Genomic DNA, 142,710 nt, shown 5'->3' on the forward strand with positions numbered 1-142,710 from the left:
GGACTCGGTCTTGACTCGGACTCGACCGTCTCTGGTCTCGGACTCGACTCTCTATGGACTCTGTGTCGACTCGGACTCGACTCTCTCTGGTCTCGGACTCGACTCTCTATGGACTCGGTCTTGACTCGGACTCGACCGTCTCTGGTCTCGGACTCGACTCGGACTCGACTCTCTATGGAATCGGTCTTGACTCGGACTCGACCGTCTCTGGTCTCGGACTCGACTCTCTATGGTCTCGGACTCGACTCTCTATGGACTCGGTCTTGACTCGGACTCGACCGTCTCTGGTCTCGGACTCGACTCTCTATTGACTCGGTCTCGACTCGGACTCGACCGTCTCTGGTCTCGGACTCGACTCTCTATTGACTCGGTCTCGACTCGGACTCGACCGTCTCTGGTCTCGGACTCGACTCGGACTCGACTCTCTATGGACTCGGTCTTGACTCGGACTCGACCGTCTCTGGTCTCGGACTTGACTCTCTATGGACTCGGCCTTGACTCGGACTCGACCGTCTCTGGTCTCGGACTCGACTCTCTATGGACTCGGTCTTGACTCGGACTCGACCGTCTCTGGTCTCGGACTCGACTCTCTCTGGACTCGGTGTCGACTCGGACTCGACTCTCTCTGGTCTCGGTGTCGACTCGGACTCGACTCTCTATGGACTCGGTCTTGACTCGGACTCGACCGTCTCTGGTCTCGGACTCGACTCTCTATGGTCTCGGTCTCGACTCGGACTCGACCGTCTCTGGTCTCGGACTCGACTCTCTATGGACTCGGTCTTGACTCGGACTCGACCGTCTCTGGTCTCGGACTCGACTCTCTATGGACTCGGACTCGACTCGGACTCGACCGTCTCTGGTCTCGGACTCGACTCTCTATGGCAGTGTTTCCCAACCCTGTTCCTGGCGGCACACCAACACTGCGTGTTTTCTTTGTCTCCCTAATCAAACACACCCGATTCAACCCATCAGCTCATTAACCCACCTGATTATGAGCTGATGGGTTGAGTCAGGTGTGCTTGATTAGGGAGACAAAGAAAACACGCAGTGTTGGTGTGCCGCCAGGAACAGGGTTGGGAAACACTGCTCTATGGACTCGGTCTTGACTTGGACTCGACCGTCTCCGGTCTCGGACTCGACTCTCTATGGACTCGGTCTTGACTCGGACTCGACCGTCTCTGGTCTCGGACTCGACTCTCTATGGTCTCGGTCTCGACTCGGACTCGACCGTCTCTGGTCTCGGACTCGACTCTCTATTGACTCGGTCTCGACTCGGACTCGACCGTCTCTGGTCTCGGACTCGACTCTCTATGGACTCGGTGTCGACTCGGACTCCACTCTCTATGGACTCGGTGTCGACTCGGACTCGACTCTCTATGGACTCGGTGTCGACTCGGACTCGAGTGAGGTGGTCTCGACTACAACACTGGTCTGAACAACGTAGAAAGGGAACAAAGCCACAGCTTGTAACCCTTACCATAAACATGGATTTTTGAAAGTACAGGAAGCGTTCAGCGCATAACTTACCATAAACATGGATTTTTAGAAAGGACACGAAGCACTCAGCTCATGCACTTGCCTTTATTTCCCCTTGGGGATTGTATAGTTATTTGAGCCACAACTGAAGTGGTTTCATGTGCAAAAGGTCCAGAACGCAGCTGCCATGAGACCTATAATGTACTGACCTAGCCAGATGCTGCTTTAGGGTGTTTAAAAAGGTCTTGACACAAGCGGGGGACAGTTGTGCCCCGATGGTGACAGAGTCCTATTTAACCCCCAAGCACGTTACCCTCTGGGGAGGAGACTGGACGTTTTTCTTGGTGTTGCAACTCAGCCCCATATCACTTTTGCCAACTATTTTCAAAGGAAAGAAGCTAACGCCTTGTCTAAAAGACGCTAAATGTCACTAGATGATGTCATACGTCAATTAGCATGTCAATAACGTCATCGCGTCATACTAGCATTCTGTCTGTCAAATGTGTTCTCTCTCTAAAATTAATGCTTTATTTAATATAATATAATATAGGGGAATGTCAAATAAAGCATTTCTCATTTCCTTTTTTTTGTCAGACAACAGAACGAGTAGCTATGATATAGTTCATGACTAAAATTTTTATAGGCCTATGCAGAGCATTATCTGAATTGGGCGAATTCGGGAACCGGATGAACTCTGTGATAGTGAGTATTACTAGTAATAAGCAAAAGAAAATAAAGAAAAATTTAAATGGTACTAAACTAAATTCTTTAAATGTAAAAAAAAAGAAAAGCGGATAAGTGATAAGTCCGTGGAAAAACACCTCTCAGCTCCTCTCACTGAACAGGGAGATGCAGCGAGAGAGAGTGACGACAGGGAAGAAAGCAAGACCTCGCGCTCGCAGGACAGCACTGGCGACATTTGGAGGTTACTGAGGTTTGTTCAATTTGTAACTAGACGCTTTTTTGAAAAAATGTCGCTAAAGGGGTCTGAAAAGTTGCAAAGTTGGCAACTCAGCCCCATATAGAGAAGATAGATGTCGAAGCGCAAGCCAATCATCTATGTAACATGGCTAGGTCAACCGTAAGGACCCGGAATTGGTAAGCTTCGCCCCCTAAAGCAAACATCAGGAATTTGCAGTGCTGTGCCAATATTTCAATATGAAAATTATGCGTCTTTTAAGATCGACCGTGAAGATCCAAACGCGATGTTGAATTTACAACACTATCCTCTATCACCTTGAACTTGAAGCGTTCTAATGGGACTGTTCAAGCCTAAAAGGTCCAATAACAGACGCAGTCCCCTATTTATTTGTGACAGCAGATGCGCCTTTTCCTGTTTCACAATAGTGGAAACCACACCGTTAAAACGAGGAGGGCAACATTACCGTTTTTACTGTCTTCAGGACACAAAAAGAGATACCTGGCAGTAGCTTTTACACTGCCAAAGTCTCTTTAACCCTTGTGCTGCATTAGATTTTTAACACCGTTGAGTGCATTAAGGACCAAAAATGGCCACATATTAAACATTGCCTAAAATATTATACATTATTATTATTTTCCACTTTTACCAAGTTAAATCTTTTAACCAGCATCAGTCCTCATCATAACTACCAAAAATGTATTCAATTTCAGGATTTTAACCCTTTAATTACCAGTTTTGTTTGCGAAACCATCGATTTGTATAAGAGGAAAAAACACAAAAATTCAATTATTTTCAATAAACTAAATGCAAAGAGAAAACTTTAGATTTGGATTATCACAGTCCCACTTAGCAAAAAATCCCACTTGGCGCGTTAGAGACCAAAAATGGCCACCTATTAAACATTGCCTATTGCCTAAAATAAGGTGCATTTCCACCCATAGGGAATAAATATGTAGTGACGTCATCTGGTGCAAATATAATGCTTTTGCTTCAAAATGAAAGGATGTTTGTGCAAAAATCATGTTTCATGTATTACTGACAGCCTCAGATTTAAACAACGTTTTAATGGGTTTCAATGGGCCATTTTTGGTCTTTATGGTGCTGAGTGTTACTATTTGATCTACACAGTGTGTGTTATACATATTTTGCAAAATGGGATCACATTTTTTACATGTATCCAAAAAGTCACAATTTCGCCAAATTTCATACCATTTGCATTAAAACAGCCAAAATGGTCAAAGAAATTAAACTGCAAAAGACCAAAAATGTCCCTAATGCAGCATAAGGGTTAATACTTCCTGTAAGGGGAATGGTGAATGTTTTTTGTCCTGGGTTCAACATTCAACATTTCACAGGAAACCACTGCCCCCTGAATCACCAGCCGGTGCCCAGTCTTTACGAGGGGGAACGCAACTTGCCATACTCTGCTTTGAGCCCCCCTTTTTAATCAGATCAGCCTGAAATGCCTGCAGCACTGCCATAGTAGCCAGTCTGACCCCCGACTTGGTGATGGGTGTTGACTCCTAAAGTAACGTGAGCCCCAGAGAAGAGAGAGCCCGCGAGCGTCTCTTCGGACTGGCGCATCATCGTGAACCACGTGCCCCTGCACCCACAAGATTGACGTCGAGGGCACAGATGCACAAGAACAAGGTTTTCCCCATGCAGGAGTTAACGTCATGGAGATCCTCAAGGAGGGCAGTTTAGCTGTGATCCGACCACACCACCTCGAGTAATCTCTCACGCTTGAATATTTTAATATTTAATTCCTCAGTATTAAATGTGACCAAAGAACAGCCAGATAATAACATTATTGTTTATTATCGTCATCTTATCAAGTAAATGTCAGTACTGGTGTTGTGAGTATCTGTCCGCCTGCAGTTGAGTGCATGTTTCTGGTGCGTCTGCTGATGAAGGGTCGACCCCGAGTGTGTCCGAGCTCCTCACCTGCTCTCTATTAGTCTCTCAGTTGGTTCTCTCCGCTCTGGGTTCAGATGAGCGAGCATCAGGGGCCGCGGTGTTAGTTCTCCATCACAGGGGACTTTCTGCCGGGAGCCAGACAGAAATAAAAATCAAATACAAAAACAAAATGAATGTTCTGAAATATGAGCAAATCTCGAGCAGCACTGTCCAACAGCGACACCAGCAGGACTTGATCAACCCATCGTGAACTGAGGTATATAATTATAGCAAACAAAACAAATCTATTTTTACATTTGTTACACAATTAGTTTATATTGAGTAGTTTTGGAGGGGGCATATTAAATATATTGCATAGAAACCCTCTAGAAACCCACCCATCGTTCCTTGTTATCTTTAATGGAAGAAATCATCACCCGGCCGCTACAGTTCACTTACACATGGAAAATATTACTTCTCTGTATTACTTGTCACTTTTTGATCAGTTTAATGAAGTCCTTGCGAAATCAAAAAAAAAAAAAAAAGTGAATAAAACTAAAAAAATAAGTAAAAAAATAAAAATATGGATGGCAATTTAATTCTTGGGGTTATTGTACATTAGAAGGCATAGAAGATGGACTGACACGGACACTTCTCCATCGGGAGCTGATAGTATAGTTTAAGCCTATCTAACAGGTGCTGACATGTTTCAGAACGCTGCAGTTTTAGCCAACAAGACAGCGATGAACAGTTCGATTTGGTGACGTACTCACAACTAAGAAACCGAAAAGAAACAGATGATGAAAAAATGCACTTGCATGCTGTCGAAACACTCTCGAGAGCGCCTTCTGCAGCGAGAGAAAGAGCGGGAACAGCTTGACCTGGACTAACTGTGTGGAGTCCGTGTTACTTTAACCCCGGGTTAGGCTATCTAACGGCAGGTGAAGTTAAACTTCATTATGAGTCCTAATCATAAATACAGTGCAGGTTCACAGTTAAATAATAAACATTTAGATTAAATATGTCACTCTCATTGATGGAGTCAGGGGTGCTGCCAGAAATTCTCGTCCTAACCCTCCAGCCCTTTACACACTTAAACTACATGAAATCATTACTGAGAAGCTACAACATTTGATATATTCAATAAAAAGAAATATCTGTTGTGGGTGCGACGCTTTTGCTGTGGCATGCTGTGTTTTAATGTTTTATCTAGAGATAATCGCTTATCATGATAATAGCAGATTGACTGACAAAATAGTTTCATGCAAATAATGCACAACAAGACGTATCTCTTTTCATTAAAATATAAATCAATTAAAAACACTAATTGATCAGTGGAAAACATTGAGCATAACTTTCTGTATTTTACACTATTTGATTTATTTATTCAAAAACTAGGCAAGGATAGGCTACTAAATTATATTTTATCAATGTAACTAATGTGATGCACATCTGTATCTCACATTCATGATAATAATAATAATAAAAATGTTTTTTTTTTACAGCGCCTTTCAAGAACCCAAGGTCACTTCACAAAAAAAAAAAATAGTAGACAAAGAAAAGGGCAGTCGGCTTATTAAGCTACTGAACAAGCAGAGAAGCAGATGGGTACAGGCAAACACTAAAAACAGTCAAAGAGGACAGTCATAAAAACAGTTTTTTGCAAATATACATTTTGGCAAAAGATGTAAAATAAAAATAACGGTGAGAGATTATTTATTGAGCGTGGTAAAGATATGAGTTTTAGGTTTTGATTTGAAGATTTGTAGGTTGTTGATGGCATGAAGATCACGAACGAGACGTCTTTTAAAGAAAACTTCATCTGGAAAACATCTCGAGTATAAACATCAGCGAGAGATCCTCCGTTCTTGTCAAAAAAAAAAAAATTTAATTCAATTACATTTTCCTTTTATGACCGAGTTTACTGTATTGTGAAACAAAAAAGTATGTATTATAATGCATTAATACGCATAATGTGTGTATTAGTGCATGCAGTGTGTGATGTACGGTCCGAGTCACATTTACCCTGATTGGATTCAGTGAAATTCACCAAAAAAATAAAATGAAGAGTTCAGATGCAAAAGCCTCTAAGTGCCATTTGAAATTTTCTTCTAAAATTATCATTTTTATCAAGCTTGTGTATTTAAGTTCAGTGATTTCACTTAAATGGCAATGATAATTACCTATTAATTGTTATTTAAGTGAAATTACTGAACTTAAATATACAAGTTTGATAAAAATCATCATTAAAGAAGAAAATTTCAAATGGCATTTAGAGGCTTTTGCATCTGAACTCTTCAAATATCAATGCGTTTCACACATTACAAAGAATAAATGGGTGCATTTATGATTAAAGGAGCATTTCACCCATTGCAACATTAATCTTTATTGAAAGTGGATCATATATGTAGTCGAAATGTAAAATAATTTTTTAATTTGGTGCCCTCTTGACCGAGAAAAGACAGAAAATAACCAAGGGGCGCCTTTGTCTTAAAAAACTACAGTTCCCAGAATGCCCCAACATTGCACAGCTCCGCAAGCCACACCCACTAACCCACCCACCGGAACAGCGCAAACAGAGACGCAAACGCACTCTTCCGTCTACAACGCTAACATTAGCTTTCACCAGAGTAAGAGTTTGAAATTCATTTCAAACAAAATGTCTAGTTAGTTGGCTGTGGCGAGCAGGACGATCGAGGGCGAGGGATGTAAGTAGCGTGCCGGTAGCGTGAGTGATAATGAAAGACGGTGCGTCTCTCACGAAGGAGCGAATGCTTAAAATGGGGAGCGACGACGGCAGATCGAGAGAGAAACAGGCCTGATTTTATGTTTATTTGTTTCTGTTGTGTGTAACGCTGGCTTACTTTCGTTTTGTATTTGTTCATTTTACTATTAAAATGTTTAAATGTTCGCCGGTTCATGCCTCTTTCTTCCCACAACAACAAACCCCGTTCACGTTACATTTGTAAACACATTAACGTTAGTGAATTACTCCGCGTTTGTATTTATTTCTGTATGGTGAATTACTGCATGATACCTGGATGTTCTGAAGGCGAAACTATCACAACACAAACGTCCGTGTGCTCGTCTGATTCAGAGATTTCCTCCAGGAGAAATTGCCATCGTTGAAATTCTCTGCAGCAGACGGACTCTGTGTCCGTAGGCCGTGACACGCAGCGAGAGTCCAGGCAACAGCAGGCCGCCGAGCTCGACCCAGTCCGGGCGTCTCCTGCTCCTCCATCAGCCTCAGCTGCTCTAAACTACACTGCAGCTCGTAAAGACATCGGATTCGAGCAGCAGACTTTCAAAACCCTCTTCTTCCATATCATGTTTAGTTTCTTCCATCATTAACATAACTTCATATCTCCACAGGGCTTGTTAGCTTAGCTTCCAAACAAGATGGCGGATATTGATTTCAGTCTCTGCAAGTGAAGTCCCACCCACTGATCTGTAATAGGCCTGTGGGTGAGTGGGTGCCACACCCTTGAATAATAATGAGCTAATCATTGTAGTCTGTTGACATGTCAATGAAATGTGACTTCCTGCTTATCGTGACGCAAAATGACGATTTTTACGTCACGATAAGCAGGAAATAAAACACTTAAATCCTTATTTCTCTCATCTCAGGGGAAAATATGGGAATAAACCATGACCATTCAAAAATATATGACTGGGTTTCTAAAGATACAAAGCTTAATGCAAATGGGTGAAGTGACCCTTTAATAAACATGTTTTTCAGCAGTATTTTTTAAGACTGCCCCTTCCCAACACTCGTGGGACGTCACACATGTATAGCTATAATATCTTAATGTAAACCTGTAGTTTCGACTAACTAAAGATCATTTGAAAGCTTTCAGTCTCTAGTATTCATGTTTGGAGGATGATTTTCGAAAGAAATGACAGAACAATAGATAAATGGTGTGATGTGGAGGCAAACTATAACACGATCTGACTCTTTCTGTATGTTCTTAAAAACATGGAAACACATGATCATGAGATGTGGAAATGGAGTGGGAAAGAGTGGGACTGCACACACACACACACACCACCCTGAACACGGGCACAGGACTTCACATATTCAGCTTTGATTCTCTTGAAGAATTACAGAGTTGGACATGTTTTGCAAAATATACTGTATATAAAATATATAGTTAACATTTGCATAAACTTAGACTAACTTTTTAAAACTTTATTTCCACAATAATCGGTGGTGTTCCCTTTAAAAAGACACCAAACGTAAGACTGCACTCGGACCTCTCCAGCTTAAATGGTTAAATACCTTTTACATTTTTAAGTCTATATAAGACAAAGAGGACCTCCACAAGACAGTGGCACTTCAGTGTTCTGGGTCTGTACATCTGGACATCCTCACACACATGTTCATGAACCTAATCAGAAAAGCCACCATTTCAACAGGTTTAATTGAAGAAGAAATGATTCACTTTTACCATATGTGGCTGAATATTGTTCTGTATTGAGATAAGTGGGGGAAAGCTGCGTAAAGATTCATACACCGTAAAAATGAATATGCTTTATCTAATCAATAAAATTGTGGCAACAGATTACAAGCAATATTATTTATTAAATTGAACAAATTAGAATTGAGCAATAGTTAATCAACTTAACATTCTAGTTAATTCTAATTTGTACAATTTAATTAATAATATTGCTTGTAATATGTCGCCACAATTTAAGTGATTAGATAAAGCATATTATGTTTTTCAGTGTAGGGCAGTGAAAACTAAAATAACAGAAACGTTATTTTGTGTCTATCCACTTGCCTTAGAACATTAAAATATGCGGGTTACATTACAGTAATTAACAGAAAACACACATCAGTCTGATGAAACTTTGCACTGCATGTACATGACCTAAAATGAGAAAGACAATTAAAAACCATAAAAAAGAAGAACTGATATTTCCAACAACTCAAAGGAGTCAAACTGACCGGAACGGATCATAAGGGTGAGCTGAACCCATTTCCTGTCCAGCAGTGTCATCTAGTGGTGACGAAGGCAAACACACGTGGGTTTAAACCAAGATTTATTGAAATCCACAAATCTTCATTGACTTTTTTCACAACTTCAAATAGCGACAGTAAAAGGCAGTATCAGTGAGCACACACACACACACACACACACTCAGCAGGGCGTCACCTGCGCGCGGAGCGGGCCTCCAGGATCTGCACCACCAGCCGGTTCTTCAGCGAGCGCAGCTTGCGGCTGTAGTGCTCCTGCAGGACGGCATCCAGACGCAGACGCAGGCTCTGGAGACACGGCGGAGAGCGGCAGTCCTGCACGTTCAGCAGCGTCTGGAACAGCTCCTGCCACAGCTCAGCGTGAACCATCCTGAGAGAGAGAGAGAGAGAGAGAGAGAGCGTTACAGGCGTGATCAACCAGTGTTCAGAGCTGGCGAGTGTGTCTCCGCTCAGACATTAGGAGTGTAGCGAGACCCTCATGACACGATTCAACACACATCGCCACACTGAACTCACAATACCATATTACTGCACTGTGTGTGTGTGTGTGTGTGTGTGTGAACAGGACTCAGAGCTGGAACCCAAAGCACAGGACAATAGAGACACCAGAATAACAAAATTGATAATTCTGGAGATGAAAACACTGGATTATTGAAGATTAATATGCTTGTGCTGTCACTGACTAGATATATTGGTAACACTTTATAATAACTACACGCTAATAATCATTAGTTAAGCATGAGTAAACCATTAATTCATCATTCATAAAGCATTAATAGACATTAATAAGCAGTTCATAAATACAGCTATAAATGCTTTCTTCTTGATTTAAAAGCATATCTATAATTTGTATTTTCATCCTTTATTAATGATCAATTTATCATTTCTAAATGAAGAATTTCATTTTTTATAAACCAGTTATTTAAGAGTTTTCAGTGGTTCATACGATTACTTAGAGCGAGTGAGTAAATGATTAATAAACTATTTAAATGTACATTCATACATCTTATTATTCAGACATATAGTGATGGTTACTTAATGTGTTAATAAATGCTTTATTAGCATGTATTAATGCTGTAATTAAGGGTTAATTTGGGTAGTTATAAAGCATTTAGTAGTGGTCAGTTAACTATGTTCGTGAGCTCATCTAAAGTGAGGACTAGTCATGCCTTGTAAAGCATTTATAAAGGCTGTTAAATATTTCTATGTTCTGTATCACTGTGTTGTGTTTGTTACATTTTACTGTTTAGAAGATTGACGAGTCTTTAAATCACCTTTATAAATGCTTTACAAAGCATGACTAGTCCTCACTTTAGATTAGCTCACAAAAATAATTAACAGACCACTACTAAATGCTTTATAACTACCTGTATTTACTACATTTACTTACACTTTCTAAGTGATCTTATGAATGACTGACAACTCTTAAACAACTGGTTTGCAAATAATGTTATACTTCATTTAGAAATTATTAATTGATCATTAACAAAGGATGAAAATACAATCATTAAACGCATTATAGATATGCTTATAAATCAAGAAAAAAGCATGTATAGCTATATTTATAAACTGCATATTAATGTCTATTAATGTTGTATAAATGATGAATTAACTGTTTACTCATGCTTAACTAATGATTGATAGTGTGCAGTTATTATAAAGTGTTACCGATATATTTAATATAATGTAGGACACTTTTACTGCTAATCAGACATTGCCATTATCAGGACACACAGATTTCCCCCACAGTGCATTATTATACATTTTATATATAGCAGTTTAATGTAGAACCAACACTTAAACTGAATTTTTTCTCACACAGTAATTTTTATTTTGTGTGAATTATACACAATACATATAGTTCTGCATTTTTGTGACCCTCTCACCTTTTGAACACGCCGTTGGTCCTCCAGACGCCGCCGTCCTCCTTCACCTGCATGTAGGTCCCGAACAGCATACAGTAGACGGTGCCGGCGATGCCGAAGTAATCCGTCTGAGAGAGGGGCGAGACACAGGCGTGACTGACTGACTGATGAACCCGAGTCATGAAACACTACAGTCATCACTACATGACTAACACAGTTCAGGCAACGACTCAAAAACTAAATAAATACTGTATTAGCACTCAATTCAAGCTTAAACGTAAATATCAACGATATAATAGTAACGCAAACTTATCTTCTCTAATAGTGGAGTTCCCATCATGCACTGGGGCATGAATGAAGTTTTCCAGCTGTATTTACACAGTTTTATCACTGCTTCTGTTGTAAGGTTTGGTAAATTGCCGTTTGAAGTCAATTTTCTACTCAAAATGACACATTCATACTCATGCCAAGTACTGAGGCCTCTGTGTTCAGGTGCTCTGCCACTGCTAACATGTAGATGTGTGTATTATTAACGTAGATGTTTCTAAGTAGAATATATACTTTGAAAGTGGGGTTAAATTCAGTGTTGTATTATTTAATTAAATATTATAGATTTATTTTTTTTCCTTGAAACAATACAGGTTAAATATCATTAATATTTACTTCAATTAAATGTTAACATAGGGACGTAGTGTGTGACGGCACCCGTAGTGTTTCTGAAGCCCAAAGTGGGCGGAGCCGGCCGTCGCCATCTTGGCCGCGTCACTCTCAGATAAGCGGAAATGTGCAGCGAGGCGGATTAGCTGAGGTGACGTGATGCTAACACACAGCAGACAAACGGCTAGCAGTGACATCAGCGGCAACGCCCTTAATTATGCACAACTTTAAGGCACATTGTTATTTTAACAGACGAGTTATAAAAAAATTGAGTTGTCACAGTTGTCATGAACACTTTGTTCCAGGCTGTGAACATTTTTCTGCTGTAAAGTTAGCCATTTTAACACAAATAATAATTCATTACATTTATATAGTGCTTTTCTCAGCGCTTTACATAGAGTCAGTGTGCAGCTCCACCTGGATGAGGCCACGGCTGCACGATTAATCGCATTTTCCATGTAATCGCACTTAAAATGCGTCTAAAGTTGTTGATCCTGCCACACACACACACCCTCGTTTAAAGTCCACGGTGGAACAAGAAACTTATTTTCAAACATCAGATCACAGTGACGGGCGTAGCGGGCGTCCAGTGAGATCAGGTGTGCTGCGGGTGCTGAAGGGTACCTGGTAGCTCCAGGGTCGTCCGCTCAGCATCTCCACACACTGGAATCCCGAGGTCATGCACTTGGCTGTGAACGCAGTGTCTTCTGGGAAGAGGGTCATGTCGATGCTCTGGCCCAGGTCGATGAGAGCCAGTCCGTGCTGGAGGTTATCCCGATCGAAGCAGTCGTTCTCCAGGAACCTGCACACACACACAGAGACGGGTCAGTCACTGAGCGGCTGGCACACACTGCGGCGTCAGCACACACACACACACACCTCTCCCCCAGCAGGAAGTTGTCGGGCTTGATGTCGGCGTGTATGATGTGGGCCTGGTGCAGCTGCTGGACCATGTGGAGGATGCAGACGGTGAAGTAGAGCACCAGCGGCTGCGGCAGCACCTTCTCACTGCGACTCCTGTACAGGTTTATCGCGCTCTGCCGACAAAACATTATTCACAAACACAACTTAAAACACAACTATATAGCGTGCCATACCGTTTATAATGTGTATAACATTTAACAAAATATATTTTCACCAGGTTATATATGAAGAGTTCAGATGCAAAAGCCTCTAAGTGCCATTTGAAATTTTCTTCTAAAATTATCATTTTTATCAAGCTTCTATATTCAAGTTCAGTAATTTCACTTAAATGACAATTAATAGGTAATCCTCATTGCAATTTAAGTGAAATTACTGAACTTAAATATACAAGCTTGATAAAAATGATCATTCTAGAAGATCATTTCAAATGGCACTTAGAGGCTTTTGCATCTGAACTCTTCATATGCTACTGAATATTAATCACTCAAACCCCTTTATCTAAAACCGCTCTGCTGAACCGTCGGTCTCACACATCTGTCATTTTTTTTGTTTTTTAGTTTGTAGTTCTATTCCATAGTGCAATGGGTTGTGGGCAATATTAGCCGTTAGAGTATCTTAGGAATACTCATTTCAACACTACAATTTGGGACACACTAACTCTACTTTCGAAGACCGTTTAGGACGGATCGTGTCCCTCTCTCTCTCTCACACAAACACGTTCCAGCATTCTGTGTTTCTGGACAGTAGGTCGTTTACTGGCCCCTCAGATGCGAGACGGAGCCCTGGGCTTCACGTCCGTGATTGGCTGAGAGCCTCACCAGCAGTGTGCCGCAGTTGTGCAGTTCTCCGATCAGCACGCTGCCGTTGCTGAAGAGGTGAGCCGAGTATATGGTGTTGAAGAGGTGGCGTACGCTGGGCTGCAGACGGGCGTTCAGCTGGCGGTCCATGTAAAACTCCCACGGGTTCGCTGGCTTCTGCACCTGAGGACCGCAGAGGAACAACACAAGCTCAGTTTCTCCCGCCGTGGTGTTCTGACAATTCATGCTACCCATCGAGATTTGCTACTTACCAGTTATGCGCATGTGCAGACTCAGATTTTTTTTTCTTTTTTTACAAAAGGTACATTTTCCTGTTATAATATATAATTTCCCTTTAAAAAATGCTTACTACCATATGAATATTTGTACGGTCAGCCAGCTGAAAAGGAATAACTGAAATTTTCAGTTACTATGAGGAAAGGTGTACTTTGACAAGTCAAAGATGAATATATTTTTTTTTTCACACCGTTTTAAAAGTAAAAATAGTCGTCTACAGTATACAGTAGCTACTCATAACTTAGAATTGTATTATAATTGTATTTCATACGACTTTAATCGGCATTCTGTGATCAATTCGAGCTACGGTAGCATTTTTCGACAAGGCAGCAAAAATCGACAGAACAGTGGCACACCAGGGGAACGTGCATCACTACCTTTCCAATAAAGGGATAGTTCACCCAAAAATGACAATTAGCCCATAATTTACTCAACCTGAAGCCATCCTAGACGAATACAATCAGTTACATTAAAAATTCCCTGGCTCTTCCCAGCTTTATAATGGGAGTTAATGGGTATATTTTTTTGGAAGTCCATCAAAGCGCATCCATCCATGATTAAAGTGACCCAGGATATTTTATAACTCAGATTGTGTTCGTCTGAAAGAAGAATGTCATACACCTAGGATGGGTTCAGGGAGAGCAAATCATGGGCTGATTGTCATGTTTAGGTGAACTATCCCTTTAACACACTCTCATTTGGAAAGCCGCTTAAAATACAACGGTTGATTCTGCTGAAAAGTGAAACTTTGTGAGTGATGTGTGACTCTCATGCAAACGCATCACTAGCATCTCTGTGTCAGATGTGTGTGTGTTGTCGTCACCTTGAGGAAGAGTTTGCGTGAGGTCATGAGGTTGGTGGCCTGGTAGACTGTGGCGAACGCTCCCTGTCCAAGAACAAAGTCCACTCGCAGCGACTCTCCAGCTGAGGGACACATGAAGACACGTCACATACGCTCAACACTTTTACAAGCTCTATGAACTTCCTGAAGCGGTAGTTCATCAGGGTTCGTACAGATACGGTAAAATACGGTACACTTTTTTTTTCCTCAAGGACTACAATCAGAGATCTCATTTATCAAACAATATCTTTATTATCTTTTAAATTCTAAATAAGGCAAACAGATGTGAAAAAATTGTCGCATGCTTATGTTAGCTTAGGGTCTTCTGAATCCATAGATACCAAACACATAGTGTTCCATCTCCATTACATATGGTTTATGCGTGTCTGTGTGTGAATGAATGGCACAGACGCGCACTGTGCGCCGTTCATTCACTCTTGCTCCTACATACATTAGTAAACATTATTTTTACATGAACACATGCAAACCATATTGCTATAGCCGACTGAGATTTGTTCTAACTGCGATATAGAATAGTATCTGCAAAACCATACAGGGACCGGACAGCTCTTAGCAAAGGACCCCGGACCCCATATTCCCGGAGCACCCTCCATAGGCCGCATCGGGGGACACAGTCGAATGCTCTCTCCAAATCCACAAAACACATGTGGACTGGTTGGGCAAACTCCCATGAACCCTCCAGCACCCCGTAGAGAGTATAGAGTATTCCACGGCCTGGATGAAAACCGCACTGTTCCTCCTGAATCCGAGGTTCCACTATCGGCCGTATTCTCCTCTCCATTACCCTGGCATAGACTTTCCCAGGGAGGCTGAGAAGTGTGATCCCCCTATAGTTGGAACACACCCTCTTAAAAAGAGGAACCACCACCCCAGTCTGCCATCCCAGAGGCACTGTCCCCGCCCGTCACCCGATGCTGCAGAGGCGTGTCAACCAAGACAGCCCCACAACATCCAGAGACTTGAGGTATTCAGGGCGGATCTCATCCACCCCGGTGCCTTGCCACCGAGGAGTTTCTTGACTACCTCGGTGACCTCAGCTAGGGTGATGGACGAGCCCTCAGCCTCTGCTTCCTCAATGGAAGACGTGACGGCGGGATTGAGGAGGTCCTCAAAGTATTCCTTCCACCGTCCGACGACATCCCCAGTCGAGGTCAACAGCCGCCCACCCCTACTGTAAACAGCATTGGTTGGGGACTGTTTACCTCTCCTGAGGTGCCGGACAGTTTGCGAGAATCTCTTCGAGGCCAGCCGACAGTCCTTCTCCATGGCCTCACCGAACTCCTCCCAGGCCCGAGTTTTTGCCTCCACGACCACCCGGGCCACAGTCCGCTTGGCCTGCCGGTACCTGTCAGCTGCCTCAGGAGTCCCACGAGCCAACCAGGCCCGATAGGACTCCTTCTTCAGCTTGGCGGCATCCTTTACTTCCGGTGTCCACCACCGGGTTCGAGGATTGCCGCCTCGACAGGCACCGGAGACCTTACGGCCACAGCTCCGAGCAGCCGCTTCGACAATGGAGGTGGAGAACATGGTCCACTCAGACTCAATATCTCCAGCCTCCTTCGGGATCTGGTCGTAGCTCTGCCGGAGGTGAGAGTTGAAGATCAGGAGATTCGGCCAAACGTTCCCAGCAAACCCTTACAGTACGCTTGGGTCTGTCAAGCCTCCTCCCCCGCCATCGGATCCAACTCACCACCAGGTGGTGATCAGTTGACAGCTCTGCCCCTCTCTTCACCCGAGTGTCCAAGACATACGGCCGCAGGTCAGATGAAACGACCACAAAGCCTCCAGGTGTCACTGTCTTTGCCCACGTGAGCGTTGAAGTCCCCCAGCAGAACGACAGAGTCCCCAGTCGGAGCACTTTCCAGCACCCCTCCCAGAGACCCCAAGAAGGCCGGGTACTCTGCACTGCCGTTTGGCCCGTAGGCACACACGACAGTGAGAGACCTATCCCCAACCCGTAGGCGCAGGGAAACGACCCTCTCGTTCACCGGGTTAAACTCCAACACATGGCGGCTGAGCTGGAGGGCTATAAGAAAACCCACACCAGCCCGCCGCCTCTCACCATGGGCAACTCCAGAGTGGTGAAGAGTCCATCCTCTCTCAAGGAGTGTGGTTCCAGAGCCCAAGCCACGCATACGAGCCCCAACCCCGGGCCTGGCTCCAAGGTGGGGCCCTGGCTGCGCCATACCGGGCGACATCACGGTCCTTGAATTTATTTGTTCTATAAGGGGTTTTTGAACCGCTCTTAGTCTGACCCGTCGCCTAGGACCTGTTTGCCTTGGGAGACCCTACCAGGGTCATATAGCCCCAGACAACATAGCTCCTAGGGTCATTCGGGTACTCAAACCCCTCCACCACGTTAAGGTGGCAGTTCAAGTATTGTTTTTCCAAAGATGATTTGTCATTAACGGTAGTTTTTAATCACACTGATGTAATTTCAAGTGTTTGTTTTTAAAATAAGTTTGTATTTTGTTAGTTATTTGATGCGGTGGTGGTGAGGTCAGGATTGACAGCTGTGATTGACAGGTTCTCTGAGCGAAGTAGTCACTGAAGGACCAACAGACTTTTTTTTTCAGGATCTTCGGAGGACTGAGGAGATTGGAGCTTTAAATTTAATATATACATTTCTATAATTGTATAAAAACTCAGTGAAGCACAAAATAATGAGTAATGCATTTTTGTTCTGCTTTCATTATCTTTGCCATTTCATGTTTAGCAACATTGTGGTGGTCGCACCAGTGCAGATTTTGGTCAGCAGGAAAAATGCCCAAAAAATCCTCGTAAGCCTCGTACTGAACAGTTCAAAACGAATACATGCATCGTTACAGCTATGGTCAGATGGACAGGAAGGCGGGGAGCTGTAGATTACCTATCTGGACGGTCATCTTGGGGGTGATGGTGGGCAGCCGGCAGCTCCAGGCGGTGAGGCCGGGGAGTGAGGATAGAGGCGGCTGCAGGTTAGACAGCAGAGACACGATCAGCTCCTCATCCCAGGGGTCCCGCACCAGATGGACACAGCCTGCAGAAACACCACAAACCACTCTTTAAAAACCACTGTAAACACATATTACTCCTAACATTTAACCACCTCCATATCTAATCTATGCAAATATGCTCATCTCATCACCTTAGACTCAGCTAAAACATATCTTAACATGTATTTGGATAATGTGGCTATGTGTTCTTATGTGTGTAAATGTATTGTAAGGTACAATGTAAAGCAACCTTGAGCTATGGAAAGGAAAGGCGCTACATAAATAAAAGGAATACCTGGTTTGGATGTGTCCATGGGGCTCATGGGAGCACTGGTTTCCCTGCAACTCTGCGACGGGCTGGTCATGGGCTCCAGATCGGGCTCTGTGGTCCGCTGAGGCCCGTCAGCGCTGAACCTGTTTGGGCTCCTGGACTCCTCCTCAGGGGACTGTTTTGGACTCATTAATAGAGATTCATGCAACATCTGAAGTGCTTTCACTCCTGATTTCCGCTGCTGGAAGGATTTTTTGGGAAGCAGAACTCCCCGTTCCTCCAGCATGTCCAGATCCCGCTCCGCCGGCGGCTCTGGGCTCGTCGCCCACAGGAGGTCTGTTTCGGGGGCTTTCTCCGGGCTCTGGTAGACGGTCCAGGCAGGCCGAGCGGACACCGGAGCCGGACTCATCATGACATCGAGATCCGGTTCTGCTGTGTCGGTCGAACCATCCACCTGGAACCAGCTCAGTCCCACAGCAGCTTTCGGGCTCATGGACTCGTCCTGTGGTGCTCGCCTGGGAACATCACTGACCACTGGGTCTGGACGTTTGGACTGCTTCTCCGGGCTCTGGTAGATGCTCCAGCTCGCTTTGCTCATGGACTCGTCCTGCTTCTTCAGTGGCGCGCACCTGGGAACCTCACTGACCACTGGGTCTGGATGTTTGGGCTGCTTCTCCGGGCTCTGGTAGATGCTCCAGCTCGCTCTGCTCATGGACTCGTCCTGCATCCTCATGGCTGAGTGGTCGGGGAAGGACAGGGCGGCCAGCGGGTGTCTGCTGCTACAGCTGCTCTGGGCCATAGAGAGCCCTGGAGTCTGAGCCAATGACACACCCTCACCCACGATCGTGCCCTGAGCCCTGCTGCTGTCCAGCTCCACTGGCTTCTCCTCTACTGGACTCTGCTCCATGATGGGGCTGCAGGGAAACCACACACACACCGGTTCACACAGCAATAAGAGCGGAGACTAAAGACCTATTATTCGGACGGAAGTAACTTTACAAGGGTAGATGGAGTAATGTAATTTTACCACAGGTACGGTGTACATTTTAGGACATCCTCAGACATATGAAGACAAGGCATCATGCCTCGGACTAAAAGGCTTCAGTCATTAGACAAAAAGGCATCGCGCCTCAGACTGAAAATCTTCAGGTCTCAGGAAAAACCATGTCCGGTCTCGTACAATTAGGTATCAGACATAAAGGCATCAGACAAAACCGCCTTGGACGGAACATTGTTATATAGCTTCATATTGGCAAACTATTGATAGTTTTCACGATCATGAAGTGAAAGCGTTCTTTCGAGCTATTAGACAGCTAGTCCTGCAATAAACACAGCTCATTATTTCCAACCGGGACGAAATACTTACATTTTAATTATGTATTGGTATAGAGAGTTTAACCTTCCTATTATCCTTGGGGTCAATTTCACCCCATTCAATGTCTGTAAATACATCATTTTATTATTATTTTTATTTTTTTTTTATTTTCTAATTATGAGCCAATCTGGTGCGTTTACTCACTTTTCTGGGGAAGTTTGTGCAAGTCAAATCTGTGCAGATTTAGCACAAATACTCAACTCGTGAGATCATGATATATTAAATACAGCACATTGCGCAGAATCTGATCATATCTGGCTTACCTGAACACACTCGTCACTACGCAACAAATAACGGCATGCTTGTTCACTTTGTTTTCATGAATGAATGTATGAAATCCACATTTGTATCATTTAAGTTCACCTTTGATGAACATTTTTGAACTTTCACCCCAAAAGTTAACTACTTGTATATAATTTAAATTCCTCACATATTATATAAAGGAAAGAAATAAATCAGATTATTTATAGACCATTTCACAAGATGTAAACAACACTGGTCCAGAAGCACTTCCTGTTTCAGTTTAACTCTACATAAAAGCTGGGATAAAATACAACCAACAGAACATTTAAAACTGAATCAAAAAGTTAAACAAACATCTTTAAGATGTTTTCTTTACATGTGAAATAAAGAAAACAGTTACAAACTGAAACAGGAAGTGTTTCTGGACCAGTGTCGTTTACATCTTGTGAAATGGTCTATATTTATTACACACACATTTATTTTTTTTACCCTTTTTTTCATGAATTTTAGAAAATACTATCTAGATTTTTTTCCTCATTATCTACTGTAGATCACTTTGTTAATAAAATATATTCAAAATTTGGTTCCACTATTTTGATTGTTGATCTAAAGTAACTGGTCACCTACATCACAGTATAGTATTGTAGACTGTAATAGGGATGTAGTTGTAAAGTAACTTAGTAGTATGAAATAAAGTCAGTAGAATGCCTAAAGTGGACCATAAAATTAAAAAAAATCTTACTGACCCCGAACAAAAAATGAGATCAAGTCCATACGTTTATGCATTTAACAGTTCAGATGACCTGACTGAAACACACACACACACACAGGACCGTACCTGAGTTTAGTGGGCGGCCGCACGTAAGGGTTCTCCTCCGACCCGCCGACGGCCGCACTTTCCTCTGAGGGAACACAGACACACACAGGTCAACACAAGAGCAGACGACACACACACACACACACACACACACACACACACACGTGACGTCCTGCGCAGGAATACCTCGGCCCGGCTGCAGGTCCCAGGCGTGCGGCGCGTGAGGGTGCAGCGGGGTGGACACCAGGTGGGCGGACAGGGAGAAGTCACGTGTGTGATTGGGACACGGCCCGACCGAGACGTTCCTCGCTCCCCACACGGCGCTCTCATCCGTCATGGACTCGGTGCTGACCGGAGCCTCCTGATAAACACACACACCGTCAGGAGGAACAGTCCTGAGACCGCTCACACTGGGGGGTCAGGGGTCAACTAACAGCACAAAACTGGAGGAAATCGCAGAACACGATTGTGTTTCCATCAAGACAACACAAACATCACTTCCTGGGAAACAGGCACAATCTGATCAGTGAAAGCTGCGGCACATGTTTTTATCATAAATCATAAACGCTGTCGTGTTCTCTGGCGTGCGGACGCTCGTGTGTGTGTGTGTGTGTGTGACGCTTCTGTATGGGGGAATTACACCACATCATTCTGATCACACACTTCGACTCTGGCGTTTCAGAAACACCAAACCAACATTAGAGACACTGCGACGCCATTGGTCTGCTGGCTACTCCAGTTATCCAATCACAGCCGACACTGAGTTTTTTGGCGAGAGATTTATTCAGTAAATGCGTTTCCACCTCAGCTTGTGTGCATGCTGGACCCGAGGAGTCGAACACTCGTTCGGTGGGTTGGTTTCCATTTGAAAAAGTGTCTTTTTTGACATTTGCACTTGAATATGTTTTACACTATAAAACCTGGTGATATATACTTAAGTTCATAAAGTACATGTGCCTCCTCTTGGACTACTGAAAGTGTTCGTGACACAGGAGTGTTCTCCGGCTCGAGCGCAGCGGAGTGTGTGTGGACAGAAGAGCCTGAGCTTGTGTTGAGGATTAGCCTGTTGCTTTGACATTGTGGAAAATAGAACAATAGAAACTAACCGAATTATCAATCTAAACTGTGAAATATAGGAGACTTTGAGATTGTACTGGGACGTCACGTATAATGCAATCGCATTAATCATTTTAAATAACCTTGTTCTATTTACAGTTTGTTTAATTCTTTTTATATATATTTAAATTTTGCTTTTATTTTTTATTTAAATTTCGTTTTTATTTTTTTTATTAATTTCGTTTTTATTTTTATTTAAATTTCGTTTTTTATTTATTTAAAACTACCCTATTTTTTTCAGTGAGAAAAATATCATAAAACCTTATTAAAATATTATTAAGTTAACAGACCTGTGTGTGTGTTTTGCAGTGTCTGTTCTCGGATGACAAGCTCTGCTCGCACTGTTCTGTAGTTTATTAAAGGGATACTCCACTTTTTTTTGGAAATAGGCTCATTTTACCACTCCCCCAGAGTTAAACAGTTGAGTTTTACCGTTTTCGGATGTATTCAGCCGATTTTCTAGAAGAATTTCTAGAAAAGTTTCTGGTCTCATTGACTTCCATATTAGGAAGAAAATATACTACGGAAGTCAATGACACCAGAAACTGTCTGGTTACTGATATTCTTCTAAATATCAAAAAATTGGCTGAAAACATCCGAAAACGGTAAAACTCAACTGTTTAACTCTGGGGGAGTGGTAAAATGAGCCTATTTCCAAAAAAAGTGGAGTATCCCTATAAAAATGTATTAATTCTGAACGCGTCACGTCTCGTCTATCTATCTATATTGCACCAAATACGAAAACGGTATTGGACCAGCCCCTAGCGTCTCGTTATCTGATCAAACGTTTATCCACCTCGACTGAGTGCATGAGTTTGAAAATGTGTATTTTCATGATTCAGGGAGTTTCCATTCAGGCCATGTCCACACTAATAGGTTTTCGTTTGAAAACGTATATTTTTCTCTTCCGTCCACACCGAGACGGCGTTTTAAGTCAACAAAAACGTATCGTTTGGAAAACGCTCTCCAAAGTGGACAAATTTGAAAATGCTGTTTTCGCGTTGTACTGTGGACAGTGAAACCGGAGGCATTTCAAAACGATGACGTAAGTTTAGTCATGTGATCCATGCAGTACTAATAGATATTCATGTTTATCGGTATTGTGCCTGTTATGTGTTATTCATTTTTACACTATTGCTAAAATATGTTACTTAATATGTGCTCAGTACTGCAAAGATGACAGATAATGTACTCACATTTGCTGTCCTGCGGCAAAACAGGAGTTGCATTTTAGCCCAAACATATAGTGACTGAATGCGACCTGGACGCATCCGTGATGGTGAGATATTTTGCTAAATAAAATTATCCTGTTATTGCGCGATGACATTATTATTTATTTCCCCCTCTGTAACGTCTCTCTCAGTGAGCTTTTGTGAAGTTTCACGCATGTGCAGTAAAGTGAATTTAGAAGTTTCTCATCCACACTGAAACGTCGGAAAACGGCTGAAAACGCTAGTGTGGACTGAGAGCGTTTTTAAACGAAAACCCCGTTTTCAAATGTATCCGGATTAATGTGGACGTAGCCTCAGTGTTTATTATGCAGTGTCCCAGAATTCCCATACTCACGTTGTCTTTGGACGGGGGTATTTGCGTCAGCACTCGGGTCACGGCTGGTTGGGTTCGGGCCGGATCAGAACTGCGGGACAGAACACAGTGAGACCTCTCTCTCTCTCCGGGACAGGCTGACAGACAGAGAGAGATATATAACTCACCCTCCGCTCTCCTGCTCATCTCGGTCCCGGTAGATCATGAACGGGGTCGTGCCGGCTGCCGTAACACACGAGGGGGCGCTGGCTGAACACACATCACACAGTCAGAGGGTCAACACAAACACACACCCACTTTTCACATTGTGAAACGACTTATTCTAAAATCAGATTCCTCAATCATCAAAATAAATGGATGATTATTCGACTGCAGACCAAGTTCTGATCACTTATTAGTTCGTTAGTGCTGCTGCACTCTACAAGCATGATCAAACCCTTATTCAATCTGGGACAAATTACAGTAAATTCAATATACTATATATATGCTTACGAGAACGATCTGACACCGCATTAGATGACTTAGAGATGTGGAGTGTGTGTGTGTGTGCTCTCAGATCAGGACGTACTGATTCTGCAGCTCTTCTCGAAACTGTCCTCCGGCTGAATGATGCTGTTGAACATGGACTCCTGGAGGAGGGTGGGCGCCTGAAACATGTCCATGATCACACCTGCAGCACACACACACACACACACCAATGACAACAGGAATAGCAGCAGTACACCAAATTAAGCAACACACTCTACTTTTGTCTTCTTTTAATGCAAAAGCTCCGGTTCTCCTCTATATCAGTGTTTGTGAACTCCTGAAACGCCTCTTTTGTAGTCTCGAGTTTCTCCCGTACGAACACGTCACAATATTCCTCATTATAATAATTCATACACAGAATAAAGGGGCGGGGCCTGGTTGAGTTGTTAAACTGATTATGGAAAGGGGCGGGACCAATCACAGCACACTGATCCAGCCGACCAATCAGAGCACAGTGTGCTTTTCAGGAGGAGGGGCTTCACAGAGACAGGAAGTGAACAGAGCGGTACTGACAGACTGGGAAGAGAGGAGCCGCAACAATGGAGAATATGAGGAAAATAATCAACATTCCTGTTTTAGTAGAGCCTGAAACACTTCAAGACAGAGTAAGTCCTCTTTAACCCTTGTGCGTCAATTATAAAACAGTGTCACGCAGGTCCATTAAATGTGAACATCTAGCCCCGCACGTGGCCCAAGTGAACATGTGATCAATCTTTGAATGAGGCGTGTGTGTGTGTGTTCTTACCCAAAGCCTCACGTGTGTTGACAGTGGGAGAAGGGAGAACACGGGACGGTGTGGCCTGAACGAAACCCAGAGAGGAGTTCGGAGTAACATGAGAGTGATTGAACGCCCCACATGATGCTGAGAGAGAGAGAGAGAGAGAGAGCGAGTGTGAGTGCACTTCCAGCAGCTCTACAGGAGCGAGTGAAGACGAGGAGAAATACTCACTGTCTGTAACATTTCCATCCGCATCCCCCTGATCACACGCTCTACAGACACACAAACACACACACACACACACACGTTACAACCGCATTCATCTCTCAATACTTTACTGTTCAAACTTTTCAACTGCGCAAGTATTCTTACACTTTCAACGTTTCTCTTTAAATAAACTAACAAAAACATTCATGTGTGTGTGTTGCAGTGGATGTTGTGTGTGTGACACTCACAGATCGGTGTTCTCGAGGACAGTCCTTCCAGAAAAACGCTGAGTTTTTTTTGTGATTGTTGCGGGCAAGAATCCTTGATTACGCGGCCCGTTTTCTTTAAAAATGCGATGGAATATGCGGGATATTTATGCAATTTTATGCGATGAAATTGTGGGAACTTGCAAAAATTGCGGGAATTTGCAAAAACTGCGGTTTGATGAAAAAAAAAAAGAGAGAAGAAAAGTGATTCCCCCAACATCCTGTTCTCACTAGGCTAATGTAAGAGTCATTTCTTATTACTTCCTTTGATAAGCAAGCATACATCATCATAGAAAGTGCTGGGAATATTTAATTTCTCATCTTGTTTTATTTCAGACTGTAACGAGTGTAAATAAGGTGTGGCCCCTTTAAGAACTCTCTGCAGTGTTATATGTGCGCCTCGAACACCCCATGTGTGCGGGTAATTTCTGTTTGATGCTACTTCTTTTATCTTATGTTGTTTATTAAGTAACAATGTGACGGTAGAACGTGTGACAGACAGTTATACGAGATGTCAATCCCCTCCGTGAGTCTGTCTGGCGTCGCGTAATTGCGTCACTTCATAACGTTCCCATGGAAACAGGGGGAAATGGCTGCTCTTATGTGAAGCAAACGCAACATTTTTCAACTTTCTGCTAAGATACATGTTACTTTTTTGCAACGAAAATGCGAGGATTATGAAATTATGCAAACCCCGCATATTTTGCACGGAAATCGGCAATTTACGCGGCGAAAGTGCGGCGTATTTGAAAAAATGCGGCCCCCGCATAAATATGCGGACCTTGGCTGATTTTGCATTGAATTCAGCGATCGCATAATCGCGTTTTTCTGGAGGGACTGCGAGGACAGTCATGTGTGTGTGTGTGTGTGTGTGTGTGACACTGACAGATCTGTGTTCTCGAGGACATTAATGTGTGTGTGTTCGTGTGTGTCACTCACAGATCTGTGTTCTGGGGTTGGCTGCAGTAGCTGCTGTGGATCAGGGATGACGGCTGGTGTGTGTGTGTCCTCAGACTCTCTGCGCTGGGGAACGGGTCCGTCAGTGAACGGCTGGTCTCTGTCCCAGCATGCCCTGCGGTCTCGGAGCGCAGCTGCAGTCCAGTGTGAGGTCTGGAGAACGACACCGGCTCGGGGAGATGCACTGCGGTCTGACTCTCCTGCACACCATCATCATCATCATCATCATACACACTCTGAAAGCACTGCTCACTGTAACCGCTCACAGGTGGGGAAATGCAGTATCAGGCAAGTTCTTTTATCTTTTCTTTTAATGATACACAATGTTTTAAACAGCTTTACAGAAAATCATGATGTTTATAATATCTCAGTCTCCATGCCTTAGGCACATCTACAGCTGGGCAATATTATGTGATGATGGAAACAATCCAGCAGTTGAGATTTGCTATATCCTATATATCAATACTGACCTGATATTAACTAATAATAATAACATATTTTATAGGTGACTTTTCACGATCCATTCAAATTAACTCGCACTAGAGCCGAACGATTCTGGAAAAATTGAGATTCACGTTTGTTTTGGGGTTTAAAATAGAGATCTCGATTCTGAAGACAACTAAACACATTCTGACTAAATATTGATTGCTCAGCCAGGTTTGAAAATAAATTATTTTCATTTAATGAATGAATGATTGAATCACTCAAAGACTTCTTTGATAACTGGATGAATCAGCGTTTTTGAAGTGATTCAATGATTAAAGGAGTAGTTCACTTTTCAAAAAACTTTAGCTGATAATTTACTCACCCCCATGTCATCCAAGATGTCCACGTCTTTCTTTCTTCAGTCGAAAAGAAATGAAGGTTTTTGATGAAAACATTCCAGGATTTTCTCCATATAATGGACTTCAATGGGGACCAAACGGTTTAAGGTCCAAATGAGAGTTTCAGTACAAACTGTTCAAAGGGCTTTAAACGACACCAGACGATGAATAAGGGTCTTATCAAGCGAAACGATCGCTCATTTAATAAATAAATAACAAAGTTTAAGTTTTATAAGCTCAAATGCTCGCCTTGCTCTGTTCTGTGACGCGCGTTCGTGACTCTCCTGCTCGAACTCGTTCATCAACGAACTTTTCCCGAGTCAACTCTTTCATTTCGTTCGTTTAATGAACCAAATGACACAAAAAAAGATTTGTTCATTTTGATGAACGAGTTAGAAAACAGGAGTCACAAACACACATCACAGAACAGAGCAAGGCGAGCATTTGAGCTTATAAAACTTTTTTTAAATGAGTGATCGTTTCGCTTGATAAGACCCTTATTCATCGTCTGGTGTCGTTTAAAGCCCTTTGAACAGTTTGCACTGAAACTCTCTTTTGGACCTTGAACCGTTTGGTCCCCATTGAAGTCCATTATATGGAGAAAATCCTGGAATGTTTTCATCAAAAACGTTAATTTCTTTTCGACTGAAGAAAGAAAGACGTGGACATCTTGGATGACACGGGGGCGAGTAAATTATCAGCAAATGTTTTTTTAAAAGTGAACTAATCCTTTAAGTCATGTGTCACATCTCCTAGTGTAATGATGTAATCTGCCTCCATTACAGTAGCCGTCAGTGTTTATACATCTGAACTATAAACTGTATCCAGTACTTCAGTGATAATGTGAGTTACAGTATGTAATGATACTGTGATGTTGTTAGAGAAGCAGTTTCATCTCTGTACAGGACGACTGCTCTCTCGGGGTCAGATCTGAATGTTCGCACTGGTCTAAGCTTTAATAGACAGATAAAGCGTGCTCATTCAGGAATACAATCACGTGGGTGTTTGAATGGAGATCGGCAGCTTTTAATGACGCCTCAGTGTGTGTAAAGAGGGACGGCACAGAAGTGTTGGGTCATGAGGAGATGTCTGGGTCTGTACCGTAAGCGTCACGTTCTTCTCCAGATCCTCCAACAGCTGCTTCATCTTCCTCACCTCGTCCTCCTCTTCCCAAAGCCTGCGCTGCTCCTCGGCTGATCAAACAACACTCATTACAACAGCAGCACTGCGTGTGTGTGTGTGAGGTTCATCTAGGGATGGGTATCGTTAAGGTTTTATCGGTATTACTACTCTTACCGATACCGCTTATCGATCCGGTACTTTAACGGTATTCTTAACGGTTCTTTTTGGTGTTTTTTATTTATTTATTTTAAGAATTAAGAACATAATTAAACTCTATATTTTGAAATGTAAAATAGAAAAAGCAAAACGAAGAAAAATATATTTTTGTTATGCAGCAATGTGCAGGCTTTTTTTGTTTATACAAAAAGGACACAAGAAAAAAACAAGTACAAACACAAGAATACAATTAATCAAAGATACAAATTATATACAAAGTGCTTTAATTTCAGGAAGGTCTACTAAAATTACTTTTTAGGTAATTGTTTCTGTCTGAAAAGAAACCTAGTAATCAAATATAAAATAGCACTGTATAGTTTATCATAGATAGAATAATGCTTATTAAATCTAAAGTTACTCATTCAAAAGCTGTGAGTTATTTTCTCTGCCTTTTGTTGTTTGATTTGCATTAATGGCTGAATCGTCAGCAGGTTTAGGCTATTAGACTGCTGCCCCTTTAAGACTGAGTGTGCAGATCTATGGGGACTGATGCACCATCATTTTCTCCCTATTATTTACGTCCATTTAAGACATAATTGTGTTTAAGTGAATAAACTGTGTTTAAGTGAATCTCAGAGCTGGTCATTTTGACATTTTTATGTATATTTGATAGTTAAGGACGCACGAAGCCCAAGTATAGGCTAATTTTCTGTTGCAGTCCGTTTCGGAGCGCGCACCGCGTCTCTTGCGCTGGTTTTTGTGTTTTTTATAGCCATCTTTTGATCTTGCAACAGTAGAAGACAGCACTTTGCAACAATCGCCGATCGTGCTGATTCTGACGGTACGTTTGGGTTTTAGGAAAACTGACAGCGCTCCGCAGTGCTATGAAGTGAAGGAAGTTAAGCTGGACAGATTGTCTCGTTTTTTAACGGTTTTATCTCAAATATCTTCTTTTTATAATCTTTGGAGACCGAAATACAAAATATATTAGAATAATATCCCACATCTAAAGTGTAACCACGCTGAATGTTCAGTTCTGTCCTCATTGTCACTCATTAAGCAGGGCTGTCGTGTTGCGCGTGCTGTGGCTTTGCGTGAGAGATCGCTCTCTCTCTCCTCTCTCTCTCTTCTGAACTGCGAATTGCAAATTTGCGTCACAGACAAATAGTTTAATTAAAATATAGTTTATATATAGAAATGGCTGGCGATATAAATGTTCAAGATAACGTCTTTATAGGAATAATAAATAGTAGCCCAACTTACGTGTATTTACTTAATTTCTCCAGTACCGACAGCAGAACCGATAACGTCCGAGCTTATCGATACAGCGGTCTTTCAAAATTCAGTACCGGGGCCCGTTTAATACCGGGTTTCGGTACCCGTCCCTAGGTTCATCTATACCACTGAATGTGTGTAAAGTGAAGGTCTTCCTCACCCAGTCGCCGCTGCTCGTCCTGCTGTCTGCGTTTAGTGAAGTAGCGTCTGGCTCGGAGCTCCTCGAAGGACAGCTCGGACCCCTCACACTGCAGCTCTTTCACACAATACATGGACACACACTCCACACCACTGCTGCCGGCCGAGCGGGTCGGCTTATTCTCCGAGCGCGAGATTCTGAGGAACAACAACATCATCATCATCAGAGCTCCTGCACAGGCCTCTACTGAACACACACAGACTCACTGTTGAACATGAAGTTCATGTCACACACACTTACATGCGCACCATTCGGGAAGCAGGAGAGGCTTCTGGATCCTGCAACAGAAACCGTTCAGTTCACTCATGTTTGCTTTCGAGCTTCATGAAAAGCACTATGAGAGTCGCGGCACTTTACTCCAGCCGTCTGAAGTCATACGAGGCTTCATGTGTTACACACGGACCGCTTTCTGTTGACCGATGAACTGGAGTCAGTCCAATTCATCAACAAATCATTCAGAACTGAATCAACTGATTCATCACAGAAAGCCGACTCAAAAGAATCGCTTGCTCATGAATGAATCGAACGTTGCTGCTTTTCTCATGATCATGCCAAAGAGAGCCAGACAACAAGATGTTCAGTAAACAACACAAATATGGATCTGACAAAAAGCCTCATGTGACTCCAGAAGAGTTGAAGTCCAGTGCGTGAGTCTATATGACTACCGGATCCGCACATGTACAGCTATGATTCTGTTATGTTAAAGTGAATCTTACTTGCATCAATAATAAACTGCGGATAAAATTCAAGAGCTTTAAAGTCCCCGTGAACCGAAAGTTGCAAACGACTTTTCTCCAGTGTTCACAAGATGTAAACAACACTGGTCCAGAAGCACTTCCTGTTTCAGTTTTTTAACACTACATAAAAGCTGGGATAAAATACAACCAACAGAACATATAAAACTGAATCAAAAAGTTAAACAAACATCTTTACATGTGAAATAAAGAAAACAGTTACAAACTGAAACAGGAAGTGCTTCTGGACCAGTGTTGTTTACATCTTGTGAAATGGTCTATTACTGAGAGAAACGGAATACTAAATGAGGCAAAATAGTGGGCGTGGCTTTTTTCCCCCAACTAGCACCTGATTGGATCTAGAAAAATGGGTGTTTCATTCTGAAATGGAGGATGACGCAAGTTTACACACGCTGTCAATCAATGCTCGCTCAGAAACACACAGCAGCTGTCAGTTGGAGGGGCGTGGTTATGGATGTTAAGGAGACACCCAAACCGTAAAGCCCACGTCATCGGGCAAGGTCCTCCAATGCAGAGGGGAGGGGCATTTACAAAATTTGATTAAAGTTTACGAAGCCAATTTTTTTTTTTGTGTGTGGATTGACTTGTTCACCACAAAACTATTAATTTAGGCAAACAAAGTAAGTATGGTCGATTTTCATTTCATGGGGACTCATGAAATAAGCCCATGTGACTGGTGCTGCATATCTAAAGTGTTTGATTCAGTTCGGTGAAAAACAAAGCAAAAGATCATGTATTATGCATCAGTGTTGCTGGAAGTTCCCAGGACCGTACCTTACTCTGCGGCTGAACATCTCTCTGCCGGGGGGCCTGATTGACCATCTGCGAGTTCTGCAGCGGCTGCCGCACGTGATCTGAGTGAGGAAGAGGAGGAGGAGTAATGAAGAAGAGTGATGAGTGAGGACGAGAGCAAGAGCGAGGTTAGTGTACCTGATGCTGCAGTGTGAGTGCTCACCCGTCCCTGGAAGAGCCTGTAGAAGAGAGAGAGAGAGAGAGAGAGTGAAGAAGAGGAAACGGTCATGGGTCACAGAAGAATCATAGGGTCTGTTTCAACGATCCAGCACACACACACAGGCTTCTGCTGATGTCAGCTGTCGAACCGGACGAAAGTTCAACCGCGCTGTGACGCATTTCCAAGAAAACATCATAATGAATAGAGGGCAGGTTTTCCTTTAGAGCACACGTCTTCAAAAGGTCAGGGTGAAATCAGTGAGAAACATCTCAAACGGAGAAGAGCTTTGCGATCGACTGTACAGCTAGACTCGACAGGAGAGCAGAGGTATATTTCTACAGACTGCCAAAGACACTGAACAGAGAAGCAAATGATCTGTGCATCACAGAAACAACTGGATCCAGGCAGAAGAGGACGATGTGCACTTAGTAGCAGGGTGCCATGAATCCCAGTATCTTCAGTCCAGTTTTAATTAGACGGCTGTCGTCAATGTCACAGATCTTAGGGAGGTCCAGCCCAATTATTCTAGATGCTGTCCTAACTCCCCTATTCAAGGTGAGAGTGCTCTCCATCAGCCCTGTAGAAGTGGAGCATCCCAGCCTTGGACACTTTCAATTTCCTGAGTTGTCTTAAAAAGAAAGAGTCTCTGGTGAGCTTTTTTTTTTAACAATCTGGCTGACATTGATGTCCCACTTAAGACTGGAGGATATGATGTTCTCAAGGAACCTAAAACTGTCCACCCAATCTACTGTTTGTCCTTGATGGCCAGGGTCTGGAGCAACTTACTATTTTTAATCCTAAAATCAACAACCTTCTCCTTGGTTTTGGAGATGCTGAGGGACAAGTTGTAAATTGAGCACCACTCAGCCAGCAAGGACACTTCTGTTTTGTAAGTCGATTCATCACCACAGTGGAATCATCTGCAAACTTACAAAAATATGGCCGATAAATGAATATTTCAAAAATAAAATAAAAACGGACGAAACACGCTTGAACCATGTCATGAGTGTTGGAGTTGTATAGTTTGTCCACCAGAGGGCGCTCTACACCGTTCCTGTTGGCAACACTCATTGAGTTGGTCACGAGACATACATCGCTTGAATAACAATTAAAAGATCATCCCCATCAGTTCTCTGAACTCAAATAAGCAGGACAAAATTTGTGACTATCATGTCCAGTTTTGCTGCTGTTAAATAAGCCGAGAGTGAAGCGGGATTAGCTAGTAATAATGGTAACACTTTACAATAAGGTTCATTAGTTAACATATTTACTAACATGCACTAACCATGAGCAATACATTTGTTACTGCATTTGTTCATCTTTGTTAATGTTAGTTCATGAAAATACAGCTGTTCATGTTAGTTCACAGTGCATTAACTAATGTTAACAAGATTTTAATCAAGTATTAGTAAACGTTGAAAATAACATTAACAAAGATTAACAAATGCTGTATATGTGCTATTCATTATTAGTCCATATTAACTAATGTAGTTAACTAACGAACCTTATTGTAAAGTGTTACCGTAATATTTACGTTACGTTGTTACAGTGTAGTTGACTGACTGTCCTTTTGACAATGTGACTGAAGTATTTATTTAATATAGCGCGTGATAGTTATAGCAATGAGACGCATCATCTCTCCTCGGCCTGTTATATTGAAAATGTATTACAATTTGACGTTAAAATGTATTGCAGTATGACGTAATCCATTGCTAAATTATGGCTCGTCACAGACTAGCTAACCACAAAGCTAGCTAACGCCACTATCATCAATCTGTTCTGTTGTGACAATAAAAGAAAATGCATCATCATATTATTTTAGTTAAAACTCATAAATAACTACAAACTAATGTCAGGGAAATCTGTTAATATTTTGTTGCGCGTTTCTGAAAAAAAATAATAATAATAAAATATCGGCCGATATATCGGATTTTAAAACCAACAAATATTTGCATCGGTATCGGCCTTCAAAATCCTCTATCGGTCGGGCTCTACTTACAAATCTTGACTGAACCATGGAGAGAAAAACTGTCATTGGTATAAAATGAGTTCAAGGATTGTAATTGACAACTCATCAATTAAACATTTATCATCATATATTGTGCATAATTGGATGTTTTTAAATAAAACTACACAAGTTTTAGTGCTGGACGATATGTTGATGTATATTGATATAAGTGATCACATGGATTTAGACCTATATTGGTTCATTTTCAGATTCTGATGACAGCTCTGTGTGTAACTTGCATGGGTTTCTCGTTCCCCACTGTAACGCGCGCTAGCAAAAGTAAACGGGTCAACCTTGATTTCATGGCAACTTTAATTGACATTTGTGATTTGCATGAAACCAAATGTTCTCAGGTAAAACACATTATGTGAAGGTTATCTGAAAAACTATATAACATGAACTGTAAAAACAAAAGTATTCACTGTTTCCTGCAACTGTAATTCCTGCTAATGCATTGATGCCGTCTCTATGCATTAAATGTTTTTTGAGGTTTGGATTTGTGCTGAACAAACATGTTTAGCATTAAATTGTGATAATTAAGATAATATAGTTACGGTATGTGCGGAAATCATTAATTCAGTTTAAAAATAAACTAGATTTTAATGTAAAACCAGACTGTATATATATATAATAACGTGATATAATTGTAAGTCTCTCTCACCTGTATGTTTAATAATGTGATATGATTGTCTGATAGTCTCTCACCTGTATGTTTATTAATTTGATATGATTGTAAGTCTCTCTCACCTGTATGTTTAATAATGTGATCTGATTGTGAGCGTCTCACCTGAACTGCTGTAACACACTGTCCTGCGGCTCAGCCCTGTTCTCCAGCGCTCTCTGGTACACCAGCTCAGCCTGGGACAGCTGCCCTCTCTCCTCAAAGCGATGTGCCCAGTCCAGGTACAGCGCCGCCGTCTGCGTGCCCACGCCGCGGCCGTGAAGATAACTGTACACCTCCGTCGGGTCGCTGTAGAAGCTGGCCTGCACAGAGAGAGGCAGGTGTGTGTTCATCTCACAGATCCTGAGCCTGACTGAGAGAGAGCGAGACTGGACCTACACTTCTGACGCAGTGCGAGACGTATCGCGGGTCGTTGTGGTATCGCTCATCCTGAAGGAAGGTCTGAACGATGTGCTCCAACACCACAGACAAACCCTTCCTCTCCTCCAGGGACAGCTTGCTCTCCAGAAACTGGACGAACCTGCCAAACCAGCCATGAGTGACGGACAGACAGGGTCATTTCATCATTACTGTAATAAAGACTTTAAAGATGATCTTACTTATCCCAGGGGTCTAACGGGTCATCACCAGCATAACTGCGCACGCTCAGCTCAAAGGCCCTGCAGTGATGAAGTGCAGTGAACATCACATGATACACATTAGTGACTAATATCACACTGATGAAGATGAAGAGCTGTGAACATCAACTAATACACATTAATGACTAATATCACACTGATGAAGAGCTGTGAACATCAACTAATACACATTAATGACTAATATCACACTGATGATAATGAAGAGCAGTGACATCAACAGGTAAACAGTGACAATCACACAATATGATGACGTTTCACATAGACAGAGATGGTTTAAGGCATTTCTCTGGTGTTATTAATATTCTCTCCTGATAATAATATTATCTGGTGTTATTAATTTTCTCTCGTGTTATTAATCTTCAGACAGTAGCAGTTGAACACTATGATATGAGAAGCAGCCACGGATTCAAACACTATCATAAGTTTGCTGTCATAGTCTGCGCGAGTGTAAAATGTGTAGAAACACGACTAGCACAGAGAAGAAAGACACACAGATGTGTCATATAGAACAAACCATCATGATATTGTAAGAAAACATATGAAAAAAACAATAAACGAACTGAAGGAAGCTGAATCGTGAACATAACCAGACCGCTAAATTACTTACTGAAAATAAGAATTAATGTCCATCGTTTTTTCTTATTGAACACCAAAAGTCCTAATGAAGTTGTTTACGGCTCAGCGAGACTCATTTAAACCATATTAATAAAGATATAAAACTAATAACTCCGCTAACTAGCGCCGCTTTGCTAACTGCATTTTGCCAACAACAAACGTTTTCAAATTTCCTGCTAAGCCAATCGTTAGCCTTCATGTCGCTCAAGAGCCAATCAGAGTCCGACAAAACAATGCGTCACGTTTTACCACTGGTCTGTGACCATAGATATATACACTAGACGTTAACTGGGGGTTCTAAGCATGCGTCAAAACCGCCGCCATCTTGGAACAGGGGTCTTGTCATAGGAAGTAGCTAGGTAACGCTGCTATCAATTCAATTCAATTCAATTCAGAAAGCTTTATTGGCATGACAAAAAATACATTTTGTATTGCCAAAGCGTCAAAACAACATAGAAAATGATTTGAAACATTTAGTACACAAAATATTAAAACTGATATTAAATAAATTAATTAATAAATAAAATAAAATGGATTTAGAAATCATATTATATATATATATATATATATATATATATATATATATAAAAGTAAAATATTGAACATTATATACATGTGTGTAGGTCTTAGGCTGTGAGTGAGTGTGTGTTTAGTGTATGTTTGCTGGTTTCTGGTCGTCCCTCAGGATGTGGCAGGATGCTACAAATTTTGCAGCTATATTTCAGCATTTGGCTTCTTCGCCAAGAATGAAACAAAGTTTTTGGGTCGGATTACAGGTGTTAAATTGGGGGAATATTTTATTAATTTTGGGGTAATAGTGATCTCTAATGTGTTCATATTTCTCTGCCTTTACTTCGAATTCATTGATGGTGGCGGACTTTTGTGCAGCGTATGAAGTTCACGGATGAAATCTGAACTAGGAAGAATGGTTTTTGTTTTTTTTTTAATTAAAAAAAAAAAAAATTCTTTCTGGAATCAATGATAAATACATGTCTGACCGTTGGAACAAACCAAAAAAACAAGAAAAATCCCATTCATGATGATTTATGGTGATTTTATTTGCGTTAGACCTGTGTCTACTACATTGACGCTGATGCATTAAAGTGGAGGGGCTCCCCTGTTTCAAGATGGCAGCTCTATTGACGCATTCGTTCTAATCTAGGTCTAGTGTATATGTCTATGGTCTGTGACAACGGGCGGGGCATACATTAATATTCATGAGTTTCCCGTTTGATAAAAAGTCACTATTATGAAAAAACTGAAAAGTGATCTCGTGCCATCATGTGTGTTTTTTTTTTATCACTAATTAGTCCAGGAGATTGCATAAATGAAGTGAGTGATATTACATGTTTTTTTTTAAATCATGATATTACACAATATTTAACTGTCTGAAAGATTTTAGCTGTTATGAAAAGATCATATAATTCCATATAATTTTTTTTAACAAAAGACACTAGATTTCACCCATAGCCTACAATCAGACATCATTTCAATTTATTTATTGTTTTTTTTATTGTTATATACTGTATATTTACGTTGAATGTGAGCAATTATCAAGTGTCATGACATTAACGAATGAAACTTTATGTAAGCGAACGTCAAGAATTTGTAACCTTTGCCCAATTTCGATGTTTTCACAGCTCCCTGAAAACTATCAACAAAACTGAAAACATCTGCTATTCTTACTTTTGTCAGATATATGAATGATTGAGAGAAAACAAGCTGTTCACAGTCCATTTTGAGAATGAATGTCGATCGCAGCTGGTCGTATTGTTGTCGTCTGTGTCTGACGTGATTTAACTTCTCCCCAGTTGTGTCATGAAAACACGGAAAGCTGTGAAGTGATAAATTAGGTTGTTTCTTCTCATAAACAGGTAAGCAACATGACGGACCGCTTTTACTCTCCGCATATTTGTCCTCCGCTGCAACTGTGCTAGCGCTAAATGCTTTCACCGAAAAAAAGTTGACCCTACTTCCGGTCCCAGTCGCCATCTTGTGAAATAGGCCTATTGTAGCGTCAATCGCCCCAGTTTCTACACGTCTAGCTGCTTTTATCAGGAACAAATGACCATAACCTGCAGACCTAACATTTTGTCCATGGTAATTAGGCTACTTTATTTCATTCATGGTTTTTATTTGACAGATTATATCTTATCCAGTCATTTTACCTCTTGCAATGCCTTTAAACGGCAAATTAGACCAGTACCATGTAGTTTTACACTTGCCAAAAAGGGATTTAAAACCTCGACTTATTGAGTGAGCTGTTCTTTCTGCCTAAAAATGACTTTGTTTCATTCATGAGGGTTATATGACAGATTGTAGTGTATACACATTTACATGTCAAGTCAAGTCACATTTATTTATATAGCGTTTTTTACAATAGGCCTACAGATTGTATCAAAGCAGCTTCACAGTGATAACATGAAAGTCACCGATTCTTGAAACTTTGGCAAAAACATGTCCCACTTTCTGTTGGAAATTAATAACATTTTCATGCAGACAAATCAAGGTTTTAATCTGGGGGTCCTTATAAGGTCATTTTATAGGTTTATTTTTAATGATAATCATTTCAACTTGATTAAAAAAACTAAAAATAATAATTGAATTGAATAATATATTTACCACATGAAGGAGTACATTGCAATATGTATTAAAAACTACAAACAGTGAGTTTTGAACAATATTTACTATTATTTTGTGGTTCCTCAAAATGTGTCCCACATATTCATCACCACCGTCAGATATTTATGAAAAAGCAATCAAATCAGGCAACTACAAGGTTCACTACATTCCTGAGGACCCCATTTTCAAATCTTCAGCTCTACTGCATGCATCAAGATCACTCAAGCTCCCATAAGTTTGCTATTTTCTCTTCAACTTGTTCATATTTTTGGACACTGCTAATGTCATAACCATAACATGTCAACACCGTCTCTTTTGTATAAAAAATATTAGATTAGATTATGACATAAGTGTATACTTTTTAAGAGGAGGCCTGAAGTAGCTAGCAACAGAGGGAAAACAAGATGGCTAATGTGAACAACTCATGCATATCATGTGAAAGAGTAGGTTTTTGTCACCACCGTGAGGTTTTCTGTCTGACGGTGGTGACAAAAACCTCCAAATGGTCCTCAACGGAGGCTAGAATTATACAGGTGAAACTCGAAATATTTGTATATCATGCAAAAGTTCGTGAATTTCAGTAATTCAAATGAAAAGATGAAAGTATTATATTTAGTTTATACTACTAGGGTCAATATCACTATAAAGTGCCTTTGGTGTCCTCATCAGAATCGCTCAGTCATCATGAACATAATGAAATTCTGAGGTTTTATTATAAATGGCCCAACACTTACACACATACAAGTACGATGATAAGTCTCTTGAAATGTGTTTTTCTGATTTTATACCATTTTCTTTGATTGCATGTATGTGATTTTGGCATGTCCCACACGCTACTCAGCTTACTTGATTGATTGTAAAAAGTGGTTAAATGACATAAAATTAAAATACTTTTTGAATGTTCTTATTGTCCTCAACAAATTATTTAATAAAACAAGTCATTTTGATTATTTATATTTTATTTTCATAATAATATTAAGCATTTTGCATGTGTCCCTGAAATTGCTGTCCACCCTGTCATTTTTGGGTAAACGCTTTAAGAAATCAACTGATGTACTCAGTGACATCCCCTCCCCTGTTTGGTCTTTCTTCAGTGGAGGTTAAAACATCTACTCAGTAAGTATCTAGACTTATATTTCCTAATTTTCGTCATATTGTGTTTGTAGTTGTGTGTTGTCAAGCTTAACATGTCCACCCTGAAGCTGATGCTTGAAGTCCTAAGAGAAAATGGTGTCGTCAAGTCTAGCAAACTGGAGGATAGTTTTGAACTTGTCTGCTGTTCACAAACAAGTGAGGCATGTCTTCTTCGCTCCTGCGCCCGGTGTCTCCACAATCATGCACTTCCCACACCACAGCAAGAACAGACCAAAGTTGAATGGCAGCAATGGGAACGAGTTCAGGATCAAACTGCAGATGGGCTCCACTTCAACACAAGACGTGTGATGCACAGTGGCACACTGGGAGAGCTTATCCAACGATATGAAGACAGAAACAACACACGTGTGCTCAGTTCAGAACCAGACCAGAGAGTACAGGAGCATTGAGAAGTGCAATGATAGCACAGTAATTGTGCATGTGGACGTTCTGAGGCGTGGAAATGCAATGTCTGAGGTACAGTCATGCCATTTTGGTCCGAACCTCCCACAGCTCAACCTGCACACTGGCATGTATTATACAGAAGAACAGAAGACAGGCTTTTGCACAGTATCAGAATCCAAGCGACAAGATGCATCTGCCATTTGGACTCACATGAAGTTTGATGCTATTCACTTTGGGTCAGATGGCCCCAGCAAGCAATACAAGAACAAGAATAACTTTTCTCTCCTCTGCAGTGTCCCTCCAACTCTAGGTTTCAAGAGAACAAGGTGTTGAGTCGTCTCTTCACCGGCGTTGGTCTTCTCATCACGTTGGGGCATCTGAAGTCTCCGTGAGAGGCTGGATACATAACTGGAGCTGACTAACGGATTAACTGACTAACTAGACAAACGGGTCGGCGCGTATGGTTGGGTTGCGGAGAGTTCGGGTTACGGAGAGTTTGTGAGTTATAACGGAAATCATTATGAACATCAGCTATGCTAATTATTTCCCATCTGCCTTTCTGCTGTTATCTCGGGACGCTTGTCCCGAGAAAAATGGCGTTCGTCAGGTCCAGTTTTGTGTCCAGCCTCTCACGGGGATTTCGGATGCCCCAACGCCTGTGATGAGACGACTCAACGCCTGCGATATGTTATGGCGCCGTTTGATTCATAAACAATATTTATATTTAATATTTATATTTAAACAATATGAATGTAAGCCAGAGGAGAACTGGCCCCCGACTGAGCCTGGGTTCTCCCAAGGTTTTTTCTCCATCCAATCTGATGGAGTTTTGGTTCCTTGCCACTGTCGCCTTGCTTTTGGCTTGCTTTGAGCTTGCTCAGTTGGGGTTATTTAGTGTTTAGCAATGTTGTTGATCTGTGTTGTGCTACTTTCATGTTATCACTGTGAAGCTGCTTTGATACAATCTGTATTGTGAAAAGCGCAATATAAATAAATGTGACTTGACTTGACTTAACGCCATTTTTCTCGGGACAAGAGTCCCGAGATAACAGCAGAAAGGCAGATGGGAAATAATTAGCATAGCTGATGTTCATAATGATTTCCATTATACGGGAGTAGGTGTTAAAAAAACACAATCTCAGAAACTCGCAACCCAACCATATGCACAAAACTTTGGCCGTGGCGATGGGGGTGGCAGGAGGGGCTGGGTGGACTGCCACTGGAGGGATGATCATCATCTGAAATGTAAATTAGAGGAAATAAAGATATTAGTATATCTGGGCCTATTTTTATAATATAAAGATATATTATCTTATTATTGTTTGCATTGTTTCTATTGTATTTAGCCTATGAAGTGTCTATTTTTTGTTATTTTGTTTGTACCTGATCACTGTCCTCCAGTGCGTGCCTGTTCAGGGGGAACAAACCTGTCAGCCAGAACCCCTTCTTTATGTTCTCCACGGTGGCCGTCTTTGGGTTAGCAAATTTTAATATGGAAGAAAAGTAGTTTTTCCCCAGGACATGTTCTCCCCTAACCAGTCCCATATTTGTAGCCAGCTTGGTGAAGGCCTCTGAAGGGGCTGAAGGTCATGGGTGGTGTGGCTTGGCAGGCACACCACCTCCACACCATTGCCCCGACAGAGGTCCACCACGTCCTTGGACATATGGGTCTCGTGTTGGTCGCAAGTTAGCAGTAGTGGACGCTCTGCCAGAGCATGCTTCAGAAAATGTTCGATCCACCTCACGAACAGGGGCCCATCCATGTAGCCCTTCTTACTGATGGCATACAGGGTGTTGGGGGGGGCCATCTAGCACATAACTGTCCCTATGCACTTTTATTTTGATAATTATCAAGCCTCTAATGTCAAATCCAGCAGTGCTAGAACTGACATATTGTGCGTGCAGACGCTGGCGCGATTACTCGGGACAAAGGACAACTCTTATTTACAGTCAAACAGACAAGACAAGAGTACATCATTCACAACATTAAAGTGTCCATTTTTTATTTGTATATAGGCTACATTATAAATGACTACAAAATGTCATGCCTTTAAAAATAAAGAAAACAACTGAATACGGGTTCATGCCATCTCTGTCTCCTTTCTCACGCACGTGCCCCAAAAATCAACCAAAACACAGCGAATACTTGACATAAGAAATACAGATTATCTATCTATAGAAACCTTTAGGTCTCTACATTGTATTATTTGAGGTTAAATGCATTATATAAGTCACTTTTGAATAAACATCATGTTTTCAGATGATAAAAAACTGATTTATAGTCCGGAAAAAAAAACGTAGGCTGTTATAAATTACCAGCCCGTTCTTTTGCTAAATAATTTCAACGCATTCTCATCCCAAGGCGTCATATACGACACTTTTGCCAAAGCGTAGACATCCAACGCACATGGCACTCTTTAGCGTAAATATGAGATGCAGATATGTATGGGCCTCCTAGTGGTCTAACCCTAACCCTACCCCAGACATAAACCTACCCATAACCGAAGCTGATGCTAAAGGGTCGTATATGACGCCTTGGGATGAGAATGTGTTGAAATTATTTAGCCGACCCCTTGGCTATAGTTCACGGTCCACTTTGAGAAGCACTGGTCTAAGCGTACATAGTTGCGTCCATCTCGTGCATAAATACTGACCTTTCAGCGAGTGAAACACAGTTTTGATCTATGCTTGTAGATGCAACTAACATTAAGATTAATTACATCAATCTAACAATAATTTTTGAAGGTCTTTACATTGTCGAAAAGGGAGCGTCAGCCAAGTCTACGTTTCGTACTGGACTGATAAGCAATGACTGGTGATGTAGAACTGAATATTGTACAGATAATAACAACTGAAGACAGGAATATCTCTTGATATGGCAGAATACTTTCTGAAGTTCACTTTGCAAGTCATTTCTGGAGTTCAATTTTGTACATTTATATATGTGTCCCTAATTAAACACATCTGATTCAACTCATCAGCTCTTTATAAGAAATGGGTGTCTGACAAAGGAAAGTTGAGAGCGTCCTCAAGGAACAAGTTTGAGAAACACTGCTTTAGATAAGAAATCAATTATCGCAGAAGTTTTGTGCTGTTAAACTTGCACCACATCGACGTGTGCTGTTCTCTTCTCACAGATCCCTTTAAAATCTGAATAACATGAAATATCAAGCCAGCCGGATAAAGTTGGCCACCTTCGGTTATGATCCACATTCACAACACAGTTCTCTAGTGTATGTCCATTAGGCTCATCAGTCGCCCAGAACCTGAAAATACAGGTCAGTATCAGATGTTCAGTGATGCTCTCTGTGTGATATGATACTATTAGACGATAATCAGTCGAGTTCAGTGATGTCTCACCCAGAGGATAGTGTGCTGTCATCAACCCATTTCCATCTGCCCTCCGCATCATGGTCCGTCAGACCAATCCAGACTATAGCAGTACCATACACGTTCTTCACAAAATCCTGAGCAGATGAAACAGTTGCGTATTTCTGTAACGCTTTAGATTACAGTCAGCAAAGTACAGCCAAACTAAAACAAATACAGCGTACCTTTCTATAAATACAGTGTACGTGTAGGTATGAGGGATCAATATATATAAAAAAAATAGGGAATAAAATTTCACATTATTTATACTGTACATATTATTTGTAAGTACTACTATTTGTTTTAATTACTGGGAAAATACACACTTGTTCTATGAAGTGTGATATCTGCGGTCTGTAAATGAAAGTAGTGCTTGTACACTCGTCTTCCATGAAGCTAAGTACAATACAATTCATCCAATACTTTGAAACCATTATTCGAAAAACAATTCAAAACAGATTTTTACACTTCTTAATAATTTTTCGAATCAACTTTTCGTTTAAAATACTAAAGTCCTGACAGAAAGTAGTGTAATGGAGTCCACTCGAGGCGGGTTGCAGAAGAACCCAAGTGCAGTTTGTTTTGCTCATGTTTGGCTATAAATAAAGACTTGAATTAAACATTAACTTAAACGTAGAAACAACTCACCGATGCATGGGAAACATGACGGCTTAAATGCACAAGGACTAGTGACTAAACAAGACACATCTGTAAACACAATCAAGACAATTAACCAATGACAACATGACACAAGCACATGGCAGGATCACATGAGGACGAGGGAATCACATGACAGGACGGGCAACATAAATGTTACATGAAACATGAACCCAGAACAAAACTATACATTACAAGTAGCATGTTTTGTCCCTTTTTATTTCTCTTGCTTGACTTCTTCCTCCTCTTCTTCTTTTTCACTACTTCTTATGACTGAGTCTTATCCCATTGCTATTCTGTATTAACCTATGTATTAAAAGAAAATACGGTACACCCAGAAATGTTCTCGTACTTTACTCATCTTTTCGCTTCCGGGTCACCAGCACGGGCATGAGATTTGAGTTCACGTTTGATGTAAAAGTAGGCAAATTGTGAAGTGCAACATGAAGCTTGACGTAAGTGCAGTTTATGTACCCTTTCGAGAACGGTCACTTCATATTGCGTAGTTGTACGCATTGGGGAAACTCCTTTTCCTGGAATTCTTAAGCTTAAAATCTCACGGTATACAAATTCATGATTGTGAGTATGTATTTTTATTGTATCTGTAACATAATAGAAAAAAACATACCCAACACACACTAACCCGACCCCTAAATCTACCCATCACAGAAAACTATGCATTTTTAAAACAACTTTACTTACTTTAAATTACTTCATTTGTATACTAGATTAACAAATGGAGTTCCTAAAGGAAGGATTTTGGAGGTTTTGGTCACTTCTGGGTACAAATCTTTCCCCAAATATAGTTAAGTAGTATACACACACACACACACACACACTCACTTGTTTCTCTGTATTGTTTATGATGATCAGATCTGCTCCTCTCTCTCTACAGAATCTTCTGCTCGCATCCCAGCTCTTCGTCTCAATCGTCATGTAGTACAAACTGGATTTATAGTAAGTCCATCCATCTGTAAACAAGCAGTTTAGCTTAGAAACTTAGCTCAGTTTAACTTAAAAAAGTAAGTAGCCTGGTTGCCTTAAAATTTTAATTCATTGAACTGGAAAAAGTGAGTTAATACAATGAAGGAGAATTATTTAATCATCAGAAACTCAAAATTATATGTTATCTGCACTAAATAAATTATTTAAGTTGATTTGACTAAAGAAAAAAAATGTTGTGATTACTACACTGTAAAAAAAATATTGTTGGTTTAACTTAAAAGTACGTAACCTGGTTGCCTTAAAATTTTAAGTTGATTGAACTGGAAAAAGTGAGTTAATAAAATGAAAGAGATTAATTTAACCATCAGAAACTCAAAATAATAAGTTATCTCAACTAAATAAAATTATTATAAAGTTGATTTGACAAAAGAAAATATGTTGTGATAACAAATCTTGAAAATATTTTTTTACAGTGTAGCTGTTTTAAGTTACATTTACATTTATTAATTTGGCTGACGCTTTTATCCAAAGCGACTTACAATTGCTGTATATGTCAGAGGTCGCACGCCTCTGGAGCAACTAGGGGTTAAGAGACACCAATGTGTCCCTGAGTTACTGACGGTTGAGTGACACACTGTAAAAAAAATATTTTCAAGATTTGTTATCACAACATATTTTCTTTTGTCAAATCAACTTTATAATAATTTATTTAGTTGAGATAACTTATTATTTTGAGTTTCTGATGATTAAATTAATGTCCTTCATTTTATTAACTCACTTTTTCCAGTTCAATCAACTTAAAATTTTAAGGCAACCCAGGTTACTTACTTTTTTAAGTTAAACCAACAATATTTTTTACAGTGTAGTAAACTCATATAATATAACACTGAAAGTTACTGAGAGCGCAACCCGACTCCATCAAGCTTTAACAGTGTCTGTGTTTAGAAAATAACTACATAGATTAAAGAAACTTCACCATGACTCTGAATATGATTTCTAAGCTGGTCTCTCTCATTGGTCAGGTTTCTGTTCTTCATTAGTAGCCCATCTCTCTCTTCTGTGAGATTGGTAATGTTGTTTAGTAGCCCATCTCTCTCTTCTGTGTAGTTTGTGCTCTTTGTGTGGATGTGGACACACAGCACTACGACTGCAGTCAGCAGAAGAACACACAGCAGAACCAAACACACTGTTCTGGAGCTTCTGATCTTCACACAAACACTTCCTGAAAACCACAGATATGAAGAGATTAATTACTCGTATTACTCAAAAGTGTGTGATATGGTCAAAGGAATCTCAGTACCTGTGTGATAAGGCAGTTGGTATCTTTTGGGGTCCGGGTTCTCTGTTTCTTCCCCGACATCCAAACTATTTATAGTATCAGTATCATAGATATTCCCCTCTTCTTCATCTTCTCTGTCCATTTTCAAATTGCTGTAATAAGACATTCAATCTGCTGGTGTTAAGAGATTATTAATAGTTATTTCTCCAAGTGGACTGCACTGTTATTCTGAACTTCATGCGTTTCAGGAACATGTGATATCCTGTTAGGATGCACAAAAATGCTGACTATTGACATATTCAGTGAGTATAGACAAGAATCGCCCTCCTTTAAAATAATCACATTTTGTTGCTTTGAAAACGGACAAAAACTATGTTTGCTTTATTCAGCTGTATTTACAACTTATAACATCCAAGTGAAAGACATAATACAGAAGCACTGAGTTGGAAAACAAATCGACTCTGGGGGATAGTAATCTCTGCTCAGGGGGATTTGCAACAGCTGATCTGTGACTGGAGTTTGCATGATGGGAAGTTGCATAGAATCCGGAAGTGATCCGGAAATGGGGGATAAATATTTTGGCACAGATGATGGAGGGAATGGAAATAATGGATGGAGTATCGTAGAAAATCGGAAAAGAAAGACAATCTAAAACTGTCAGTAAAAATGGATTGCATATGAAAAGGAGAATAAAAGAAGAGTTTAAGGTATTGTTGAACATTGTTGCTGGATCTTTCAGTATTATAAATTCCCTGAAGTTATCTAAAGCGATTAAGGAGATGTTCTGACTTGGCTGAAATAAAGTCGTTATTTTTGTTTGTTTTGGCGCACAAAAAGTGTTCTTGTCGTTTGATAAAGTTAAGATTGAGCTATTTTAATGATGTCTTTAATGACTTTTCGAGGCCAGCAAGAGTCATTCCCTCAAGATTTTGGAGAAAGGAATTATTCGGGAGAGGAGTAGCCCCGATTGTCCTGGTATGAAAGGAGACTGGTGCCTGGAGGTTCTGTGTGGACTACCGTAAATGAAACCAAGTGACCAAGAAGGACGCCTTCCCACCGCCGCGGACTCTCTCTACTGTTTAACTTTTGGGGAGTTGAAAAATCCCTTTAAATAAGTGATCAAAACAGCAGGAATAATCACTAGCACTACTGACTATTGCTTGGAACACTCCATAGTTTTGATCTCCATGTAGATGCAGCTAAAACTTAGATGAATTGCATCAATCGAACAATAATTTTTGAAGGTCTTTACAAATTTGAATGTTACATTAGTCATTCACGTCACGTTAGTGCTTGGCTAACCTTTGCACTTATTGATTACAGTTAATACAGTTCCCGCATGTGTACTGCAATAAATTAGAAATATACACATCGGTTTGGTGATGGACAAACACTTGTTAATGCTGATGGTGAGAAATTACAGTTAAACATCTCATAATGTGCCACAAGCCGGAGCCTGAACTCCGATTTAACGCCTTTGTTTTATTAAATCTTATTTCTTCGTACTGGACTGATAAGCAATGACTGGTGATGTAGAACTGAATATTGTACAGATAATAACAACTGAAGATAGGAATATCACTTGATATGGCAGAATACTCTCTGAAGTTCACTTTGCAAGTCATTTCTGGAGTTCAATTTTGTACATTTATATATGTGTCCCTAATTAAACACATCTGATTCAACTCATCAGCTCTTTATAAGAAATGTGTGTCTGACAAAGGAAAGTTGAGAGCGTCCTCAAGGAACAAGTTTTAGAAACACTGCTTTAGATAATAAATCAATTATTACAGAAGTTTTGTGCTGTTAAACTTGCACCAAATCAATATGTGATGTTCTCTTCTCACAGATCCCTTTAAAATCTGAATTACATGAAATATCAAGCCAGCCGGATAAAGTTGGCCACCTTCGGTTATGATCCACATTCACAACACAGTTCTCTAGTGTATGTCCATTAGGCTCATCAGTCGCCCAGAACCTGAAAATACAGGTCAGTATCAGATGTTCAGTGATGCTCTCTGTGTGATATGATACTATTAGATGATAATCAGTCGAGTTCAGTGATGTCTCACCCAGAGGATAGTGTGCTGTCATCAACCCATTTCCATCTGCCCTCCGCATCATGGTCCGTCAGACCAATCCAGACTATAGCAGTACCATACATGTTCTTCACAAAATCCTGAGCAGATGAAACAGTTGGATATTTCTGTAACGCTTTAGATTACAGTCAGCAAAGTACAGCGAAACTAAAACAAATACAGCGTACCTTTCTATAAATACAGTGTACGTGTAGGTATGAGGGATCAATATATATAAAGTTTAGGGAATAAAGGGGGCAAATTATCACATTATTTATACTGTACTATACTACTATTTTAATTACACACACAAACACACAATCTCTCACACACACTCACTTGTTTCTCTGTATTGTTTATGATGATCAGATCTGCTCCTCTCTCTCTACAGAATCTTCTGCTCGCATCCCAGCTCTTCGCCTCAATCGTCATGTAGTACAAACTGGATTTATAATAAGTCCATCCATCTGTAAACAAGCAGTTTAGCGGTTAGCTTTTTATTCCCATTTCGCCTGTCAGTAACTTATAACAGCTAGTAAACTCATATAATATAACACTGAAAGTTACTGAGAGCGCAACCCAACTCCATCAAGCTTTAACAGTGTCTGTGTTTAGAAAATAACTACAGAGATTAAAGAAACTTTACCATGACTCTGAATATGATTTCTAAGCTGGTCTCTCTCATTGGTCAGGTTTCTGTTCTTCATTAGTAGCCCATCTCTCTCTTCTGTGAGATTGGTAATGTTGTTTAGTAGCCCATCTCTCTCTTCTGTGTAGTTTGTGCTCTTTGTGTGGATGTGGACACACAGCACTACGACTGCAGTCAGCAGAAGAACACACAGCAGAACCAAACACACTGTTCTGGAGCTTCTGATCTTCACACAAACACTTCCTGAAAACCACAGATATGAAGAGATTAATTACTCGTATTACTCAAAAGTGTGTGATAAGGTCAAATGAATCTCAGTACCTGTGTGATAAGGCAGTTGGTATCTTTTGGGGTCCGGGTTCTCTGTTTCTTCCCCGACATCCAAACTATTTATAGTATCAGTATCATAGATATTCCCCTCTTCTTCATCTTCTCTGTCCATTTTCAAATTGCTGTAATAAGACATTCAATCTGCTGGTGTTAAGAGATTATTAATAGTTATTTCTCCAAGTGGACTGCACTGTTATTCTGAACTTCATGCGTTTCAGGAACATGTGATATCCTGTTAGGATGCAAAAAAATGCTGACTATTGACATATTCAGTGAGAAGTGAGAAAAGAATCACCCCCCTTTAAAATAATCACATTTTTTGCTTTGCAGCCTGAAATGAAAACGCACAAAAACTATTTTTGTTTTATTCAGCTGTATTTACAACTTATAACATCCAAGTGAAAGAGATAAAACAGAAGCACTGAGTTGGAAAACAAATCGACTCTGGGGGATAGTAATCTCTGCTCAGGGGGATTTGCAACAGCTGATCTGTGACTGGAGTTGCATGATGGGAAGTTGCATAGAATCCGGAAGTGATGCGGAAATGGGGGATAAAAATTTTGGCATGGATGATGGAGGGAATGGAAGTAATGGATGGAGTATCGTAGAAAATCGGAAAAGAAAGACAATCTAAAACTGTCAGTAAAAATGGATTGCATATGAAAAGGAGAAGAAAAGAAGAGTTTAAAGTCCCTGTAAAGTCAATTCTACAAAAAAGTTCTAAACGCATTATAAATGTTACATATGTATTGCTAAAACATATTACAAAGTCTGTGAACTGTGAAGTACTGAAAGGTGGAGTTAGACCGTTAAACAATTTTACGGATTAATTGGGCGGGGCTAAAACAGGGCTCCGTGACGCACTGGAGCCCATGAGCTGCTGGACACGCCCCTATTTGATGACGCACAGAGTCTGATCACACACTCCCCGAGCACATTCGCATTCACCGCTCAATCGCGAGTGTCTGTCAGTACTATTAGTTACTACAGCTGAGCCTACAGTTTTCTATGCCTTCGACACGGACATGCATAGGCTACTACCTGGATGCGATCATGTACAAAACAGATCGGTATCTTCATTTAAATTCCCTTAAAAACGATCACATCAAGAAGAGGATTTTAGAGAGCCAACCTTGATGAAGAGCTGAGGATCACCCCCAACACCCGCCTCTGTAGTGATCGTTTTACACTGGATCGTTTTATAAACTTTCCTCAGAGACAACTGGGATTCACTGATAATCCGCTGTTACTGGTGAACGGGGCCGAAACGACGATCTCCCGCCTCAGTGTTCATCCTCCCGTCTCCAAAAGCTAATCAGCTAATATCACCGTCGACAGCTTTCCGGTGAGTGGGCGTGGTTTCAGCACAGCCAGCGGACACGCCCCCAGCGTTTGAGAGCAGAGAATCTGCTCATTTTTTCATGATTTTGATAGCTTGTTTTATGTACTTTTTTTATCATTCAAATTTGGCTGGGTGGCTAATTACACATTTTTCTGTGGTGTGACAAACTCAGAACACATACTTAATTTTGACTTTACAGGGACTTTAAGGTATTGTTGAACATTGTTGCTGGATCTTTCAGTATTATAAATTCCCTGAAGTTATCTAAAGCGATTAAGATGATCGGACTTGGCTGAAAATGTTAAGAAGTTGAGGGATGGTAGATTGCTAATGTTTTGTAAAGTATTGGACCCCCATAATATCTCATAATACCTTGTATCTTGGGTCAATGAATGAGGCCTTTGCCAATAGTTGCTGTTTTGCAGGCGCACTATATTTGTCTTTCAAGACTCCAACCATTTTTCTTTTCATAGTCAACTCCGTGTCTTCATCAGTTGGGAGCAAACTATCCTCGGTTAATAACTGTAGGACTGGTTTAACAGAGGACGCTGTAATTGTCTTCTCGGAAAATCTGTGACCTTCTTCAGTGCTGCATTAACGGATTCGAGGACTTCGATGTCCTGCCACGTCGGTATCAAATGCTGGCTGCGCCGGTCATCCATCAACACCCTCCTAATGGCTGGAAGTTGCTCGAGAGCGCACGCAACCATTTTCTGCTTAGTGCCCCACCTGGTAGGACAATCCTGTGAATACATAAGAAAAATTAATCCCCAATTAGGCTGTTGTTGTCCTGTGCAATAAAAAAATATTTATTTATACATCGTGCCACTATTTATATGTGTATTTTTGCCATCTGTTGTGTTTAATTTTATGGAGCTCCGCACATTAGAAAAAAATGGCTAAATCGTACGCACGATTTATATAAATAGAGGGAACAAATTAGTAAATAATTTTGCAAATCGAGGAAACGAAATAGTAAATTGTGCGCAAGATTTATCCACAAGTTTCCTACGCCCCATGAGGCCTTGCGTCAAAAGTGGGCGCGACTTCCGGTTGGAAGTAAACAAAGCACGATTTGACATGCTTGACACTCGTTCATTCAACAGTTGACAGTCATTCAAGTTATAGCGATCCAAACTAGCTAACGATGTGGGAACACAACCTCAACGAAATTCAAAAGGGTGAAATAACAGTACCTTTATCCTCCGCAGTAGTTGATTGGGAGTATTATAATAACATTATTAATAATCAATACTCATCAAGGCATGGTGACAGACAGTTGTGCGAGCTGACAAACAATTAAAATAAAAAATACACACTTAGTCATTGTGCTTTGGAGTTTATTCAAAATTATAAATGAATGTGCTACTTGAATACATTTGGTATTCTGTCAACACAGGCTTTGATCCTGAGTTTAGGTGTAACATCAGTAGCGAACAGCCAATCACATGCTGAGAGAGTTTATAGAATATTAAGAATTTAAACAAATGTACACAGGAAGATTCGTCGTCTTTTGGGAGGTGATGGAAACTACAGTCGTTGGCAGGATCACTCTGATTTCGTTTTCAGCTTATGTTCAAAACAATCACGTTTAAGCCACTGAACTAGTTTAGTCAGGTTATACATACAACCGCGAACAGCACATGTTGTCCCTGAGCTCCGTAACGACATCTCTCATAAAGATTTGCGTCTTTAAATAGTAAAATAATTCTCCGAAAAACAGCTAGCCTCTTCGCTAACTAACACACAAAACACCATTGGAATGCTACTTCCGCCGCGTCACCGGAAGTTTCACCCACTTTATTTTTTACAGGAGCGCCCCTCGGAAACTTGTGGATAAAACGAGGGAACGAATTAATAGGCTAGACTAAATTGTGCGCACAATTTAGCCTATGTTTTTTTTTTTTTTTTTTTTTGCACAATGTGCAAGGCTCCCTATGCTGTTATAACAAGCGAATTTCTCCAGCTCGGGATCAATAAAATCGTATCTTATCTTGATTATGAAAATGGGCAGCAGAAATTCAGAGCATTGACTGGCGTTTCCATAAATTTTGCCCAGTTTATTTACAGGATTTTAGATTTCGTTATTTTGTATTCGCTTTGAAAAATTATAATTATTACATCATAAACAATAATATTAAATAACATTTATTTGTATAACTGACCGATATCTCGATATCTTTTGGGTTTAATAGGAATTATGGAACAGGTTTTGTCATCGTTTGCAACCCATTATTTTGTAGAATAAATTATTAAAAGTTTCAGCAAGTTGCATTTGGATGAGTGTTCAAGAAAGAAGAATCGAACTTTAGCACAACTCACCAGAACTAAGCAGTGTTGGGGCAGATTGAGCTCGACTTGTTCTTTCTGCAGCTTTTTCTTCTTTTGCCAGCTCTCCAAAGTCGTCACCAATGTCCTGCACACACCCATGGCTCGGGCAGTGCGGTCCTTTTCTGCCTTCAGTGCATTGGTGACGGCTAAATGCAGATTATGGCCAAAGCAATTTAGTCATGTCCAGCCAAGTTTGCGCACTGCAGCCACAATATTTGCCCCATTGTCTGTGGTAATACAGACCAGTTTCCTCTCGTCCAGGGACCTGAGAGCTTCCGCCAGGTTTTCACCCGTGCTTTTCTGGATAGCTGTTTGAGAAAAGTATTTTCGGTCAGGAAGTACATATTGCTTATCAAATGCCTGTAGCATGGCTTTAAACGATTGCTTCTCAACCGTACGAAATGGTATCATTTCTTCAACCAAATAACGTGTAACGCTGTCAGTAAGTACTCACCACTGATCGCTGCCTCTTTGGTATTTGGCACCTCTCGCGAAGGCCTCGGAGATCGTTGCTGGCCTGAGGTTGTAGGTGTGCTGCACCCAAGTCCAGCAAACGCCGCAGGGTGTTTAATTCTCAGATGGGATCTTAAATTAGTAGTATTTCCTCGTGAGACGGATATTTTTTGCGACAAATAACGCATACTGCCTCATCCAAATTCACCGGCTGCCCCTTTTCACTTGCTTCAAAGCCAAAATGAGAGATGCGAGACCGGTGCGTCTCACAGGTGTCTTTCATTATCGCTCACGCCACCGGCCTCACGCCGTCCTCTAACGTCCCTCGTCCCTCAAGAGGGCACCAAATTCAAAAATTCTTTTACATTTCGACTACATATATGATCCACTTTCAATAAAGATTCATTTTGAAATGGGTGAAATGCTCCTTTAAAATGTGCTTTATAAAGAAATTGAACATTGAACATATACTCACCGTTGTCTGGCTGGAACCGATTCTCACTGTCTTGGCCTGTCTGGAACCAAGCCGCTGTCAACACTGCATTGGCTGCCTATTAAACATCGATCTTAAAATTCCAGCCAGTTGATAATACCTAGAATATCAAAATTGACTGCTGGCCGTAGATCCTTTTCTTATTTAGCACCAAAATTGTGGAACAATCTTCCTAATGTGACATAATCAGTTAAGTGATTGACAGTTGTGGCATCCTATCAGGGGAAAGTATGATCTATTTAATGCGGGTTGGCTGTATCCGGAGATGCGTGACGTCTTTGCTCCGCCCCCCGCGGGCTTCATTCACTCGAGTCTCAGGTATGTGTTGATCGCGTCTGGTTTAAATCAGGGGTTTAGAACACTACTGATGTGTTGTCATCCCTTCAAATTGTAGTTGTCCATCAGCACTTTTCCGACGGTGCACGTTATCAATTCGGAGTGAGTGTCTGTTCACCCTTCAGGTATGTTCTGTCTCTGTATTGAGTACTGGGATGCGGTAATAGTGGGTCGCTATGTTACTATTAATGTGTTTCTTCCTGTACTCCAGTTAATCGGCGGTCTTGATGATTGCTGTAAACAGTAGCCACAGGGAATTATATGTGAGGAATATTCTCTTGTGGTAAGTGTTGTGTAAAATGGATGGAAATTGTAGTAAAAGAACATTAGTAACATCTGGCTTTCTTTAAGGCATTGGTCTTCTCTCTCATCCTCCGGACCGTTCTTTGCTCTCGTCTTCAGCACGATCTTCCTCCTGTTTCTGCAGTGAATTGCGCTTAGTATAACCTGAGTGCATTTGAGAACCACGTGTTAACGCTGCGATCGCGCCGTGGGTACTTCCTTTCCTTCTAGAGTAATCGCAAATGTATAACCGGACTGTTATTTGTATGAGAGCCAATGTGTGGGTGTGTGTGCTGCATTTGTGATATTCTCTGTGGTTATTTTTGTGTTTACTTAACTCAGCGTATTTGTTTTCTCAGGAACTGAGGTGGCTAGGCGGAAGGACCTTCTCATGCATGGTGATATGTGGTGTTGCAGTGGGTGACACTTTTGCAGTGCCTGTGCATGTGTGTGTGATCTAGTGCATGGTGACATGTGTGTGAGTAAGATTGCGCTTTTGGAAAAGCCATTAAGTGGTCCTTCTGCCGGCAGACTCAGTCTGGTGGTTTGGTATAAGTGTTTTGATAAGATTTGTAGATCTTCTTGCTGCTCCTCCTAGCCTCGTGGGTAGAGGACTGCTGATGTGCCCATTATATATTGCCCGCTGTGATTACCTCTCTTGTTAATTGTTATTAATCTGTATATCTATTTTTAACGAAGATTCTTGTACGTCAATAAAGACCATTTATATATTTTTGTGTACTCGTGTCTCTGACCTTTCTGGCACACACAAACCTGTGTGACCCATATAAATTGCTGGGTTAGTTAGATTTTCCCTGATTGGTACAGGGTGGCGTAGTCGACAATTATCACCACAAGATAAAGTAAAATCCTATACCGCTTATGCCACACTAACATTGTCCGGGAGGCAGACACACTCTGTCAGTTCAAAGCTCGATTAAAGACACATCTCTTTGCCCTAGCATACACATAATAATAATAATAATAATTCATCACATTTATATAGCGCCTTTCTGGACACTCAAAGCGCTTTACTTAGAGAGGGGAATCTCCTCAACCACCATCAGTGTGCAGCTCCACCTGGATGATGCGACGGCTGCCATAGTGCGCCAGAACGCTCACCACACACCAGCTTACTGGTGGAGAGGAGACAGTGATGAAGCCAATTGGTATATATGGGGATGATTAGGAGGCCATGATGGCCAGAGGCCACTGGGCAAATTTGGCCAGGATGCCGGGGTTACACCCCTACTCTTTCGAAAGACATCCTGGAATTTTTAATGACCACAGAGAGTCAGGACCTCGATTTAACGTCTCATCCGAAGGACGGAATACATTATAGACTTCTATAATTCAATGTTAGGCTGCATAGACTAGGTCAGCCGGAACTGGAAGAGAGGCCTTGGCTTTGGAGTTAGTCCACGCGAGGACGGCAGATCCCTCTGTCTGCATGGCCGCTAGTGGAATGAGCGATTCTACCCGTCCTGGGCTGTCCGTTTGGAAGCATACCTTACATGCTGAACTCATGCAAGTTGTCTGTGAACAAATGACCGAGATGTCGGAGACCCTTCTGGAGGAGCTCCTCCGGGCACGGCCAAATCCTTTGACTTTGCCCCGGGAACGTTCTTATTCGGACGGGAGCAGAGACCCAGCAAGGGGTCCTGCCGGCCCTAAATTTCAGAGGGACGAACAGAGTCGCCCAATTTGTAATTGGCTGTGGAGAGCCTGGACGGGAGCAGAGACCCAGGAAGACGCCCATTCCGGCCTGCCGGCCCAGGGGTCGGAACAGGGTCGCCCGATTTATAATGGCTGTGGAGAGCCTGGACATTATAGTCACCAGTGCGGCTCTCGCCGTGATTCCCAAGGGGGTTTTTAGAGTTGCCGGCCACTGTGGGTCAAGTGGTGGGGACCCCCTAGATGGACCCTTCTTTGTCTACTGGTCGAGATGGATTTTGGAGAAAGGAATTATTCGGGAGAGGAGTAGCCCTCGGGCATCCCCGATCGTCCTGGTATGAAAGGAGACTGGTGCCTGGAGGTTCTGTGTGGACTACCGTAGAACCAAGTGACCAAGAAGGACGCCTTCCCGCCGCCGCGGACTCTCTCAACTGTTTAACTTTTGGGGAGTTGAAAAATTCCTTTAAATAAGTGATCAAAACAGCAGGAATAATCACTAGCACTACTGACTAACTTTTAGATTTGCTTGGAACACTCCATAGTTTTGATCTCCATGTAGATGCAGCTAAAACTTAGATGAATTGCATCAATCGAACAATAATTTTTGAAGGTCTTTACATTGTAGAAAGTCACCCAAGTCTACGTTTATATAACACTGTAATGAGACGACTTCATCAGAAACAGATGAATGAAGATTGTATTTTGTTCTTAATAATTTGAGTGAAGATAAAGGATGGAGCAAGATTTATTTTGCAAATTTTGATGTTACATTAGTCATTCACGTCACGTTAGTGCTTGGCTAACCTTTGCACCTATTGATTACAGTTAATACAGTTTGTACTGCAATAAATTAGAAATATACACATCGGTTTGGTGATGGACAAACACTTGTTAATGCTGATGGTGAGAAATTACAGTTAAACATCTCATAATGTGCCACAAGCTGGAGCCTGAACTCCTTTTTAACGCCTTTGTTTTATTAAATCTTATTTCTTCGTACTGGACTGATAAGCAATGACTGGTGATGTAGAACTGAATATTGTACAGATAATAACAACTGAAGATGTCCACTTCCTTCGGACAGGAATATCACTTGATATGGCAGAATACTCTCTGAAGTTCACTTTGCCAGTCATTAGGAGTTCAATTTTGTACATTTATATATGTGTCCCTAATTAAACACATCTGATTCAACTCATCAGCTCTTTATAAGAAATGTGTGTCTGACAAAGGAAACATTCAAAATGTGCAGTTGAGAGCGTCCTCCAGGAACAAGTTTGAGAAACACTGCTTTAGATAAGAAATCAATTATCGCAGACGTTTTGTGCTGTTAAACTTGCACCAAATCAATATGTGCTGTTCTCTTCTCACAGATCCCTTTAAAATCTGAATTACATGCAATATCAAGCCAGCCGGATAAAGTTGGCCACCTTCGGTTATGATCCACATTCACAACACAGTTCTCTAGTGTATGTCCATTAGGCTCATCAGTCGCCCAGAACCTGAAAATACAGGTCAGTATCAGATGTTCAGTGATGCTCTCTGTGTGATATGATACTATTAGATGATAATCAGTCGAGTCTCACCCAGAGGATAGTGTGCTGTCATCAACCCATTTCCATCTGCCCTCCGCATCATGGTCCGTCAGACCAATCCAGACTATAGCAGTACCATACACGTTCTTCACAAAATCCTGAGCAGATGAAACAGTTGCGTATTTCTGTAACGCTTTAGATTACAGTCAGCAAAGTACAGCGAAACTAAAACAAATACAGCGTACCTTTCTATAAGTACAGTGTACGTGTAGGTATAAGGGATCAATATATGAAGGGTTCAGATGCAAAAGCCTCTAAATGCCATTTGAAATTTTCTTCTTTAATGATGATTTTTATCAAACTTGTATATTTAAGTTCAGTAATTTCACTTAAATTGCAATGATAATTACCTATTAATTGTTATTTAAGTGAAATTACTGAACTTAAATATACAAGTTTGATAAAAAATCATCATTAAAGAAGAAAATTTCAAATGGCATTTAGAGGCTTTTGCATCTGAACTCTTCATATATAAAAAAATAGGGAATAAAGGGGTAACAACCAGGCAAATTATCACATTATTTATACTGTACTATACTACTATTTTAATTACAGACACACACAAACACAATCTCTCTCACACACTCACTTGTTTCTCTGTATTGTTTATGATGATCAGATCTGCTCCTCTCTCTCTACAGAATCTTCTGCTCGCATCCCAGCTCTTCGTCTCAATCGTCAAATAGTACAAACTGGATTTATAATAAGTCCATCCATCTGTAAACAAGCAGTTTAGGTTAGCTTTTTATTCCCATTTACACTCGACTGTCAGTAACTTAAAACAGCTAGTAAACTCATATAATATAACACTGAAAGTTACTGAGAGCGCAACCCAACTCCATCAAGCTTTAACAGTGTCTGTGTTTAGAAAATAACTACATAGATTAAAGAAACTTCACCATGACTCTGAATATGATTTCTAAGCTGGTCTCTCTCATTGGTCAGGTTTCTGTTCTTCATTAGTAGCCCATCTCTCTCTTCTGTGTAGTTTGTGCTCTTTGTGTGGATGTGGACACACAGCACTACGACTGCAGTCAGCAGAAGAACACACAGCAGAACCAAACACACTGTTCTGGAGCTTCTGATCTTCACACAAACACTTCCTGAAAACCACAGATATGAAGAGATTAATTACTCGTCGTATTACTCAAAAGTGTGTGATATGGTAAAATGAATCTCAGTACCTGTGTGTTGAGGCTTTTGGTGTCTGTTGGTGTCCAAATTCTCTGTTTCTTCCCCGACATCCAAACTATTTATAGGATCAGTATTAGCATAGATATTCCCCTCTTCATCATCTTCTCTGTCCATCCCATGTTTCCTGGGAATTTTCATATTACCGTAAGACATTCAACCTGCTGGTGTTAAGAGATTATTATTTTATTAGTTATTAGTTAAGAGATAGTTATTTCTTCAAGTGCACTGCACTGTTATTCTGAACTTCCGCTTTTGAGTTTTTGCTTTTAAACCACTGTGGTCAAGAACATGTGATATAGCGCTGATGGCAGAAAATAATTCTCTGTGTGGTCATTTCCTGTAGATCCTAAAATCGACTATGCAATACACTTTCATTTATTTAGTGCTAATACAATTATTAAGCCTATTTGGAGAGAAAGATGTTCAATGTGCCGATATGTCAGTCATCCCCAGACAGCAAACTGACATTGAATCAACGTGGAAACGACGTCTCTCATGACATTGAAACAACGTTGATTTTGCTCATCGAATTAACGTTGAACCAACGTCAGACGCGGCATTCTTCAAAGCTAAATGAAAATCGAAAATTGGTACTTTCATAACGTTGAAACAACGCGTTGATTTCAAGTTGATTTTCCGTTAGTTTTGAAAGAATGACGCGTCTGACGTTGGTTCAACGTTAATTCGATGAGCAAAATCAACGTTGTTTCGATGTCATATTTCCACATTGATTCAACGTCAGTTTGCTATCTGGGTATGCAAATCACCATGACAGTGTTTATTGTTTGATAGCGCCCAGCGTATTTTATTGTGTTTTATTAAAATTTGACTGAACATTGGATTGAAACCAACCGTGAGCAGAGCCTGGCGAGGTAAAAACATTGATCTGAGAAAACCATACAAACATATTAAACCATACATAAAGATTACCTATACCAGCTCTTTTTGTTTGGTGTCTTGACTTCCCACACTTGATAAAGTAAAAGTCCAAGTCCACGACGACCGTTGTTTCTTTGGCGCTGCACTTCTTTTAATCACGAACTTTAGTAGATTCTATAAACCGATTGGCCGTAAAATGAACCAATCACAAGACATCTTATGGGGGAGAGGGGGTTAGTCCCAATCCTAGGCTTTAGTGTTCATAAACAGTAAAGCCTACCCCATATTGGGGATTGGGACTAAATTCTTGAAACATACCTAAACCTACCACTCACAGAAGAGGACTTCACTAGGGCCATGTCCACACTAATATGTTTTCGTTTGAAAACGTATATTTTTCTCTGCGTTTTGGCCTTCCGTCCACACTGAGACGGCGTTTTAAGTCAACAAAAACGTATCGTTTGGAAAACGCTCTCCAAAGTGAATAACTGACACTGAATCAACGTGGAAATATGACATCGAAACAACGTTGATCTGACATTGTTTTGCTCAGCGAATTAACGTTGAACCAACGTCAGACGCGTCATTCTTTCGAAACTAACGGAAAATCAACTTAAAATCAACGCGTTGTTTCAACGTTATGAAAGCAAACCAATTTTCGATTTTCATTTAGCTTTGAAGAATGCCGCGTCTGACGTTGGTTCAACGTTAATTCGATGAGCAAAATCAACGTTGTTTCAATGTCATGAGAGACGTCGTTTCCACGTTGATTCAATGTCAGTTTGCTGTCTGGGACGTCTCTCTCAGTGAGCTTTTGTGAAGTTTCACGCATGCGCAGTAAAGTGAATTTAGAAGTTTCTCATCCACACTGAAACGTCAGAAAACGGCTGAAAACGCTAGTGTGGACTGAGAGCGTTTTTAAACGAAAACCCCGTTTTCAAATGTATCCGGATTAATGTGGACGTAGCCTAGGATACTATAGGGCTACCCCTTATCGGTACAAGCACTAAAACCTAACTAGTTCATTTTTAAAATTTGTGAACTGCACTTTGAAGTAGTTGATGAATAAGTGAACTTTCCCAACACTGGCTATACAGAGATGTGGATAAGTTTGGACCCCCATGCTAAAGTTGCCTAAAAAGAGGAATAAAAAAATCATCTTTTGGATATTGATCTTAATGCCTTAATTAGAAAAATGAGGAAAACTCCAACCTTTAAGGACACCAATTTTCTTTGTGAATGAATAATGAATCATAAATAAATAAATGTTTTTCCTTAAAATACAGGGTGCATAAGTCCAATGTTAAATTCCCATAGAGTCAGGCAGATTTTTATTTTTAAAAGCCAGTTATTTCATGGATCCAGGATAATATGCATCCTGATAAAGTTCCCTTGACCTTTGGGATTAAAATATCCCCACATCATCACACACCTTCCACCATGCCTAGGGTGCTTTCCATAAGATCATCTTTCAATGCAAATCAAACCAGCTATTAGGCTAACTGAAGTAAAACCGTGCCAATCTCTAGGTGTGGTGGAAGGTGTGTGATGATGTGGGGATATTTTAATTCCAAAGGCCAAGGGAACTTTATCAGGATGCATATTATCCTGGATCCATGAAATAACTGGCTTTTAAAAATAAAAATGTATTTATTTATGATACATTATTCATTCACAAAGAATTGGTGTCCTTAAAGGTTGGAGTTTTCCTCATTTTTCTAATTAAGGCATTTAAGATCAATATCCAAAAGATGATTTTTATTCCTCTTTTTAGGCAACTTTAGCATGGGTGTCCAAACTTATTCACATCACTGTATAATATGCAACTTTGTGGCCATTTTTGTTTGAGAACTAAGATAATCCTCAGAGATGCTCGTAGGCTTATCGGTTCAGTAACTTTTGGTCAAAAGTGTGAACTCATAGCTCACATAATTAACACAAGCAAACGCCAAACACTGTGGATCAAAAGCGCAATGAACTCTGGCTAAACACGTTTCTCATAACACCTGGACATCTGCACAGCTTGACAATGTCACACAACACGACAACACATCGTAAAACTTACCAGACATACAGGAGCCTGACATCTATCATCGTAATCAGCAAATCACGATTAATTTTCCCAATGAACACCAATCAGACAACCAAACAATCAATATCCACTAAGTTTGAATAAATATGATAATATTATTATATTATATCATATTTTAAAAGCCTTCCTGATATAAATTAGTACAAATTTCATTTACTATATTTATTAACACTGAGACAGTAATTTGTGCAAAAAGCACTAATGACTTATTTAAGACTTGAAGCTCAAACTCGAGGACTTGCAACTTGACTTGGACTTGTCTGTCTTGAATGCAAAGACTCGAGACTTACTTGTGACTTGGTCTCACCACTGAACAGAACACTGCAGGCTACAGGTGGTCCAGGTAGACAGGAGAGAAAACGAAACCAAGGACGGCTGACAGTAACACCGGATCCTAGTCAGCTCACATCAGCAGGAATCTGGGCAAAGCACAAGTTTAGCAACAAACAGCCTGAGTCGACACATACCAGACAGGACAGGAAATCTTGCACGAATTTCTGATCAAATCAGCAAATTATATATAGCTTGAATGCGCCTTCCTTGGAACGGCAGAAAGTTTCTCAATGCCATAATGTATGTTTAAATTGTACGATGAGAAACTCCTGATATCAGCAAAGAAATCCTAATTTCAGTTCTAAATCGAGAGTAAGCCTTCTCTAAAGAAGAAATCTCAGATTAGCAGCATGTATAAATGGCACCAGAACAAATTAATCTGATTATGGGCGAAGAAATCCCCATTTTCTGCATTTTTGAAGGTGATTGAGCGATTCTCCTCAGTCACCAATTAAGGCCCTGTTATTCATTACATCATTGTATTTATATTAAACCACTGAACCACTCATATGAAACAATCCCGTCGAATTAGTGGTGTAAATTCTAGCCTAGCTAACTAGTAATTCGCCATTGTCTGTGAAGGGTCTGTGATGCTTTGATTTGTGAAATCACTTGCATGTAACGTCATGTTTCTAAGCTGGAGTTCTCAATGCAAACGTTCAGCTTGTTGGTTGGCATTGGTCTCGAAGTGCGAGCAAGCACTTCTGATAATCTGAAAACAGCACCACTTATGTAAATAAGTGATTGTGTGTAGCCAAAGTTAGCTCCCTATAGCAACCCTACCATACAAGTTAAAGCCCTTTAACTCGACTGATAGCTTTTAGCGCCCGGCTAAAACCTAGACACGTGTGAGCGTAAAGTGTAACCTTTAAACCAAAGATTATAGACTTTGGGCCTTGGCATTTAACACAAAGGGATAATGATTTGCAAGTGTAGAGAAAACTCAAACCAGTGAAACACCTTTTATAAACCAAACGCAAATGTTTTTTCAAAGATGTAATTAATGGCAATCAACGAACCATCTAATATATTTTAAAATGAGACGTCTTTCCAGGCACGATATCTTAATTAGCAACCTGTAGGGCTCATTTTATGAAAGCTTGGTGAACCAGACCAATAAGACTATTAAATATGCCTCTTCCCTTTATCAAATGCGTCACTAAATGTGCACGAATCCATCCGAGATCACAAATCAGATACACACTGGCTCATGAAACGTAGCAACGAACCATTAAAATTTGAAATAATTTTGAAACAGCTACCCAGCAAACAAATTTAGGCTCTGGGAACGTTAGTTTTTGGTTCCCAGAACGTTCCTAGAACTTTCCTTTAAGGTTAAGGGAACGTTACCGGAACATTCTCCTTACGTTATAAAAATGGAACGTAAAAATAACCTAGATGGAACGTTCCTATAACGTTCTTGTTTGGTTCCCAAAAAAATAACCTTATGGGACCATTCGGGAACGTTAGGGGAACGTTCTGTGTTTGCTGACGCGTAAACAAAGCCCCGTTCACTGGAATCACATGACTTTAGCAGTTTGATACACGCTCAGAATTACAGATTTGAGACAAATGATTCACTCTGGTTTGAGCATCTCGAAGCATGTCTCAAAGGCACCATCACTGGGTTCTCTCTCGAGTCGACCCCCTCCCTGTTATGAAAGGTAAGAGAGGACCCAAATGCAAAAATGCAAATAACAACATCTTTAATGAAACAAGGGAAATGTCTCCAGATAAGGGTACAAGTAGAAATCCTCTTCTCATAAAGATGATGAACAGAAAGAGCCGTCAATCTGGGCATAAAGGCAAATCGTGCCTTGTGTGATACAGCAGATACACCGAGGTCAGGCGGCGTCAAGCCTCGGGTCTCAGAGAGGTTAAGCTGGGTTCAGGCGCTGGCCGGCGTTCGGCAGCGGGAAACAGGACAGACTATGGAGATAGCGAATAATTCAACATACACAGAACATACCAGTACAGACCAGATCCAAGATTCAGACCAGACAGGAACACTGTGGGTAAGCAGAACTCGTTGCATTGATTCATCTAATAATCTCACTAAGGCCCTGTTTACACGAGAACGCTCGCGGGTGAACACGTAAAAATATGTGCCTTTCGTTTACACAGCGACTGCGTTTTTGAGGCTTAAAAACGCAAAAAAGTGAAACCACCCTCCAGAGTGGAAATCTTAAAAACGCTCCACCGCCGTGTTCCCGTGTAAACGGTAAAAACGCAAATGTCTGCTTGACAGCATAAACTGTAAAAAAAGATGGACGCTCCTTCGCTCTTTTCCATCAGAGAACTGAAGCCGCCAGTGTCTCGATATGACGCTGACATCTTGGATTTGAGTCTGCGCACTTGCGTGTTTCGGGACCAGTCATGCGCAGTCGTGAGCAGGAAGTAAAGCCGCGAAATCAAGGCCACGCCCTCATTCTCGCTGAATCAAACGCAAGCACACGCCCCGCACTTTCATCAAGTGTCCTCTGTCTGCTTCGTTCTTCTCCAATGATGTCTGCTGATTGCAGAACCTCGTTAAAATAAGGTAACTACTAACCACATAATCAACATTATTAAAAAAAGTCCGCTGGTGCTTCAGTGACTACCTCGCACTGAGAACCTGTCAATCATGATGTCAGAGCACTGTTTTTATCATCACATAACTAACTAAAAACAAACTTATTTTAAAAACGAACACTTGAAATTACATCAACGTGATAGAAACTACAGTAAATGACAGAAACTATCTTTGGAAAAAGGATGTGTGAAGTGTAATTTAATTGTTTAGTTGGTCTCGCGTCCCATTGAATAACATGGGGAGGCGGGGGTTATGAGCTATACTAGGACCGGCCACTGGGGGGCGATCGAGACGTTTTGGCTTCACTTTTGAGGGCTTGTGCGGCACGCTTGCTTGACAGTGAAGGTTGTACGCAGGCGCGTGGACTTGGTGTTGTTGTAGTATGCACTCCTAGCCACCTGGAGTGCATACTACATTGAATTTTGCACACTTTTGCGTCACTGTTTGCAAGCGGATTTCTATGGAAGCTTGTTTCCGCCACTGAATAAAAAAATAAAGTAAATAATTGCGACTTTTTATCTCACAATTCTGACTTTTTTTCTCACAATTGCGAGATAAAAAGTCCGAATTGCGTGATATAAAGTCGCAATTGCGAGTTATAAAGTCAGAATTGCGTGATATAAAGTCAGAATTGCGAGATATAAAGTCAGAATTGCGAGATATAAAGTCGCAATTGCGTGTTATAAAGTCAGAAATGTGAGAATTAAACTATTCTGAGGGGGAAAAAAGTTAGTCTTTTTTTCCCCTTAGAATTGGCCTAATAAGTCGCAATTGCGAGTTTATATCTCACAATTCTGAGAAAAGATGTCAGAATTTCGACATATAAACTCGCAATTCTGACTTTATATCACGCAATTCTGACTTTATATCTCGCAATTCTGACTTTACAACTCGCAATTGCGACTTTATATCACGCAATTCTGAGAAATAAAGTCAGAATTGTGAGATATAAACTCACAATTGTGAGAAAAAAAGTCAGAATTGTGAGATAAAAAGTCACAATTATTTATTATATTTTTTTATTCAGTGGCGGAAACAAGCTTCCATAGATTTCCCACACAAAACGCTTGTCTAAACGCAGAATTAAAAGTGATGAAAGTGACGCCACTTTTGTGTTTTCTCTTCAGAATCGTTTCCGTGTAAACATAGCCTAAAAAACAGGAAAAGAGAAAGCTAGTAGCAAACACAATCAGAAGGGAAGAGAGAACAGCTGGGAGAATTAGCACGATTGCTGTTAGAAACAGGAACAGCTGAAGTGAGTGATGGTGTGTGTGGTTATGTGTGTGTGTGTGAGAGTGAGAGTGAGAGTGTGGCCGGAAGAGGGAGAAAGAGGAAGAGGAAGAGGAAGATGCCAGATTCAGAACACTTCTTCTTGGTTTCACTTTCTGGTGAAATCCCTATTATTAGGTTTTTATTTGTGTTTCTTTTATTTCGACTTTTATCTCATTTTGTGTATTTAATCCTGTTGAGCCTGAATTTTCCTATTCAGTTAAGTTGGAATTTTATTAAACCAATTTGCTTATTCAATTTTCCTTTTAGTTACCAGTTATGAGGACATTCCACGTTTACTCTGTATTTTATTTCATTTTATTTATTTACTTTTGTTTCAGCCTGAATGGTCCTATTCAGCTAAATTGAGTTGAAATAAATCTGAAATGTAATTAAATCAATTTGTGTTTCCCTTTCCTTTTATTTTTCTAGGGCTATAAGGACACTCTACATTTACCTTTACCTCACTGTAAAAAATATTTTCAAGATTTGTTATCACAACATATTTTCTTTTGTCAAATCAACTTTATTATAATTTATTTAGTTGAGATAACTTATTATTTTGAGTTTCTGATGGTTAAATTAATCTCCTTCATTGTATTAACTCACTTTTTCCAGTTCAATCAACTTAAAATTTTAAGGCAACCCAGGTTACTTACTTTTTTAAGTTAAACCAACAATATTTTTACAGTGTAGTAATCACATTTTTTCTTTTGTCAAATCAACTTAAATAATTTATTTAGTTGAGATAACTTATTATTTTGAGTTTCTGATGGTTAAATTGATCTACTTCATTGTATTAACTCACTTTTTCCAGTTCAATCAACTTAAAATTTTAAGGCAACCAGGTTACTTACTTTTTTAAGTTAAACCAACAATATTTTTTACAGTGTATCAACATCTTCCCTCTCTCTATAGGATTACAGTAGCCTGTCGCGTGGACTGAAAATGGTAAAATGCGCTTTCCATGTCATGCATGGCCTATACATTTATGGGATGTCAAGGGGAAAGTGGGAGTGTCACATAAAGAGATGGGAGGGGAAGCGTAAACTGCGACTAATTATGTACTCTGTGTTATGTACAGAAAAAGCCAGTGAAAGCGCACCTCTATTTTACGCTGAAGATTCTCCGCCTCTTAAAAGCAGGCGTAACTTAGGAAAAGCGGGTTTATGGCGTACGCCTCCTAGTGGCAGCAGGTCTAACATACACATTCTCAACATGGCTCAACAAAACTCACTCATACACAAACACAAACACAAATTATGCATTAAATGAGCCTATGACAGAGCTGTTTTTTATTTTATTTTATTTATTTTTTTACAAATAAAAACTCAATCACTCATAAAAAGACAAACAATTATGAACCAATGCATGTTTTTGGTATCCAATCATCAGACTCTGCACATGACCTACTACTTTGTCTTTTCCTTATAGCAAGGTCATATTTATCTTAGCATATTTTGGTATGTTTGTATAGTCTCACTTAACACAGATATATATTTTTTAATTACAATTTCAACTTGTGGTAGAAAAAAACTTGAGAGGTCAAATTTATTTTATACAGTGGTTCATAGAGTTCAGCCAATATGCAGCCCTTGAGCACTATAGCCATCTAGTGGCTATTGATATTATTATTTTTCTTAATTTAATACCAACATAAGACACCAGATGCCAGCAAAGATCGTTAGGTTTTAACTCTCGGAACTTTGTGGAATTTTCAATGTAGTTAAAGAAATATTAAATATACATAAAAAAGTATTATTTACATAGAAAACGTGGTACTTTTAGAGGTAAATAAATCACCCCCAAAATAAAAAACCCCACCATGTATGGATAGTATACATTTTATCGAAGACAGTGATATAACATTTATAATAAATAAAAAATTGGACCACATCTGAGACCTCTGTGCCCACATTTGCTAAGACACAAGCTAATAATATTATATATATCTAAGGATTTAGGCAAAAGTCAGTAATCGTCTCGGGCCCCGATAGAGGCTCCCAAAATTACCCATTAACTTATGCTTATGTTTTTGTTTTGTTTTCCTTTATGCAAATCATATATTTCTAAAAAACTCAAAGAGTTTACATTATAATGTGTTACTAGAGGAACTATTGACAGTCTCTCAAGTTCATTAAGAAAATTATACACTTTATATTCACTTGTATTCACGATTCACTTCTGCAGAATATTACGAGATTGAAAAATATTAATAATTTAAACAAATTTACACAGCAAAAAGAAAATAGCTGTGTATGAAAGGTCATAGAGAGAATATAGAGAGAATTAAATATTACTTTATAAATGTATTCATTTAAACTGTGCATATAATAATTGATCAAATAAAATTGTACATGTGTGATCGATTAAGGGTACGTCTAAGACATATATAGGTCATAAAAATTGTTATTCTAAATAATCATTAGTAAAGGCCAGACTATTTTGTCTTTAAAAAACATTTGCTATGTAGAGACCTTTAATTTGGAGTAGAAACAGGTGACTTCGCTCACAGCTGATTGGTCCATGTTTGGTTTGCGACCTCTACCTGGAACACCTGCCCCGGACCAGTTAGCCGTGGAGCGTACAATTCTTTGTATATTTTTTACGTCCTTGAAATGGTCTATATTAAAAGGTTTTGAAGATGGAAGATGGACTTGTGAAGATGGAACGAAAGCACACAACAACTAATCAGGTTAATTTGATTTTATGCTGACTGTAACTTACGGCTAGATTCATCTACACTGATAATAGGAGATTAAATAAATAATATCAATTACATTTAAATTGTATGCCAGTTTTTTTTACTTTATATTTATTCACTGAGGTACAGTTGAAATTTAGACTTTTATTTTGAAGCGTGGCGTGTGCGCGCATCCGGAAGTGTTTCTGTGTGTTTCTGATGACGGTGGCTTGCACTCTTCATTCGTCTTGGAAACAGAAATGAAGACAGACGTCTTGAACAGAAGATAGCTGATCGATTCTTCTTATTATTATTATCATCATTACTGTGCAACCGATAGAAACCAATCATGGCGAACGGTAAGTGAGCAGCTCTAACGAGCTGTCATGTTAGTTTTAGAGACTAAATGATCATAACAACAACCTGTAACATCATGCGTGTACTGTATTATATGAGATGTTGGTTTATAAAGAGGCGTGTGGTTATTGGTGCTGGTGTGTGCCTCGAGTCAGTGATGCTGTGTGTGTGTCTCAGAGTCCGTGAGTGTGATCTTCAAGATCTACTGCCTGTCTGTCATGACCCTGATCGCTGCCACATACACGGTGGCCCTCAGGTACACCCGCACCGTGTCCTCGGACCTGTACTTCTCCACCACCGCGGTCTGCGTCACTGAGGTCATCAAGCTGCTGCTGAGTCTAATGATGCTGGTCAGGTGTGTGTGTCTGATACGGGTCCTATCTGTCATGTGATGTGTGATCTGAATGCTGGTCAGGCGTGTGAGTCTGATACTGGTCCTGTCTCTCCTCATGTGATGTGTGATCTGATGTGATGCTGTGTGTCGCAGGGAGACGGGGGACCTGGGCCGCTGCAGGACCGCTGTGGTCACACACATCTTCAGAAGCCCCAAGGAGCTGCTGAAGCTGAGCGTGCCGTCGGTGGTGTACGCCATCCAGAACAACATGGCCTTCGTGGCCTTGAGCAACCTGGACGCCGCGGTCTACCAGGTATGATGAACGTCTGAAGAAACACAGATTCTGTTATCATGAACTCGCTGTCGTTTACAAACCCTCTTTTAGATTGGAACTCATATGTTTATATCACATCAGCAGTCCGAGCGACTGTAAGTCTGCCATCGCATTTCTTCTAAAGTGTTTGAAAACTCAGAAGCGAAGATCAGGAGACTCGTGTTTCTCTCTAAGCAGGATTCTTTATTGCTGTAGTCTGCTTCGTCCAAAAATCTTAGCCAAGTCTGACTAAAGGCAAAATACCTTGTAGTTTATACATTTCAAGGGGGAGAAACTGAAGCAAAGCATTTAAATGAGGTAAACCGGTACAGCATGAGAACAGGACGGACTTATAAACACGAGGTGATGCTATCAATTTAGCTTGCAATAGAAAGATCAGGACAGGTTTGTGACATTTACCTTAGTTAAAAAAAAATGCACACTAATACATTTCTATATATTATAGTGTGTATTTAAATAAATGTGTAATCCTACAACACTAACATGTGTGCTCACCAGCCACTGTGGCTACTAGTTTTCCAAAGCTTTCACTGGCCACAGTTTTGACATTGATACTGCCATATAGATATTTGTAACATTATCTCATAATTTATTAGGCTGCTGTCACTTTAAGACCTGACGCACGGATCCGGATCCATTACACTGTTACACATGCGTTTCCTTCCTCAGCTGTTTACGTTCACTTACGACAGAAATGACTGTTTCGTGAATTCTCGCTAATACTGACATTTTTACGTTATTTTGTGTATTAGACTGTGTGCCTGTGCGTTCACACCGGACGCAAGTCAGTCCCTCCAGGATTTCACGATTTTTTTTTGTGATTTTTGCGATCAAAATGACTGATTTTGTGGTGGTAATTTCCAAAAATTTGTGAAAAAATTTGCGATTTATATATAACATTTACCATAATAGTATTTAGTTCTTCCAGAAAAACGCAGAGTTTTTTTGTGATTGTTGTGGGCAAAAAATTGATTGATTATGCGGCCCGTTTTCTTTAAAAATGCAATGGAATATGCGGGATTTTTATGCGATGAAATTGCAGGAATTTGCAAAAATAGAGGGAACTTGCAAAAATTGCGGTTTGATGAAAAAGAGAAAAAAAAGTGATTCCCCCAACATCCTGTTCTCACTAGGCTAATGTAAGAGTCATTTCTTATTACTTCCTTTGATAAGCAAGCATACATCATCATAGAAAGTGCTGGGAATATTTAATTTCTCATCTTGTTTTATTTCAGACTGTAACGAGTGTAAATAAGGTGTGGCCCCTTTAAGAGCTGAGCGCTCCCTGTTGAACTCTCTGCAGTGTTATATGTGCGCCTCGAACGCCCCATGTGTGCGGGTAATTTCTGTTTGATGCTACTTCTTTTATCTTATGTTGTTTATTAAGTAACGATGTGACGGTAGAACGTGTGAGACAGTTATACGAGTTCGATTTGTGTCAATCGCCTCCGTTTAGTCTGTCTGGCGTCGCGTAATTGCGTCACTTCATAACGTTCCCATGGAAACGGGGAAATGGCTGCTCTTGTGTGAAGCAAACGCAACATTTTTCAACTTTCTGCTAAGATACATGTGACTTTTTTTGCAACGAAAATGCGAGGATTATGAAATTATGCAAACCCCGCATATTTTGCACGGAAATCGGCAATTTATGCGGCGAAAGTGCGCCGTATTTGAAAAAATGCGGCCCCCGCATAAATATGCGGACTTTGGCTGATTTTGCATTGAATTCAGCGATCGCATAATCGCGTTTTTCTGGAGGGACTGGCAAGTAGAGCGTCAAATTCGCGCCTACCGTGTCTATTTATACACTTGAACACTTTGGATCCAAGAGCGAAATTGACACGTGTAAAAGCAAAATTTACACGCGTCTGAATCGAAACCCGTTGGCGGCCATCTTTTTTTATTTTGTTCGAGCGTTCATCGAGAGAGTCACCGCTCTGTATTTACCTTATCTGATATACACACACTTTGGGTTTGAGCACAAAATCTGAGGGAATAAGTAAAATTATGTGCAATACACTCAATCCCACGCCGACACTATTCCGTGAGTGAGTGAGTAGAGGCGGGTTTGTGTGTAACTCGCTGTTCAGAGTGTGTGTAGTTCTCTCAGCTCCGCTTGCTTTCGTATCATCGTGAACGACTGCTCATGTCCAAATAAAACAACACGTCATATGAACTCCTGTCCGACCTGTTCTTCTCGTTCAATATCATGTTTGACTGTGTGTCAGGTGACGTACCAGCTGAAGATCCCCTGCACGGCGCTGTGTATGGTGCTGATGCTGAGCCGCTCTCTGAGCCGTCTGCAGTGGTTCTCCGTCTTCATGCTGTGTGGAGGCGTCACGCTGGTGCAGTGGACCCCGCCGCACTCCACCAAAGTCCAGGTACACACACTGATGATTCACACGCTGCACAATTACGGACGTGTGCGCCCTCTCGAGTCGTAAAACTACTGGGAAACTCAGAGATAACTTCCACACGATTCCTAAGACGGACGGGCCGATTGTTTACTAGTTTTCCACGAGAGTTACAACACCCAGTCCTGATGTCACAGTAGTGCATTATACGTATACGTATCATTAGGGTTGGGTATCGTTTGAATTTGAACGATTCTGATTCCGATTCCTTGTTTCGATTCCGGTTCCTAAAGATTCTCGATTCCGATTCTTTTAAGAGGCAGGGTCAAAAAAGTTTAGCTAACCTTGCTAACCAACGGCCTTTCTGAAGGAAATAATCGTTTCTGAAGGAAATACTCCTTTTGTCACAAATTTTGCATTTTGCCGAGATTTCGTTATTTTTAGAAAAGTGAAGCCACACTTTGGATCGCTGACGTAAGCTACTCATGTTCGACTCGCGCGGTTATGCCAACACTTCCGGTAGACGCTTCTTCATTGGTGTTGTTCAGCGGTTTCTTCTTCCGCTCGGCGGACTGTGAATATCGAAACTAGGAATCAAAATTTTAACTTTTGAACGATCCGGGAAAAGCGAAAAGTTAGTCTCGGTTCCAATCGATACTCGATACCCAACCCTACGCATCATATACGTCCGTTACCATAAGCCAGTGATTATAGAATATAAAGTTATTGATATTTTTCTTCATTATCCTCCTGAAGGCGTATGGATTACTATTATGATGGACAGATGCACTTTTATGAGCTTCATAGTCCATTCACTCCCATTATAAAACTGGGAAGAGCCAGATATTTTTGTAATATAACTCGGATGGGGTTCGTCTGAAAGAAGAAAGTCAAACACACCTAGGATGTCTTGAGGGAGAGTAAATCTCATTTTTAAGGGAAATGACCCATTAATGTGTGTCTGCTTCAGGTGGAGCAGAACCCGCTTCTGGGCTTCATGGCGATCGCCGTCGCCGTCCTCTGCTCCGGGTTTGCAGGTATCATGTGTTCTCTCATGTTAGTGATGGCTTCTTGCTTTAGGGAACATTAGTGACTCTCTGTTTTGGACCAGGTGTGTACTTTGAGAAGGTCCTGAAGAGTTCGGACACCTCTCTGTGGGTGCGAAACATCCAGATGTACCTGTCAGGAATCGCGGTGACCCTCATCGGGGTCTACGTGACAGACGGCGCCCAGGTCTTGGAGAAAGGCTTCTTCTACGGATACACACCTTGGGTCTGCTTAGTCATCTGTGAGTGACGTCGCGTGACCTTTATCTCTGAAGCCTGCAGTCACGCTCGTTTGACGAAGAGCAAGAATGCCCTGCCCTGAAATATACAAACTCTTGAATGGCATTGATGAAGTGGTCCGACTGGTTTCTCCTGTGATTTCTGTTTGCAGTTTTGTCGAGTGTGGGAGGAATGTACACGTCTGTGGTGGTGAAATACACAGATAACATCATGAAGGGCTTTTCTGCAGCGGCTGCGATCGTGCTGTCCACCGTGGCGTCCGTCCTTCTCTTCGGCCTGCAGATCAGTGAGTGCTCGTCTCCTCTTCTCATCAGTAGGCCTGAAACACACACGACTGTGATGCTACATCTCAATTCCTCAACTCTGTCCTACATCTCTATTCCTCAACTCTATTCCTCAACTCTGTCCCACATCTCTATTCCTCATCTCTATTCCACATCTCTATTCCTCAACTCTGTCCTACATATCTGTCCTCATCTCTATTGCTCATCTCTATTCCACAACTCTGTCCTACATATCTGTCCTCATCTCTATTCCACATCTCTATTCCACAACTCTTTCCTACATATCTGTCCACATCTCTATTCCACATCTCTATTCCTCATCTCTATTCCACATCTCTATTCCTCAACTCTGTCCTACATATCTGTCCTTATCTCCATTCCTCATCTCTATTCCACAACTCTGTCCTACATATCTGTCCTCATCTCTATTCCACATCTCTATTCCACATCTCTATTCCTCAACTCTGTCCTACATATCTGTCCTCATTTCTATTCCACAACTCTGTCCTACATATCTGTCCTCATCTCTATACCACATCTCTATTCCTCAACTCTTTCCTACATATCTGTCCTCATCTCTATTGCTCATCTCTATTCCACAACTCTGTCCTACATATCTGTCCTCATCTCTATTGCTCATCTCTATTCCTCAACTCTGTCCTACATATCTGTCCTCATCTCTATTCCACATCTCTATTCCTCAACTCTGTCCTACATATCTGTCCTCATTTCTATTCCACATCTCTATTCCACAACTCTGTCCTACATATCTGTCCTCATCTCTATTCCACATCTCTATTCCTCAACTCTTTCCTACATATCTGTCCTCATCTCTATTCCACATCTCTATTCCTCAACTCTTTCCTACATATCTGTCCTCATCTCTATTGCTCATCTCTATTCCACAACTCTTTCCTACATATCTGTCCTCATCTCTATTCCACATCTCTATTCCTCATCTCTATTCCTCAACTCTGTCCTACATATCTGTCCTTATCTCTATTCCTCATCTCTATTCCACAACTCTGTCCTACATATCTGTCCTCATCTCTATTCCACATCTCTATTCCTCAACTCTGTCCTACATATCTGTCCTCATCTCTATTGCTCATCTCTATTCCACAACTCTGTCCTACATATCTGTCCTCATCTCTATTCCTCAACTCTGTCCTACATATCTGTCCTCATCTCTATTCCACATCTCTATTCCTCAACTCTTTCCTACATACCTGTCCTCATCTCTATTCCACATCTTTATTCCTCAACTCTTTCCTACATACCTGTCCTCATCTCTATTCCACATCTTTATTCCTCAACTCTGTCCTACATATCTGTCCTCATCTCTATTCCACAACTCTGTCCTACATATCTGTCCTCATCTCTATTCCACATCTCTATTCCTCAACTCTTTCCTACATATCTGTCCTCATCTCTATTGCTCATCTCTATTCCTCAACTCTGTCCTACATATCTGTCCTCATCTCTATTCCACATCTCTATTCCTCAACTCTGTCCTACATATCTGTCCTCATTTCTATTCCACATCTCTATTCCACAACTCTGTCCTACATATCTGTCCTCATCTCTATTGCTCATCTCTATTCCTCAACTCTGTCCTACATATCTGTCCTCATCTCTATTCCACATCTCTATTCCTCAACTCTGTCCTACATATCTGTCCTCATTTCTATTCCACATCTCTATTCCACAACTCTGTCCTACATATCTGTCCTCATCTCTATTCCACATCTCTATTCCTCAACTCTTTCCTACATATCTGTCCTCATCTCTATTGCTCATCTCTATTCCACAACTCTGTCCTACATATCTGTCCTCATCTCTATTGCTCATCTCTATTCCACAACTCTGTCCTACATATCTGTCCTCATCTCTATTGCTCATCTCTATTCCTCAACTCTTTCCTACATATCTGTTCTCATCTCTATTCCACATCTCTATTCCACAACTCTGTCCTCATCTCTATTCCACATCTCTATTCCTCAACTCTTTCCTACATATCTGTCCTCATCTCTATTGCTCATCTCTATTCCACAACTCTGTCCTACATATCTGTCCTCATCTCTATTCCTCATCTCTATTCCACAAATCTGTCCTACATATCTGTCCTCATCTCTATTGCTCATCTCTATTCCTCAACTCTTTCCTACATATCTGTCCTCATCTCTATTCCACATCTCTATTCCTCAACTCTTTCCTACATACCTGTCCTCATCTCTATTCCACATCTCTATTCCACATCTCTATTCCTCAACTCTGTCCTACATATCTGTCCTCATCTCTATTCCACATCTCTATTCCACATCTCTATTCCTCAACTCTTTCCTACATATCTGTCCTCATCTCTATTCCACAACTCTGTCCTACATATCTGTCCTCATCTATATTGCTCATCTCTATTCCTCAACTCTGTCCTACATATCTGTCCTCATCTCTATTCCTCAACTCTTTCCTACATATCTGTCCTCATCTCTATTGCTCATCTCTATTCCTCAACTCTGTCCTACATATCTGTCCTCATCTCTATTCCACATCTCTATTCCTCAACTCTGTCCTACATATCTGTCCTCATTTCTATTCCACATCTCTATTCCACAACTCTGTCCTACATATCTGTCCTCATTTCTATTCCACATCTCTATTCCTCAACTCTTTCCTACATATCTGTCCTCATCTCTATTGCTCATCTCTATTCCTCAACTCTGTCCTACATATCTGTCCTCATCTCTATTCCACATCTCTATTCCTCAACTCTGTCCTACATATCTGTCCTCATTTCTATTCCACATCTCTATTCCACAACTCTGTCCTACATATCTGTCCTCATCTCTATTCCACATCTCTATTCCTCAACTCTTTCCTACATATCTGTCCTCATCTCTATTGCTCATCTCTATTCCACAACTCTGTCCTACATATCTGTCCTCATCTCTATTGCTCATCTCTATTCCACAACTCTGTCCTACATATCTGTCCTCATCTCTATTGCTCATCTCTATTCCTCAACTCTTTCCTACATATCTGTTCTCATCTCTATTCCACATCTCTATTCCACAACTCTGTCCTCATCTCTATTCCACATCTCTATTCCTCAACTCTTTCCTACATATCTGTCCTCATCTCTATTGCTCATCTCTATTCCACAACTCTGTCCTACATATCTGTCCTCATCTCTATTCCTCATCTCTATTCCACAAATCTGTCCTACATATCTGTCCTCATCTCTATTGCTCATCTCTATTCCTCAACTCTTTCCTACATATCTGTCCTCATCTCTATTCCACATCTCTATTCCTCAACTCTTTCCTACATACCTGTCCTCATCTCTATTCCACATCTCTATTCCACATCTCTATTCCTCAACTCTGTCCTACATATCTGTCCTCATCTCTATTCCACATCTCTATTCCACATCTCTATTCCTCAACTCTTTCCTACATATCGGTCCTCATCTCTATTCCACAACTCTGTCCTACATATCTGTCCTCATCTATATTGCTCATCTCTATTCCTCAACTCTGTCCTACATATCTGTCCTCATCTCTATTCCTCAACTCTTTCCTACATATCTGTCCTCATCTCTATTCCACATCTCTATTCCTCAACTCTGTCCTACATATCTGTCCTCATCTCTATTCCACATCTCTATTCCACAACTCTGTCCTACATATCTGTCCTCATCTCTATTGCTCATCTCTATTCCACAAATCTGTCCTACATATCTGTCCTCATCTCTATTGCTCATCTCTATTCCTCAACTCTTTCCTACATATCTGTCCTCATCTCTATTCCAAACTCTATTCCACAACTCTATTCCACATCTCTATTCCACAACTCTGTCCTACATATCTGTCCTCATCTCTATTGCTCATCTCTATTCCTCAACTCTTTCCTACATATCTGTTCTCATCTCTATTCCACATCTCTATTCCACAACTCTGTCCTCATCTCTATTCCACATCTCTATTCCTCAACTCTTTCCTACATATATGTCCTCATCTCTATTGCTCATCTCTATTCCACAACTCTGTCCTACATATCTGTCCTCATCTCTATTGCTCATCTCTATTCCACAAATCTGTCCTACATATCTGTCCTCATCTCTATTGCTCATCTCTATTCCTCAACTCTTTCCTACATATCTGTCCTCATCTCTATTCCACATCTCTATTCCTCAACTCTTTCCTACATACCTGTCCTCATCTCTATTCCACATCTCTATTCCACATCTCTATTCCTCAACTCTGTCCTACATATCTGTCCTCATCTCTATTCCACATCTCTATTCCTCAACTCTGTCCTACATATCTGTCCTCATCTCTATTCCTCAACTCTGTCCTACATATCTGTCCTCATCTCTATTCCACATCTCTATTCCTCAACTCTTTCCTACATACCTGTCCTCATCTCTATTCCACATCTCTATTCCACATCTCTATTCCTCAACTCTGTCCTACATATCTGTCCTCATCTCTATTCCACAACTCTGTCCTACATATCTGTCCTCATCTCTATTCCTCAACTCTGTCCTACATATCTGTCCTCATCTCTATTCCACATCTCTATTCCTCAACTCTTTCCTACATACCTGTCCTCATCTCTATTCCACATCTCTATTCCTCAACTCTGTCCTACATATCTGTCCTCATCTCTATTCCACAACTCTGTCCTACATATCTGTCCTCATCTCTATTCCACATCTCTATTCCTCAACTCTTTCCTACATATCTGTCCTCATCTCTATTGCTCATCTCTATTCCACAACTCTGTCCTACATATCTGTCCTCATCTCTATTGCTCATCTCTATTCCTCAACTCTGTCCTACATATCTGTCCTCATCTCTATTCCTCAACTCTTTCCTACATATCTGTCCTCATCTCTATTCCACATCTCTATTCCACATCTCTATTCCTCAACTCTGTCCTACATATCTGTCCTCATCTCTATTCCACATCTCTATTCCACAACTCTGTCCTACATATCTGTCCTCATCTCTATTGCTCATCTCTATTCCACAAATCTGTCCTACATATCTGTCCTCATCTCTATTGCTCATCTCTATTCCTCAACTCTTTCCTACATATCTGTCCTCATCTCTATTCCACAACTCTATTCCACATCTCTATTCCTCATCTCTATTCCACAACTCTATTCCACAACTCTATTCCACATCTCTATTCCTCATCTCTATTCCACAATCTATTCCTCAACTCTGTCCTACATATCTGTCCTAATCTCTATTCCACAACTCTATTCCACATCTCTATTCCTCATCTCTATTCCACATCTCTATTGCTCATCTCTATTCCTCATCTCTATTCCACATCTCTGCCCTACGTATCTATTCTACATCTCTATCTTAACCCTTTAACCCCTCCGTGCTTCTCAAAATCACCCTGTCAAGCAAGATAAATAGTGCATGCTTAATTAACGATAAGTGTGTGATTAATTGTGACTAAGAATATGACTCTATCAACAGCCGTAGTTGAAATGAACAGGACCTGAGATGAATGAACACTGTAGAAATATTGTTCATGTCGATATAAACTCCTCTATTGTGAAGTGTGGTTTAGAGGAGCATGGTTTCGCTCATTCACTCTCTGGTCTTTGCAGCGACTACGTTCATCTTGGGAGCCGCGCTGGTGTGTGTGTCCATCTACATGTACGGACTGCCCAAACAAGACACCAGCAAACTGCCGAAGCCCAGCACAGCCCGAGAGGACACGGAGAAACTCATCGCCGTCTGACACGGATCCACCCGTGACTCGCTGTTCACTGAGCCGAGCAACACTACATCAGCAGGAGGAGCGGTTCATCTGTCTGTGCTGCGGATGATGATGATGATGATGATGAAGGAGGGGTTTATGGGGGAGAATGTGGGGTTTGTCTATCTATATAAAATCATTTGTACTATGGGACTTGATGCAGAGGGTGAGGCGCTGAGGCACTGCTGCACGGAACAAACACTGATGCCGAACTGCATGCTGGACAGGTTTTTTCTTCAGGATGTTTGTTTAGGTTTCCAGTGTCATTTGCTGAAGGATTCTTAAATGTTTACGTAAGCTGAGCGTGAAGAGGCTCCCGACAGGTCTGGATCGCCGGCTCGCTTTAATCATCGGTGAAAGATACGCCTCGTAATCCAGGACAATCGCTGTACGTGTGTGTGTGTGTGTGTGTGAGTGAGGCGGCTCTGATGGACGTGTCTGAAGTCCAGCTCTCATATAGTGTGTGTTTACATGTGCATTGCATTTATTTACAACTAAACTGCATTTAGAAACCGAGAAAGCAAAAATTGGCGTTTATGCCTTCATGATGCATTCTGGGGGTTTTAAAAAGTCGCCCTTACACAAATTAAGCTCTGAAAATTTGAAATATCTAAACATTTTTGATACTTTTACTGGAGATGCAAATCTTCCCATTGGATTAAGATGATTTTTCTGAGTCCACTGGCAGATCTCTCTTCTTGTTTTAATCATAAACTCACTTCATTTTGATCTATTTCAAAGAAAACAAGGTTTCATATTTTATGCCAGTTTGTACCTGTAATAAATGCATCTTGATTTAAGAATACACTTGTACTGGAAACCAGGACAGAAATGCTGATGAAGAGCGTCCGGTCTGTGCAGTGTGATCAGAAGGAACAGTCAAGTATATTTATATGTTTGGGAGATTAGTGATTAATTTTTTTTTATTATTATTATTTGTTTCATTTGTAAAAAAAAAATGAATTGAAGTAATATCATGAATATCAGTTGTATTTTTAAACGCTGAAGTGTTGCTAATACACCTTGTGTTTCTCTAGACGTACTTTCAGAGAACGTATTGAAGTATTGTGTTCCCATCAATTTACTCCTAAATGTCTGAAAATCTCTCATGTCCTCCAGTGAACATCACAGCACTGCACAAGTTCATTTTAATTCTGATGAATGCTTCACATGGCTCAACACATGATGTAATAGCCCAGATGAAGGATTGATCATTGATTATTCGTTTGCTCGTCACCGTGGGTCTTCATTTCTATTAGGTGAAGGTCGCGTCCCTACGGATCAGGATTACGTACTTTTCCAGACTCAGAAAATATTTTACATGATTCATACAGCATTATTTGGTATATAGTGCAGTCATCTGTAAATACAATGTCCTGTTTGTTTTTCTCACTGGTTTTCTGTGATAACATGAACGAGGAGGAACATAAGACACTAACACCAGCATATATTCATCCGCTTGATGCGGTTGCCGTCAGAAAGGTAAAGCCTGATTTAGATCTGTCGCAGGTTTGAGTGGCATTTAAAGGATTAGTTCACTTTTGAAAAAACTTTTGCTGATAATTTACTCACCCCCGTGTCATCCAAGATGTCCATGTCTTTCTTTCCTCAGTCGAAAAGATATTTAGGTTTTTGATGAAAACATTCCAGGATTTTTCTCCATATAATGGACTTCAATGGGAACCGGATGGTTCAGGGTCCAAAAGACAGTTAATATCAGTTTCAGATGCAGCTTCAAATGTCTTTAAACGACACCAGACGATGAATAAGGGCCTTATCATGCGAAACGATCGGTTATTTCAAAACTTATTCCAAAAATGTAACTTTTCTAAGGACAAATGCTAGCCTTGCTCTATTCTGTGAGGCGCGTTTGTAACGTCACGTAATACGTAATTACGTTCAAAAGGTCACGGGCGACGTGGCCGGAAGTACAGAATCAAAATCGTCCGACATCGTTGTTTTACCTTTTAAATCCTTTTTTGTAAACGGCGTTTGAGTTAGTTTTCACGTTCAACTTGTAAACACTCTGGCTCTGTAGTTCTGGCTACGTCGCCCGTGACCTTTTGAACGTAATTACGTAATACGTGACGTTACAAACGCGCCTCACAGAATGGAGAAAGGCTAGCATTTGTCCTTAGAAAAGTTACATTTTTGGAATAAGCTTTGAAATAACCGATCGTTTCGCATGATAAGACCCTTATTCATCGTCTGGTGTCGTTTAAAGACATTTGAAGCTGCATCTGAAACTGTTATTAACTGTCTTTCGGACCTTGAACCATCCGGTTCCCATTGAAGTCCATTATATGGAGAAAAATCCTGGAATGTTTTCATCAAAAACCTACATTTCTTTTCGACTGAGGAAAGAAAGACATGAACATCTTGGATGACATGGGGGTGAGTAAATTATCAGCAAAAGTTTTTTCAAAAGTTAACTAATCCTTTAATTTCCGTTTAGCATTATGAAGATGTGTCATGTTGGTCAATTACTCAAGGACCACTTTTGGCATGAAATCATAGTGAGGAAACAAATATTGTTCCATACTAATCCAGACCTGGAAATTACTCCAATAAAGTTCGATTCAGACACTTCTGCGTTAAACGGATCCGACACTACAGACCCAGACGTGTCCTGTTCTGAGGAGCTTGTGCCCCGTCATTACACAGTGATGTAACTTTTCAGATTTTGATTAAGGATTACTAAGGTAAAACATTTTTTTAATATATATTCACTTGCACGCACGGATTAATTGTTCACCACAAGACTAAGAATATGCGCTAACAAAGTAAATAGGTTAAATTTTGATTTCACGGGGACTTTAAGATGGTCAATAAATGCATTAAACATGTTCTGTGTTAACCAAGAAATGAACAAATATTGAAGAAAAATCCTTTTATTACAGTAAGTCACATTTTGTCGACTGGTGTAATACCCAGAATCCTCATGCCACTGGCCAGCACTGAGCGGGCGGAGCTGAACAGACACAGGCGGGCCTGAGGAAACACACACTGTAAGCGTCGGTCCAGATGCTGAACAGTCTCTGATAGTGTGTGTGTGTGTGTGTGTGTGTGTGTGTTTACCTGGGCCGTCGCTTCTGGACTTCCCTTCACGGGCAGCTCTCGGTGAGCCGACGCCACCAGGTGACTGAAAACACAGTAAACCTCATCAGAGCAAACAATGACGGACCAGAAACCCAGTAACGCCAGCAGAACTAACTTACACACTCGTTTGATTGTAATCTGACCACAAGAATCATCATCTGTATCTAAGACTAGTATGGCAAACCCCTGTATGGTGTGGTTTTTGGCGTATACCGAACGACACAGTGGCGTTACCATAGAAACCAACAGCTGCGATACATGAGTGTGGACCAATCATTTTACATTCCAATCCAATCAGATGCACAAATAATCTGATTTGGACTGATGGTGTGAGCGTAGCCTTTACATGATGTCCTGTTTTTCCCTCTGTGTATTTCATGCGAGTATCAGAGATGTATAGTAACGAAGTACAACTACTTAAGTACTGTACTTACAGTTTTTTCCAGTTGCTAACACACTAAAATGACATGCACGGCACAATTCTTTAAACGGACACACAGAGAGCAAAACTTCTTCTCAAGTTTCCAAAAGTCTAAACACATTTTCTGCTTTACACACATTTTGCATTTCAAAATGCCACTTTTTAAATGCACTGAGCACAGTTCTCTGCATAAGACACGACAATCTGACATAAAGTCACATGTTTGCCATTTCTAAACACTACCATTTAAAATGACACTACATGAGCTGATTACAATGTGCCATCTGGCCAAACACCTCAATGGTTAATTGTTAACTCTTCAATCAGGATGTAAGCACTATAAAAACTATAAAACTATAAAAATTATTTTTCTTGCCACTTTTTTCTTACTGTAATATATTTTCTGGAAGTTTCTTTTTCAGTTTACTGTTTTTTGTAAGTAATTTTATGTAAATATTTCTGTTGTGCATACGTTACACTGACCTGTTTACTGTAGTGAAAAAATACATTACTGTAAAATGAAGTTTCAACAGCATGTGTGTGTCTGCAAATATTTCTGTGCATGTGAACAATCTGATACATATTTCAGTATTATGGCAAAGCATACTAAAGATAGGAGTGCTTTTCATTATGCCCAACAGTGTGTAGTTGTTTAGGCAAAAATCTGGTAATATGAATGAAGTGTGTGCCATTTCATGCAAAAGTCTAATTTTGATAATACTGTGTGTAGTTTCGGCTTCATTTTGCAGGATATATGAGGTATTTTGCAGTTTGGGTGTGTAGTTTTGTGAATTGTGTTAAGTATTTTGATAAAACCAAATTGTGTGTTAGCAATTGAAAAAAACTGTAAGTACTAAAATGCTGTATCTGTACTCTACTAGAGTATTGTGTTTTTCTCATACTTCTACTTTTACTTCAGTAGATATTTTCGATGAATTTAATACTTTTACTTCGATATTTTTTTAATGTTCTGCTAGTTACTCGTTACAATTATAAAAATTTTTACGAATCATTCGTTGCGAGTTGGCTTTCATGCAATGGCCGCCAAAGCGCCTTATTTGATTGCTAGTTCAAACTTTTGACTGCTTTCTTTAATAATTGCATGACACAATACTTGTACTTTTAATTTTAGTACTTAAGTAGTGAATTTTTAAATAAACTACTTGCATTACTTAAGTACAACAAATGTTGAATACTTTAGTATTTCTACTCAAGTCACTTTTTTGATAGAGCACTTGTACTTTTACTCAAGTCCGGGTTTCTAGAACTTTATGCATCTCTGGCGAGTATTGATTTTAGAAACGCCCGATCGCCAGTGTCGAACTGACCACTAGTCTTCACGAGGTCACGTCCTGCTCAAGCACCAAAGTAAGAGCTAATTATGTGTTTCATCTGTATTTGATGATAGGAAGTCCAGTCTCAAAATTGATTAGCGCATGAAAAAAAAGTGTAGCGTAATGTTTTTCTGATCTTTCATGTTAGGCTCTTAATAGATGTGTGTATACTGTATAACATATAATATGTGATGCATTAAAAAAGCAACCCGCCGAGAGAGGGAGGGCACACACACACACACGCCCACGGCCCGACACGCCCAATCCCCTCTGCGCATGACAGATGATGGTGTGTAAGGTTGTCCCAAACCCAGCTTACCCTTCTGCTACACACTCAAATGCGTTTACTCAGCTGGGGTGATCGTGTGTACCTGAGGGTCATGAGGAAGTTGACCAGGTGTCGGGGCTGCAGGTCGTTCACCGACTGAAGAAGCACTTCATCATATCTGAAAACAGGCCAGTCACACATTACTGTGTGTACATTACACTCACACTAGAAGCAAAGCCTCCACGAATAATAAACGGTCAACCTCTGCTGCTTTATTCTTCAACGGGCTGCTTACCACACCTCAAGACAAGCGTGTCCTATAGGAGAACCCATTACTCGTGTGTGACGCTGCTGTGTGAACTCCTGAAACGCCTCCATTGGAGTCTAGAGTTCCTCCCGGGAACGCACACGTCACAATATTCCTCATTATAATAATTCATGCGCAGAATAAAGGGGCGGGGCCTGGTTAAGTTGTTAAACTGATTATGGAAAGGGGCGGGACCAATCACAGCACACTGATCCAGCCGACCAATCAGAGCACAGTGTGCTTTTCAGGAGGAGGGGCTTTACAGAGACAGGAAGTGAACAGAGCGTTACTGACAGACTGGGAAGAGAGGAGCCGCAACAATGGAGAATAATCAACATTCCTGTTCTAGGAGAGCCTGAACACATCAGAGTAAGTCCTCTTTAAACCAGGACTAGTTTAGATTAGTGCAGTACTAAATACTTATGCATCTCGTCCCAAACTTCTGGAGGCTCAAGTCATTGATATGTTGTTATTACAGAGAGAAGTTGCTGTGTGTGTGTGTGTGTGTGTGCATTCCACCGATAATAAAAGGTCGACCGACCTGGAATGACTTCATACCTGTGTGTTCCTATTAACTGGAAAACAATTCCACACAGTACTCATGACAGCATGTGTTGTGTGATTCATTATACGATGTGAGCTTTAAAACGCCCAGCTCATAGTCTCACACCGATGGGATCGGGCATTGTCTGGGTGGAGCGCCCCGCCTCCTCCAGTGTTGTCGGCAGTGGTGGAATGTAACGAAGTACAAATACTTTTGTTACTTTACTTAAGCACATTTTTCACGCATCTTTACTTTACTTAAGTAGAATAAATAGTGCATACTTTTTACTTTTACTTCGTTACATTTTGCAGCAATTATTATACGTTCTAGTAGTGTTGGGCGATATGCTCCATTTTCATATCGTCCTATCGTCAGCCTGTGAGATCGGCGATACACGATATTATCGTGAGGGGGCGGGGCTGACATTTGATTATTAACTTGATTATTTAGCCTACTCATTAATTTGCTTGTTTTATTAGCCTACTTCGTTTTATATACGAGAATCTTTTTTCTATTTTGCTAGCAAAGGTGGAGTGTTTATTAATAGGATCAGGTTATTTCCTGGTATAGTGAGGTAAAAAAAAGAGATCCTAATACTTTTGTTTGTCAACGGGAAATTTACGGACACATTAGCCTATCCTCATGCCGTTACATGCAGCATTTTGACTAGGGTCTATTTCTGCACGAGATGAAAACACGTTTTAATAATTTCTTGGGTCAGAAAGAGTCGGAGTTTGCGATATGTGTCCCCCTACCAGTGCGCTCTCTGCGCACTTCACATGCGCACTTCAGTAAGCTCGAAGTACGCGGGTTAATGCGTTTTAAATGCCGGGAGAAACAAGAGCAAGGGCCAAACGTCTAGCTGAGTCGATCGGTTTATACTTATACTTATGACTTGACTCTGATAAAGGAAACGTTTACATGACCACATGCATTGTCAAGTTTATTCAACATAATCAGGTTAAGAACGTCGTCGCATGTAAACGCGCTCAATCTCTGAAAGTGAAAGTAAAAACGGACTGCTTTCGGCATCTGCATTAACGCCGCGTTCACTCAGAGACGACGATGATAACGGTAACTATAATACTATTTTAGTGATATTATTATTAATACTATTTAGTAATTGTATTGTTTTTAGTGTTGGTGTCATTAAACGTTTTGTTAATGTGTTACGGAAACAAATACTGACGAACAACGATGCCGTTTTCATCTTGGATCTGTAGGAAATTGAATTTTGCGTCTGTTAAAACGAGCACACTTGATAATTTGTGAATGGATCACCTTGCAATTGAATTTTGATGTGGGATGTTTTTTAGTCTGTTTTAAAAACATTCTCTTAGAGGAGTCCTCATTAGTGTGTTGATGCAATTGTTATGAGGTGATGTCGTTGTAAATTTAGGCAAGGCAAATTGATTGTAGTTCCTAATATTCATTTAATAACAATACTAGCTTTATAATAATAATAATAATAGGCCTAATAATAATAATTTAATACATTATGGTAAAACGAGCCAATTATCGTATTGATATCGTCAAAGGCATCTGCCATCGGCGATATGTCAGACTATCGTCGATACACGATACTATCGTCTATCGGCACAACCCTACGTTCTAGTCAGTGTTGGGTGTAACTAATTACTAAGTAATTAGTTACTGTAATTTAATTACTTTTCCCTTGAAAAAGTAAAGTAAGGGATTACTCTTCATTTATCTGTAATTTAATTACAGTTACTTCTGTTGTAATTGAGGTAAATACTGTGTATAGATCAATCCGATCTCACAGCGTACATTCGTATGCATTTTATGAGGTGTCTAAATTGTATGACCGCACTCGTACAAATTCGTATGAATTAGTCGTCTTGTAAAATATGTATGAAAAAAGTGAGAAATGTAATGAGATCAGACATAAAACAATAGTAGGTTCAACATCAAAATGTATTGTCTGATGCTAAAAAGTATGTTTTTATAATGTGACCTTCTCCACCTTGATCAGTTTAAGGATAATTCATGCAATTTTATAGTATTTATTTGAAAGAATTAAAACAGATTCATGTCTATCCTTGTATTATTCCGCTGGTTGAGATTGATATGGGATTTTGAAAGTAATTAGTAATTAAATACTTTTTATAGAGAGTAATTAGTGCGGTAATCTAATTACACTGTTGAAGAGGTAATTAGTAACTAGTTATTAATTACTTTTTTAGAGTAACTTACCCAACACTGGTTCTAGTCCACTACATTTCTACAACTTCTGTTACATTTTCATTACATTTTCTGATCAGTTTTTCCCCGGCCAAAACGTAATCTGACCGTCCGTTGCTATAGATAGCATTTCAACCCGGTCACACTAAATGCGTCTTAGTTTATCGTGCAATTCATACGCGAAAATTAGTTTTTACGTGCATAGGAAACACACCGTGTGTAATATGCGATTGGTTAGGATTATGGCAAGCCACGAGGTTCAGAATTACACCATAAATTAATCGCTTTTATTGCCAAACATAGTTATGAACATATAGTAAGAATAAGCATGATGTGTATATTGCCTAATTGCAAGCTTGTTTCAGAAATGGTGACAACATTTTTTTTTTCCATCATTATAGGAGTATTAGGTTAAATGAGTTAGAATTAAATGTTTTATTAATCATTAGAAAATAGACATTAAGAAAATAAGTTATGCAAGTACTTTTACTTTTAATAAAGTACATTTAAAATCAGGTACTTTTTACTTAAATATGGTTGTCATTGTGTTACTTCTATTTTTACTAAAGTAAATATTTATCTGGTTATTTGACATTCAGCAGTTCCTCCACCACTGGTTGTCGGACGAGCTTCACTGATGTAATGAATGTGGAGTATGTGTGGTAAAGGTGACGCTCACCTGAGCAGGTGCTGGAGAACTGAAACACTTCTGCTGTCCATGAGAGGAGAGACGTCACGGCAAGAGTACGCCTCACTCGCATGTGTCCTCAGCAAACTGTGAAGACAAACACAATCATGAGCAATAAACCCCTGACACCATACGGACGTTACCCAATATATGAATATAGATTACAAGTGAGAAGACAGACTTACAGCATATGAACTGACTGACACGACCATCCATTACACACAGATGTTGTCCAATCAGCATTAGGGTTGGGTATCGAGAATCAAGTATCGATTGGAACCGAGACTAACTTTTCGTTTTTCCCGGAATCGTTCAAAAGTTAAAATTTTGATTCCTAGTTTCGATATTCACAGTCCGCCGAGCGGAAGAAGAAACCGCTGAACAACACCAACGAAGAAGCGTCTACCGGAAGTGTTGGCATAACCACGCGAGTCGAACATGAGTAGCTTACGTCGGCGATCCAAAGTGTGGCTTCACTTTTCTAAAAATAACGAAATCTCGGCAAAATGCTAAATTTGTGACAAAAGGAGTATTTTTACAGAAGGAGTATTTCCTTCAGAAAGGCCGTTGGTTAGCAAGGTTAGCTAAACTTTTTTGACCCTGCCTCTTAAAAGAATCGGAATCGAGAATCGTTAGGAACCGGAATCGAAACAAGGAATCGGAATCAGAATCGTTCAAATTCAAACGATACCCAACCCTAATCCGCATCACTGACTCCAGACGGGTATTAAATGTATTTTAAAGTGTCTCTATTATGCTTTTTGGTAAATTCCCTTTCATGTAGTTTAATACAACTGTTCGTGAATGTAAAAGGTCTGCTTATTATATTTTTATAAATCGTTGCAGATGAATTGAGTTTTTGTCTTCTTGATAGAAGGAACGAATCTGAACACAGCCTGAAACAAAGTAATTGCAGAGCCCGTCTAACGGAGAGCCTTGGCACTTCCTATTAGCCCCGTTGTGTATCATCTTGGTCGCAGTTCCATTATAATTCCACTAGAGGTGATCATGAGCGAGAGCAGAATGAATGGGAGTCTATGGGGCTAAACGGCTAAATGCGTCTCTTTCACCTGCTTGTCGTTAAATCAAAATAGATTTTATTGTTGATTCCGCAAGTTCAATATAGATTATAGGCCAAAAGTCGAATGAACGAGTACTTATGTCTTTTTGATTTCTTACAGGTTAGGCCGTTGTTGGCCGGAGCACGCTAGCATTCTGCTATTGTGTGACATCATCACAGTTTTGAACGGATTTTTTGAACAGATAAGTGAACTTAAAAATGCAATTTTCATCTGAGTGTATTTTCTTAGCCCTCCCTTTTGAATACAACTTTCAAATTACTTGACAAAAAATTACATCCCGAGAAAAGTGGATTTCTGGGGGTGAAACCCCATTGACTCCCATTCATTCTGCACTCGACCGCGAGCGCCCCCGCATGGACAGAGACGCGTTACTGCAGCCAGTCCACAACCCGGAAGTAACCAGTCAGTGCCAATTCTCTTCAATTAGACATTCTCTGGTAATTCCAGTCCTACGTAGGTTTGCAAGTACTTTGCATAATGCCAGCCTCTGGTCTTGATTGGCTGAACAGCGTCTGCTCTGCCCCTAAAACAGTGTAGTGTATCTGGGACTGGAAGAGCTTGGATCAAAGCAAATCCACTTTGATGAGATTCATATGACAAAACCCACGCCATCTGACCAATCAGAGCAGACCAATCACAACAGACTGATCTACTCCGCACTGATTGGTCAGATGGCTCAATCACAACAGACAGGGCCATCCTTGTATACTATTAGGTTAGTCTGTGTGTGTGTGTGTGTGGGTGTACCTGCAGAGCCGGGCGTGTGTGTACTGCAGAAACACACCCGTGTCTCCTCGAGACTGTAGGACTTTGTCCCACTCGAATTTATAGTCTGACATCAGAGGCCCTTTAAAGTCCTGACAAACACAAGAGATAAACACACACACACACACCGATAGCATGAGGCTACACAAAAATTACACACACACAGCCTGAATATCACGACACTCAATATGACATTATACCTCATCACATAATAAATCACACATTTCAGAAGTGTAATGCAGTCAGTCAGGTTTGTGCCATACAGGAACCGGTCTGGTGCTTGACTGAGAGTGTGTGTGTGTGTGTGTGTGTGTGTGTACCTGTATGATTAAAGCGCTGACCCCGATCCTCTCAGCTGTCAGTTCCGGCTCCTCCAGCACTTTTGAAGCTACGCACACACAGAGAGAGCCCCAGTTAACCAAAACCAGTTCATCATGCCATGTCAACACACTAGAAATCTGGTCTTTCTGCTCGATCACAACCTGCACTTCGAGACACAGATCCGTCCTGCTGTAAACTCATGCTATTCTCATCTACGCCAACCCTTCTGTCCCAGAGTCACTTCCAAAGAGTGATCCTGACTACAGTCACTCACTAGTGCAGTCGTATCCACACTGCACAAACTAGAAATAAGTATAAAACTCTATTATTTGTTTATATAAATTAACTGTATAACCAGTTCCCAGTGCTGTGAGTGTTTCTAGCATATTCAACAAGGCAACATTGATGGCTTATTTGACATATTTCTCAATCTATCGCGAAAAAAAGTGTTTGATTTTTTATTTTGCTATTGGTAATGACTACGCTTATATTATTTGTTGTATTATGACGACTTCTGCTTCTGAGAACCCCTCGAATGTGCAAAGGCTCCATTCAAAATCATAAGTTAATTCACAGTGTCTCCCCCAGCCGTCGTGGGACTGTTGAAGAGTGTGTGTGTGTGTAGGAGGAGTGTGTTCTCACTTCTGGACTGCCTCATGTTGTTGATCATGCGGCTCCGTGCCTCCTCCAGCACGTCCTCCAGGAACACCACCTCCCCGCGCCGCGTGCTCATGCCCTGCACCAGCCCGAACGCCACATGACGACACCTGTCACACACACACACACACACACACATACTCAGATACCGAAGTCCCTTTAAGGCATGTCATTTCTCTTGGCGGCCATCTTTGAAACGCCTATAGCAACCGGAGCTGCAGTGATGCGATGACTTTACCAATCAGCGATTGGATCTTTTATTTAGGAGGCGGGGCTTACTCAGCCATATTGAGCATTGCACTTTCTCCCATTCATAAGTAATATGAGTGCACTGTCTTTGTATTTCTGAAGATATTTAGGCTATGCTTGATATTGAGCTGCCAGAGGAGGCGACACTAAAACCACCCGCGGTGTGAAACGCGCTTTACATAGAAACTTGACAAGCCTGAGCATGTCTAATAAGCACAAACCGTGTCAAAAACAATTTGATGTGCAAGTAAAAAAGTAGGCCATCTGTCCTACAGCGTTTCTCTACTTTAGCACAGTAAAGAATGTGAATATGATGGGGTTCAATTAAAAGCAAACCCAAGGAAGAAACGTTTATGATCCACTGCGTAAATGTGAGTGTAAGATTTAGGATAACTGATGGGATATTGTTAAATTTACTCATGGCCAGATCCAAACCACAATTCAAAGCCGACAAAGCTTAAATGATGAACTCATTTTGTCATGAATCCACTCCCGCCTGTCCTCTCTGGCTCATAAACACTACACACTTATGATACACACTTCCCCTGCTTCAGTTGATCTCCATTGGATAAATGATTTGTCTGTTAAATGATTAAATGTAAATGTTGGTAACTTGTGATATTCTAAATTAATTTTTGATATTTAGATGAACACAGGTTAATAAATGATTAAAAACATACTCACTCTTTGTTATTCTTTTAACTGACATTGACAAATGAAACCTTAGAAAGGATCTAAGGATCTGTTTCAGTAGCAACCATGTGAAAGAGTGTAAATATATTGATATTTATTGTCAGACCTAAACCAGAGTGTTTCTTGTTCTTTTAAAAAGCAAATGAAAGTGGCAGTGAAGACATCCGACACACATAATACTGGTGTTTAGTTAGTAGGTGTGTCAAACGAGAGAATTCCTACTTTCCAGCCGTTAGGTTTGGTGAAAGTATATTTGAGAAGGTGTGTCTCCATCCTGAAGGGAAGTTGTCCACTGTATCTGTGTTCATCATGCAGTAAGTAAAGACACCACGGGTGAATAAGACAAACACTTTAACTAACAGATATCATCATACTTACCCTGGACACTGAATACATTAAGAGTTGCTAACATTTTTTTGTATATGTATAATTATGCAAATGAGGTATGATCTAATAAAATATGCTTTAATTGGTATACATTTACAAAGAAATGTAAAAGAAATCTGAACATTGGATAAACCAATGATTTTGCTTACATATTAGAGTTAAAGTTTTTTACAGAGGGGATTTTTATGGAGTCAAATCCATTCCACATATTTGCAACACAATAAAATATTGCAAAAGAAAAATAAAGTATAGAGAGAAAAAAATTTATTTTTGCAAACAAAAATAAACCAGCACAAAATTAAAATAAAAAAAAGTCAGAAGGCAGAGTCAAGGAACTGAGGCAGAGTCAAGGAATGGGGGCGGAGTCAAGGAATGGGGGTGGAGTCAAGGAACTGGGGCGGAGTCATGGAACTGAGGCGGAGTCAAGGAACTGGGCAGAGTCAAGGAACTGAAGCGGAGTCATGGAACTGGGGCGGAGTCATGGAATGGGGGTGGAGTCAAGGAACTGGGGCGGAGTCATGGAACTGAGGCGGAGTCAAGGAACTGGGCAGAGTCAAGGAACGGGGGCAGAGTCAAGGAACTGGGGCGGAGTCAAGGAATGGAGGCGGAGTTAAGGCACGGGGCGGAGTCAAGGAACTGAGGAGGAGTCATGGAACTGGGGCGGAGTCAAGGAATGGGGGCAGAGTCAAGGAACTGGGGCATAGTCAAGGAATGGAGGCGGAGTTAAGGCACGGGGTGGAGTCAAGGAACTGAGGCGGAGTCATGGAACTGGGGCGGAGTCAAGGAACTTGGGCAGAGTAAAGGTACTGGGGCGGAGTCAAGGAACTGGGGCATGTTCAGCGGGCCTGGCCACGTGTGTATGTGTGTGTCCCTCTAGTGAGTGTGTGTGTGTACCTCTCTGCCCACTGGTGTCCCATAGCTGCCAGGATGTGAAAGAGCTGCTGGAAGTGGACGGTCTGACTCTTATCAGTCTGAAAGAGGGAACGAGGACTGAGCAGAAGCAGACGATGAAGGAGTCACATGACTCAGCAGATTCATGATCGTTCTTACCACATAGATCATCTCATCAAAGCCAAACCTCTGCTTCCTGTCCAGCGCTGCTGCCACGTCTCTGAAAGCACACAGAAGGGAGATCCGTCACGAGACGCTGCGTTAAACTTAACACACGCATGTGTGTGTGTGTGTGTGTGTGTGCGCGAGACACACCTGGTGAGGTACAGGGACGTCCCATCACTGCGCACTAATGTGGCGTAAGACGACATGTCGCTCGTCCCAGACAGATCTACCACACCCGTGCCCTTCCTGTGCAACAACCAATCACAGTCACCGCACACAATCACACACATTTAATAAACAGTTCCACTACATATTTGGTTTACATCATTTGCATATTAATGGTTCTGTGTATACTAAATGAGTGTAGAGTTAAGAGTCCAACTATTTTAAAGCATGAAGAAATTATTTTCAGTTTAATTTTAAACTTTAAATGTGTCATTTCCATAATAAAGATTAGTATGCAAAGGGACTTTAAATACAGATTTATACACTCACCTAAAGGATTATTAGGAGCGCCACACTAATACTGTGTTTGACGCCCTTTCACCTTAATTCTCCGTGGCATTGATTCAATAAGGTCCTGAAATCATTCTTTAGAAATGTTGGCCCATATTGATAGGAGAGCATCTTGCAGTTGATGGAGATTTGTGGGATGAAGCTCCCGTTCCACCACATCCCAAAGATGCTCTATTGGGTTGAGATCTGGTGACTGTGGCGGCCATATTGGTACAGTCAACTCATTGACATGCTCAAGAAATGATTTGAAATGATTCATGGTCATTATCCTGCTGGAAGTATCCATCAGAGGATGGGGACATGGTGGCCATAAAGGGATGGACATGGTCAGAAACAATGCTCAGGTAGGCCGTGGCATTTAAACGATGCCCAATTGGCACTAAGGGGCCTAAAGTGTGCCAAGAAAACATTCCCCACACCATTACACCACCACCACCAGCCTGCACAGTGGGAACAAGGCATGATGATCCATGATCTCATTCTGTTTACGCCAAATTCTGACTCTACCATCTGAAATCGAGACTCATCAGACCAGGCAACATTTCTCCAGTCTTCAACTGTCCAGTTTTGGTGAGCTCTTGCAAATTGTGGCCTCTTTTTCCTATGTGTAGTGTAGATGAGTGGTACCCGGTGGGGTCTTCTGCTGTTGTAGCCCATCCGCCTCAAGGTTGTGTGTGTTGTGTCTTTGCTGCATACCTCGGTTGTAACGAGTGGTTATTTCAGTCAAAGTTGCTCTTCTATCAGCTTGAATCAGTCGGCCCGTTCTCCTCTGACCTCTCGCATCAACAAGGCATTTTGGCCCACAGGACTGACCCATACTGGATGTTTTTCCCTTTTCACTCCATTCTTTGTAAACCCTAGAAATGGTTGTGTGTGAAAATCCCAGTAACGGAGCAGATTGTGAAATACTCAGACACCAACAACCATGCCACGCTCAAAACTGCTTAAATCTGTTTTCTTTCCCATTCTGACATTCAGTTTGGAGTTCAGGAGATTGTCTTGACCAGGACCACACCCCTAAATGCATTGAAGACACTGCCATGTGATTGGTTGATTAGAGAATTGAATTAATAAGAAACTGAACAGGTGTTCCTAATAATCCTTTAGGTGAGTGTATATTATTCATCAGTAAATCCAATTAGTTTCAATCTCATATATTTTATCTAACTGAATATCGCCTGTTTCAAAGTCATACTTTTTAACTGAATTAATGCAATTGCTTCACAATGAAAATATGTATGCTTATTCTAAGCATTTTGAATAAATACATTTTGAAAATATGATGTCATAAAAAATAATGAAAATATGAATCAGATGCAAATAGTTAATAATAAACTATGCAATGATTTTTTCGAGTGAAGAAATCCGACCTTAATTTAATGTGCATTAAATTGAGTTTATTGGTTTATGTTGATGGATGCATGCGACTGAAACCCAGATGCTGAAAGTGATCAGGAGAGCATGTGTGGTGTTCAGAAGGAGCTGTACTCTGAGGTCTTCAGCAGGCGTTTGGCCGTCAGCTCTTCCAGCACACTCTGAGTCTGAGCGTCATGAAGAGACTCTCCAGAGTAATGGTCAAAGTCAACTCCTAAACGCTGAGAGAGGACACACACCCTCAGTTTAACTATGGCTGCCAAAAAAAACATTGAATTTATTTTCATTAACATATGTATTTAAACATACATTAAATAATTAACATGTTTATTATCCAACAACAAATGAGAGTAGAAACAATTATATCCCTGAAGATGTGTTTCTGGATCATAGAAAGCCTAAATGGAAATGCTTGATAAGTGAAACAGAACATTTATTTCAAGTAACTAAAATGTGTTTTTGTGGTTTTAGTTTTGGTTATCTCTAAACACACGTTATGATGAAGTTACCCGATAGATGCGTTTGTACTCGTGCACAGTGATCTCCCGAAACTGCTTCCACAGGGCCAGAGCCTGATCCTCCCGCTGCACCAGACGCCTGTAAAACCCAGCGGCCGCCGTACGCACGCTCTCGTCACACTCGGCCTCGCGGTTCACCTGCACGTACACCTGCAGCAACGGGAGAACACACGCGAGTCTTCCAGCACGTCCCGCCAGGACCAGGTCACATGACACACACACACACACACCTCTGACCTCAAACAGATGTTCCAGCGGCTGCGTCTTCAGCTTCTCCTGACAGCCGAAGCGCTCAAAGCCTGCGCCCAACAGACCTGCACACACACCATCAGCACCACACTCAATAACACCAGCTCTGTGTGCTGTGATTGCTCTACTCTGCTCTGATTGGTCAGATGGCCCAGTCTGTTGTGATTGCTCTACTCTGCTCTGATTGGTCAGATGGCCCAGTCTGTGTGATTGGTCTACTCTGCTCTGATTGGTCAGATGGCCCAGTCTGTGTGATTGGTCTACTCTGCTCTGATTGGTCAGATGGCCCAGTCTGTTGTGATTGGTCTACTCTGCTCTGATTGGTCAGATGGTCCAGTCTGTTGTGATTGGTCTACTTTGCTCTGATTGGTCTACACTGCTCTGATTGGTCAGATGGCCCAGTCTGTTGTGATTGGTCTACTCTGCTCTGATTGGTCACATGGCCCAGTCTGTTGTGATTGGTCTACTCTGCTCTGATTGGTCAGATGGCCCAGTCTGTTGTGATTGGTCTACTCTGCTCTGATTGGTCACATGGCCCAGTCTGTTGTGATTGGTCTACTCTGCTCTGATTGGTCAGATGGCCCAGTCTGTTGTGATTGGTCTACTCTGCTCTGATTGGTCACATGGCCCAGTCTGTTGTGATTGGTCTACTCTGCTCTGATTGGTCAGATGGCCCAGTCTGTTGTGATTGGTCTACTCTGCTCTGATTGGTCAGATGGCTCAGTCTGTTGTGATTGGTCTATTCTGCTCTGATTGGTCAGATGACCCAGTCTGTGTGATTGGTCTACTCTGCTCTGATTGGTCAGATGGCCCAGTCTGTTGTGATTGGTCTACTCTGCTCTGATTGGTCAGATGGCCCAGTCTGTTGTGATTGGTCTACTCTGCTCTGATTGGTCAGATGACCCAGTCTGTTGTGATTGGTCTACTCTGCTCTGATTGGTCACATGGCCCAGTCTGTTGTGATTGGTCTACTCTGCTCTGATTGGTCACATGGCCCAGTCTGTTGTGATTGGTCTACTCTGCTCTGATTGGTCACATGGCCCAGTCTGTTGTGATTGGTCTACTCTGCTCTGATTGGTCAGATGACCTTTTACATTCACAAACAGCAATATTACACATCACATGAAAGCTCAGAACCCAAAAAGCACTATTTTCTAAACTTCCTGACTTCTCTAGGTTAATAATGTCAACTCACCAAACTGCATTCCCCAGTCACCCAAATAATTGACTCGAATAACCTCTTTCCCCAAGGCCTTCTTCAGGTTGGCAATGAAGTTTCCTACAAAAAAAGCGAATCATTTAAAGTTTTGTTCTATTAAAAACATGTTGTATCTTTTATACAAGCACTCCATCTACTGGTGACAGAGAGAACTATTCAACAGAGTAACGACCTCACCAATTATAGTGGAGCGAAGATGTCCGGCATGAAATTTCTTAGCGATGTTTGGAGAACTGTAAGCAAAGAGAGTTGAGTGAGCCACATGCTAAATCAGCTCACGGCTCCTGTGTTAACCAACCTGAACTCCACCAGCGTCCTGCCGCCCTGAAGATGCTGCAGAAGTTCACTCTTCACGCCGAACCCGTCAGGCTCCGACTGCAGCTGCTCCAAGAGTTTCTGTGCAATAAAAAATAATAAATGTCAATGCAATCTTCTCACGATTGCAAGAAATTCACAATCAGAAATGTAAGAAAATGTTGCTTAAATACCTGTGGTGAGTAAAGCAAGCTTCCATAATAATATGCATTCAGAAAATCGATGGGATGAATTTTCATTTCATGCTGACTTTAAAGGCTATTATTATTATTATTATTATTAATAAGCCATATTCATTCCAATTTTGTGCTCATACAAATTATTATGTTTAATTTAATTCTGTTTTGTACATCAATTACAGTGTTTTTCTTGGGAATGACATATAAAATGACAATTATAACAGAATAGGCCCATATGATTCAGCCTAATGCTGTAAAACCAGAGTTGTGTTGGGTAAGTTACTCTAAAAAAGTAATTAATTACTAGTTACTAATTACCTCTTCAACAGTGTAATTAGATCACTGTACGAATTACTCTCTCTAAAAAGTATTTAATCACTTTTAATTACTTTCAAAATCCCATATCAATTTCAACCAGCTGAAACATGAATCTGTTTTAATTCTTTCAAATAAATACTATAAAATTGCATGAATTATCCTTTAACAGACCAAGGTGGAGAAGGTTACATTATAAAAACATACTTTATAGCATCAGACAATACATTTTGATGTTAAACCCATTATTGTTTTATGTCTGATCTCATGACATTTCACACTTTTTTCATACATATTTGACAATAATTCATACGAATTTGTACGAGTGCCATTAGACACCTCATAAAACGCATATACGAATCGCTGTGAGATCGGATTGATCTACAGTATTTACCTCAATTACATCACAAGTAACTGTAATTAAATTACAGATAAATGAAGAGTAATCCCTTACTTTACATTTTCAAGGGAAAAGTAATTAAATTACAGTAACTAATTACTTAGTAATTAGTTACACCCAACACTGTGTAAAACTAAACATTTATAATATAATATAATGAATATAATATGATAATACAGTCTGATCAAACCATTGTATAACGGAAGACCTTTGACTACATTTATGTACTTTTTATATTCTTTGACAAAATATGATGAAATTTAAGCTGCACAATTATTTCTGTGATTAGAACGAATATCAGATTAATCAATAACAGCGACAGGGACTCACTTTAAGCTGACAAAAACTGATCAGTGAAAATGTTGAACATTATGCACATTCAGTGGAGAGTTGTGTGTATGATTGTTGTTTCCATTGGTGTGAAGGCAGAGCATCAGTTCACCTGCGCCAGGATCAGTTTGTTCAATCTGAAGTGAATCTCTCCTTGAGCAGCGACGACGTCCTCCACGACAGAGTCCCGTCTGATCTAGAGCAGAACACAAAACAAAGCCATGGAAATCAGAGGCACACACATGCATATGATCTCCGCACTGTTCCCAGGTCTGCAGACGAATGGCTCTGGAAGGTCTGCTCACCTGATTGGCCAGCGCTTGTGTTTTGGTGTGCAGGTCTCCATCCGGAACAGCAGCTCCGCTCCGCAGCAGACAGCCGACGGACACACGCAGATCAGCGGACGGCCTGACGTCACAAACATCGCTGGAGTCAACTTCAAAATATCCCACATCGTTGTTTTACCTTTTCTTTATTTATATATTTTTTCATAAATGGCGTTTGACTTTGCCTTTGCACTTTGGCTTCATAAACATTGGGTCGGTTCTTCCGCCTACGTCACGCTTGACCTTTCAGCCTTTCATCGCAGAGCTAGTGTAAGATGAGCATTTGTGGTTAAAAAGAATATAAATATAGATTTTTTGACAGATGGTTTGTCTAGATCAGACTCTTAGACTTTGAAGCTGCGACCTGGACCTTCGACCCTACATGGAGAAATCCTGGAGTGTGTTCCTCAAAACATTCATTTATTTTCCACTCAAGAAAGAAAGACATGAACATCTTGGATGTACAGAAAAGTACAGATATTTTGAATGTGAATTATCTGTGATTATGATCATAAAGACAAAAGTACTGTTTTGAAAACTTTCTAATTCTGGCAATAACGGGATTAGTAAAAAGGCAAATTCTTTATTCATAAACGCACAATGTGGAAAACTCATTTCTAAAAGACGAACTTGCTGTTAAAGTCATTTAAAAATGTGTGAAAATGTAAAAGGTATATTAATAAGCATATATAAAATATTATAAATCTGTATGGCGTCTTGTGAAGTCTGTTTTCTTTGGATCTACTGATTTTGGCCTGTTTTTAACTTTTGGCGGGGTGTATGGGTTTAAAGGGATACTCCACTTTTTTGGGAAATAGGCTCATTTTACAACTCCCCCAGAGTTAAACATTTGAGTTTTACCGTTGACAAAACAATTGACCTTATGCACAGATGCACTACTTCCTGAACTTCAGCCAGCTCCTTGTTTCCTGTCTGTCATTATTGGACAAACTGATTAATCCAGGTGTGATTGACCTCAGTAGTCACGGCAACAATAATCAGGCACACCTGAATTAATCAAGTTCGGCCAATAATGGCAGACAGTATTTTCGGATATTTAGAATAATATCAGTAACCAGACAGTTTCTGGTCCCATTGACTGCCATAGTATATTTTTTCCTACTATGGAAGCCATTGAGACCAGAAACTGTCTGGTTACTTATATTCTTCTAAATATCCGAAAATACTCTGAATTGTTTCGTCAACGGTAAAACTCAAATGTTTAACTATAAAAATGAGCCTATTTACAAAAAAAGGTGGAGTATCCCTTTAAGGGTGTTTGGACGTTGGCTCTTACTGTTTCTTTGACACTGGCACTGCACAGATCAAGGGTATTAAAGCATCTTCAGACACTCCGCACACCTTCGCGAGCTGCAAAACAAGTATAGCGATCAGATCTGACATAAGGTTGTGTTAATGTCACAGTGCGTCAGACGCGCGCGTGGTGTACCTGCAGCGCGACGCTCCGCCTGAAGAAGCACGCCATGTGCGCGCGCGGAGTTCAGCAGATATTCACATGAAACTACATCAGGAATGAGCATGAAGTGTCACTGACCAGTCTCCGTACTGGAGGACAAGAGTGTGAGCAGCATCCTGTAGTCAGCTACTGTCATTTCTGTGCGTGTTTTCAAAATAAAAGTCATCAGGCTCCTCCGCATAGACACTAGACGTCACCTTGGCTATGGCAGTTCATTGGAACGAATGCGTCAATAGAGCCGCCATCTTGAAACAGGGGAGCCCCTCCACTTTTTTTTTTTTTTTTTTTTTTTATCTTTGTAATTTTTTTTTTTTTATTCTAACCAACAAAGTCAATATACAGTCAGAATTGCAATATATACAAAATGGAGAAAACAAAAACAAGCAGAAAAAACAAAAACAAAAAACAGACAGCCAGGGGGGGAGGCTAAACATTATATAAAAATATCAAAGGATTCACAAATCGAAATAGTTTTAATTGCTTTCTTATTGTGGGAATGAAGGATAGTTTTGATATATAATTGCATTTCTTTTTCAAGAACCAAAAGCAAAGGTTTGGTTTTATTGTACTTACATTTATGTATATGGAATTTAGCATAAATTAAAATTAAATTTATAATATAGTATTCCTTCCTTTTATTTGAAGGAATATTATTAAAACCAGCTATAACATTTTCTAAACACAAAGAAAAAGAGGGGTCAATATTGTGAATTATAAATCTAGATAAGTCTTTCCAAAACTTTCTTACATGAGCGCAATGCCAAAACAGATGAAACAAAGTTTCAGGCAATGTATTGCAAAAAGAACAGTTCAGATCAATATCCTTTTTAAATTTAACAAGAAAATTATTTACTGGGTAGTACCTGTGTAAGATTTTAAAGCTAATTTCCTTTATTTTGTTTACCAATAAATATTTGTTTGGTAAAGTCCAGATGGCCTTCCATAACAGACCTTCAACCAGTCTATTCCAGTAAACAATACAGTTTGGCCTCGTGACAATATCTTTTTGAAACAATGAACGAATGGTTTTATTTACATTTACGCCCCTCCACTTTAATGCATCAGCATCAATGTAGTATACACAGGTCTAACGGAAATAAAATCACCATAAATCATCATGAATGCGATTTTTCTTGTTTTTTTGGTTTGTTCCAACGGTCAGACATGTATTTATCATTGATTCCAGAAAGAAATTTTTTTTTTTTTTTTTTTTTTCAAAAACACTCTTCCTAGTTCAGATTTCATCCGTGAACATCATACGCTGCACAAAAGTCCGACACCATCAATGAATTCGACGTAAAGGCAAAGATAGCAGCGTTACCTAGCTACTTCCTATGACAAGACCCCTGTTCCAAGATGGCGGCGGTTTTGACGCATGCTTAGAGCCCCAAGGTGAGGTCTAGTGTATATGTCTATGGCTCCTCCGAACCATCACGTATTTCTCTCTATTTCTCCGCACTTTAATTGCACACTTCGTAAAAAATAAATAAATAAATAAATAAATAAATAAATAATAATAATAATAATAATAAATAAAAATTGCACACTTCGTTATTCATTCTAGCTCCGCCACAGCTCGGCTACAAAATGAATGAAATAAAACTTCTTTGTATCGCTATTTATCTAAAATATGCTATATTTTTATATTTAATTTTGTATGTCATGTTTAACTTTTACACAACACACACAAATACATAAAAGCAACAATTACCAATAGTATTTACAGGTTGCTGATCCAAATATTACCCTGGTGTCTGCGCGCGCAATGCTGCCAATATGATAATATTTATTAAATTTTTTATGGTGAACTTTCATACATAAAACTTTGCAGGATGTTTTTGTTCACTTAGATCCATGTTACACACACTACATAATTTTCAAAACTCCATAATAGGTGTGTGGAAGAGCTCAACAAGCAGTATTTTTCCCTATTCTTCTGCTGTATTAACATTTTAATGAATGAAGTAACCCCGCTGTGTTAAATCCTTACCTAGTTTGGTGTTCTGGATCAAAAATAGCCAGCCCTTTTAATATATACACACACACACACACACACACACACACACACACATATTTATATATTGTTGCTGGTAGTACAAATCGTCATGGAAAATATACACTACACACTTTACATAGGTGAACATAAAAGCTTATTAATTCAATTCAAGTTTATTAATACAGCAAAGGAGCTTTACAGAAAAAGCTTTAATGGTCAATATGAGAAGTGTTCTGTCTTCAGTCGGAGATGAGTGTGTGAGACGGCAGTGATATACAGCTATTAAACGGCATGTGTCGAATAAACGCCATCTAGACATGGATTATATAAAACCAGATAAAAATGTAGTATCTGATAGTTGAATTGTGGGACAGGTTCTTTAAAAAAACATTAAAAAAAAATGTAAATTACAAATATATATATATAAATATATATTTTTTAAATAAATAATAAAAAATTAATAGAATAACAAAAAAATGTATAGTAACATTAACAATTTAAACTATTTCCAAAACTTTTTTTTTTTTTTACAGTGTGCACAAATCTTGTCTGATATGTCAAAAACTGCATTTCTAGCCAGACTTTGGTTAATTTGTTTTCTTCATTTGTTCTTTTCTAATTTAAGGTGCACTGTCTGTCATTTACGGTGTCTGTCTGTCAATCATTTTGCAGACATCCTTCAGGGGCGGTGCTTCGGCAAAGGGGTGGGGCTTAGTTAAAGCTGCAATCATAGATGAGAACTGTTCTGTTTATTTCGTTTTCAAGTTAAAACCAAACCAGTGTGTGGATTCTGGGGTGTGTGTGTGTACCAAGGAACCCTGACTTGCAAGAAAGAACACTAGTTATGTAAACAGTTTATTTGTGTATACTTTTTCAACATAAAGTCATTTGAACTACAGGGGCAGTAAAACCATAATGCAGAGGAAAGGGGCAAAAACAAAAAAAAACAGGAAATAAAAAAATTAAAATAAATACAAAAGCATGAAAACAGATTTAATCAAAATAAATGCAGTATTGGATTTGTACAGGGAAACTCCAGATGAGCGTCAGGATGTATTTACACAAAGCTATGAACAGCAGTCTCCAAGACACACCGTCCCAAAGTTTCTCACACACTCTCACATTTATCATCATTTGCAGTAAATAAAAGGCATTTTACAAAACCAGAGGAAAAAGGTTGCGGATGAAATGACAGGTGACTGTATAAAAGGCCTGGTCGAAGCCTAATAAATATCCAGGGTTCAGATGGAGAGACACACAGCCACTGATTGAGCAGGTCCATATATGGGCGTTGAGGAGCGGGCAGGAAGCACTCCAGCTGCTGAGAGAGAGAGAGAGAGTGAGAGAGAGAGAGTGGTTACGCACTGACAGAAGCCCAGCGGGGGAAAGATGCGATTGGCACTGCTGGAGACCCAGCCGTCAGGAGCGTCAGGAGCTCACGCAGGCACAGATCCACTGGACACGGCACCAACCACAGGACACGAGCACCACCACGCCCCAGCACGGCCCGCTCAGGACACATCTGCACACAACAACAGCAGAATCAGCACACACACACACACACGAGAGCAGAGAGAGAGAGAGAGAGAGAGAGGACACGTACAGCTGGCAGGCTGCTCTCCAAACCGCCTCATCAGCTGGTCATGGGTGAACTTCACGAACGCATCGTACTGCTCTGGAAGACAAGAACACACACACAACGCCATCAGTAATCGGATCCGCCAGCGCTGGAGATCGCCTTCGCCAGCGTTTCAGGTTAAAACACCGCAGCTAGGTCGAGCTTTGTTTTCAAATCAAATTATGCTGTCGTCTACAAATAGGATAGCTCACGAAAACGAGAATAATCCCATGATTTACTCTCCCTCAAGCCAGTATATGACTTTATTCTTTCAGAGTTATATCAAACATGTCCTGCCTCTTTCCAGCTTTATAAAGGGATGACATTTTGAAGCCCAACAAAGTGCATTAATCAATGATTAAAGTAAATCCACACGCCTCCATGGGTTAAAGGGATAGTTCACTTTGAAATTATTTTTTGGTATGTTTTATCTTAACTCAAGCGCATCCGAGATGTAGGTGTCTTTCCACAGTACTTTCAATTTTGACATTTTTCAGTCAAACCGTTGTTGTCTAGGCGTAAAAAAAAAAATTGTTTGTTTCCGGTTTCCGACCGACCCTGTCAATTTATGTGCGACCCAAAATTATTTTATGAGCTTGGGGAAGAAATAATAAAAATTAAATAAATACACAAATAAAAAAACTCTGAGGCGAACTATTAATTTACGTTTTTGTACAGCTCCGTCTTTTTATAGCACGCGATGTAAGATGCATCTTGTCCTCCAGCAATCTATTAACAAACGAGGCAGATATCGTTCGTCAAACTGAACTATAATACATATTATACAAGTCTTTTTTTGTAATTTATGATATTTTTATTCATATTCGCACACATACAAATACATGCATTCATAGGCATGCACACACCACATACTAATACCTCCATCCGCCTAGTTTTATTAAAAAATCATCCTATCATGATCCAATCATGATCCCAATCCCATCTTCTGCTGTCTAGCACTTCTTTCGCCATGTATTTGTTCGTTTCTTTCATTATTTTATGCAATCCAAAACACTCTAACCTGCCGCGGTTCGTATCTCTAGAGCCCGTCTAACTTGTCCGCTTTTCCGGGACAAATGGATTTTTGAAGGACAAGTAAAAGAGAATTTTACTCGCCCCAACGGACAAGTAGCCTGATTAGAACATCAATAACAAACAAAAAAATAACTAGGGAATCACTAAACCGAGAGAATGATTCTGATTTTATTACATTTATTGCAAGTTGCGATCGATTGTGGATAATAAATGTAGCAGGCCTACTGTATTACTGATGGTAAGGTTGCGCTGTTGACGCTCGCGCAGAGAAATCTACACACATGAGCGGAGCACACACACACACACAGTTAACAACATACTCTGCCTATAAAAAATCTAAATGTGGAGTTTTTATATTTTAACATATGTTAAGCACTAAGCAGCCTCAATTATTTTTCCTGAATACCATCACGATTGAGAAAGTGACACTGATTTTCTACAACAGTTCAATAAACAGTTAAGATTAAGTCACTTACTGTTTATAAGCAATATTGGGTGTTTTTGTTCCATTTCAGCAGCGAAAATAGTTCCAAAGAAAAGTCACAGCAGAACCACGACGCATCTCACAGGAACTCATCCTGTTTTCATTACTGAATGATTCAGCATTTTGAACGAATTGGTTGAGTCAAGGATTCAATGACCCATTCATAAACATCAACATCTGTCTCATTCTTGAATGAATCAACCGTTTGAACGAATCGTTTGAATTAATGAATCAATAACTCACTCATTTATACGGCCGCCTGCCGCCACCTATTGGCAGTTTAGTGTTATGTTTATAAGTAGTCTAGTATAATTCTTTCCAATATTTCTTATTTGCACATTTAAATCAATTTCATAACATTATTTTATGAAATTGTAATTTTTCAGTGTAAATGGTTTAATTTCATCAGCCCTACCTAGGGTAACAGTATGCTTCATCTTTCATTTTAAATTCCTAAATTTGATCAATAAATTCAATTATTTAGAATAATAAGACACTATAGTATAGGGCATTTAATAATATTGGTGGAGGCGATGCCCTTAAAGGTGCAGATATTACAATTTGCCTTTTTAAATATCAAAGCTGATTGAACACTGATGAGAATATTGCTTCAGAATAAAAAATAAATAAATTTTAAAAATCCGGACAAGCAACTTTTTTACTCGGACAAGTGATTGACAGATTTACTTACTTGTCCGGAGGACAAGCACGTGAAAAGGCTTAAGGGGATAGTTCACTTTGAAATTAATTTTTGATATGTTTTAGCTTAACTCAAGGGCATCCAAGATGTAGGTGTCTTTGTTTCCACAGTAGTTTCAATTTTGATATTTTTAGGTTTGACTATCCCTTTAATGTCGAGCCCTGAATAATTTCCTACCCATCTCTTGCTGCCACTGAAAAAAAAAAAAAAAAAAAAAAAAATTCCCTACCGACCCATGACCTCAACTGACAACCAACCGGAACCAAACTTTTTTTTTTTTAGGCCCTATCAGTCATACACTGGAGGCTAAGGGGGTCCACCAAAGAGCATGCACAGAGAAGTCCAAATTACACATGATTTAATGACTCGTAAATGTAAGTACACATTGATGGCCTAAGACACGAAACGAGCGGTTTGTGTGAGAAAACCAACAGTGTTTATATAGTTTTTACCTCGTGTAATCACAGTGATCTGAATCAGTTGTTCAATGTCCAACTGAACCGAACTGAATCAGTTCAATGTTACGCGGGAAGTGATCGCTCGCGTGTGACGTCACTCAATATTTACACGGAGATTTTGGAAGTTTTACCTTTTACTAAACGATATAAACACTGTTGGTTTTCTCACACAAACCGCTCGTTTCGTGTCTTAGGCCGTCAGTGTGTACTTACATTTACGAGTCATTAAATCATGTTTAATTTGGACTTCTCTGTGCATGCTCTTTGAGGTGGTGACCATAGACCTCCATTATATGACTGACAGACAAGAACGGTTTGACCTAAAAATATCAAAACTGAAAATACAAAGTGAACTAACCCTTTAATAAAGGCCATCTGAAGAACAATCTCTTATAAACTATAATTACTGGCTTCTGGTAACGGCCGTCCACGAGCCAGGACAGTTTATAATATAACTCTGTTGGTCTGTTGAGGGAGAGTTAATCATGTGATCTCTCATTTTTTGTGGGTTATCCCTGTAAGAGCACGTGATCCTCAGGGATGGATGTATTCTCGACAGCGGATACCTGCGAGTTTGGTGGTGAGGATCTCGTCGTACTCTTCCCGCACCTTCTCCTCGCGCTCCTTCAGCAGCCGCTCGCAGATCATGCCCACCTGCTTCAGCGTGAACAGCGGCTGCTCGCGGCGGGACGGGGACACGGCCCCGGAGGACACGCCTGCGGGAGACAGAGCGCTGCGTCAGTCCTGGGTCAACCATCATCAGAAGCAGACACTCGCTGTGTACTGGACGCTATATTCACCACAGCCTTTAAGCATGAAAATAACATTAGCCTATAATCAATTCTTCAACTAGGGGTGCACCGGTAGGATTTTTGTTTGATACTAGGGCTGGGCGCTAAAACGATAATTATCGCGATATAATTTTCCTCGATAAAACGATATCAAGAGGTCGATAAATGTTCGATAATGTTTATGCGTCAAAAAAGCGGAACGAAACTCATTTAAACCGCGCGCGCCACACGGAGCATTTATCCGCTCGGGTCAAAGTCCAAACGGCAGTGCATTGAGCGGAGCGCGAGCTCACGCAGACGCGCCTCTCATCGTTTTGTTCGTGAGATCCAGTGAGAAGCACTTGAGTTCAGCGAAGAACACAAAGGTCAAGTTTAAACCAGTTTAAAGGCAGATGAAACACCGCTGACAAAAAGGAGAAACACTGTGTGCAGCGATAGAGTCAGAATCTGAATTGATACTGAATCCATTTAGCCTACCATAGATTTACTGTAAGGTTAGCCTGGTAATATTTCTGCACCATGAAATGTGGGATATACATACTGAATTGTATAATAATATCAATGTTGACAATGTATTATGACTAATGGAATATAAGTACAGTATTTAATAGTGTATTTACTTTTAGCTGTTAGGCTATTGTTTTTCATACAAAAAATACAGAAACCATAAAGTTATGCCATGCTAAGTTATCTGGTTTTATCTGTGGTTATGATCTAAATGCATGATACTGAATGACCAATGGTTAACTTGAATACAACTCAAACAGTCAAAATATTACTTTTTACCAAATAAAAATGTGGTTGTTACATAAGAAAAAAGAAAAAAACAGATGTTACTGTTTTTGTTAATGAACATAAATTTAAAGAGTAGTTTAAAAACACAATTAACACTCTGGTTTATACAACTTTCACTTTGTTGCAAAAATCTGCCTTGAAACTTGAAAAAAATAAATATTTGACATATAGCGTGATAATTATCGATATCGACTGATATAAAAAAAAAAATGATCGTGATAATTTTTTTTTCAGCCCTATTTGATACCAAAATAAACATTTTTTGTGATAGCCCTAATTATCAAAAGGCAGTTAACTTCTTGACATGCATCTCCAGGAAATGACATACTCGACCACTGAGGCATCTACACTACGAAAGCCATCTGGAAGAGGTGGAAAGTGGACAAGCTCAAACCACTTGAGCCCGTTTACACGTAGTGTCGTCCACTCGTAATCCGATGGACCAAAACACTTCTTTTAACAGCATGTGTATTATCGACCATTAGCTTCTTTAACCCTCTGGGGACCAAAAACGCACCATCATCTACAGTTTCTTAAATTTGGGTGAAATCACGGCCTAGCGGTGTCCGGTTCAGAAGAGCAGAGAACGGCGCACACACACGGAGCGTGATCTGGAGTACGCCGGCGCCGAGGGCCTATCCAGACTGAGGCACCGGTTTCTAAGCTTTTTGAAGAAGCTCCTCACAGCAGATTTCGTGTTTGAGTGTGGACTGTGAAGCCAGAGGCATTTAAAAACAATCATGTGCAAGTTTATATTTATACTGTCATGTGACGCATATTGTACCAATAGACATTCATGTTTATACCGGCATTGTGCCTGTAATGCCATCCACTTTCACACGGTCGCTAAAGATATGTTACTACACATCACAGTCCTGCGAAGATGACAGAATTCACTCACATTTGCTGTCCTGCAGCGAAACATGAGCGCAGTTTTAGCGTTTTCGACCAAGCATATAATGGTGAGTGTGTGACGCAGACCCTAGTAAAAACGCTGAGATATTTTACTAAATAAAATGATCCCGCCAGAAGAATTGCACAATAACTTTTATTTTTCCGTCGGTATCATCAGTGAGCTTTCACGCATGCGCAGTAAAGGAGAATTTAGCATTTTCAGGCGTTTCCCAAAGGTTTCTCATCCAGACTGAGACGTGGGAGTACGCCAGTGTGGACGGAGAGCGTTTATTTTAAAGGAAGTACGCAGATGAGCGTAGGTTTGGCCCGAGTGGCGTCCGGCAGTACCTGTGCTGGAGGAGGCGTGCGGCCCGGACTCGAGCCCACACACGGACTCGCTCTGCTGGAAGCTGCTCTCCAGGTGTCTCCGCTTCTGCATGCGCTTGTACTCCTGCTTGATGTTGCTCAGGATTTGCTCTGCGAGAGAAAAGCAAAGCATTCACAATCACACAGCGACTCCAGAACATGATCACATGGGAAGAACTCCAGTTCACTATTCTCAACTCGCTGAAACATTCATCCCAGTTTGCCAGGCATTAGTTTCTGCTATGAAACGACCCAAGAGAAGAAATAAACCAAAGACTTACAGCTGAAAGTGCTTGAGCTTATACTGTCTGTGATAGTGTGCCGACAAATCTACACCACACATTTCATCTCATCAAACATTAATATTACATAATTAAACTGGTTCAATTTTGAATCTACATACACACTGCTAATCTAACACACAGTGAAAATGACATGAATATGAAAGACTGGGAAACATAATATAGAGCAGGATAGCTTGAAATCAACAGTTCAGTTTGTCAATCAAACAGTTCCAGAGTGTGTGTGTGTGTGTGTGTGTGTGTGTGTGTGTGAGAGAGAGAGAGACAGAGTGTGGGAGTTTAAGCCTGCAAGGTATGGGAAATTAAATGTTTATTAGATATTCAAAGATTAGTTTAAAGGGATACTCCACCTTTTTTAGCATATACTATGGAAGTCAATGGGACCGGAAACTGTCTGGTTACTGAAATTCTTCTAAATATCAGAAAACCGGCTGAATGGATTCGAAAAGGGCCAACTGTTTAACTCTGGGGGAGTTGTAAAATGAGCCTATTTACCCAAAAGAGTGGAGTATCCCTTTAAGTACAAACGATATTAACTTAAAATGTATAGGTTACTATACAGTGCACAATAAAACAAATTCAATAAACTGTATTCATTGATTAATAATAGCCTATAAAGTGAAGAATTGAACATTATATTATTTTTAAAAAATGAACATTTAATACAATTACATTAAAGATGATTGTGAATAATGTCGGGTAAAAGCAAATATGTTTATAAACTAAGCTATCAGGTTAATTGAGTAACTGTGTGCTATGCTAGTAGTACATAAGCCAAGTGGTGCACACATTAAAGGTCATTATAACGTAGTTCAACTTCAAGCATCATTTAGTGTGCGATTTTGCAGGAATTGTAATCAGGCGCTAAAGAGAGTACCTTGGGGTCCTAATGGAGACCCGATTTCGAGGACATGATTTGTCACCACAGTTTCACTCGGATAAACGTCACATTATATTAGAAAAACTAGCGCAGCTTCCCTTATATGTCGTGTTTTTACTTCCGGAAACCACTGTTGCAGTATTTATAATGACACACACACACAGCTGTGACTCCTCGCCCACTGACGGACATTATTCAGCGTCTCAAAAACAAAACAAAGAAAAGCCCCCCTGCCTGAACCAGACCGCTGAGGTCGACGTCATTTCCGGTCCATGACGGAACACACAGGACGCCAAAACCCCCTTATCAACATCACAAACAATAATGCTGCTAATACACCGATAATAACAGTTAATAAATAAACTATTTTAACGTATTTCTCAAACATGGTCAATAATCGTGGCACACAACACAAGCTGCCTGAAGCCCGAGTTATTAAACATCTGTCTGTACAGTTAGCAGCATTCCTGGCCCGTGTCGATCCGGAAAAACTCGCTACGGTTTAATTCTCTAACATTAGTTTACAGTGTAAATGGAGAGTATCTGCAATAACGAGGCTTACATTTAGCCTAGTGTGTTTTGATGATGTCGCCAGATAACAGGAGTAACGTTACCCCCGTCCAGGGAGTTTTAGCATGATTTCACCCGTCCACACACACACACACAGTCTGGAGTGTCTGAAGAAGTGAAGACACACACACACACTGACCTGTGGTGAGTGCGGAGGACACCCTGCCGAAGGGCGAGGGCTCCATGCGCAGGTACTTCTGCGGGGACGCGCTCGAGCTGGACGGAGACAGGGGCGCGCACCTCCTCCTCTTCGGGGACGCCTGGTTCAGCAGAGGGTCGAAATCCATAGTCCTTTTCAGAGTAGCTCCACACGCCATCTTATAGCCAGAGATTGGGGGGTTTTATTAAAAAAAGAACGTGGCGAGAAGAAATAATCCGCTCGAACAGCGAAAGCCCCCTGCTACGATCTCAAGGGAACACGACCCAATCGATTCGTTTTTATTCAAATTCTGCGTTGACCTTCGGGCCAAAACGTTGACTAAGCAAGCACAGACGCGTATATGCACGGGGAAATGCTGTTATGGAGTCGATACTCCTCATGAAAGCACCGATGATTTCGGATTGTGCCGAGCTCACGTCCGACGCCTCTGGAGCGAGCGCTAGCCGGCTAACAAATATGGCGTGGAAACAAAACATTTGACGACGCCGCTTCTCTGCGCATGCGCGGAGACTTTCAGTTGAAGCCGGTACTTGCAGTTTTATGCAAGATTCTTCCCCACGCTCTTTTGCTGCCAAGAGCCGATATTAAAACTACATATCCAACAGGGCCCTGCTCGCTTTTCTCTCCGAGTGAAGTCGCCCATTGGTGGTTTCGGATTGTTTGTGGATTTGAAAAAAGCCCCTAAAACAACACGTCTAACTCCTGACGGGCTCCTGTTTGGTGTTAAATGTGCTTAAACGTTTAATTGAAATAAAACCGAGTGAAGATTGTAAATTCAAATATGTTTGTTAATAATAAAACATAAAAGAACAGACGTAGTTAAATATAATACATTTCAAAAGAGGGTCAGCAGGCGTCCTTTCATTGACTGGAACGTTCCTAATATTCGGTTTGTTTTTTAATGTTCCCATTATACAACCATCTGTAACAATTTTTCAAAAGTATGATCATACACATATTAGTTTTCTTTCATCACTTAAAAGGTTAGTTGACCCAAAAATTATCATTCTGTCATAATTTACGGTGTTGTTCCAAAATTATTTGACTTTGTTTGTTCTGTGGAATATAAAAGATTTTTTAACACTGCTGGTAACCACTGACTTCCATTGTATAGGCCGGGAAAAAAAACATTCCTCACAATGTGTTTTTCATTTTCAATAGAAGAAAAACTCAGAGGTTTGAACGATGACAGAATGATACTTTATGGTCCGTTTAACCCAATCATCATTTTCAGCTTACTTAAATCTAAAAAGCCTTAAAATTCCTGAGTGAACCAGCTGTGTTTAAAGCTTTGCTCATTAACTTACATACAGAGCGTTTAATGGTTTAGTCCCTCATTAATGACACACTATAATCCATCACGTTCACTATATGATCACAGCATGATGCACAACAGGAGGCAGATGCTTTGGCTTAGCACTGTTCAGGACTCACTTTCTCAGCTTACGCCGTGACTAAAGACTTGTTTTTCAGTCAAGCACACGCCTAATTAGTTCATTCATCCCAGGGTTATGCTGTTATTCAGGTCCGCTGGAAAAGAAGACACCTCTCATACAACTCTGCTTTCAATCAACTGAATGGCATCTATGCTAATATTAGTCTTTTTGCATTGGGATGCTTATCCTGAGAGTACATGAATCTGCGAGATCCAGCTTGACGTTGCTGTCCGATGACCTGTGCCAAGAACACTGCGAGAGACAATCAGCCAGTCAACATCTGTGTCCTTTCAGCTTTCCATTATAGACAGAGGATGAACTACTGCTGCTTATTTAGATCTACTGAGAGCTAAAATAGGTGCTATTTGATGAAGAACTAACTTACAACCATTCACAACTCCTCTCCTGTGGCCTCATGGGACAGTAAAGAATCCCTTTGGATGTCCATTGAACATCAGCGGAAGAAGATCATCTGGTACTTCTCGACTACTGTTTTATGACTAGTGTGAATTCAGACATACTACTCTTTTCATATCCTGCTTTTTACATACGATATAGTCCATAAGTTGACTACTTGTGTCTATTGGTGGTTGGCAGGCCAATGTGGGATTTCAAATTTAAAAGGTGCCATTCAAAATTAATTGTTGATATCAAGAATTGAGTTTTTACTAGTAGAAATATCATCTTTTTGACAAACTAGTGGCCATCTGGACCGAACTGGTAAAGCACAAACGTGTACTAGTTAACTAGTCAAACATAAATTCGGCTTACTAGTTAATTAGTGAGCATTTTGGCTCTCACTGGTCAACAGTAAAGCCCAAAATGTCCACTAGATAACTAGTTGACACGTGTTGGAAGGCAAAAATTGTCATACTAGTTAGCTAGTACGAGCTAAAATGTCTACTAGTTAACTAGTTGGTGCTTTTTTAGACCTTACTAGTTATCTAGTAAAAACATTTTAAACCTTACTAGTTAACTAGTGAAAGCTAAAATGGCCACTAGTTAACTAGTTTAACTGTTTTTTTAACTTTTGTATTGTTGGTGAGTAAAACAGAAACGCAGGTTCTCTGCTCCATGGAGTAGGCTATACTGTGTGTGTATATAGGCGACTGTAAATATTCTCTCTATTAAATATGTAAATATTTATTCTCTTTATACTACTATTTATACTAGTAGTACTAGTGGACCGCATTAATCACTTTACATGTTAACTAGTAAGAGCTAAAATGTCCACCAGTTAACAAGTTGACGCATTTTGGACCATACTAGTCAACTAGTAAGGCAAGAAATGTTGCAGTCTAGTTAACTAGTAAAGCCCAAAATGTCCACTGGTAGCATGTTTTTTTTAACCTTACTAGTTAACTAGTAAGGCCAAAAATGTTTTACAAGTTACTAGTAAGAGCTAAAACATCCACTAGTTAACTAAAACATCCACTACTTAACTATACATTTTTTGTTGTTGTAAATTTTACTTGTCAAGTACGACAGTTACCGCACTTCACTAGTTAAGTAGTAGTGCGCAGTCGTCGACTAGTGCACGTTTTTGTCGAACTAGTTCGGTCAAGTCATAGACTAGTTCGAAAAATTAAATAAAAAATAATTTTCCTTACTAGTTCGGCTTTGCACCGAATCCTCAGCAATGTGGGATCACTGATACCAACTGATATGAGCTTCGCATCAACCAAAGGAGCTGTTTCGAGTACCAGGAATCTAACCTTATGGTGTTCTCCGAGACGTGGAAAATGGTGTAAACAATAGTGAGAGCGACTATACAGCCCTGATGTGCTGCCACGTTTTCAGCAATATATAAAATGTGTCACGAGAAATGTTACGGAAATATAAAGGGGGCATATTCAGTTTAGTCATCCCCCCCCCCCCCCCATCTCCTCCTCTCCAATTCAGACCATAATACATCACATTTAATACCAAGTAAACCTGAACATAAGTGTCTATGTGTGGTCAGATGATGCAACTGGAACACTAAAGGGGTGCTTCATGTGTACAAATTGGTCTATTTTCCATTCACTATCTATAGCTTGATTAGGCTACTAGTACTTGACTACATAGGATTTTGTGTTGACAATGTGGTGGCCAAGAAGGACATATTAGTGTACCCTAACAACAAATCTTTTATTACAAAAGAGATTAAAGACTGTATAAATAGGAAAAAGCAAGATTTTAGAAGCAAAGTCAGAGTGGAATTGTCAATGATTCAAAAAGAACTTAAAGAGATAGTTCACTTTGAAATTAATTTTTGATATGTTTTATCTTACCTCAAGGGCATCCAAGATGTAGGTGTTTTTGTTTCCACAGTATTTTCAATTTTGACATTTTTCAGTCAAACCGTTGTTGTCTGTCAGTCATACACTGGAGGCTAAGGGGGTCCACCAAAGAGCAGCACAGAGAAGTCCAAATTAAACATGATTTAATGACTCGTACATGCAAGTACACATTGATGGCCTAAGACACGAAACGAGCGGTTTGTGTGCGAAAACAAACAGTATTTATATCGTATAACCTTTCTTTTCCATATTTTTCACATTTAATTATGTTCAATTGTTTCTGCCTGATCACAGTAGGCCTACACATTTGCCCGGATCATGTTTTCCTATCTTTAACAAGGAATGATTTAATCGTGTGTGCCCTATTCTAACACAAGACAAAATTGTATCCTCTTTCCTATTCCTAAAAACACTTCTTCCATTTCCTACTTGCTTCTGAATACTATACAACTTTCTACCCTAATTATTCCATTGTTCTTGCCATTTATTTTTTATGACACTGCTGAAGTTTGCAGACTAAATCGTTTGTCCTAAATAATGTTGCTTAGTGTATTGTTGCGCTTTTGTTGGTGTAGTGTGAAAGGCCCGTGATCGGGTCCATCGGAAACCCCATCGGTGCGCGCGGCCGTGGGTGCGCGCGCGCGTGAGCAGCGCCGCCCGCCATTTTACATTATTGGGAATCAAGCGGAGCTCCGCCGGGGAGTCACTTACCCGCCCCCAGAACACATATTCAGGACACACACACCCGATCAGACCAGCAGATCATCGCCAGGTAAGCGTGCGGCCGTGCTGGGCGAGCTTTCGCGGCGTTTCTCGCGGCGCAGGCGTTTATTTTACCGGTGTTCGTTAACAATGTGCGGGGCGCGCGCGGGGGGAGGGGTTTTACCGGACACGCTAAACAAGCGCAACACGAGCAGGCCTTTATAACACATTAAACGACTAAATATGTCCCCAGCGGTGTATTTCTATTGGTAATTACAGCGTGTGGTTGCACACTAGATTCGCCCTTGTTAAGTGTGTGTTTGTATGAGCATGTTTGTGTATGAGTCACGCTGCTGGGTTAGTAAGCTAATGCTAATGTAGCTAACGTTACATTGATTGAAGACGCGCGCCGGAATCGGATTTAACACCATAAACTGTTTTTATCTCGTAACTGTGCTAGGAATTTCTGTGGAATGTGCATTAATGGTACGTTTTGCGCAACGCGTTGTCGTCTTGCAGCTGTTTTAATGGTGATTTTGTTGGTGTGTGTTAGTTAGGGCCCTAGACCCAATGCTGCACGCGCGCACGTGTGTAATTAGCAGTAATGCTTGCTTAATGTGTGTGCACACACAGATAGCGGTCGTGGATGGTGTTTATCATCAGATTTCGTCTTTTCCTTGAGTTTAGAGTGAACTCTCGCACAGGTGTTTAATAATGAGGGAAGATGGTTGAGTGGGGGGCTGAAACATCACGCACGGGCACATTGGCAGCACTTGTTTACTGTGTGCAAACTTTGTAGAGAAGTATCTGGGCTGAGTGTTTGTGGAGTGAGATTTACCCTTTCTGTTAGGGGTTTGGGTGGGCCTTTTGCTGGGATGATGTATGACTAACTGTGTAAGTAAATGAATCGCTATATTTAGCATTGCAATCTGGACGATTTTGAGATTGCAATACCGACTTTATGAAATCCTCATAAGATTGAATACCCACTTAATTTGTGTAATTGTCTACCCAAACCTGCAATAATTTGGCTCATTGCATTTGAACAGATTTCTGGAGACATGGCCACAGAACATATTAATGGGAATGGTACAGAAGAACCAATGGACACGACTGCTGCAGTTACCCATTCTGACCACTTCAACACTTTATTAGAAGCTGGTTTACCACAAAAAGTTGCTGAAAAGCTAGATGAAATTTACCTAGCAGGTAAGCCCAAACTCGGACCCTTCCAAATTGACTCCTCATCCTTTTTTGTATCACATTCAATGCATGTTGAACTGTACGTGTCATATGTTTTCTTGCATAGGGAATTGGCAGGTAATTAGCAACTTTGTGTGGTTTCACCGCAAAATGGGTACTGTACTGCAGCGTTACATGATGCTGAGTCGCGATGACACGCCGGGCGCAGAAATAAAGGCTGGATTGAGCGTGTCTGGTCGGATCCGGAGAGGGGATTAGCTCTCGTTGTTAAAGCGGGGGCGGGTGGGGGGTGTCCCGGGGGACGCGGGCCAGCTGGGCGTGTGCGGGGACAATAGAGGCAGCTGTCTGGAGCGGGACAGGTGATGCGCCCCTACGGCTTATCACTGACGGTGAAGCGGGCGAGAGGACTGCCCAGATAATCGTTCATATTCATCACTATATTAATGTGGAGAGGTGCTAATGCTCGTGGGGAAGCGTCCGAGACGGCGGTGCTGTTCCAGTAGTCGTGGTTTGATTGCCAGTATCTTCGTGAGCACTGTGGCCGGTGCAAAGCCCAACAGTTGTGTGTGATATCAGACCTCCTGATTTAGAGAGAAAACACAGCGGCAACACAATTGCTTCAATTTTTTTTTTTTTTTTTTTAATTGGATAACGTATCAGGGCAATTTCTTTTTTTTAACACTTAAACTGGAACATAATGGCAAATGAGTTTAAAGTTTTACATCACATAAACTTTTGCATCCTTAAAAAAATAGGAATAGGTTATTTAGGTATGTGCATATTATTGTAGTGTATACAGTCTAAATAATTTTAATAATTAATATTTTTTTTGTTTAATTTATTTTAGCTGTTTTCGAAAAGCCTTGCTTAGGGACCTGAGATGCAAATTAGCCAAGTCTACAATCACGCTGGGCAATACATATTTTCCAGCTTTTGACTGGAATCATACTGTACTTATTGAATACAATAAATCTGTGAAATAAACTTTATTTCTCAATCAGGAGAGACACCAGATAATAGTGCTAATTTTACGTGCAGACTTTGAAATGTCAATCACGGAGAAGGGTCCTCTTGTTTTTAAGCAGGCTACACAGAAGACGTGTAAAAGAGGTTGGGGAAATGTTTCAGATGTCCAGAGACTTGTTTTAATTTTTATAAATGCATATTTACTGAACGTTGAGAGTATGTGAAGGTGTTTAACAATTTTCCTTTCACCTACTGATAGAAAAGTATGAGCTATTTTACTTTTTTCGATAGCGTTCACGTTCTTTAAGCCGGTCTAATGATCAGACAGAACTAATGATGGAGGATGTTAGCTGAGGCTCTCAGTGCCGAGACTTATTTTTAATGCTAGCAAACGTTAGCTCCAACTCTTAACGGCTAAACGGAAACACTTATCTGCCGATGAAATTACTTTAAAAGTGTTTATCCCGTATTCTCAAGTCATTAGCTGCGCTGCCACTGCTGAAGCCCAGTCCACATGATGATACACACGAACTCTCTCTCAGAGAACCCCTGATGAATATTGGTTACTCTGACTGGACGGGCCGCAAGGCGTCCTGCAGCCGTGAGGTCGCGTGTCAGCGCTGAGGTTTCGCTGGTTTTTTTTCCCGCAGGCCTGGTGGCGCACAGTGACCTGGACGAGAGGGCCATCGAAGCACTGAAGGAGTTCGATGAGGAAGGGGCACTGCAAGTTCTGGTCCAGTTCAAGGAGAGCGACCTATCCCATGTGCAGGTGAGGCCACTCGCTGGGCTGTGTGAGAGATTTGGGTGAAGCATGGAGAAAGTTAACCACCATCATTCTCACAAGGGTTGGTTATATTAGGGCAGTGGAATATCACAAACTAAAAAAAAGATGCATTTAAAACTAGGGCTGGGTATTGATAGGTATTTCACAATTCGATTTCGATTCAATATTGATTTATTAGCTTCAATAATAAGTAAATACACAAGTAATTAAGTGCCTGAGTATCTTTTTAAATAATGTGCGCATATTACCAATGTTAAAGAACAAATTGACCCCAGCATGTTTGTTTCCTGTCATGGTTTATTCCGCAGAATAAACTGTACAATATTGTATGCGTTGAATACAAACACAACTGTGACGAGCACTGTACAGTGCTTTAACAACACCTCTAAAGTGCATGTAACTAAGTAGTAGAAAGTATATTTCTTTCTTCCTATACATTCAAGTTATAAAAGAAATGTAAACGGAAGCACAAAATGTGCATACTCAAAAAAAGTCTAATATTATATTATAATTTTGTAAACAATAACACTTAACAGCTGATCACACTTAACTGCAATTGCGAGTTATCAGGCCAATTCTAAGGGGAAAAAAGACTAACCTTTTCCCCTCTCAGAATAGTTTATATCTCACAATTCTGACTTTATATCACGCATTTCTGACTTTATATCTCGCAATTCTGAGAAATAAAGTCAGAATTGCGAGATGTAAACTCCCAATTGTGAGAAAAAAAGTCAGAATTGTGAGAAAGTCGCAATTACCTTTTTTATTTTCCGTTCTGTGGGGGAAACAAGCTTCCATAGTTCCCGGCTTACTTGAATGTTCTCACTAGATTGTAGCCCACAGCGCCGCCACTGGCCTGGATGGCTGAATCGATTCATAGGATTTGATGAATCGATATTGAATTGAGAAGCAAAAAATTGCAATGCATTGATGAATCGATATTTTTACCCAGCCCTATTTAAAGCCTTTCCACATACACATATCTACATGTTGCAACGTTCCAATGCACCATGCTTTATAATAAAATTCATACAAGCAAACAACACCTCAAGAATCCTTAAAGGGGTTGTTGGATGTCCATTTTCCACAAGTCGGTTTTTGTGTAAAGTTTGTAATACACTTTGGTTAAAAGTTAAGTGTTTAGGCTTTTTGAGGATTTAAAAGAGTGAATGGCTTTTTTTCATTGTATGGTGGTTGTCCACACTCTGCAAAGACGCAAGGAAACGCCATAAAAGTGAATTTAAAGACCCCTTTAATAAAAAAAATGCACATTAATCCTGACCGGTTCTCTCTCTCTCTCACACACAGAACAAAAGTGCCTTTCTCTGTGGAGTGATGAAGACCTACAGGCAGAGAGAGAAACAGGGGACCAAAGTTCTAGATTCCACTAAAGGACCAGATGAGGCAAAAATTAAGGTTGGTTTTGACCTTTTCACACTTAATTTCCTCTGAAAGCATGCCTCTTGATTCATCGCTTCGGTCTTGTTTCAGATTCTGCTTGATAGAACCGGCTACACCCTTGATGTCACCACAGGTCAGCGCAAGTACGGCGGGCCTCCGCCAGAGTCCGTCTACACAGGAGCTCAGCCCTCGGTCGGCACGGAGGTAAGCGCATTCGTGCTGGGAGTTCGTGAAGCGCTAGATCTAGATTACGCAAAGGCTGTGTAAATGATGACTTATGTACACTGTGCTGGAGTAACTTTGTTACGATGACAGTTACCGCTAAGATCTGACTCGACAGCCTCCCCGCATTAGAGAGCTGTGTCTGCTGTACAGCAAAGGCCCCGATATACTCTCCGCAAAGTGCTTGTGTTATTCGCTTAGTTGTGAACACCCTACCATATTGTTTTGTTTTTTTGGGTACATGAACTAAATGAAAATGTTGCCTAAGTTTACATTTAAGTTAAGTATATTTTTTTTCAAGCAATTAATTTATGGTTTTAGTTAACAGGCGTCACAATCAATTATTATAGTGAGTAAATGAATCACTCTTTCAGTGCATGCGTTTAATGCTGATACACTGGAGATTCAGTGTGGCGTACCACAAGGCTCAGCACTAGGACCGCTTCTGTACGTGCTAAGTTCGTGAACTCATTGCTCGCCGGGGTGTTTATGCGAGCTCTGATCTGTTCTCTCCGCGCTGCAGATCTTCGTGGGGAAGATCCCAAGGGACTTGTTTGAAGATGAACTCGTGCCTCTGTTTGAGAAGGCCGGGCCGATCTGGGACCTGCGCCTGATGATGGATCCTCTGAGCGGCCTGAACAGGGGCTATGCCTTCCTCACTTTCTGCACTAAAGAGGCTGCACAGGAGGCCGTCAAGCTAGTAAGAGATGCTAATCGGTCACATTTTGTCCAGAAAAATGTAGTTGGCTAGTAATAGACATGGGTGTTGCTTAGCAAGTGAGGCTTTGGTAATGCAACCGTTCAATCTGTTTTTTTCCTCCCAGTGGAACAATCACGAAATTCGCTCGGGCAAACATATTGGCGTGTGTATATCAGTGGCCAACAACAGACTCTTTGTGGGCTCCATTCCCAAGAGCAAGACAAAAGAGCAGATTGTTGAAGAGTTTTCCAAAGTCACGGGTGAGTTTTGCCCTGAGAACGAGGGCGTGTTCCTGCGCATCTCGGTGTTTTCGTTCACTTGGATTCTTCAAATATGCATTTAATGTTTCTTTCTTTTGTTTTTTGTTTTTGTGGTAGAGGGTCTTACTGACGTAATCCTTTACCATCAGCCTGATGATAAGAAAAAGAACAGGGGCTTCTGTTTTCTGGAGTACGAGGACCACAAAACGGCAGCGCAGGCTCGCCGGAGGCTCATGAGCGGGAAGGTGAAGGTGTGGGGCAACGTGGTCACCGTCGAGTGGGCCGATCCGATCGAGGATCCCGACCCGGAGGTCATGGCGAAGGTCAGGACATGATCACTGAGAGGTTCATTATGAGTGGTTTATGAGCATCTCTCTCGTGTGACACTGCAGACGATGGGTTGTGTATGCTGTTGTGAAGCACTAGTGTTTCATGCTAACTCAATCTCTGCACTCCAGCCGGATGCTGGTCTTGTTTACACCTGGTCAGATCAGAGAAAATGCATGAAGTGACCGGTGACTAAAACACCCAGGTCCAGTTTACACCAGATCTAAACTAGAGCCAGACCGATGTATCGGCCGATATTAGGCATTTTCTAAAATATCGGTATCGGCAGTTATAATGGCCGATAAATTAATATTTCTAAAATGAATCACGCTTCAAGCATGTCATGAGTGTTGTCAAAAAGTGCAGGTAATGGGATAAGCAAGCTGACATTGTAATTATAAGGTAACTTATATAACTATAAGGAAATGTAGGGCCTAATTATTATTTTATTTATCAGAACTTTAATATATTTTGATGTTCCTCTGTTCTGTTGAGACAATAGAAACAAGTTTCTTTTTAAACTGCATTATCATATTATTTTAGTTAAAACTCATAAATAACTACAAATAACTAATGTTAGGGAAATCTGTTAATATTTTGTTGTGCATTTTTGAAATAATAATAATATCGGCCGATATATCGGATTTTAAAACAAACAAATATTTGTATCGGTATCGGCCTTCAAAATCCTTTATCGGTCGGGCTCTAATCTAAACGCTCATATTTAGGATCTGTCGGAGCTCACGTTGTCGTCTCGTCCGCTTCCAGGTGAAAGTGTTGTTTGTCAGGAACCTGGCGAACAGTGTTACAGAGGAAATACTTGAAAAGGCATTCGGCCAGTTTGGCAAACTGGAGCGAGTAAAGAAACTGAAAGACTACGCCTTCATTCACTTCGACGAGAGGGATGGAGCGGTCAAGGTGAGAACCGCTTTGAACGACACTTAATGAGGTTCGAAAGTGTTTTTAATGGTGATGTGCACGTTCACAGGCGCTGGCGGAAATGAACGGCAAAGATTTAGAGGGAGAGCACATTGAGATCGTGTTCGCCAAGCCACCCGACCAGAAGCGGAAGGAGAGGAAGGCGCAGCGTCAAGCAGCGAAGACGCAAATGTGAGTTTCACGGGTGTACAGCCCTGCTCCGGCAGATCTCTGCTCCGAAACGCTGGTTTTCACGGCGTCCTGAAGACTCAGGTGTTTAATGTTTGGAGAAGGGCTGCACGATATATCGATCAATAATAGTAATAATAATATAATAATCAATAATCAATAATAATAGTCCCATCGCAGGATGTATGATGTCATGTACAGGGATCGTAGTTAATCCGGCATCCCCACGGAACAGCTTCCCCGTTTCAGAACGCATGTGATGCGAAGTTTAAACCATCATTGGGTGAAAGTTTAGTTGCATGTGTTTAAGTCGAGTCCAGCAAGAGGACTTTTCTCCGCGCACACAGCCGAGTTCAGTTCTCTTTTTCTTGAGCTCGTCTCAGTGAGAATCCTCAAACACAAATCAGTTATGTTAAAAAGAAAGAAAACGAATGCGTGTCATTTATATTAGGTCCGTGCATTCATCTTAAAGGGACAGTAGCCTAATAAACCCGCAGCTGTTTGTCACAAATGCTGATCAAACAACAAGAGAAAATAACGTTTGTACCTATTAAAACACTCTTTTTTATATATATATATAAATTGTATTAATTATTAGTTATATTTCATTTATGCAGTGAAGGCTAATTTTACATTAGAGTATTCAATTTCTGTCCCTGAATACTGTTAGATTTACTTGAAAAACATAAAGAACTGCTTACTTCAATTGTTAGTATCTTCTATCGAATGCATCTATGCTTGTGATTTGGTTATAATTTTCAATGCAGATTTACTCCTCTAGAATGATGGATTTCAAGTAGAGATATAAAAATTTCACTAGATAATTTTAATATATATCCTAGAAAAACGAAATATCTCAATGTACGTTTTGTTTCAATATCGTGCAGCCCTAGTTGAACTCTGCTGGACCGGACACCCTCAGTTAGGGCTGGGAGAATAAATCAATGAATCTTGAATTGAGAAATGATTAATTTTTTCAGAATGCATGAATTTCTCTCTCGAATCGGTTCTGAGCTTAGTTTATAACAGCAGATGATGCTGCGTGGTCTAAACAGCCGTAATCTGCCGGCTTCCGTTGCCTTACTGTACACCATGTGATTGTGATGCATTGATTTACAGGCCCAGCCCTTCCCTCGATTGACGTCATTAATGCGAGCCGCTCTGTGTGGCCGATCGTAATCCTAAACTTGCCTCTGCTCTCTCTCTGGCACAGGTATGACGATTACTACTACTACGGCCCTCCTCAAATGCCGCCTCCTGCCAGGGGCCGGGGCAGGGGAGCCAGTCGGGGGGGCTACTCCTACCCGCCCGACTATTACGGCTACGAAGATTACTACGATTACTATGGTTACGATTACCATAACTACAGGGGCGGCTACGACGACCCGTACTTCGGCTACGATGACTTCCAGGCGCCAGCCCGGGGCCGAGGGGGGCGCGGAGGCGGAGCGAGAGGCGGGACGTCTCCGGTGCGGGGCCGAGGGGCGAGCGCTCCACGGGGCAGGGCGGGCTTCCCCCAGCGCGGAGGCGGGCCGGGGGCCAGCCGGGGCCCGCGCGGAGGAACCAGAGGCGGGTTGCTGCCGAGAGGCCGCGGGGTACGTGGTGCTCGGGGTGGACGCGGTGGAAATGTAGGAGGCAAGCGCAAAGCTGATGGCTACAACCAGCCAGATTCCAAACGGCGCCAGACCATTAATCAGAACTGGGGCTCGCAACCCATTGCACAGCAACCCTTGCAAGGTGGCGATCATTCTGGTAACTATGGTTACAAATCTGACAACCAGGAGTTTTATCAGGATTCTTTTGGGCAACAGTGGAAGTAGAGAATGTAGGGCTCTTTTTTTTTGGTTTTGTTTTGTTTTCTTTCCAATAAAAACAAAAAAACAAAACTTTTTATAGAGACTTGATTGGCCCTCAAATCCATTAACGGTTGCCTCTCTCCTCCTCCTGGCGGGTTTTTTTGTACATATTTTAAGAATCCGCTTGGACTCGATCAGTAGTCACTCCCACCTGCTTCTGCCGAACTGTTTTTGTTTAATGTTTTGTTTTGGAAGTCGTTTCCTACCTTTTAAAAATCGGGATTTGAAATTTTTAAATTTGCAATTTTGTGCTCAATCTGTCTTATTTGGCTCTATAGTACCATGTATGTTCATAGGAATTTTGCTCTTCATGTCTTAAGTAGGTAACAGCAACAACAACAACAACAAAAAAACGAAAAATGAAAAGGAAAAAAAAACACTGTCTCTTAAACTTGTATTCAACAAAGTAAAAAAAAAAAAAAAGAAGAAAAAAATTGCTATTTGTATGTTACAAAAGATAATACTAGTCAAATAGCTTGTCTTGTTTTTGGGGAAAACGATTTAAAAAAAAAAAAAGAGAAAAGGAAAAAAAAAGGACTTTGATCCTTATTTTTGGCTTTACATTTTGGCTTGTATTCTTTGCTGTTTGTCTGCTTTAATAAACATACACGCACCAGTGTACAAAAACTCAAATTGTGTTTCAAATTCATGTTTCGGCAAATTCTCTCTTCAAATTGCCTACAAATTTATGGCTCCTTGTGGAAGAAAAGGACTAAAGGTTTGCTTGTAGACATGTGCTGCTACCTCCCTCTGCATGCCTCGAGCTCTCGTCTCGGTCCGCATCCTCTCTCCACTCAAGCTCTGTGTAAACACACACTCCCGCTCCACACGAGAGGCTTCTGTACTCGACTGCCGTGGGTTTTGTTAGAGAAACTCCACGAGGACAGAGGCTAAACTCGATGAAAGCCACAGAAAGCACAATTTGACGCGCCGTGTTTCCGGACGAGGCGTCTGTCGCTGGAAGCTCTAACTCTCTTTGCCCTTGCACGATTATCCCAAATTTGAGCAACAGTGGGGAAACTGCCATGCATGCGTGTTCCTTCTCTCCTGTGTTTCTGCTCAACCCTCCCGACCCCTGTGCTCGCCTCTGTCTCTGCATGCCTGAACACGTAGAGCTAGTCTCTAGTGAATGCTTTAGCTTTCTCTCTCTCTCTTTCTTTGACATCCTTGCGGTCGTTTGTGTGAATTTTCTTTTTCCTTTGTGTTGTATTCATTGTTAACGCTCCTCTAATTTGTGTTCCTTTTGTTACCTGGCTAGCAGGGAAAAGGGGTCGAGGCTGGTCCTGACATGTCCCAGTGAAGACTGACTAGCTCAGTGGGGTCACGCCAGCGGATGATGATGATGATGATGGTAAGGTCCGTGCCACGGTCCGACTCAGTTCCTGCCTTACGGAAGCATATCTTCTCCCGTCTGCCTCCAAGATTGCCATCAACAACGCAGAGCCGCCATTAGACATGTTTGGACTCTTCTCTGTGTGTTGTTTTTTCTTTTGTTTTTGTATTTAAAACTTTTTTTTTTTTTTTTTTAAGTTTATAAGAATGTCCCAGAACCCTTGTGTCATGAAAGAAAATGCTATTTGCAGTTACTTCTGGAGGTCAAGTAGCCCAAAGGAGTTTTATCCTTAACGTTACATGTATTTTGCACTTTGTAGATGTTTGAAGTGGCTTGGAGGAGCTTTATGATGCTGTTGTATATTTTTGTGCATTTTAACTGCAGCTTATCATGAGGATGAACATGTTAAGCTTGTATATGAGTCTTGCGTTTTTTTTTTTTTTTTTCTCTCAGTTACAACCTGGCGCGATTGACCAGGCATTCCAGGGTAAATGGTTCTTTTCTGAACCCTTTTTAGGATTTTTTTTTTTAGGATTTTTTTGAAAGGGTTGGTTAACTACCTCATCCTGGAGGCTGAAACTGCCCTATCTGTACTGTACATACGGAGACCTAATGCAAGCAGGGCTTTTTATATTCAACATATGCACAAGGGCAACATCAGAGCCAATGTACCTAGTGTATCATAGTCCTTTTGTAATGATGCTGGACAGTCAGACTGGGCATGTGATCGACACTCATGCGATGAGTCTAAAGAAGCGTCAGGCTGCGCGCTGAGGGTGTAGTTACAGGTTGAAGACAGGTCACTTGTTTGTAAAGACTTGAACTTGAGGAAAAAGCTACTTTGAGAAGCTTTAGCTGTTTCTCAGACCCCCCGCCCTAAATGAATTACATTTTAAAGCTTTATTTTAAGATCATGTGGTCCATGTTGATGGACGCTAGATCATTTTTGAAACCAACACCATCCCTTTTGTGTGCTGTGCCACCTGGATGTGCACAGTCGCATGGTTTCTAAGGTAAGCTGAGCAGGATCAGCTCAGATTTGCCAGCTCCCCGGCTCCGTTTCCATCCCTGGCGCTGGTGCTGAGCCAGGATCAGCCGGCTCTTCTCTTTATGGAGCTCGGCTCCTTCTCCATCGCTTGTGCTGAGCCCGGATCAGCTCAGATCTGCCGGCTCTCTTGATAGAGCCCGGCTCGGTCTCCATCGCTGGTGCTGAGCCCGGATCAGCTCAGATCTGCCAGTTCTCCTCTTGATGGAGCTCGGATCCGTCTCCATCCCTGGTGTTGAGCCAGGCCGGGTCGACCAGAGCAGCTCTGTAACGAGAGTATGATGTCATTGAGCTGGGCACACCGCAGCTGCCTTTTTATCACATTTAATGTGATGGGTTATTAAGATATGCATCATTTTTTGGGGCATGTTGTTGGTAACTTATTCTCTCGTGTGCTCGTACAGGGTTTATACGTTTTTAAAAGGGACGTTGTTGATGTTTCGGTTTCTTTTTCTTTTGCCTCTTTAAAAGTATTGACTGGATTTTTTGAATATGACTGACTCCACAATTCTGTATCACCATCAAACCATTTTTATAAAAAATGGTGTTTTAAAAGTACTGCTGCATAACAAGTGTTTTTGCATTCCTGCAAATAAATTTTGTAAAATGAAAAGCTGTCTCGCTTGATGCTGTTTTGTCTCTGGTGTGATTTAATCTCTGTGGCGTTGGGTAACACTTGTTAAAAAGCCTTAAATTTCAGCAGCTGTATCTGCTATATTGTGCTTTTGTTCAGTTTTCATTATTTGTTAATGTCCACTCTGTCAAACACAAGTACTGCATTTGCAAGTTTTTCTTTAATTAGTTTAAATATAGTGGTTCTTTTAGTTACTGAAATCAAGCTAGTTTGCAAACCAGTCTCCAAAATTACACTTTCCACACTCTTTAATTTTCACTGACATGGTTCTTGTTCAATTGACAATATTTTACATCTAATTATTCCTATATTGTTTATTCAAGAACTGATGTTAAGCGTGTTGTTCAGGGAAACGTGCATTAAGTTGGTTGACATTAAAAGTGATTATATTCCTAGTACACTCCTGGGGTTTCATTTATAAAGCGTGCGTACGCAAAAATGGGCTGGAAATGTACGTACGCCAGTTTCCATGCAAATGTGATCAACTGAGAATGAGGAGTTGTGTGCCGATTTGGTCGGGGTCTGAGCCGGTCGGCCATGATGGTAGGAGACGCTATCAGTTGCCAGAGGCAACGCCTTCAGAGGTGCAACTAAACATTACAGAGCTCTTTAATTTTCTAGCATTTCGCACATCGAATATGAGAAAAAAAATGAAGTAAAGCAATGCAAAAAAAATCAGGCGAAAGAAAAGGGACCTTACAGGAACAAGCTCACACCAAGTGCAAAACAGCGGTATTTGGAGAAGCTTCAGGCATCCAAAATATCGACCCATACGAGCTCGCTGCGGGGGAATGGCACAGAGACCTGGACCATTTACCTCCATGCACATATATGGACATCGTTAATTATCTTGTTTTTGGTGTAAGTTACTACACAATGCAGGAGTTTAAAAGCCACAAGTCTTTGGAAAGTTATGAGGCTTTCTGCTGTGGCTGGGCAGCAATTTAAGATGCACTTCAGGGTTTGCAACACAGTAGGTAACCTACACTTCGTAGCTTTTTTAGAGAACGTACACAAGTGAAAATGCTGAGAACATGCTCTCACTGACTCGGGTGAGATCAAAAGTAAAGTCCTTTCTTATTGCAGCCAACCAAGCAATGCAGCGTCTCCTCGTCAGGTCAGAGACGTGCTCTCCCTGATGCTGTGTCCATTCTGGTAACCTAAAAAACTGTATTCCATTGTTCCTATGTTTTCCATTTGTATCATGTGACGTACTGGAGCATTTTTTTACTCAGCAGTGACTTCCAGGCATGGTTAAACAGTGCGGAAATGAGATAACCTCCTCTACTACCGAGTTAACAACACGTAAACAATCAAGTTTTGCCGCAGGAATCCTACCAACATGGCGAAGAGGGGAGGGACCGTGTACCATGACGTCAACTCCTCACTCTCAATAATTTTCTTACGATTTTTGGTCTAAAAGTGACCATGACAAAAAATACATTTAACTCCAGCTCACCATCGGTGTCGCCAATTCCCTTTGTCTCCAGAATGTGCGTACGCACGGCTCAAAGTTTGCTTAAAGGTGTGCACATTCTCCCGTCAAGTTTGTTTTTTATTGAGAGTGAGGAGTTGAGGTCATGGTACAGAGCCCCTCCCCTCTTCGCCATGTTGCTAGGATTCCGGCGGCAAAACTTGGTTGTTTACATTTACCTGGCTGCGGATCAGGAACAGCAGACACTTAGCCTGACTTCGTCATCCTCATATTCTTGTCGGAATATGAGTCTGAAACTGCTCTGTTGGGCTTTGATTATGAGGCGTGTCTTAACCGAACCAGGAAAAAAAAACCTCTGCACTCAATTGGATAGTCGGTAAACCTACAACCAATCAGAGCAACGCAGTAAGTCAACTACATTGCATACATTGCATACATACTTTGATAACGTGATGATTACGTCCTTGCAGATCATCTGTCCATCATCATATAAAGCCCACCCTGGCAATTTGATTCGCCCGAACGTTTTTTGCCGGATCATAATTACTCCTCAATGGATCGAGTCCAGACCGAACTTCCCGACCAAAAAATGGTGTGGGCGGAGTTCGGGCTAGCAGACACTGGCTCAGGAACAGGAACAGCAGACACTGGCTCCGGCTCTGGAACAGCAGACACGAAAAGTCTGACGGGCCTCTCCAGGATCCGAGCCAGACGCTCCAAATAGTCGGTCATTGCACCCATGGCCCTGAGAATGGGCATGTCCTGATCCGTCTCTGACTGGGCAGACGTGAAGTGAACAGTTTCTGGATCGGCATCCGGAAGAACAGCGGGCTACTGGGGCATGGCCTCAGGGCACTTGATGAGGCTGGAGGTCTTCCCCCTCCTCCGCCGTCTCTGATGGCGATGTGCCGATTCTGTGCTGGAAGAGATCAACGGTGGATGGTGTTCTGGACTGGAAATAGCCAGCCCAGGGCCAAGGAGTGACCGAAGCGGAGAGTGGTTCCGGAGCTCACCTCTAACACCTCAAACAATCCTCTTCTCTCGAAAGGGGACTTTCCCGCCATGGTATCCTCCGTGATGCGAGCCCACAGTGTGAAAATGTTAATTCGAGGCAGCAAATACTCTTTTGGTGGCTGGGGAAGAGGCCATGTGGCTGATTGAGGGATAAATCTGTGCATTCTTTCAATTAGGTTGGTATTCCTGGGTTGAGAATTCCCAGGTGGCGTAGACCTCTTCGGGAGAGAGCAGTGCAGCATATTTCGGCAACGACTGAAACTCAGGGTTCAAGTTCCCCCGCTGAACATGATACAAGCTCCGGCACGAGATCCAGCGAGATCCACTCATACAATTGTTAATCGAACATAAATGTAGGCAATGTGTATTAAAAACTATTTAAGGAAATTAGAGGAAGTCAGCCTGTCAGAGCCGACACACTTTTATAAGTCTATGTCGCAGATATGGAGAACTAGAGTGGAGCGAGACATGGACAGTGTTGTGCAAGTTACTTCCAAACTGTAATACATTAGGTATTACTTGTTACTGTTATTTAAAAGTAATTCATTACCTTACAATATTACTGTCTCAGAATTGTAATGCGTTACATTACTCATGTATTACTTTTGAGTTACTTTCACCAAAATAACTACAGAAGTAGAACTTAACTTTGTGGCTGTAACTACATTCATGCGTGACAAAAAATAGGAGGCAAAATATATTTTTTGTAATTCTGTTAACTACACTGCGCAAATCGGATGAGGAAGGGTTGGCTCTCCAGTCTCCATAGAACTCCATAGAACTCTCCATAGAACATTTGTTTTTTCCTCATAAATGCGAACACGAAAACTAAAATAAAATGAATATTTTAGATTTCGTGTTCGCATTTATGAGGAAAAAACAAATTTACAGACACGACCGCTCTGAACTGGCACTAAAAGACTGCTTTAAAACTTTCACATAGTCTGTTGCCTTTAAGAAGTAAAAGCAGACAATAGCCTATTAGATAAGGCGCGGGGGCGTGCTGGTGCGCGTCTCATAAATAGCCAATAGGCTATATCGAAACTCAGCGTATAAGTATAGCCTACTCCACAGACCTGAAAAATATATCTATACTGAAATGTTTACTTGTAAACAGAACAATTCAAAATGAAAGAAAACAGACTGCTCTCCGCTTATGAAATGAAATGTGCATTTCGCATTCACTAGCCTACTGCGAAGATCGCGAGTCAGCATCGTCAACTTCATCTTTATTACTAAACAATTCAAGTCTCCTTGCTATAGGCATATTTGACATATTCATAATCTCTGCTTTTTCAGCTTTTAGGTGCTTTATTATCGCCACCCTTACTACATGAACACGTCACCACCGCATCAAAAACTTGATTGCGTGAGGAAAACATGACAGATACCATACACAGCCTAACTGTTTAGAAAGAAAACACAGAACGAATAGCCTAATGTGCATACGTCCATCTCACGAATGTGGTCTTCTTCATGCCATGCTCACCCATTAGGCGCTTTTCCACTGGCCAGCCCGAACACAGAGGCCGAAATCATGCCTCACCGCACTCCTATAGAAAATAAATCGCTATACAGATATATCAGCCTTTTTTTTTTTATATATATATTTATTTATCAACTTTTTCAAAGCATTGATATATCAGCCTTTATTTACAAACTTGGACACCACACGTGACTATTGACTGACCACGAACAGGTAACTTAGCCTACTTACATTTTCCATTCTCACAATCTTGCTGTATTTTTTATTTTATTTTTACAATTAAAACTAAAAGTCAAGCCTCACTGTAATACAACTGTAATACAAGCCTCACTGAACATGTAACGAGTAAAATATTACTGAAAATTGATTAGTAATGCCTTACACTACTGCGTTACAGCAAAAAGTAATATGTTACTGTAATGTATTACTTTTGTAATGCGTTACTCCCAACACTGGACATGGATGATCAAGGACATTGGACTCCAGAGGAACCGTCGATACAGACTAGATTGCTGTCCTCTGTGAGTGTGATGAGATGTTTACTGAGGAATGGTGTTCAGAAAAACTCTTCTTAACCCCTAACACACACACACACACACACACACACACACACACCACCACCACCTCTCTCTCGCTCTTTGCTCTTGCTCTTTTCTCTTCTCTCTGTCTGTCACACAAGGAAGGAAACACTAATCTGAACACACACTGACACGCTTCAGAAGAACTGAATCTACTGACAGAGAAGATCATTTAATCAGAGAGAAGAATGAAGAACATCTTGACTTTTACTCTGCTGATGATTCCTGGTAAGAATCTGAACTCAAGCCCTGATCCATCAATCACATCAGAAGATCCAGAACAGAGATTCAATAATGAACAAAGTCTTTATCTATAACTAATATGGTGAAATAACCTGTATAATGATTCTCCCTTCACTATACATTGGTGTTGTATTAAGATGCTGGTTTGTTGTAGGTGTCGTGAGCTCCATTAGTGTGACAGGATATTCAGGAGGAGGAGTCCGTGTCACATGCAAATATGATGAAGGATATAGTGCAAATCAAAAGTATTTTTGTAAAGGAGACTGGTCAGAGTGCAAAGATCTAATCAAGACTCGGAAAAATAAATGGGTTGCTTCTGGAAGATTCTCTCTGTATGACGACACAAGATCAGCAGTCTTCATTGTGACCATCAGAGATCTGAAACAAGGGGATTCTGGGAAGTACTACTGTGGAACTGAAATAACTGGAATAGATCGCTCCACTGAAGTGAATCTGAAGGTTATAACAGGTGAGTGACTGACTGTGATCCTCAAACTCATGACGATCTCCACAACGACATCACGATACTGACACTGACTGGAATTACACGCCATCAACCACATTTATTATAATCTTAACTTGCATTCATAAATGTTGGTGCAAAGTGACAGATGTGTGTTTATATTGAGAACAAAATGACAAATTATCTGGGTTTGTGTTTAAAAGGTCAACAAATCCGGACTGTGAGAGGATATTCAGGAGGAAACGTCATTATAAACTACAGATATGAGATGAAACACAAGAACCATGTGATAGACGTCTGTAAAACAGCAGCATATCGGTGTGTTTCTGTAATAAAGACCAACAGATTCTCTGTTCATGATGACAGATCTGCAGGACTCTTACGTCTGTTTATCAGAGATCTGAATGAGAACGACTCTGGGAAATATAAGATTACAGTTTCTAAAGGCTACAGTTTCTTCTCTGAGTTTGATCTGGACATTCAGACGGGTGAGCCGCTTTCAGTCATTTCTGCATTGTTGACAGAATCCATGAATATATCTGGTGATTGTAACATTGCTGCACTTTATTTGGATCTCAAACAGATGATTGTTGTGTGAAGAGCATCAGTCGATCAGCTTCTGCTGGAGGATCTGTGAACATCAGCTGCAAATACCCACAATCCCGCAGTGGTGATGAGAAGTTTCTGTGCTGGAGATCTGGAGCGGATCTCTGTGCTAAAGAGACGTCTGTGAAGGAGAGCAGAAGATGGAGGGATGAGGGAAAGATCCGGCTGTATGATGACAGAGAACAGCAGCTCCTGACGGGAAGCATCAGTCATGTGACTGAACGAGACTCCGAATACTGGTGTGGAGTTCAGTCTGATCAAGGACACAAGAGCTTCCTCACACGAGTCCTGATCAGCATTACAGGTACGGGTGATATTCACAGTGATATTAAAGCATGACTAGCATCTATTGGAAATAGATCTATTGGAAAACCACTGAGGTTTGAAGCTGATTCTATTCTAGCAAGTTTAACTACAGGATTAGTAATTCATTTAGATGTTCTGTCAAAGCTAAACCACAAACTCAAAAGAGGAAGTATAAAACAAACTGCAGGTCGTATGATTGCAGGTGAAAGTGCAGCTTTGTGTAGAAAAATGATGCTGTTCTGCACAAACCACACACATAATAAAACAATACAGCGTGTGTGTGAATGATTTATCCTTTATTTCATTAAATAAATGTGACGCTCTAATATTATTATAGAGGTAAAGTTATTGTTCATTTCACGTCTCTGTCAGCATCTGCAAACGGCTGTTTTTCCATCAGTGTGAATGCAGGACCTGGAGATCTGGATGCAGTTTGAAAGCAGTGTTTAGTTGTGTGTGTGTTAATCTCGTGCACTGCAGGGTTGTGTGTTGCAGCATTACTGTGGTAATTCGAGCACAGTATTACCGTTTTTAGCTCTAGTACCGGCGGTGTGGTCATCTGGATGCAGTTTTTAGTACTGATGTGAGTCCTTTTACCACACTTTTACTCCAGTACACTACAGTTTAAGGTTGCTCGTCCAGTAACTGTGCTGTACTGTATTATCCACCCAGATAGCAAACTGACATTGAATCAACGTGGAAACATGACATCGAAACAACGTTGATCTGACATAGTTTTGCTCATCGAATTAACGTTGAACCAACGTCAGACGCGTCATTCTTTCAAAACTAACGGAAAATCAACTTGAAATCAACGCGTTGTTTCAACTTTATGAAAGCAAACAATTTTAGATTTTCATTTAGCTTTGAAGAATGCCGCGTCTGACGTTGGTTCAACGTTAATTCGATGAGCAAAATCAACGTTGTTTCAATGTCATGAGAGACGTCGTTTCCACGTTGATTCAATGTCAGTTTGCTGTCTGGGCAGTGTTCCAGAAACTCAAGCAAACAGTTTGCGATTCCTCAGCTTCAAAGTTTCTGTGTATCAGCAAATTAAATTCTAGGGAATAATAATAATAAATAATAATTCATTACATTTATATAGCGCTTTTATCGGCACTCAAAGTGCTATACATAGAAGGGGAAATCTCCTCAATCACCACTAATGTGCAGCTCCACCTGGATGATGTGACGGCAGCCATAGTGCACCAGAACGCCCACCACACACACACCAGCTAGTTGGTTTATATATATATATATACAGTATGGGGATGTTTAGGAGGCCATGATGGACAGAGGCCACTGGGCAGATTTACACCCCTACTCTTTCGAAAGACATCCTGGGATTTTTTTGAGAGTCAGGGCCTCGGTTAAACGTCTCATTCGAAGGATGGTGCTCTTTGACAGTATAGTGTCCCTGTTAGTGCACTGGGGCGTTAGGACCCAGACAGACCACAGGGTGAGCGCCCCCTACTGGCCTCACTAACACCTCTTCCAGCAGCAACCTGGTTTTCCCAGGAGTCTCCCATCCAGGTACTGACCAGCTCAGCCCTGTTTAGCTCCAGTGGGCACCAGTCTCGGGCTACAGGGTGATATGACTGCTGGTGAATGGGTAGTGAATGTGTGAAAGACATCGGTACTGTAACGTTTATCTTCACCATCAGAAAATGCTGTCAAGTTCTGGGTGTAAAAAAGTAACATTTAGAAACAATTTTTTTTCATTTCTATGCAAATTCTCAGAGACATCATCATCATCATCATCATCATCATCATCATCATCATCATCATCATCATCTGCTGCTTCTTTCTCATCAGTCAAAGTGTCACCCAATTCTACATCACTGGCGTCTCTGAACACATCAGGTGATCTTGTGCTGAAATACAAACATGTGATCAGTGAGTGTAGCCTGTGAGGAGGCCTGACGCCCCAGCAGATGAAATATAGCAATAAACAATAAAAAAAATGATATTTTTAAATCACTTCATTTAATATTTTTTTTTTACAGTTAATATATTATGAATAGCAATAATAACCTAATCATTCTCATTTGCATATTAAGTTGAATCTGCAATTTGGTGTGATTAGTTATGGGATGCCAAAACTGCAGAAATAATAAATAAATGCATAAATAAACACAAAAAGAAATTTATAAAAGTATAAATAAATACATAAATCAATATGAAAAGAAAAAAACCCCAACTGATGCGCACCGTACGCACGGGGCACGATTGTTACTTACACAGGTAGCATGAAGCCTTTGAGCTGGGTTTATAATCTCTACGATACAGTGGTTTTCAAATTGCATAAAAGTGTAAAATATGTATTTTAGGTATGGGAATGGCATATTTAGATTTTTTTTGTATGGGATATGGTCATTGGGATATTTTTGATTGGCCATTGGGCTAGTTTTGTTACGTAGACCTGGCAACCCTGAAAATCCAGTATCACTGGGCCGGTTGCATAAACTGCTAAGACTAGTCGTACAAGTTCGTCATCAGTTTTTTTCTTTCAGACTGTTCACAACTTTTTTAACTCAGTTACATAAAATCTAATTTGATGCAAAAAGGTAAGACTGATTGCCCCCTGATTAACCGCTAGTTGGTCATATTAGTACCTAAGTCACAGTCTTAACGTAATGGCTGTGTTTATTCAACCGGCCCTGGTCTGACCAATCCTCCTCCAAACATCCAGCTATGCCCACGATCTGTTTGATATTTAGCTCACAGTGATCATGTTCTCTGGTTATTTCTCCTGTGTTTTCAGGCTCTTCTCTGATCATCCCTGTCGTTTTTTTTTGGGGTCGAAATTTTTATTTTCGATATCTCAGCTCTGGAAGGGACTAGAGCCTCCATTGTTGCACTCAGGTCTAAGTCTCATGGCCTCTATCAGAATCCAGAGTTTTGAGAAGATTGGGGATACCTAATTTTTCACCCAAAAAAAACAAACGTAAGGGGTAACACTGTCGGTTTTTTTTTCTGGTCGAAATTTTGAATTTCGATATCTCAGCTCTGGAAGGTTCTAGAGTCTCCATTTTTGCACTCAGGTCTAAGTCTCATGGCCCTCTATCAGAATCCAGAGTTGTGAGAAGATTGGGGATACTAAATTTTTCGCCCCAAAAAAAAAACGTAAGGGGTAACACTGTCGTTTTTTTTCGGGCCGAATTTTTGAGTTTCGATATCTCAGCTCTGGAAGGGGCTAGAGCCTCCATTTTTGCACTCAGGTCTAAGTCTCATGGCCCTCTATCAGAATTTGGGAAGATTGGAGAAACTTAATTTTTCGCCCCCCCAAAAAAAACGTAAGGGGTACCACTGTCGTTTTTTTTTCGGGCCGAATTTTTGAGTTTCGATATCTCAGCTCTGGAAGGGGCTAGAGCCTCCATTTTTGCACTCAGGTCTAAGTCTCATGGCCCTCTATCAGAATTTGGGAAGATTGGAGAAACTTAATTTTTCGCCCAAAAAAAAAAAACGTAAGGGGTACCACTGTCGTTTTTTTTTCGGGCCGAATTTTTGAGTTTCGATATCTCAGCTCTGGAAGGGGCTAGAGCCTCCATTTTTGCACTCAGGTCTAAGTCTCATGGCCCTCTATCAGAATTTGGGAAGATTGGAGAAACTTAATTTTTTGCCCAAAAAAAAAACGTAAGGGGTACCACTGTCGTTTTTTTTTCGGGCCGAATTTTTGAGTTTCGATATCTCAGCTCTGGAAGGGGCTAGAGCCTCCATTTTTGCACTCAGGTCTAAGTCTCATGGCCCTCTATCAGAATTTGGGAAGATTGGAGAAACTTAATTTTTCGCCCAAAAAAAAAAACGTAAGGGGTACCACTGTCGTTTTTTTTTCGGGCCGAATTTTTGAGTTTCGATATCTCAGCTCTGGAAGGGGCTAGAGCCTCCATTTTTGCACTCAGGTCTAAGTCTCATGGCCCTCTATCAGAATTTGGGAAGATTGGAGAAACTTAATTTTTCGCCCAAAAAAAAAAACGTAAGGGGTACCACTGTCGTTTTTTTTTCGGGCCGAATTTTTGAGTTTCGATATCTCAGCTCTGGAAGGGGCTAGAGCCTCCATTTTTGCACTCAGGTCTAAGTCTCATGGCCCTCTATCAGAATTTGGGAAGATTGGAGAAACGTAATTTTTCGCCCAAAAAAAAAAAACGTAAGGGGTACCACTGTCGTTTTTTTTTCGGGCCGAATTTTTGAGTTTCGATATCTCAGCTCTGGAAGGGGCTAGAGCCTCCATTTTTGCACTCAGGTCTAAGTCTCATGGCCCTCTATCAGAATTTGGGAAGATTGGATAAACTTAATTTTTCGCCCCCCCCCAAAAAAACGTAAGGGGTACCACTGTCGTTTTTTTTTTTCGGGCCGAATTTTTGAGTTTCGATATCTCAGCTCTGGAAGGGACTAGAGTCTCCATTTTTGCACTCAGGTCTAAGTCTCATGGCCCTCTATCAGAATTTGGGAAGATTGGAGAAACTTAATTTTTCGCCCAAAAAAAAAAAACGTAAGGGGTACCACTGTCGTTTTTTTTTTCGGGCCGAATTTTTGAGTTTCGATATCTCAGCTCTGGAAGGGGCTAGAGCCTCCATTTTTGCACTCAGGTCTAAGTCTCATGGCCCTCTATCAGAATTTGGGAAGATTGGATAAACTTAATTTTTCGCCCAAAAAAAAAAAACGTAAGGGGTACCACTGTCGTTTTTTTTTCGGGCCGAATTTTTGAGTTTCGATATCTCAGCTCTGGAAGGGGCTAGAGTCTCCATTTTTGCACTCAGGTCTAAGTCTCATGGCCCTCTATCAGAATTTGGGAAGATTGGAGAAACTTAATTTTTTGCCCAAAAAAAAAACGTAAGGGGTACCACTGTCGTTTTTTTTTCGGGCCGAATTTTTGAGTTTCGATATCTCAGCTCTGGAAGGGGCTAGAGCCTCCATTTTTGCACTCAGGTCTAAGTCTCATGGCCCTCTATCAGAATTTGGGAAGATTGGAGAAACTTAATTTTTCGCCCAAAAAAAAAAACGTAAGGGGTACCACTGTCGTTTTTTTTTCGGGCCGAATTTTTGAGTTTCGATATCTCAGCTCTGGAAGGGGCTAGAGCCTCCATTTTTGCACTCAGGTCTAAGTCTCATGGCCCTCTATCAGAATTTGGGAAGATTGGAGAAACTTAATTTTTCGCCCAAAAAAAAAAACGTAAGGGGTACCACTGTCGTTTTTTTTTCGGGCCGAATTTTTGAGTTTCGATATCTCAGCTCTGGAAGGGGCTAGAGCCTCCATTTTTGCACTCAGGTCTAAGTCTCATGGCCCTCTATCAGAATTTGGGAAGATTGGAGAAACGTAATTTTTCGCCCAAAAAAAAAAAACGTAAGGGGTACCACTGTCGTTTTTTTTTCGGGCCGAATTTTTGAGTTTCGATATCTCAGCTCTGGAAGGGGCTAGAGCCTCCATTTTTGCACTCAGGTCTAAGTCTCATGGCCCTCTATCAGAATTTGGGAAGATTGGATAAACTTAATTTTTCGCCCCCCCCAAAAAAACGTAAGGGGTACCACTGTCGTTTTTTTTTTCGGGCCGAATTTTTGAGTTTCGATATCTCAGCTCTGGAAGGGACTAGAGTCTCCATTTTTGCACTCAGGTCTAAGTCTCATGGCCCTCTATCAGAATTTGGGAAGATTGGAGAAACTTAATTTTTCGCCCAAAAAAAAAAAACGTAAGGGGTACCACTGTCGGTTTTTTTTTCGGGCCGAATTTTTGAGTTTCGATATCTCAGCTCTGGAAGGGGCTAGAGCCTCCATTTTTGCACTCAGGTCTAAGTCTCATGGCCCTCTATCAGAATTTGGGAAGATTGGATAAACTTAATTTTTCGCCCAAAAAAAAAAAACGTAAGGGGTACCACTGTCGTTTTTTTTTCGGGCCGAATTTTTGAGTTTCGATATCTCAGCTCTGGAAGGGGCTAGAGTCTCCATTTTTGCACTCAGGTCTAAGTCTCATGGCCCTCTATCAGAATTTGGGAAGATTGGAGAAACTTAATTTTTCGCCCAAAAAAAAAAAAACGTAAGGGGTAACACTGTCGTTTTTTTTTCGGGCCGAATTTTTAAGTTTCGATATCTCAGCTCTGGAAGGGGCTAGAGCCTCCATTTTTGCACTCAGGTCTAAGTCTCATGGCCCTCTATCAGAATTTGGGAAGATTGGAGAAACGTAATTTTTCGCCCAAAAAAAAAAAACGTAAGGGGTACCACTGTCGTTTTTTTTTCGGGCCGAATTTTTGAGTTTCGATATCTCAGCTCTGGAAGGGGCTAGAGCCTCCATTTTTGCACTCAGGTCTAAGTCTCATGGCCCTCTATCAGAATTTGGGAAGATTGGATAAACTTAATTTTTCGCCCCCCCCAAAAAAACGTAAGGGGTAACACTGTCGTTTTTTTTTTTCGGGCCGAATTTTTGAGTTTCGATATCTCAGCTCTGGAAGGGACTAGAGTCTCCATTTTTGCACTCAGGTCTAAGTCTCATGGCCCTCTATCAGAATTTGGGAAGATTGGAGAAACTTAATTTTTCGCCCAAAAAAAAAAAACGTAAGGGGTACCACTGTCGTTTTTTTTTTCGGGCCGAATTTTTGAGTTTCGATATCTCAGCTCTGGAAGGGGCTAGAGCCTCCATTTTTGCACTCAGGTCTAAGTCTCATGGCCCTCTATCAGAATTTGGGAAGATTGGATAAACTTAATTTTTCGCCCAAAAAAAAAAAACGTAAGGGGTACCACTGTCGTTTTTTTTTCGGGCCGAATTTTTGAGTTTCGATATCTCAGCTCTGGAAGGGGCTAGAGTCTCCATTTTTGCACTCAGGTCTAAGTCTCATGGCCCTCTATCAGAATTTGGGAAGATTGGAGAAACTTAATTTTTCGCCCAAAAAAAAAAAAACGTAAGGGGTAACACTGTCGTTTTTTTTTCGGGCCGAATTTTTAAGTTTCGATATCTCAGCTCTGGAAGGGGCTAGAGCCTCCATTTTTGCACTCAGGTCTAAGTCTCATGGCCCTCTATCAGAATTTGGGAAGATTTGAGAAACTTAATTTTTCGCCCCCAAAAAAAAACCGTAAGGGGTACCACTGTCGTTTTTTTTTTCGGGCCGAATTTTGAGTTTCGATATCTCAGCTCTGGAAGGGGCTAGAGCCTCCATTTTTGCACTCAGGTCTAAGTCTCATGGCCCTCTATCAGAATTTGGGAAGATTGGAGAAACTTAATTTTTCGCCCAAAAAAAAAAACGTAAGGGGTACCACTGTCGTTTTTTTTTCGGGCCGAATTTTTGAGTTTAGATATCTCAGCTCTGGAAGGGGCTAGAGCCTCCATTTTTGCACTCAGGTCTAAGTCTCATGGCCCTCTATCAGAATTTGGGAAGATTGGAGAAACTTAATTTTTCGCCCAAAAAAAAAAAACGTAAGGGGTACCACTGTCGTTTTTTTTTTCGGCCGAATTTTTGAGTTTCGATATCTCAGCTCTGGAAGGGGCTAGAGCCTCCATTTTTGCACTCAGGTCTAAGTCTCATGGCCCTCTATCAGAATTTGGGAAGATTGGAGAAACTTAATTTTTCGCCCCCCAAAAAAAACGTAAGGGGTACCACTGTCGTTTTTTTTTTTCGGGCCGAATTTTTGAGTTTCGATATCTCAGCTCTGGAAGGGGCTAGAGCCTCCATTTTTGCACTCAGGTCTAAGTCTCATGGCCCTCTATCAGAATTTGGGAAGATTGGAGAAACTTAATTTTTCGCCCAAAAAAAAAACGTAAGGGGTACCACTGTCGTTTTTTTTTCGGGCCGAATTTTTGAGTTTCGATATCTCAGCTCTGGAAGGGGCTAGAGCCTCCATTTTTGCACTCAGGTCTAAGTCTCATGGCCCTCTATCAGAATTTGGGAAGATTGGAGAAACTTAATTTTTCGCCCAAAAAAAAAACGTAAGGGGTACCACTGTCGTTTTTTTTTTCGGGCCGAATTTTTGAGTTTCGATATCTCAGCTCTGGAAGGGGCTAGAGCCTCCATTTTTGCACTCAGGTCTAAGTCTCATGGCCCTCTATCAGAATTTGGGAAGATTGGAGAAACTTAATTTTTCGCCCAAAAAAAAAACGTAAGGGGTACCACTGTCGTTTTTTTTTCGGGCCGAATTTTTGAGTTTCGATATCTCAGCTCTGGAAGGGGCTAGAGCCTCCATTTTGCACTCAGGTCTAAGTCATATGGCCCTCTATCAGAATTTGGGAAGATTGAAGAAACGTAATTTTTCGCCCAAAAAAAAAAACGTAAGGGGTACCACTGTCGTTTTTTTTTCGGGCCGAATTTTTGAGTTTCGATATCTCAGCTCTGGAAGGGGCTAGAGCCTCCATTTTGCACTCAGGTCTAAGTCTCATGGCCCTCTATCAGAATTTGGGAAGATTGGAGAAACTTAATTTTTCGCCCAAAAAAAAAACGTAAGGGGTACCACTGTCGTTTTTTTTTCGGGCCGCATTTTTGAGTTTCGATATCTCAGCTCTGGAAGGGGCTAGAGCCTCAATTTTTGCACTCAGGTCTAAGTCTCATGGCCCTCTATCAGAATTTGGGAAGATTGGAGAAACTTAATTTTTCGCCCAAAAAAAAAAAACGTAAGGGGTACCACTGTTGTTGTTTTTTTCGGGCCGAATTTTTGAGTTTCGATATCTCAGCTCTGGAAGGGGCTAGAGCCTCCATTTTTGCACTCAGGTCTAAGTCTCATGGCCCTCTATCAGAATTTGGGAAGATTGGAGAAACTTAATTTTTCGCCCAAAATAAAAAACGTAAGGGGTACCACTGTCGTTTTTTTTTCGGGCCGCATTTTTGAGTTTCGATATCTCAGCTCTGGAAGGGGCTAGAGCCTCCATTTTTGCACTCAGGTCTAAGTCTCATGGCCCTCTATCAGAATTTGGGAAGATTGGAGAAACTTAATTTTTCGCCCAAAAAAAAAAAACGTAAGGGGTACCACTGTTGTTGTTTTTTTCGGGCCGAATTTTTGAGTTTCGATATCTCAGCTCTGGAAGGGGCTAGAGCCTCCATTTTTGCACTCAGGTCTAAGTCTCATGGCCCTCTATCAGAATTTGGGAAGATTGGAGAAACTTAATTTTTCGCCCAAAAAAAAAAAACGTAAGGGGTACCACTGTCGTTTTTTTTTCGGGCCGAATTTTTGAGTTTCGATATCTCAGCTCTGGAAGGGGCTAGAGCCTCCATTTTTGCACTCAGGTGTAAGTGTCATGGCCCTCTATCAGAATTTGGGAAGATTGGAGAAACTTAATTTTTCGCCCAAAAAAAAAAACGTAAGGGGTACCACTGTCGTTTTTTTTTCGGGCCGAATTTTTGAGTTTCGATATCTCAGC

The 142,710-nt window shown here is 40.8% G+C and overlaps 9 protein-coding genes across 17 annotated transcripts; 3 read left to right on the forward strand and 6 right to left on the reverse strand.

Moving 5' to 3' along the window:
• Positions 1–9,320: 9,320 nt before the first annotated feature.
• On the reverse strand, positions 9,321–35,087 carry bub1 (BUB1 mitotic checkpoint serine/threonine kinase). 2 transcript variants are annotated; one of them, XM_089118280.1, is made up of 25 exons: positions 34,911–35,087; positions 34,265–34,324; positions 34,044–34,185; positions 33,771–33,967; positions 30,954–30,994; positions 30,798–30,877; positions 29,509–29,546; positions 29,230–29,405; positions 27,618–27,709; positions 25,675–25,892; positions 24,494–24,534; positions 24,290–24,406; positions 23,585–23,686; positions 23,184–23,265; positions 23,038–23,107; positions 20,542–20,716; positions 20,377–20,440; positions 17,945–18,834; positions 17,544–17,693; positions 14,636–14,736; positions 13,537–13,698; positions 12,674–12,831; positions 12,419–12,596; positions 11,159–11,265; positions 9,321–9,642 (listed from the first exon to the last, which is right to left on the reverse strand). In XM_089118280.1, exons 1-25 carry the CDS (start codon positions 34,931–34,933, stop codon positions 9,447–9,449), a joined length of 3,660 nt encoding a protein of 1,219 aa, XP_088974406.1. In that variant the 5' UTR covers positions 34,934–35,087; the 3' UTR covers positions 9,321–9,446. The 2 variants fall into 2 exon arrangements, with proteins under 2 accessions (XP_088974406.1, XP_088974407.1); XM_089118281.1 differs by lacking the exon at positions 24,290–24,406.
• A 5,973-nt stretch (positions 35,088–41,060) lies between these two features.
• Positions 41,061–46,677, reverse strand: LOC120475499 (uncharacterized). The gene is made up of 5 exons (XM_089118283.1): positions 45,351–46,677; positions 45,027–45,272; positions 43,949–44,076; positions 42,440–42,546; positions 41,061–42,345 (listed from the first exon to the last, which is right to left on the reverse strand). The coding sequence occupies exons 1-5, from the start codon at positions 45,493–45,495 to the stop codon at positions 42,174–42,176; spliced, it is 798 nt and encodes a 265-aa protein (XP_088974409.1). The 5' UTR covers positions 45,496–46,677; the 3' UTR covers positions 41,061–42,173.
• Positions 46,678–46,764: 87 nt separating this feature from the next.
• Positions 46,765–48,617, reverse strand: LOC148973777 (uncharacterized). The gene is made up of 5 exons (XM_089118282.1): positions 48,378–48,617; positions 48,054–48,299; positions 47,747–47,874; positions 47,402–47,508; positions 46,765–47,307 (listed from the first exon to the last, which is right to left on the reverse strand). Exons 1-5 carry the CDS (start codon positions 48,520–48,522, stop codon positions 47,136–47,138), a joined length of 798 nt encoding a protein of 265 aa, XP_088974408.1. The 5' UTR covers positions 48,523–48,617; the 3' UTR covers positions 46,765–47,135.
• Positions 48,618–56,037: 7,420 nt separating this feature from the next.
• On the reverse strand, positions 56,038–58,563 carry LOC148973778 (uncharacterized). Its single transcript, XM_089118284.1, has 5 exons — positions 58,077–58,563; positions 57,792–57,995; positions 57,482–57,609; positions 56,884–56,990; positions 56,038–56,799 (listed from the first exon to the last, which is right to left on the reverse strand). Exons 1-5 carry the CDS (start codon positions 58,237–58,239, stop codon positions 56,628–56,630), a joined length of 774 nt encoding a protein of 257 aa, XP_088974410.1. The 5' UTR covers positions 58,240–58,563; the 3' UTR covers positions 56,038–56,627.
• A 9,548-nt stretch (positions 58,564–68,111) lies between these two features.
• slc35a1 (solute carrier family 35 member A1) lies at positions 68,112–79,689 on the forward strand. Its single transcript, XM_039666200.2, has 8 exons — positions 68,112–68,273; positions 68,449–68,626; positions 68,759–68,918; positions 71,168–71,320; positions 72,264–72,330; positions 72,405–72,581; positions 72,731–72,865; positions 78,496–79,689. Exons 1-8 carry the CDS (start codon positions 68,264–68,266, stop codon positions 78,627–78,629), a joined length of 1,014 nt encoding a protein of 337 aa, XP_039522134.1. The 5' UTR covers positions 68,112–68,263; the 3' UTR covers positions 78,630–79,689.
• Positions 79,690–81,522: 1,833 nt separating this feature from the next.
• Positions 81,523–100,071, reverse strand: rars2 (arginyl-tRNA synthetase 2, mitochondrial). Of its 2 annotated transcripts, XM_039666201.2 has the most exons (20): positions 99,912–100,071; positions 99,759–99,832; positions 98,441–98,543; positions 98,248–98,331; positions 96,895–96,992; positions 96,774–96,829; positions 96,573–96,656; positions 95,366–95,442; positions 95,120–95,278; positions 94,725–94,831; positions 92,871–92,966; positions 92,715–92,775; positions 92,559–92,635; positions 90,321–90,445; positions 89,678–89,745; positions 89,340–89,449; positions 87,502–87,597; positions 83,873–83,947; positions 81,726–81,789; positions 81,523–81,638 (listed from the first exon to the last, which is right to left on the reverse strand). In XM_039666201.2, the coding sequence occupies exons 1-20, from the start codon at positions 99,945–99,947 to the stop codon at positions 81,552–81,554; spliced, it is 1,737 nt and encodes a 578-aa protein (XP_039522135.2). In that variant the 5' UTR covers positions 99,948–100,071; the 3' UTR covers positions 81,523–81,551. The 2 variants fall into 2 exon arrangements, with proteins under 2 accessions (XP_039522135.2, XP_088974411.1); XM_089118285.1 differs by having other exon boundaries at positions 95,120–95,442.
• Positions 100,072–102,776: 2,705 nt separating this feature from the next.
• On the reverse strand, positions 102,777–111,475 carry akirin2 (akirin 2). Its single transcript, XM_039688964.2, has 5 exons — positions 110,967–111,475; positions 109,058–109,186; positions 106,796–106,945; positions 103,538–103,609; positions 102,777–103,456 (listed from the first exon to the last, which is right to left on the reverse strand). The coding sequence occupies exons 1-5, from the start codon at positions 111,142–111,144 to the stop codon at positions 103,446–103,448; spliced, it is 540 nt and encodes a 179-aa protein (XP_039544898.1). The 5' UTR covers positions 111,145–111,475; the 3' UTR covers positions 102,777–103,445.
• Positions 111,476–115,317: 3,842 nt separating this feature from the next.
• syncrip (synaptotagmin binding, cytoplasmic RNA interacting protein) lies at positions 115,318–127,640 on the forward strand. Of its 7 annotated transcripts, none has more exons than XM_039688955.2 (12): positions 115,318–115,477; positions 116,457–116,616; positions 118,227–118,345; positions 119,669–119,776; positions 119,852–119,965; positions 120,507–120,683; positions 120,808–120,943; positions 121,061–121,266; positions 122,039–122,188; positions 122,259–122,380; positions 123,591–124,129; positions 125,492–127,640. In XM_039688955.2, the coding sequence occupies exons 2-12, from the start codon at positions 116,469–116,471 to the stop codon at positions 125,518–125,520; spliced, it is 1,848 nt and encodes a 615-aa protein (XP_039544889.1). In that variant the 5' UTR covers positions 115,318–115,477; positions 116,457–116,468; the 3' UTR covers positions 125,521–127,640. The 7 variants fall into 7 exon arrangements, with proteins under 7 accessions (XP_039544889.1, XP_039544890.1, XP_039544891.1 ...); XM_039688956.2 differs by having other exon boundaries at positions 125,495–127,640; XM_039688957.2 differs by having other exon boundaries at positions 123,591–124,114.
• A 4,237-nt stretch (positions 127,641–131,877) lies between these two features.
• Positions 131,878–135,324, forward strand: LOC120491260 (polymeric immunoglobulin receptor-like). The gene is made up of 5 exons (XM_039688965.2): positions 131,878–131,986; positions 132,156–132,470; positions 132,668–132,952; positions 133,048–133,374; positions 135,117–135,324. The coding sequence occupies exons 1-5, from the start codon at positions 131,947–131,949 to the stop codon at positions 135,287–135,289; spliced, it is 1,140 nt and encodes a 379-aa protein (XP_039544899.2). The 5' UTR covers positions 131,878–131,946; the 3' UTR covers positions 135,290–135,324.
• The last annotated feature ends 7,386 nt before the right edge of the window (positions 135,325–142,710 follow it).

This window comes from Pimephales promelas, chromosome 13 (genome assembly GCF_988280905.1).
Source record: "Pimephales promelas chromosome 13, fPimPro1.hap1.1, whole genome shotgun sequence".
NCBI classification, from domain to species: Eukaryota; Metazoa; Chordata; class Actinopteri; order Cypriniformes; family Leuciscidae; genus Pimephales; species Pimephales promelas.

What these genes read in the sequence shown, in the direction of transcription:
- bub1 (XM_089118280.1), bottom strand. Translation starts at nt 34,933, where the DNA reads ATGGACATTAATTCTTATTTTCA. An exon ending in GCTTCCCGAATGGTGCGCAT is followed by an intron (nt 29,406 to 29,508) that starts GTAAGTGTGTGT and finishes GTTGTTCCTCAG; the next exon opens with AATCTCGCGCTCGGAGAATA. An exon ending in GATGAGCAGGAGAGCGGAGG is followed by an intron (nt 23,108 to 23,183) that starts GTGAGTTATATA and finishes TCTGTCCCGCAG; the next exon opens with TTCTGATCCGGCCCGAACCC.
- LOC120475499 (XM_089118283.1), bottom strand. Translation starts at nt 45,495, where the DNA reads ATGTCTTATTACAGCAATTTGAAAATGGACAGAGAAGATGAAGAAGAG. An exon ending in TAAACAATACAGAGAAACAA is followed by an intron (nt 42,547 to 43,948) that starts GTGAGTGTGTGT and finishes TCATCTGCTCAG; the next exon opens with GATTTTGTGAAGAACGTGTA. An exon ending in GACAGCACACTATCCTCTGG is followed by an intron (nt 42,346 to 42,439) that starts GTGAGACATCAC and finishes CTGTATTTTCAG; the next exon opens with GTTCTGGGCGACTGATGAGC.
- LOC148973777 (XM_089118282.1), bottom strand. Translation starts at nt 48,522, where the DNA reads ATGTCTTATTACAGCAATTTGAAAATGGACAGAGAAGATGAAGAAGAG. An exon ending in AAATCATATTCAGAGTCATG is followed by an intron (nt 47,875 to 48,053) that starts GTAAAGTTTCTT and finishes GCTTGTTTACAG; the next exon opens with ATGGATGGACTTATTATAAA. An exon ending in GACAGCACACTATCCTCTGG is followed by an intron (nt 47,308 to 47,401) that starts GTGAGACATCAC and finishes CTGTATTTTCAG; the next exon opens with GTTCTGGGCGACTGATGAGC.
- LOC148973778 (XM_089118284.1), bottom strand. Translation starts at nt 58,239, where the DNA reads ATGTCTTACGGTAATATGAAAATTCCCAGGAAACATGGGATGGACAGA. An exon ending in CCAAAAGCCTCAACACACAG is followed by an intron (nt 57,996 to 58,076) that starts GTACTGAGATTC and finishes TGTGGTTTTCAG; the next exon opens with GAAGTGTTTGTGTGAAGATC. An exon ending in TAAACAATACAGAGAAACAA is followed by an intron (nt 56,991 to 57,481) that starts GTGAGTGTGTGA and finishes TCATCTGCTCAG; the next exon opens with GATTTTGTGAAGAACGTGTA.
- slc35a1 (XM_039666200.2), top strand. An exon ending in CCTCTGCTCCGGGTTTGCAG is followed by an intron (nt 72,331 to 72,404) that starts GTATCATGTGTT and finishes GTTTTGGACCAG; the next exon opens with GTGTGTACTTTGAGAAGGTC. An exon ending in TCTCTTCGGCCTGCAGATCA is followed by an intron (nt 72,866 to 78,495) that starts GTGAGTGCTCGT and finishes TGGTCTTTGCAG; the next exon opens with CGACTACGTTCATCTTGGGA.
- rars2 (XM_089118285.1), bottom strand. Translation starts at nt 99,947, where the DNA reads ATGGCGTGCTTCTTCAGGCGGAGCGTCGCGCTGCAG. An exon ending in ACAAACTGATCCTGGCGCAG is followed by an intron (nt 96,993 to 98,247) that starts GTGAACTGATGC and finishes TTTATTGCACAG; the next exon opens with AAACTCTTGGAGCAGCTGCA. An exon ending in TGACTGGGGAATGCAGTTTG is followed by an intron (nt 95,443 to 96,572) that starts GTGAGTTGACAT and finishes GTGTGTGTGCAG; the next exon opens with GTCTGTTGGGCGCAGGCTTT.
- akirin2 (XM_039688964.2), bottom strand. Translation starts at nt 111,144, where the DNA reads ATGGCGTGTGGAGCTACTCTGAAAAGGACTATGGATTTCGACCCTCTG. An exon ending in GCACGCCTCCTCCAGCACAG is followed by an intron (nt 106,946 to 109,057) that starts GTACTGCCGGAC and finishes TGTCTCCCGCAG; the next exon opens with GCGTGTCCTCCGGGGCCGTG. An exon ending in CCTCACCACCAAACTCGCAG is followed by an intron (nt 103,610 to 106,795) that starts GTATCCGCTGTC and finishes CTTGTCTTCCAG; the next exon opens with AGCAGTACGATGCGTTCGTG.
- syncrip (XM_039688961.2), top strand. Translation starts at nt 116,469, where the DNA reads ATGGCCACAGAACATATTAATGGGAATGGTACAGAAGAACCAATGGAC. An exon ending in AGATGAAATTTACCTAGCAG is followed by an intron (nt 116,617 to 118,226) that starts GTAAGCCCAAAC and finishes TTTTTCCCGCAG; the next exon opens with GCCTGGTGGCGCACAGTGAC. An exon ending in AGAGTTTTCCAAAGTCACGG is followed by an intron (nt 120,944 to 121,060) that starts GTGAGTTTTGCC and finishes TTTTTGTGGTAG; the next exon opens with AGGGTCTTACTGACGTAATC.
- LOC120491260 (XM_039688965.2), top strand. Translation starts at nt 131,947, where the DNA reads ATGAAGAACATCTTGACTTTTACTCTGCTGATGATTCCTG. An exon ending in TACTCTGCTGATGATTCCTG is followed by an intron (nt 131,987 to 132,155) that starts GTAAGAATCTGA and finishes GGTTTGTTGTAG; the next exon opens with GTGTCGTGAGCTCCATTAGT. An exon ending in AGTCCTGATCAGCATTACAG is followed by an intron (nt 133,375 to 135,116) that starts GTACGGGTGATA and finishes GCAAATTCTCAG; the next exon opens with AGACATCATCATCATCATCA.